Source organism: Lepisosteus oculatus, chromosome 3, assembly GCF_040954835.1.
Source record: "Lepisosteus oculatus isolate fLepOcu1 chromosome 3, fLepOcu1.hap2, whole genome shotgun sequence".
Taxonomy (NCBI): Eukaryota; Metazoa; Chordata; class Actinopteri; order Semionotiformes; family Lepisosteidae; genus Lepisosteus; species Lepisosteus oculatus.
In genome coordinates, this window is record NC_090698.1 from 64,307,408 (window position 1) to 64,430,724 (window position 123,317).

At 37.3% G+C, this 123,317-nt stretch overlaps 2 protein-coding genes and 2 long non-coding RNA genes across 5 annotated transcripts; 2 read left to right on the plus strand and 2 right to left on the minus strand.

Moving 5' to 3' along the window:
* Positions 1-3,498: 3,498 nt before the first annotated feature.
* thap1 (THAP domain containing, apoptosis associated protein 1) lies at positions 3,499-7,910 on the minus strand. 2 transcript variants are annotated; one of them, XM_006626640.3, is made up of 3 exons: positions 7,656-7,910; positions 6,461-6,656; positions 3,499-5,147 (listed from the first exon to the last, which is right to left on the minus strand). In XM_006626640.3, the coding sequence occupies exons 1-3, from the start codon at positions 7,724-7,726 to the stop codon at positions 4,701-4,703; spliced, it is 714 nt and encodes a 237-aa protein (XP_006626703.1). In that variant the 5' UTR covers positions 7,727-7,910; the 3' UTR covers positions 3,499-4,700. The 2 variants fall into 2 exon arrangements, with proteins under 2 accessions (XP_006626703.1, XP_015216897.1); XM_015361411.2 differs by lacking the exon at positions 7,656-7,910 and adding an exon at positions 7,470-7,621.
* A 2,856-nt stretch (positions 7,911-10,766) lies between these two features.
* Positions 10,767-76,265, plus strand: LOC107079392 (uncharacterized). Its single transcript, XR_001480360.2, has 2 exons — positions 10,767-10,943; positions 75,901-76,265. It is a non-coding gene; the product is annotated as an uncharacterized lncRNA (long non-coding RNA).
* Positions 44,993-52,661, minus strand: june (JunE proto-oncogene, AP-1 transcription factor subunit). Its single transcript, XM_015363208.2, has 2 exons — positions 52,135-52,661; positions 44,993-51,544 (listed from the first exon to the last, which is right to left on the minus strand). The coding sequence occupies exon 2, from the start codon at positions 51,382-51,384 to the stop codon at positions 50,335-50,337; it is 1,050 nt and encodes a 349-aa protein (XP_015218694.1). The 5' UTR covers positions 51,385-51,544; positions 52,135-52,661; the 3' UTR covers positions 44,993-50,334.
* LOC107079391 (uncharacterized) lies at positions 52,706-62,312 on the plus strand. The gene is made up of 2 exons (XR_001480359.2): positions 52,706-52,767; positions 58,682-62,312. It is a non-coding gene; the product is annotated as an uncharacterized lncRNA (long non-coding RNA).
* Positions 76,266-123,317: the final 47,052 nt, after the last annotated feature.

Consider the following 123,317-nt stretch of genomic DNA (forward strand, 5'->3'; position numbering starts at 1 on the left):
GATTTTAAGAAATGTTCAAGATGAGAAATTTCCATGAATCGTACATATCTTTTGGATTCACCTCATCACAGATTGTCTTGGCTTACAGAGGCCTCGCTGTTTCCTATGTGGGAACGTTGTTTGCAATGCCAGCAAAATACCCATTGTAGCTGAAACAGCACCTTTCTTCTGTTCACCCTGGGAATGTATTTAGACAGAACAAAGCTCAGTTTGAGGCCTCGGGAAGTTTGCCTAAACTTGGATTGTCTCCAAAGCAAAACCCATGGCCAGAATCATCTTACAAAGTTGTGTTTTTGATGGCAAAAAATAAGAAAACATTTAAGAGAAACTTTAGTCAAACCTTGTGCCCTGGAAATGGTTGAGTTGGTATGAAAAGGGGAAGAAGACTGAGGATGTTCCTTTGTCAAATGACTTCATCCATCTGTTTTCTAAAAGCTTCTTCCAGACCAGGGTTGCGAGGGAACCAGCTCCAGCTATTTCAGCAAGCAAGGCTGTAAGGCAGGGCACACCTTGGAGGGGACGCCAGTCCAAATGACATCACTCGTTCTCAAATTGCCAACATGTCTTTGAATATTCTGAAACAGATTATAGAATAGCATGCCGATGTGTCACGCTGCAGTCTGCTGCTCATTCTTGTTTGGTTTGTGGACACTGGCTCCCTAAAAAAAGCAAGGGTTTGATTGGAAGAGCCCTCTCAACACGAGATGCACCAATGGGGTACCTGCGATTTGGGGAAAGAACTCTGGCTTTTCCCATCTGGTGAAGAAAGAAGCTCCACAAATCATTGTGACACACAGTTTCCTACACCACGATCTGGCTCCCCAATCACTTCCAGAAATTCTGAAAGATGTCGTGTCGACAGCTGTACGAGTCATCAACTTTATTCATGCCAGAGCCCTGAACCATGGAACCATTATTGAATTCTTAACTATTAATTCTTGTTGCTGACTTTCAAGGCTCTGAACAATCTGGCTCCATCATACTGTACATCTCTGAAACCCTCCATGTTTACATTCCCTGCCATAGGCTCCGTTCAGTTGAGGCTGGTCCGCTTCTCACTGTCCCTGGGACTAAATCATGGACTTTTGGTGACTGCGCCTTCTCTGCTTCTGTTCCAGTGCTGTGGAGTGACCTTCCTCAGACTTTATGAGAGACAGCTTCTGTAACTCTCCTCAAACCTAAACTTAAAACTGATTTACCCAGGTCTACATCTGATTGTCTCAATCACTTTGTAAAGACCTGTATGCTTTTGTTTCTTTTTTCCATTTACTATTATTGTACTTTTCTTGCCTTTTTCTTTATTCACGATGTACAGTGTCCTTGGGGTAGGAAAAGCATTTTATAACTTTTGTAAATAAAAGTTATTATTATTATCTTTTATTGTGTCTTGAAATAAGGAAATGTTGCTGTCAAAATGCAATTTGTAATAAATGTTTGATTTTAAGCAATCTGTTATACAATCTAAAAGCACACTAAACTGATAATAATTTAACTTCTTGGTGGGGGAGTGGGGTTACGCTGTATTGCTGTAGGAGTGTGGGAGCTCTGAAAGGTTATCCTCTAATTCAGTGTTAGCAGTCTATTCATAAGGTTAATATCCTCCACCTACTGTAAGATATAAAATCAGTGAACAATGATTTAATCATAACCAATAAACTGAGAAATAAATTGCTTTCTAACTTTCTTGTGTTCTTTACATTAAAGGGCACAAGACAGGCTGCACCCTGCACAGAACACCAGTCCATCGCAGGCCTAATATACACACACAGACGTGAAATTATTCATTCACACCAGGGCCAGGTTTTCCAAAAACACATTTTAACCTACCAGTATGTTTTTGTACTGTGGGAGAAAATCAAAACGTATTGGACGAAACCCACACAAACACAGAGAGAACATGCAGACTCCATGCAGATAGCACCCCAGATCCACAATTGAACCCAGGGCCCCAGCACTGCAAGGCAGCAGTGTCAACCACTGTACCAATGTGCCACCTGGCTTTGCCTCTATTTCTCATAATTATGGTGCCCAGCAAGCCTTTAGAATGAATTGTAGGCAGTATTGTAAACATTGATACTAGGCAATGGAGATCACTGGCCTACCTGTGATTGTGCTGCTGGTTTAACTCTTTTGAGATTTACTCTTCTTTACTTGTGATCTGTGATCACAGTAAACAACTTTAACAATGAGATGAGAATCCCCTTTGAGTGCGCATCTCCATAATATACAGTAAATGAACATGCTTCACCTTTTCAGTTCGATAATATCTTTTTCCACCCTTTGGGATAGTGGCATAAATTGCTCACTAGAATTAATATAGAAAGCTAAGTGATTTGTACTAAATACTCCATTCTACAGAGTGAAAGGTCTGCCAAGCTTTTTCTTGTTTTCTTTTTTTGTGCGTTTTGTTTCATTTGGACACTCCTGCATCTTGGCATCCTCTTGAAGAAAGTCTTATCTGTCAATTTAGACGTCAGCATGTGATTTGAACTGGTACATCCCAGTAGACATTGTAGACTTTTTTGGCCCCATAATTCTGCACTTATTTACAATATAGTGTCTCATGTAAAGATTGATGAAATCTCAGAAAGAAAGCATTCCCACTCTCCTAATTTCCATTATTGTAAACTCTTTCTCACCTACTTTCCCTTTATCTTTTTCATTATGGAGTAGATTCACAATCTAGTAGATATTTAAATAAGGATGGTCCTCACTTCCAGGACTTGCATTCTCAGTAGGACCTTCCTGACTCTTTGTTTTTACACCTCATCCTGTAATCCATGCCAATACCATCTCTCAGGGGGGGATTGTCTGTCCAATTCAAAAACTGCTTGGGTTCTTGGGCAAAACAAAGGAACTGGCTTCCCGTATCGATGCTATTCTGTTAGAGGCTTCATACAAACATTTAACAGTTACTATTTGAATTAGATGAATGTTAATGATGCAGAAATTACCAGAAACAATTGTTTCATTTTGCTTCTGCAAACATTCTAAGCATTGACAGTTTCACTTTAATTATCTTAATGGAGTGTGCTCGACCCCTTATTGATACTATCCTGTGAAGCTTGTCTCTAGTCCCTTCTATATGCTCAGTCAGTGGGCACTATAAGTGCCCTTTTACGTATTTTGGGAAAGGTTTTGGAAGCAGATTTCATCTTCTTTGTCCTCTGTTCTAAATAAGGATATTTCTTGCTCTCACTTAGAACCCTTGCTAAGCAGTAAGTCTAATTTCGGCCTTGTGATGCTGTAGAAAATGATCTATTTAGGTGATTTCACCTCAGCAGTCCCCCTCTTGGCCTAATTTTATCCTTAATATCCATTAATTATATCCATTATATCTGTTAATGAACCAACACTTCCCTTTAAACCAGGAGCAAATTAAACTCATTTGTTGACACTAATCCAAAAAAGTGGTTTAAGTGCAATACTATTTATGGTTTTATTATGAATACACTGACAATTAACACTAAAGAAATGAAAAGGAAAGGGACAAGTAACAAAAGGCATGGTAGGGTGGTTCTTTTTATTTATACTTTCAGTGGATAACAAAGAATTTACATGTACAGATATTAATTATTTGCCTTATAAGGGAAATAAGGTACAAAAACTGCTTGTCCTGGGTATCAAGTATGACTGTGTTTAATTGGCTCAGACAACCGGGGACCTCTATGTTATCAGAGGACTTGATTCTCACGAAGTATTTGGGAAATTGTAATAAAGGTAGATACATAATACAGCCACCAAGGGATCATGTAGAATATAGAATAAGTGTTAAAAGGCTACCGTTTGAATTGTAACGAAAAAATTGTAGTGCAGCATCTTGTTTAGGACCAAGCCCTAAGATGATGATGATGATGAATATCATGATCACTGTATAATTTTACTATCAGGGTTGAAAATGTAAAAATCTTTGAAAATGTGAAAAAAGTCTTTCACTGTATGCAAATAAACGTGCATTTGCAGGTCCAATGTAATATCTCATTCACAGGTAGGTAGCATCAAGACAGCGAGTTCATAAAAACCCACAGCACACCAGTATAGCACTTAAGTGCTTTGCACTCTGATTCGTCCAAATATTTCTGTCAAAAGTGGAAAGTTACTGCAATATCTGTTTACTACAGTAAAACTGTTTCTAATAGATTTTCCACTGCTTTGCACAACACTAACTCACGAGTACAGCAAATGAAGTTTTATTCCTTTGGACTGTATAAAGAAAATTGGAATTTAACCCTGTTATAAAAGCAACAAAATACAAAAGATCTGGGAATCCGAGTCCTTCAAATTTCAATAAGATCCTATAAAAAGCAACCCAACACAAATTAGAAGCGAAACAAAACACTGCTTCAAACAGCACGCCGAAAAGTTGTTTGGAAAACGAAAGACTCGGGACTGTTGATGCTTCCAGTCAGGGTGAGATGGGATTTCCATGTATGGTGATGTGATTTGTGCACATGATATAGCGTCAGGGACAAAATGGCAGCACAGCGAAGGCCAACGCATACCTTTGAGAGACATCACCTCCCTACTCTGCTGTGGTCCTCTTGTGCCGCGAGGTACATTACTGTAGGGGATTCATGCCTTGCGACACTGCGTCACAATACACCACCCTTGTGGACTTCTCGACTTACTGCAGGCTGTGTCGCTGGAAACATAGGGGGAAAAGAAACACAAGACTCAGTGTTTCCTGACTGGGGGGGCTTCTACAAGCTGTCCATGGACTCGATGCCTTTGAGGACGTCGTAGAGCTCCTTGGGCAGGATGACGTAACTCTCTCCCGACCCGGCGTCCTTGTCCTTCTGGAACTCCCGCGTGGCCTTCATCTTCTCCAGCTGTCGTTCTTGGCGCCGGCATTTCTGCTGCACGGTTTTGAGCTTCTTGCGCAGCTTGTCCACCTGCTCCTCCAGCTGCTGGATCCTCTTCTTCTGCTGCACGGTGTCCTCCACTGTGTAGTTGTGGTCGCAGGATATGGACATGCTGGGAAGCAGGGCTGGGTGCACAACCATCTGCACCACGTTCTGCAGCTGGGGCAGCCCGGGTTCCTGAGCCGGCAGTGGCGAAGGTGGTGGTGGTGACTGTTCAGAGTCAGTGAGGTGCAGCTCAGGGGGAAGAGTCATTTCTGGTGGGGTTTGCTCATCCAAGGCCTCATCCTACAGGATTGCATGGGGAAAAAAAAAAGCGTTCAGTGAGCATGAATGTACAGTACTTCTCTCTCTTTCAGATGGAGTCAAATGTGGGATGATATATCATCCTCCAACGGAGATAGCATCAAACAACGGAGATATTTCCAGGTACTGCTTCTCATGAACATGAGAACACTTCAGTCTTGGAGTTCAAAGCTCTCTTTTTCTTTTCTTGCCATCAGAAAGTTCGATCTATTCCAGCAAAGGCCTGGCTTTTACAAATGGTTGCTTAAAAATGATACCCGACAGATTTTACAGGCTGATGTACACTACAGAGCCTTGCAAAAGAATTCAGACTCTTCCTGTGGTGCCGAGTGTGAAAGCGTACCAGCACTACGCAAGTCGTAAAAATAGATATACACAAGTGAGCACAAACTGATATTGCCTGCCAACAAGGTGCAATACAAAAATACAAAAGGTTACATTTCACAGGTAATTCATTAGTCCAGATATTGTAGTCAGCACGTTAAGGGCCTATAAAGGACCTCAAGGTATTCAGTGTCTGAATACATAACTTTTTCCTTTCATATCAATTACTTCTTTCTTTTTGTTTTTGTTGCTTTGAATGTGTGGAGGCTGTGTACATAAAGATTAATTGCCACTTCAAAGTATCATGACTTGCAAGCTTTATAACAACAATAAGTGAGAACTGTACAAGGGTTTGAATACTTTTGCAAGGCCCTGTACCTCTTCCTGTCACATATGTCACATATATGAATATGAGCATCCTGTGACAATGACTGCACACGGAGGACACCAAATTCCAGAGGATGCTCAAAAATAAAGGTAATTGTTTTCTCCTTAAAAATAGAAAGTCAACGATTTTCTTGAATTCTGAGACATAAGAACTTGAAATAACCTTAACCCAAGAGGTTATTCTCAGTCATGAATTAAATAACACTAGCATTCATTTTCCTAGGATGAGACAAGAGTCTGAACATGCCCCTTGGTTCAATTGGTGGGGTCCAATCTCCATATCCTATATTCTAGTCCTAGCTGAATGTTGATCAGTAATCAGTTACTTAAATGTTGTTTTTTCTTACGATTAAAAAACATAGGCTGGAAATACAGCACTATTTCCAGCCGATATACAACATACGTAAGTCAGGATGTTATGAGTTCTTGGAAAGTTTGTAAAACATTTAGCCTGTGAAGACACTGAACAATTGCAAAGCACGGGAGTTGAACTACTGTACACAAGATGAAAAAACAAACAAACAGCAGAGCATGTCACATGTTTGAATTCTTAAGAAAAAGTGACCTTCTCCGCCTGGCTTTACCTTTTCATCGAGCCTGTTGAAACAGAAGAGCGAGGGCACCGCGTTTTCCTTCAGCACGCGGTTGTTGCACTCGCGTTTGAAGCAGTCCTTGGTGAAATGCTGTGAGCAGATATTGCTGTATTTAGTGGGCTTGAAGTTGTTCCGTCTCATCGCGGCGACCCATTTTCCACACACATCAGGCCGCGCAAGAGGAAACCTGATGAATAAGCAAACACGACTTCAAGAGGCATTGCCTTTCTCTTCATATATTCATATGTTGTTTTGTTTTGTTTGGCGTTTGAGAGAACAACACAAGTCCAGCACTCCAGGATTTATAGTAATACCTCCATATTTTTTACATGGTATACCTTTATTTGACTTCTAAGAGAATTTATAACAATAACGTTTATTGTGTTGTTCAGGGCAATCAATCTAAAATAGTTATGAAAAAATCTTTAGTCTTTAAAATGCAAGCCAACCGAAAACTACGGCACTTACACTCTTCTGGCTAGTTCAGATCATATGTAATTTAACGCAGGGCAATACATTAAATTAAGGTGTAACTTAATCGGACCACATCCAAATCCGTGCAGCACTGCTATATCCCCGACTCTCCTAAACATTCAGCTGTCCTAGAGTTTGTCATATCCACATATCCAGACGTCTCCAGCTCCAGAGAGTGTGGAAACTGACTCGTACCCTAAAATCACACATCAAATAATATTTAATACTTCATATGAAGAACAGGGCTGCAAAAATCGCTACCTCGTCGTCTGTCCCATTTTCAAACATGACAGTCAGAACTGGCATTTACAGATAAAAGCGAGGGTAGCCCTGTGTTACATTTCCATTCTTTTTCATAAACACTGCCTTTTTCCCATTTCGGTATACGTTTAATTTAATGTATCCATCTGAAAGGTGGTAATTACACAAACTGCCCTGTCATGTGCTCCTCGGAGGATAACGCACCACGATGTACGAGTAGCAACCCAGAAATGCACGTCATACCCAAATCATTGATTTCGCTTACATAAAGATCGGCGGACACACGCTTTGTATCTCCGATCAACTGATTTTATATTCATTTGCTGGGCTTCGCGGAGAAATCACGGCACGGTTTGCCCCGTAGCCTACTTGAGATTGTCCCCTCAGTATTGCAAACTGTTTGAAAACAGCTGTACTTGCGCCCTGCGGTGACCGACAGGAGTTAACTTACTTGTGAAAAGAAATGTTCTTGTCCTTGTGATATCGGTTTTTACATCCGTACGCCGAACACGACTGAACCATCGCTGCCTTTGAAAATAAAGCGCAGCGCAGGTGCGACTGCAAATGTTACGAATGCCTTTTTTTTATTACTATTTATTCATTAATTCTCCGCAGAAGAGGTCCCTCTCCAGTTTCCAAGATGGCTGCTACGGCTTCGCTGGCTGTCACATGATGCGCATCCGTGCTTCGGGTTGGTCACTCCCGTGGAAGAGTCTCCTCTCTTTTCGGGTGACGCACCTGCAGTGTACAATCACGTAGACAAGGCAAATCTCAACGTGCCGGGGACGAGACGTGTACATTAAAGCAGCTTTTAGCATCTGGTGGACGTGTGACACATTTAACCTGCATAATTGCCCTGTATCCATTATGTTATCGCGACCTCCCTGAAGAACCACTGCCACACATTAGAATGATAGCAGCCGCTTTTTCCAGCGAGGTGACATAGAGGTATTAATTACAACAGAACATACAGTACATACAGAATTTGAAAAGTATTTCTTTTTTTCGGGGTGTGGGGTATCCTTAAAACTTATCTGTTTCCAAAATTGGAAGTGAAGTGAAGCGTTGAGGTATTAGATCTTGAGGAGAAAATCCAGGACGAATGCGTCTTATTGGTAAACATCTTGAGGTCGTGGTTTACTTGGAAGTGAAAAATAAAACGACGTTCTTTTACGGTTCATTGGTTTTATACGCTCACAACAGCTTCCTTATGAGTATATCGAGGTGGCACTGTAGTTTTAAAGCGTATGTCTTCTAAATAAACTCAGTTTACATCATGAAAGACCTAATACTTGACGATAAATTGATCTACAAACTTGAAACTTGGTGTGGCAGGGGCTGCACGGAGAGGCGATTATTTGACTTAACACCCCAAAGTGCATTTTAAAGGCACTTGTATATAATTTATCATAATTGTAGCTCTGAAATCTGAATTGTTGAAAAAATATTTTCCTTCTGAGTTATTTTAAAATAACATTTGAATTCACACAAATGGCCTACAGCTCAAATTTCTTGACAAATCAATTTCATGTTCTAGACCAGGGATTCACAGTCCTCCTTCTTCGCTTAAATAAGTCCTTAACCTATAGTTGCTTGGTTAGAACATCTGCATGTTTTTCTTTTTTCTTTTGTTCTACTGAAGTCGCTTAAGAAACAAAATACAGTCAAAGGCAACTTCCTACTTTTTTAGGAACTGAAAACAAAGAGTTCAAATTAAACCTATTATTATGTCTATTAAGGGTTAACAATTACTTAATTGAGCACTTAGGTGGAACAAAAACTAGCACATGTGTTGTGGGTCCCTGGGACTAAGATTGGGAACCACTGCTCTAGAAAATCCCTGTCACCCTGCATTGGATAAAGCACTCAGGAAATGGATGGATGTCCTACAAGGTGCAGAGAGAAAGCAAGATGAGGGCAAAGCAGCACCACGGAGCAATCCCAGCAATCTCAGAAAGCAGGGCCCCAGGTAAACCAGGTGACTTAACCCAGAGTAGGCTGTTGTGCAATAGCTCAAGTACAACACTACCCCCCTCCCCCTCCCACCTTAAAATGTAAACTGCTTTGATGCAACTACTTCTTATATATCATAATTTATATATTCAGTATTTTTAAAAATTTTTACTTTATTTTTACTGATTTGGTTTTACTCCAAATGTACTGTAGTGGACTCCAATTAGCAATATTATGACATCTTATTGATGTAAAACATTTGACATGTTAAGCGTGGTGAGGCTGACTACAGGAGGAATATACTTGAGTTATGGGATGATACAAAATACTTATATACAAACAGGCTTTCTTCAGGATATGTGGTCTTTTTAAGATAGAAATGACATTTTTGAATCCAGTGTCAAGGGTCCAGAATCACATTCCAGGCCTAGCTGTAGTTTGTTCATTTACAGAAAGATGTATGGATACATGCTTGATGTCTCCCATCATTTGATTGGATTTTTAAAATTGATTATATATTTAATATGCATATATATATTTATAGCTACCTGAGAACCTGCAAACAATTCACCTTGAACTTGAACTTTATTGCCATACAGTATGTAACCGGTACTGGTACAATGGAATTCTTACTTACAGAAAGTCTCTCGATTGTAAAACAAGTGTAAAAAACAAGACAAAGTGCAAACAGTGCATCAAGACAATGTACAAACAAACAATAGACAATGTGCAAGTAAACATGTAGACAGTTTGAATGTAAACAATACAGATATGTAAACAATGACTGGAGATGTGCAATAGATAAGAAATCATAAAGAGGTAGATGGTGATGGTGATGGTGTAGGTGTGGTCCGAGGGGGATGGCTAAATGTGGTCGCCAGTCTCACTGCTTGTGGATAGAAGCTATTGAAGAATCTGGTGGTAAGTGTCCGTATGCTCTTATATCTCTTGCCTGAGGGCAGTGGGGTGAAGAGCTCATGCCCGGGGTGGTGACTGTCCTCTGTGATGGCCAGAATTCTACCACGGCAGCGGTCCTCATAGAGCTGTTTAATCTCTGTGAGACCGCAGCCGATGATCTTCTGGGCCATATTGACCATTCTCTGCAGTGCGCGAAGAGGTGTTGCCATACCACACGGTGATCCCGTTGGTGAGGACGCTCTCGATGGTGCAGCGGTAGAAGTTCACCAACATATGTATTGGCATCCCCCATCGCTTGAGGCACCTCAAGAAATAAAGGCGCTGCTGAGCCTTCTTCATGATAGAGTCAGTGTTCACAGTCCAGGTTAGATCTTTAGAGATGTGAATTCCCAAAAACCTAAAGCTGAAACTTAAATGTACTGTACAGTATACCTTATATCTCATAGTGGACTAAACTTCCTTTAATGCTTCAGATTCTTTAAATCTATTCTTATGTCTGTGAAAGAGTTGTGTTGTGTAGCAAGGGTCTAGTTCAGTTATGAAAGCAATGAAATGAACCTCGCTGCTTTCCTCCTGAAGAAGCCGATTCTCAGTGTTTACCTCAGTCGCTCTGTTTTGCGGTGTAAACAGGAACCTCAGGGTGTGCTTTGAACAGGAAACAGGGTGAAGAAATGCTGTCGAGAACTCAAGAAGAAATGTGTGTATAAACACCTGGGAGGAACTCAAACCCCCCAGAAGGCACAGGTCGAGCTCCTTTGTAAGATATTTTGAGTGGGAAAATAAAAGTTAATGTTCCACTGTACTCTGGCAGCAATTTGGATTTTGTGTTTCTTGACCAGCAGACCAGCGCTATACCTAAATGACACAGGTAAATGAACTCAATTTAACTTCTGCATACTGTGAGGTCTTGGGTGAACTAGGCATGTGAATAAGGGAAACTCCAATTTTATTTTTACTCATTGTTCTTCCTCTTTTTCTTATTGATCCTTGGCTTGTGAAGGAGCGCTGTTTATCTTTCACTGAACGCTATAGCACCTGCCTGTCGAAGGCAAAATAGTCAACAAAGAAGAAGTGTGTGAGAAAAAGTGTGTGAGAAGAAGTGTGTGAGCATATCTTCAAGACTAAATAAGTAAAACATAAACTTTGTTTTTTTCAGATCTCTTTAGTATGATTGAAATGGTCTAGGTTTGTTGATATCATTCCCCCTTATGTGGGTTATCAGTCATATGGAAAGTATATGTAGCCACAATACCTTTAGCGCCATCACACTACTGTATTGTGGTCATACAGTATATAGCTGTGATTTTCATTGAAATATATAGTAGGCTGTTGTGGTGCCATTTCAGTGCTATAAATTCGAGAGAATGGGGGTTATTTACATTTTGCAATGTGCAAAGTTGATTGGTAGGTTAATGTACCATCATGTATTAACATATATGATATATAATATATTATTAACATAATATATTTAAGACCATATATATATTGTGTAAAAATACTGGTTGTATATTGTTCAGGATGCATAGCTTAACCTAATAGCATCTATTCATATTTAATTATTGAGAACTGGGTGATAGTCTGACTTTGGATTTGTTTGTAATATGATCTGGAGAACTGAAGGCACCAAACACTTGTCCTGTGAGGACATTAGAAAGGTTAGGTGGCCATCTGGCCATTCCAGCCCATTTAGTACTTAATTGAATCCAAAGATCTCTTTCAGACATTTTGTGTTAGAAACCATAGTACTGGCTTCAACAACAGAGCTGGGCAGCTCTTCCTGTTCTCAGTTTAAGTCTTATTTTCACAGTTTCCACCTGATCCCTCTTGTTCGTGTTTCACTGTGCTTTCTAAAGAAATCTGCTGGTCTGACTTTGGCCAAGGGGTTTCAGGATTTAAATTCTTGTTTCAGCTGCCTTCACGGTCTTCTCTGTTCAAGACTGAAAGGGTTCTGTTCCTTCAGCTCATCAGTGTAGGTGTAGGACATTCACTTAAGCCCAGAATGTATATGGTTATTCTTCTCAGAGCAGCAATATCTTTTAATTACAATTTCTTGCTGAGCAGCCCCTAGGAGCTCAGTCTGTTGCAGGAGTACCTGTGGGGGTAGACAATGTAGGTCTCCCTTGCTAATTCAATCCCAGCATATCCCATGTACTGTACACTTGAGCCCTTATGTGCTGCCAGAATGGATGTGCTTCCCTTGAGCAAATGCAACAGGCTGAATTAAGCTTGTCTGAATTTTAATTTCTGTTTGTATTTGACAATACAATGCACATTCAACTAAGTAAGTCTGCTGATTAAAAAAAATCTGATTAAGATTCATTGTAACACTCTGAAAATCCAACTGTAACTAACATGAAGTTTTAGTCCTGCTTTATAGTGATAATTTCCATCACATTTACGCTGTATTTCTTGACCCTTCTTTCTGTTTTGGTGCTCCAAGGCTGTGGAATAGCCTTCCAGTTCATATTATGTCTCAGTCAGTGTTTTCAAACCCTGCGTTAATTTACTGCATTCATTTCTGATGTAAAATGCTTGAGGTAATGAGTCATGAAGGCATAAACCAATTATCTGCATAAAATAAAGATTATTATTAAACCTTACTGAAGATTGTAGCTTTTGTTGGACTTGCTACAAGACTCAAATTTATTCTTTTGAGCTTTCCATATGAACAATCCAAACTGATGTGTAGGTTTCGTGTCGTTGGTAACAATTAGAATTTTACAATGAAGAAAAAAAGTGCTAGAACTTAACATGAATTACCCTTTTGCCATGACAGATATGCTTATAAAATAAAAAAATAAAACCATTGTTTTCCATCCTGTTATATTCAAGCTTCAATACAGTATAGATAGATAAGACTTTATTGATCCCGAAGGGCAATTGATGTGTTACAGTAGTCCAGCCCAGGACAAGCAAAAAGACAGATATCAGAATAGATGAAAAAGTAAAATACGTACAGTAATACAAAATAAATATAAAATAAATAAAAATAATATCATAATATATATATGTATATATCATATTATATCATAAAGAACTACATTATATATTTGTTTCAATGGACTACAGTACATATAAAACCATATTTGTAAAATGCACCATGTACATTATTCTGTATTGTGGTTATTGTGTCTTTTCGAGTGGAATAATCATCTATATAGGCAGAGCTAGGTACTGTATGAAAACAGTAGAGAGTAAGAGAATTTCTCCATTAAGATCTTGAATTATATAGTTTTTTTTAGTGCATTCTTTCCTTGAGAGGAACAAGTTTACACAATACCCACAACTGAATTGTTCATCGTTGTCCACTAAGAGGAGCTCCAACACAAAAGAATACTCTGTGCAAAGTTTCGTTCCTGTTGTTTCCTTTGTAAATGCCTGTTTTAAAGCAATTACATGCTCTAGAAAAGAAAAACATGCTTGATATTTTAAAATCCTAATTTACATTCAGTTTACATTTTCTGACCCATTTATTTTGGATTACCAATATTTATTCTTTTTTATATGAATATTTGATGCTACAGGGCATTTCCAATACAGTGGGAATATCTACAATGTAGGCAGTGCTCAGCGCAGTGCAGCTTTATCCCTTCTCAGATGCCCAAGGTTGACTGGTGGGTAGCAGCTGTTGGTACCTGGTGGCCTTTTGCCTAGCTGTAGCAGAGTAGATTGTCCACCATTTCTGACAACCACAGTGGAGGATTTCCTCTCAGTGTCGAATTATTCCAAATCTAATATTATGACTCAAGGAATCTGAAGTCCTTTTCTCTTGTTTATGATTCCAGAAATCGAAGAATCATTTGAGACCTCTATTGAATGACCTAAGTACATCTTAAAGGTGTGCACTCGAGTCACTTAATACTTTCAAGATTCTTTTGTCTTCTCACACATCAACCCTAATACTGTACCTTGTTTCTGAAGTGACACAGGGACAATAATTGATTTTACTTCAAAAGTGGCAGTGGGTGTAGAGGACAAGGGTCAGGTAAAACAGGGTCAGGCAGACTTTATGACTCTTATCATTTTTGTCAAGAATTTCCAGCAACTCTACAACTTAAGTGAAAATGTCAATTTTATGACGGGAGCAGATTTGATAAACCCTTCATGGATTTTAGGTGAGAGCTGTGCAGAGCTCAGTGAAAACTGAAAATCAATACCCCCAGTTAAAGGAGCTGGCCCGAGCAAAGACTGAGCTACAGTATGATAACAGGTTCAAGCCTGGCTCATGTCTGCATCTGGCTCGGACTGGGAATCCCCAGACGGAGGCTCAGCTCAGCCCAGCCCACAGTAGGGTGGGATAATTTGGTCAGGGCTCTCTCAACTTTCAGCAACTCTTCTTGGCCTTCTGGGCATGGGATACAGGTTTGAGGTGCTGAGTGTAAACGACATATCCCTCTTTCCTGTCAGACCTCCTGTAGGCTTGAACCTTCCTCGTTCCTACTGGAGGTGTGGCTACATACTGTACAGTAGGTCATCGCTGTAAGAGTTGCAAACGCGTACTTGGTAATTCCAAATTGTGGTGGGTTTAACAAAAATAAAGGTTTTGTGTAGAATATCCTTCACAACATGTGACACAAAGTTATGAAAACGTAACTGGATGGAAATTAAAATAGTCATGAAGCTAAAAATCTTCCTGACAATTTTGCATTATAGAAGAAAACTATAGTTAATAGTTAAAGATTTCAATGTTAAAACAAATACATTTTCAAGTGTTTAGATCACACCTGGTTTTAAGCATGTATTAGTTGTTTAAAAAATATGTTAAATGATTAGTGAATGACTAATGAACTTCTCTTTTTAATGAGGGATCCCACTTCTTTAAGTGTTAGTCTTAAAAGTGGGTAATACCGCATTAAACTAGTCTGATGGCCAAATTGTTTATGAGACTTGCTTATTTCCATGTAATGCTCATTCATTTGCATATCCTAATTGACATATAATTACAGTAATACCCACCTACACCAGGAATTACCAAAGACAGCACCTTCAAATGACACTCATTACTGTCAAACTGGCCTTAAATCTGTGATAATTTGTTGTGTCGGTGTACTGCATAATTAGCAGTGAAACTTAAAAAAAACTGTTTTGGCCTAAGTAGATGGAAGAAATATGGACTAAAAAATATGGAAGAAACCCCGCTTGTAGTGTACATTATTTATCATTTCAATTTTTTAGATGTGTTGAGAAACATTTACCAAAGAAGCAATCCAATAAAAAGGCAATTCTATGTCAACCCAAGAAAAAACTTCTTACAATTGAATTTATTGTAATGTGGAATCAGTGACTGAGAGTACTGTATGTCCTGCTTAATGTCATGGACTATGGTGATGGAAACAAGAAGTCTCAACGACTTCTACAGGTTTTTTCCATTCTTGGGATATTTTGGGTCACTTTGTCATTTGAATCAGAGAATCAACCATTTTGGTGCAGCCCACACAGAATTTCTCAAAAAAGAGAACTTTCTATTAACGTCACACTGATAACTTTCAGTTTGAGGTGCAATATTTGATTAATTTTTGTAACTGACGAGATGTGGATGGACATTCTATCAAGGATACTTGGTATATTCTCCTATAAAAAGTACTTTCATGTAATAAAACTTCCCTCACATTTTATTTCTTTAATAATTACCTTAATTGCAAACACCTGAAACTGTATGGTTCAGCTGTATAAATCTGATGAAGCAGTATCACAATTACAAATTGGTTTTATTCAGTTGTAATTTTATGTGTTTCAATAACACTGCACTTGCGAAAAAGGAGAAATCACTGTTTAGTTTTTTTTTGTTTTTCATTGTGTTCAACATAATTATGAGTAGAATTATGAAACAGGGCGCCCCTGAAAATACAATTAATAGAAAGAGGCAGAGAAATGCGATTTATTTGAAAATCGCTTTTATTTTATTTTAAATTAGTTTATATTTGGTTTTTAAATGCACTTATGGTACAGATCACTTGTGTGTTGCATACGACAAAAACAAACAACGGTTTTACGAATATTTTGAAGTCCATTAGAAACATTCATTGAGCTTCCGATATTTCACTTCATTCCCTGTGGCTGCAGAAAAGATCAGATTGACAGAGCAAACAGGGTAGTCTGGCCTACAGCTGGTCTTATCAATGAAAGCTTTGAAAAAAAAAAACACCCACTCTCTCAGTGTATTTCCTGGGTGTGAAACCTGGCAAACAGGAATGAAAGCTTTGAGGTTCATTGCTCAACAGGAATTGTGCAAAGAAAAAAAAAGATGTGTGGGTGTAGAAGGTGCTTTTCATGTGAACTGCTCGATCCTGTACGATCTATTGAAACGTGTGCTGTGCTGCAAGTGCAGTGTATTGGCCAGCCACTCGGGTGTGTTCAGCTTTGTTTTCCGGACATGTGCTCTCAGAGCTCACGAAATCCATTCTTTGGGAAGGTATGGGTGTTATATTTGTAATAATGAGATATGACGCTTTTGCATCTAAATGAAATCAATAACGTCTGTTAAGCCTTTTTGAAGCAAGCTGTTATGTAAATCTTCCCTTCCCTCAGATTTATGCCTGCAGGTCACCTGAGTCTTAGAAGGCATAGAGATCAAGAGGGAAACATGAAATGACGTTGTACAAGTAGAAACCCGGGAGGCCACCCTGCCATTTGTAATTCTTTAAATTGTTTCTTGTCCATGTTGGTACAGTACATCGTAAAAGGCTTCTGATAGATGACTGGGGAGCATCCTCTCAGTGGGAAGAAAAAGCAGGGTAAATCCCCACAGGAAGAGGGAGTCCTGTGCTCTGCAGCTTTTGGAACACTGAAACACGCTGAAACACCTCCGCACTTCATCTCTTCTCTCGCTGACTTGCGCAGCAGATAAACATCAAACAAACCCATGATGTAGGCAGGGACCTCATTCAACCCTGAGACATACAACACAGCAGCATTCAATCGCATGGAGCAGTTCTCAGAGGTTAAGATGGAACTGTTATGGGGATGTAAATCCCCAGAGCACTTGAAAAGTTCCAGCTCACTCCAGCCAGCCTTTTCGTATAGTGGCTTTGGTGCTTGTTTATGCTGTGCTAGAGTCTCTCAGAAGTGCCTGAGATGGCAATTTGAATCCACGCTTCACTGTTGACAAATTAAATATTGTCTATAATCATCTATAGTATATGTATATAACTACATGAGCTTGTACTCATTTGCTAAATAATTAACAGCAACATACAGTACAAGTACAGTGAATGCAAGGCAGGGATTTGTAAAGTAATTTATAGTAACTAACCTTGATTAATTATTGTTTTGGAGCATTTGAATTATCCTCCTTCTCCCTGGCATGCAGCTGCTTCTCTTCCTATGTCTGAAAGGTGGAGTGTCAACTACTGTACAGTGCTCACCTGGATAGGAAAACTGGGCAGGCTAAGAGCAGGTATCTTCAAGACAGAGGCCTACAGCTGATGATAAAAATGTAACATGTAGTGACTAATAATTAACCAGTCCCCTGTATGCCCCCAACTGAACTAAATTAATAGTTAGTGTTAGTAAAAAATAACGCATTATAATAAAGAATATCGTCTGTAACAGGTACAAAGGTAAGAATACATAGTTTTTATTTGCTCTTTGAAAGCAATGAAATGCTATTTTCAGCCGTGTCATAATTATTAAAAGATATAGAGCCTTAATAATTTTCAGAGGCGAAATGAAATTATTAGGTCAACACAAAATTAACCTCTCTGTCAATAAAGTAATCTGTCCTAAGGAAGAGTAGGAATTGGCAGAAAAGGTCAATGCCTGATTGAAGTGAAGTATAAACAACTGGAAGGAAAATGCAGAAACAGAAAACTCTATTGCTCAGTTAGAAATGGTAATAGTTTACAATACGTGGTTGATTATATTAAAAAAATAAGATAATTAAGTTTTCTCTAAATTGTCAGCATTCTATACTTTTTATCAGTCAAAGCCAGGCATTGCCAGCTTTGGAAGAGGTAGTGCTTTAAAAACAACTTTAATAACTTCGATCTTTCTGAAATCATATTTTGCTGTGAGTAATGCTTCTTTAGTACTGTACAGAGATTTATTTCCAGGATGAACAATGGAATTAGCATAACATGCAGGACAGAAACATTTGGGATGAAAAAAGGGTGGTTTGTATCCTATCTTGAGGAGGAGAGACAAGAAAACAAATTGCTGTACTCTGTGACATAGCTTTCAAAGGCTTTTCTATTGGCCCCTAAAGAAATGCCTTTAGAAAAATACAATGCATTTGCATTTTATTAACTCAGACACATAAGAAACACCAATTATAAACATTTCCTGCCTTTTATGCTTAATTTCTCAGTTGTGCTCCAGGCAAATTAGTTGCACACATTTAGGTTTACGATGGCTTTAAAAATGTTTAATTTGATTAGCTACAATGCCTCAGACCATTTTTGCTTTCGTTTCTTTAAAATTGTATTCTTTTTTGTTTTTGCAAGACTGCTTGAGATAAAGCCTATAGCTTGCTGAAAAATTTGTTTTTCATGTGGAGAAACAGCCCTTGAATTTGTATATCTAGTTCTCGGTTCAGTGCAAAGCAGGCTGTTGACAATCCAGGTGGGACTGTGTTTTTCTGATGGATTGGCAGGACTCCACTCTCCCCTTTCAAAATGAATTGTGACAGCTGAATATATCAGAGTGTACACCTTTATAAAAGAAGTAGGTTATATAATTTTTCAATTTTTAAAAAAAACAAAAGAAAAACCCAAGACTGGTAAGACTACATGTAATATACAACAATTCTCCTTTTAATTGTGGTTCACACTTTCGTTCTTCTTATATATGGTGGATCCAGTTGTGTTCTGAAAATGATGGATATGCTGGTTACTTACAAAGTAGAAATATTTCTCAACTTGTAGATCTTGCACTGGGGGTTTCAGCCCAGTTTTGGAGTTAACCGATCTCAGCATTGATCGGTTTAGCTGAAGTTACGTAAGACAAAGGAAATAAAAATAATAATCATGTACCTTTTACCCTCCTGTGGCAGGTTAGGTAAGATGGTGTGTAAAGAAGGTACAAGTTCCAGGAAATGAGGCATTTTATATACTTTATAATGTAATAGGAAAGCAGAAAAATGGGCAAATGCCATCTTGATTAGGTAGGTTAAAAGTGTCAGAGAATATGGAGGCCCTCCATCTTCAACAGTGTGAAACATGTAAAACAGAATGTCTGTTAAACTGCACTTATTTGACAGTTAAATATCTCCTGCATCTATTAAACACTAAGCCTGCTGCTCCCTAAGCATTGAGAGTCACAAATGATAAATTTGAATTACAGATGATAAATTCTATTGTCATTAATGGGTTAATTTGGGGGAACTTTTAACTATGACTTGCTGGGTCTAAAGGTGTTTTTATAAATTCAAAAGAGCAACTGACAAATACAATTTAACAACAATATACATTACACTTTCTATTCATTACATTTAATACATGTGTGTGACAGTAGTCGTTTTCATACTCTTTTCCCTATAGATTATTTTTTCTACAGCTTTAGCTGAATACAGTATTGTCTAAAAAACGTAGTTCAGAAGAAGGCTCCACGGCCGAAACGCTGTGTTTTCTTTCTTCTTTTTTTATGCATGGAATGAACCTATTACTTGTTCCTTTGTTTAAAAAATGGCCACTTAAAATTGATACAGTATGTGTCAATTATTTGATTTCTGGGGGAATTAATAATCACATTCCTTGAAATCTCCATTCTAATCCCATCAATTATACTCTGATGCTAGGTCCATAGTATTGTGCTTTATTAACTATGAATAAATACAAAGTAAATCAGCAGTTCTCTGGTAATAACAACACGTTATGCCCCATTGTGCTGCAAATGCATAATTGATCCCAATGAGCTAGAGACAGAACTGAATAAAATTCAGATCCCAGCAGTGCATAAACCTGGATAAATTCCAGGTTAACAAGTTAAGCACAGCGTTTTTGTACAGAACAGGTAGTTCCAGTCAACGAATCCTATTTTTCTTAAGCAAAGCAGGTTGTAGATACTGTACGTGTAGCTACAAGTTTGAAACTATGCTCTGCAGGGTGGTTCTAAAATTAACACCATGTGTGTTTCAGTCTCTTAAACCAGATTAAACAAGAAACAGGAAATGAAGTAAATAGAAATATAACCATTTAGAATATGTAAAATGCATACTTAGGTCTCATTTTGTCTCATTTTATTGTTGATAGTATTATTCCTCAGGGCAAAAATATGTCACTGACCTGGCCCAGTTTAGGAGTTTATTGTGAAGGCCTGACACTGAATTTCAGGTCATTAGTTTGGTTAGCTCCTAATGAATGCAATGTGCTGTAGAGATGAAATATTTTAAAAAGTATTTGGTGTGACTCGCCTAGATGAGGAGACGGCAGTCTAGCCATGAGGACAGGCTGCCCAAACCCCCCCTCCCTATCTAAGAAGTGAGCTAAGAAGTTTGCTGTAAGGGTGTTGATGGGTTGGTGGGGGGAATGCAAGAGAGATACGGTAAAGGAAGTCCTGGGTGCGAGACCTCCATACGGTAAGTGTGCGAGATTAGGATCTAACCTTCCTTCTGAACTTCTGTTACAAACCCCATTAAGTATGAAATATTATGTGTGGCTGTTATTAACCCTTACATTCCACATGCAGTAAATTCTTAATCGTCACCATCATCATCAGAAGAGCATCATTGTGAGCTGTGCATGTTATGCCTCAGAATGGGCTGTTTAGTCACTCATGAACTACAGGGAGTGAATGACCTCAGCACCGCCGCAGCCAGATGAGCTGATGTCATCATGACTGATAACAGTTTTCAGATGTGTTTTCCCCAGTTGTGGCCAACAGAAAGAGGGCTCATTCCATTTCACTACCAGAAAAACATCGGCATAGCTAGGGAATGGCCTTCAAAATAATCCTAGCATGATGTAAGCATGTGCTGCTTTTAAGCTTCGCTTTCAAACAACCCGAGGCAGGGTCAGAAATCATTCCTTTGGACTCAAACTGTGAGAATTTGTAGTACTGTAAATAACGAGGCATTATAAAATGGTATGTCTTGTTCTTTCTTGTTTATTTTAAAAATATGTCACAAACAACTAAGGCTATCGGGAAAAAAATCTAAATATTCGTCTAAAATTTAAGAGGAGGAATACAGAAGTTTTGTTAACTATCCCTATGGAAACACATTTAGAAGCTTCACGACAACATCATAAACAATTACTTTTTCGAAGTCTTACACTCATTTACAGTAGTTGTTATGGAACTTTTATTTTTAAACCAGTGATTGTTGCTAATTTGAGTGCATTTAACTTTAAACTTTAGTCTTTAGAGCTGCAAAGTTGTTCAAAACAGTGTTCTGAAAAGTGTTGTGTGGACAGGTTTTTTCCCTGTATCTGTGTACTGTATCTATGCATCTATGAATACATACCATAGCAGTATCTATGAATGATACACAGGATGTTTTCCTCAGCTCTGGCCTGAACAATGTCGAACTGTGAGTAGTAATGGAATTATTTGTAATGCAGACCTACATTCTCCTCTGAGGATTAATCTGAGACCACTAATGTGAGGTTGGAAAATGTTTGAAAGGTGAGCCACAATGCCTGCTATTTTGCTTTTTATTGATTGCTGTGTTGTGTCTCAAAACATAATGAGGCAGGATAGGAGACCACTCTGAAACCATGTCCTTCACTTCCTGCAATGTGGTAACAACATGTCAGGAAAGACATTGTTTCAGACCATGAAGCAAGCATTTTTAAAGCACAGTTCCAGATATTTAAAATAATCATTTAATTGATGTATTAAAATTGCTGGTATTCTAAATGATTCAAAATACTCACCTTGCCACATTTTTAAGCCTACAAGTAGGCAACCACAGTGGCTGGTATCCTTCACTTACCTTACTTCATGGATTAACTTTCTTCGAACCACCTTAGGCTGACATTGTAAAAGTGTAATGAAAAAGTCGAGTTTGGACAAGTTTCCTCCTGCTTGAGTTCTGTTTTTTTTTTTGCCAGTAAAGAGTGACAAGAATTAAGATGTCATTTCCTCTCATCAACCTAGTAAGCTAATTTGCTTTCAAAATTCTAATTTCTAATGTGGAATCAAATGAAAAATGTATATACAGTATATAAAAAAACAAAGGATAAAAATGAACCACCCAGTATGACAAGGAGCAAAGAGCTAAAAACATCATTCAGTGTATATAAGACATTTTAAAGTAAAGAGTTACTTGAGAATAAATTCACAGTTTGGGTGGGCTGTAAGGCTAAGGAGAACATCATATAATTATTTTGATATTAAAATAAATAAAAAGTAGTTTATATTGCAAAAAATCTATCTAGCTTTTGTGACTGGAATTATAAAACAATAGTCACATGGTTGATCCACTACTATTTCTGACTGAATAGTTCAGATTTTTTTGGAATGGCATAATATACTGTAGCAATGCTTACTTATATACACCTTGAAAACAGAATATTGTTTGGGTAAATTAAGTGAATGGCTCAGATATTATTGAAAGGTTAAAGATGACAGTGAAACTAATATCTTTAAAATGAAATAATTGCACAGATCCTAATCTCATCAATATTTTAATAAGTTATTATTATATTTTTGGCCTTTAGGGACTCACTCATGCTCCACAGAAGTGAACTGTTGAATCGAGGCTAAAGCAAAAATCCTGTGTTCTTGCACCAAGTTGTTAGCAAGAGTTTTGCTTGTCTGACTGGTGTTAGCTCTTCTGGAGACCCTCGCAATGTTTAGCAAGGTGGATAAGTGAAAGTTACAGTTCTGCAACAGCTGTAGAGAAAAACTGTAGTTTCATGATTAGGACATAAGAAAGGTTACAAATGGAGGAGACTATTCTGTCTGGTTGAGCTCATTTAGCAACCTGAAACTAATTTAGCCAATAATTTTGTCCGAATGTTTCTCGTAGGAAGCCAGGGTGTCATCTTTAACCTCACGAATGGGATCCACCTGCACTTTAATTAACAGAAATATGGCAATGCAAACTACCGTAAATCCTATATCTGTAACTAAAGCAAAGAAAATGAATGGTGTTCATGCATTTGTATTTTGCAAAACTGCCCTGTTAGATCACCTTTTTACAGCTTTGTTATTCTACAGCCGTTGGAGGCATAAAATCTCAGGGTGTCTTCTGAGAACTCAGCGGATCTTGGCGGAAGATTTATGAGGCATAGTTTTACAGCTGTTCAATCAAGGCTGCAAGGAGTCCAGATTTTATGAGGCACCAAGTAAACATACAAGCAGTGTCTAGGGCTGTAAATACACAATTACTGGTCCTGTGAAATTTATTTATCTACCAAGGGATAAAAGTCAGAAATATAACTGGTAAAAAAAGCACTATGAAATGCAAATGCAGATGAACTTTCTTGTGTTATAAACTGTGCTAACAATATCTAAGAATTAGAGTTTCTATGTACAGTATGGTTTTGCCAACTAGTAATTGTGCTCCTAATGTAGCACCAAATCCATGCCATGCACTTGAGATTTAGCAGGTATTTGTGTTTATTGCACATTTGCACAATGGTCAATTCCTGTTGATATGACATGACACTCCACTTTGCTTGATAAAGTTTGAGCGATCTGCAGCTGAACTAGTATTTAATGGCTTTAGTTTACTGTTACCCTATCACACTTCAAGGAGCACTGGTGAAGAGACACTACTGATGAGAGAATCAGTGTTACAGTGTCTAATGCTCCTCGAAATGCTTCAGGCCTTCATCTTTTGTCATGTGCAGGTACTGTGTGCTGTAGTGTTCCTTACTTTGTACTCTATGTTTAACTTGTAGCAGTGATTCCCCAGTTCACTACTTTCTCTTGTAATTTATCTATAAGAAATATCAGAAATCAGCTTTTTACTGCTCTGAACTTTGCTAATATTCATATTTGTATTAAATCATTTGCCACACAGCTGAATTATTTGATACCACTCATCACTATGACAGCACAATGCAAGCCTACAATACATGTCTGGCACACAGATGTTATTGAACACTGAGGACACAGCCTTGAATTTCAATGGTTTCAATAATTGCAATAGACAAAAGACTGTTTAGTATTTTTTCATACACCCTCTGCTGCACTGTACATTTGAAAACGATGTAATTCTAAACCATTCAGAAATTTTCTCATGAAATATTTGATTTGAACAGCTTAAGAGTGACTAGAAGTGCTGTAATAACTTTAAATCCCTGTTACCTTTGTAAAACACTCTGTTATACTCCATGGGTTATAGTGCAGCACCTGACTCATTGAAATGTACTTCTCACCAATTCTAATGCAAGCAAAACAGCCTTGTTCATTGAGTAGCTAAATGTTTTCAGCTGTGACTGTTATATTTAAAGTTTCTTTTGTATGGCACAGCATTTAACAGTAAATGTGCAAAGCAGTGTCTATTTATTCACACATACTGACCTACTGCTGAGTTGACAACATGCCAGAAATGGCATATAGACATTGGATGAAATGGTGGGATACATTATGGGAACCAATTTTTTTTTAACAAAAGGCACATCTGTTGGAAAGAAAAAGAAGAAAAGAATACCCCAGTCTTCAATATTGTCATCTCCATAGGTGCTGTGTAACTGAATAAATTAATCCTCATAGATGGTTCAACACACAGTCATTGTATTTCATTGTATTTCATTAATATTGTTACAAATGGGGTTAAAATCATTAAAAAATGATGAAAATCAGGAATTGACAGAGTGGTTTAGTAAGTCATAAGTAAGATAAACATTCATAACCCCCAACTTGTAAGTGATTTCTCCAGAATATACCCGAGTGGTTGGTTGGAGACACATGAATTCTTTATTTTCTGGCACAGCTTTGGTGAAAGGATTAATAATCTAGGCACACTTGGTGAAATAAATGTTTATTAACAATGCAAAAACAAAAACTATGCTACAGAAAACAACAACACACATGTTACTCTATGTATAGTATGTACCTACTGTATACAAATAAGGCGTTTCAGAGGCCAGGATTAACAACTTAATCAACCAGAAAACCCCTAGACTTCTATTAAGTGTTAAACTCTTTATGCCTACAGAGGCCAAAAAAGAGAAAGGTGCCTTTCTGAATAAATGCAGTACAACTTGCAGTTAAAGCTCTCTTTCTGTAAACCCAGGTACCACAAAATAAATGGGAGCCTGTCTCCCTATTCTAAAAATGCACAATAATCAGGAAAAGTGTCTCTAACCAAGGTATGTTTTACCCAGGAAACCCAGGTTCCTTAAAACACAGAATAGTAATTCCCACATCGCAATACATCCTAGTCACCTAAAGCTGTAACAACATCACAACTTTAAGACAGATCTTAATATAATTCAGTGACTTGAAAAGCATTCCAAATCTTGCACAGTTTTCATGTGTTGATTTAAAGCCTGCTGTCATGATACTTTGGAATAGCAGTTAATATCTGTTATACTGTATACTAACAGAAAAACTGATAAAAGTAAATAATTGCTATGAATGGAAAGTGGAAAAGTCATGATTGCAGAAAATTAATTTAGGTGCCCACAATTACCTTAACATGGTAATTGACACACGGTTTAACAAGCCACACAATTTGTTGAGTGGCCTCTGTCTGGTAATTAAATTTGTTGTTAATTAACTAATGTATTTATAGTATAAAAATCAGACAGATCCTAAATCCTGAAGTACATTACATCTGGAGAAATCACTTGGGAGATCAGTTTTGAGTGTGTCATTACTTTAATTATATTTCACCTATGCACAAATGATGCAGTATTTTTTGGCAAAACATTACTAAAAGAAGAGTATTTGCTCTAATATTGCAAACCCTGTCAAGCAACAAATATGTATGAGTATGTATGAATGGAAAGAGTATTCCTGGCATCACCTTGCAGCATTAAAACAAACAGCAGAGATGTCAATGGTGCTGTAACTCTTACATTATGTTCAGTATTCATGTGGGATTCCAAGTACTAAAGTGGTTCATTATTGTACATAAAACAAACTTATGTCTTTCAAATGTGTCCACAATTAATGCAAGGAAATGGTTTATGCTATAGTAATCCTGCTCCGTGCGAAAGGAACCGCAGGTCCAGATTTTTGGAGTGTGTGCTTGGCTGAGGAGTCAATGATGTGAAGTTACTGTACCTGCTGTGGAATTGTGACTGAACACCTCTAAGTCAGAATCCCCTCTAAACTTGGACCGTTAAGGGGGTATTCTGACTTAAAGTCAATCCATTCAGCTTGAATATAAATAACAAGTGGTGCCTTAAGCCCGCTAGAGATGGTAACTGTCAGGGATAGTTCTTTCCGGACCCTATGCAGACGACACAATCCAGGCTAGAGTGAGGAAAAACTGGGAAAAAGGCATACAGGATATGGGAATGAAAACAGGGGGGGCGTGTCCACAGAGTGCTGGTGGTCGGGGAAGGTGTGACCAAGACAAAAAATCCAGGGACGAGTCAAAAGGGAAATCCAAAACAGGGCAAAAGTCCAAGGCCAGGTGATCCATTCGAGACAGACGATTAAAAACCAGAACCGGGTCGGGACCGGCAGGGGAAATGGGAACAGGAAGAGGAACAGACACTAAAACCTTAACAAGGCCAGGCGCATCCAGGTCCCCGGCTCGCATGCTGCGGAAACCTATGCAGAGCCCAGAATAGCGTCAACGTCTGGCTTTTAAGGGGGAACTGAAAAGGGGGCTGGAACGGGGAGCAGGTGCAGGGGATGAATAACAAACAAGGAAGGGCTGGAGCGCCCTTAAGAGGGGTTGCGATCATGACAGTAACATTATGATTGTGATCTTCAGCCTGAAACACATGTGTAGACCTTTCACTCAGGATTCCACATTCATACTTTCCAGTCGCACTTACCAATCAAGATGCAACCATACAGAACTTGTTTCGCTGAGGCCTTTAATTTATTTTTTAACAATCAGAGACTGTCATGACAAAGAGTTTCATGAGTAAAACATCCAATTAATACAATACACTGACACGTACAGTATACTGTGTTTGTAAACGTGAAAAACCTTAATGCCTACTAAAGTTAACAACAGGCAGTGGAGGCTCTAATTAAAACCGATATTGAACAAGCAGCAGAAACAGCAAAAAATAGCTACTAGTGTGGAGAAAGATTGTAACCGCTTATAGTTTCATCTGTAGTCTGTAGTCAATCTCTTCAAAATGAGGAGGCAATCTGATGTCAACATGTTTTAGAGTATATGCCATTTTTGGATTTTATCTACATTCTCAATTCATACAATCTTCTTCACTGTGGGTGTAACAAGCCACTCCATTAGAGCTATAGCACACAGCTAATGTTGACTTTAGACAGCCAAGGGAGAGGCAGTCTTTTGGTGCAGCAGGAATCTTCAATATCTTGGGTGTGGCACTATACAGTATGCCAGTGTTACTTGTGAGAGGGTGTGACTGAATTCTGGCAGGAACATTGAGCTATCTATCATTTATCACGTGGGTACCAGCCTGTGCACTATTCTATGTCCAGTGGATATTATTACCCGTGGGTGGCACAGTGGTTAGCAATCCTGCCTCACCCCACTGAGGTCCTAATGTAGGTTCAGTTCCTGGGGTGGTATCCTGATCTTGTGTGGGTTTCCTGAGAGATATTCCAGTTTCCTCCCTCAGTCCTCAGGCTTTCAGAAAGATTGACCCTGGTGTGAGTGTGTCTGTGTGTGCCTCGTGATGGACCGGTGTCTCGTCTAGGGTGTATCCTGCCTTGCGCCCTATTGCTTGCCAGGACAGGCTTCGGCTCCCCACATGACCACATACTGTGTAAAGCAGTTAGAAAATGGATGGATCCTTAACTGTTAAAAGTATACCTACAAAGGTATTCGAAATAAGATGGCTCATGTTGGTCAAATTTGCATTATCAACCAGGAATGTGCAGTTATGAAGCTATTTTTTAGTTAGGGACTATGAGAACATAAGAAACCCAGAAAGGTTGAAGACAGAAATGGCAGTAGAACACTTCACTGTAAAGAATCCAGTGTATTATCATGGCATCTTGGAAGATTTTGTCTGGATAAAACTGCAAACAGATCTGCACTTCATTCTGAGTGATTGTGTTTCCAGACAGAACTTGACTTGTACTGTCAGTGCAGTGTCAACCAGCAATTTCTGCTGGTTTCATTTGTCTTATTTTAACAAACATGCGCGTGAATTGTGGCACATTCTAGATAATATAAAAAAGCAAAATTCTAGAATTCTTATACTCTTAGTTATGTAAAAAGGGGAGCCAAAACTAAGCAATGAAATCCAATTTGTTTCCTCTATAAGCAAATGCAAATGTAAGTCCAATTACAAACCATTGTATAAAATTACATTAAAATACTGAGTTGGGCAAAAAGTTTTCAATTTAGTCTTAAACGTATCTAGCATTTCAAGAGCAACCAGGTACATTTCTGGGCTTAAGCACATATCCTACACTGACAGGCTAAAAGAATGACATATTTTATTCTTGAACAGAGAAGATTAGAAGGGCATCTTATATAAATATTCAAAATCCTCAAATGTATTAACAAACCCAACCTAGAGGGTTTCTTCCACAAAAACAGTTTACCATGAACCAGAACACACAAGTGGAAGCTATGTGGTAGAATGTTTAAAAGTGCATTAAAAGTTTGAGTTAATTTCCTGACTTCTTTCATGCAACAGCTAGATAAGATCTTTGGTCAATTATCTCTTAACTACCAAAATGGGGTATACAAGCCGTATGGCCTTCTCTCTTTTGTAACTATTCTTATATTCTCAAATCAAAACCTTACTGGAAACCAGTGTTAAGACATCAGTACTGTGTTGATGTGATCAGACATGTGAAGGTCAGTAGCTAACTGGCAGCATTCAGAACAAGATGAATCCTGTTGAGGATCCAGTTGAATTTGTTGTCAGACAAACCAGCCAATTTATTGTTGCAATAGTCAGGATGGGAGCTAATGAACTCCTGATCCATCATCTTTGCGCCTTTCATGTTCAGGCACGTTTCAAGTCTAGCAATGTTTCCCAGGTGCTAGATACAGTAGTTCTAGTCACAGAAATAGGATGTACGGCACATGAAATGAAAAATCAAAGCCATGAATGACACCCAAATTCTCAACCCATCATCAAAAAATCATCAAATGTTCATGATTTGTATGTACTGTTGTAAGACAACAGTATGTCTTCAAAACATACTGTACCTTAGTTCATTAATGTTTTATTTATTTACTTTTTTAGACAGTAATTATGTGGTTTTGTCTGGGTTTCATTTCAAACAGTGTCTCTCCATCCATGATGTGATTTCAGTAAAATACTCAGATTAAGCTAGATTGTTTGCACGGATCTGAGTGTGATCCAAACTGAGTCCCATGGTTCTATTTCCTGATGATTGCACCTACTGTAGGAGTAATGTTTACACACTGAAAACTGAGGGTCCCAAGGGAGGCACCAAACCACAATGCTCTCAGTGTGGAATTAAACTACTGAAACATAAATGAAACTACTAAGAAGAGAATGGAGACAAACCAGTCAGATGAGGTCAACATGCAACTCTAGATGTTTTACCAATAGTTCTTGATTTATAGTAACAAGAGTTGAAATCATACCACTGTTTGTAGCTGAACAGAAGATATTACAGAAAAGAAGAATTACCCCCCCCCCCCCCAAAAAAAAGACCACAAATAAAATTTCTCCAACAGGCCATTTCTAGTGTGATAGTTAGAACAGTGGTTGGCAAGAATTTGATCAATTACCTGATGAAACAGACAAAGAGTCTTAAGTAATGGTTAACTTTATGTTAGTTTCAGTCATTGTTCAGTTTTAAAACAGCAAAGAGTCCATATTACACATAATAGGTTGGAGTTTTGTAAAAAAACATCCACAGTAATTTTTATTTTACTAGAAAACTTATTACTAAGTGTAGACAGACCTAACAGACCTAAAGAAAATGAAACTAAGTGAATCAACTCTGGGAATATTGTCTCTTAGTTTAGATATTAGTGCCAGTGAATAGCAGAATTGAAGTTTTCTTGAATAGCTGGTTTGGGATTTTAACCTCATCAATTGTATTAAAAGCAACTGCAGACCCATTTAAAAACAATCTCATGGTCATATTGATAATTAAGTAGATTTGGCTTTATTACAATTTTCATCAAATCAAATAAAGCATCAAAATATCTTTATCAAAACAATTCACCCAAAGTTCTTCCATTAATATTGCAACCTACTAGAAGATCGTCCTTCGATCTTGAGAACTTGCAGGTGATCTATAACCACCTCATGAATTGTGAAAATACTCCATCTGACAAGCACCCCTAACTAAGTTTGGTTAGAACTGTTTCAAAAGTGATCATAGAAGGTTTAGTACAACTGAGGTATTTAAAGTAGTATGGGTCAATCTTAAAGAAAATGAAAGAAAGTACTAGATAACATGAGTTGGAACAGTAATAGTTCTATGTTAAATTAAAGAATTGCAACAAATCAGTTATCGTGTCAAGCGTCAGTGCTACTGTCAAGGCGAATGTTAAAGTTACTTAGCACCAATCTGATTCAAATCAATTTCATTCCATTCCATTCAATATTTATTATCCCATGGCGGAAGACCAAAACTACAATACCATCAAGACACACATACATCGCCAACAAACAATTACTGCACATCAGTGATTCAGGAGAAGAGAGTTAGCCTGGTGTGTATTGAACACCAGAGAACAGAAGCTGAGAAACCTCACCAGGGGAAAGAGTATTTAGCATAAGTGACCGATAAGTTAATTCTACCGTGAATGTGTCAGTGTTTCGGACAGAGAACACCAAATAATCAAAAGAAACTAACCACTTCTGAAGAGAGTGCTTAAAAAGAGAAGCCAAGAACAAAGAAGGACATGTCTTTGTGTCTAGTTCCAAAATTATGATCGGTTGTCTCTGAAGCCTAACTTTAGTTTGGGGAAAGAGACAGAAAAAGCAGAAATGTGGTTTAGAAATAAAATCTTAGAAGGTTGTGTAGATTTAATAATTAGATACATTACAGCTTCAAAGATCAAAGCTATTTTTGCTGAAGCTGTTGTTTAATTACTGTTTTGAACATCCTCGAGTACAGTATCCATCAGATACAGTATATCAAATAAAGTCTGTTTCCGCAAATGAATATATCCAAAAGTAGCAGATGAAGCCCTTTTGAACTTTCAAAACTTTCGAGACAAGAAGTAATAGTAGATAGTACTTTTTTAAGTTAGAACAGGGGCAAATGCGAATTGGGACTTTTCTGGTTTATCAGACAGTTGCAGTGTTGCAATGTTTTCACTGCCTTAGGATCAGTGGGTGTAATTTCTGACTGAAATGTCTGTGTAAAACACTCCTCCAGCAGCAAAAAGGGACAGAACTTCTCCTGTAGATAAAAGAAACAGCACAAGTTCTAGAGATGAGCGTAGACGTATCTAAACTAAACATCATTTCCCTGAAAGTAAAAGGTTATTATTATTACTATTATTCTTACGAGAATTCTGAGAATTAAGGCCCTGGAGTTTATTTGTCATTCCACAGTTCTTTTTAAATTTATACTGTCATTCTCTCCCAGTTTTGACCCTTCAGTATCACACTAAAGCTTCTTGCTTTGAGATCTGAAAGCGGAAAAGAATCATGTTTAAGTGGTTATTGTGGTGCCTGTTAAGACCTTCAAATAATTCCAGAAATTGCAATATAATTTCTTCTATTCTACACTATACTTTTGTTTTACAAATGACAGACTTTACAGTTTGTTTGAATTACACCCCGAAGGATTAGTAAAACAGTTCCCTACACAGACATGCTTTACTAATCCTTTGGGGGTGTCCTGCTTTACTAGACACTGCAACTTAATGAATGGTAAATATATGATGAAAGTAACTTAAAGCCAAGAAGGCATGTTTAATTGAGAAAACAATGACACAGATCAGCTAGCAGGGGCTGTCCCAAACAGCAGTGGCTGAAAATGTGCTTCTTACATTCAGGCATAGGCACGCCATAAATGTTTTACAATGAATGCAGAAAAGACAAAGCACACCCTCAACATCACAAAATAAACATGCACAGTACAGTCCACAATTTGCCTATGAGCTTAAGGGTTTCTTGTTCTAGATTTATTTGGACAATGCTTAATCAATTTGTAAGTGTGGATGAGTAGGTGGCACTGTTCCCTCTAGATCAGAATTTCCAAATCTGAACTCCAGTATGGTCACAAAGGACACGTAATGTCTTGAGTTGAGACATTAAACCAAGGCCCTTGGTCATTAAAAATTGCATAACACTCTTCAGATGTGTAGGAGTGGTAACCGTGACCTGGCTAAACTCAGGTCTTCCTTTCCTGAAGTTTTAATGTGCTTGATGAAGTAATTTCTCACACCTGATCCCCTGTATAGTGGGGATGTGGCGATGCAAGATGCAAGCTCACAATTAACTTTCCCAGCAAGCGACTGGCACAAAGCAGGATCCACTCTCACAGTCACACCAGGGGCTATTTTCCCGGAAAGGAATGAACCTAACTGCATGTTTTTGGACCGTGGGAGGAAACCGGAGCACCCAGAGAAAAGAAGAAACCCAGACGAACACAGGGAGAGCATACAAACTCCAGATTTGGAGTTAGCAGATAGCACCCCAGGAACTGAACCCAGGGCACCAGCTCTGCAAGGCATCAGAGTTAGCCACTGTGTCACTCACAATGTCGTCCGTTTTCCTTTTAAACTGATATCACACAAAATGTTGGTCAACAGTGTGTCATTATCTACTCATTCTAGAGAGGGCGATTTAAAAGACATCTTCTGTTTCGTGAAATAAAAATCATATCTGTATCAGACAGTCTTTCACAGTGTCATCAGATTGGTGATGAGTTTTAGCACCCTGAAGCTGACTGTAGCTTTCCTTCGCAAGTACTTCCCTTTGCTGGAACCTTAAACAACCTCGTAGGTTTTTCAGACATTTCCGTGTTTATTTGGAAGTTGTAACCTCAGCTGTTGCACATGAAGTGGTTGGTGGCTTTGCTGCATCATGTCATTGTCCAGCTGTGACTGGGATGCCCAAAGTGGAGGCACACCATTGGCTGAGCTTTACCAGGAGTAGGATGTGATTATTCAGGCAGGGCGACAGCTTCGGCCTCCTGGGCACTTGCAGTTTAAAGTCCATACCTTTCCTCCATTTGTGTCACAATCAGGATCCCTCCTCTTAAGGGCGCTCCGACCCTTTCGTATTTTAGTTGATTATGTGCACCTGCCACCTGTATTGTGTCCCATTATTTAAGCTCTTGCTATTCCTGGCTCAGCATTGGGAGATTGATGCCCAGAAGCCCACCTACCAGCGGGTCCAGGAGAGACCCGACGGCATAGGCTTCATCATGGCGTCCTGACCATCTGAGTCCGTTGTTTGGAGCGCATGGCCTCATTATCCTAATTTTATTCCATGTCCCTGTTCCGGATCCTGTTCCGGATTTTAACTGTGTTTGTCTTGTCTTGGCTGGATCCCCCAGTTTTGGTCTTTGGACTGCGCCCCTGGATCTTCCTATTGGACTATTTGAAGTTGTTTACCATCGCCACACCCCCCGAGCACTGGATCACCGCCGTCACGCCCTCCTGTCTGTCAACCCGTCCTGATTCGACGACTCGTCTTCGTCTCCAACCCTGATGTCCTTCTCCACTTACTTCCGCATTATACCGCCTGCATAGGATCCTGAACTACGCTTCGCGTACAATTTAGTGCTTAACCCCAGGTATGGGGCTGCGCTGCCTGTTTCAACTGATGAATGTCTTGAAGGTGAGGAAGTCTGCTGACATTTCCTCATTCTTTCCTGACTAGTGTGAAGCTACTGGGATCCAAGGTGTAAAATGCATGCAATTGGCTATTCCAAACTGGCTGGCAGAACTATTATTCTTTTTTCTTTTTTTTTTCTCAAATGTTGCCTTTATAGCCACAATTGTGTAATTTTGCTAACTGTACAGTAAAAGTACAGACAAACTATTTTTTTTATCTACTGAGCTGGGGTCTTTGCTTATTACTTTAAAATGAATTTTAATTAAATGCCAGTCCCCTCAAATAATTTTGCAGTTCTGCAGAGAGACAAAAACGTTTGACTTCTAAGAAACTGCTAAAAGCAAAAAAATATCTATTTTTTTAAAAGATGGCCACAGTTTCGGCCTGTTGTTGCTGTCTGAGCTTGTAGTCATGACACTTTCAAAAAGGACTTCATACAAACTCCAGATTTCAGAAGGACTTCAGAATCTACACAACCTACTCCACACCAATGAAGATAAAACAGGCCTATAGTACCAGATTTGTAAAGAAAATGAGCAGAAGTCTTCACAGCCCTTCGGTATGGCATCCCCTAAACTAGTCCAGGTGTGGAAGAACAGTTTGAAAGGTCACAAAATTAGCACAAAGGTCTCTGTCTGTGTGTAATGGTTATGTTTTGATTTGACTTTGACCAGAATGAACAATGGCCATGCTTGTTGTTTTTGCTCAGCAGTCCCATCATTTGGAGAAAAGAGTGTTTGCTTCTGTGTCAGGGGAAAATAGGGTTTTATAATGCTTAATAATAAAGACCCATAAGCATTTTATTGTAGTCATGTATTGTAGAGTAGAGAAGAGGAGTTTGTTGCCATATGCACATATATATGGAGTTCTTATATAGACTTCTGTCTGCGTGGACCTTTGGCAGATACAGTACATCTTTGATGATGTTGCATGTTGCATGTTCAAATGTTCCACTTGTTGACGTTCATTTACAGTGGGTTTCACTTCCATTATGAAGAGTGGAGCCACTTGCACGTTTAATCTCTAAGACATGCTGGGCGAATGTGAAGTATTAAGTTGCTTTCTGTCCGTGCTGTGGATTGGGTTTGCTGAATCGAGAAAGCCGCAGGGCTATATAAAATTTACATCAAAAGCAGCTGAGAATGGTCGAATTTCATGATGATTATTGTTGCAGCATGTTTGGTTTAAGTGCCTTAAAAATGTTTTAGTTTTGAGAATCATTCAAAAGCATCACTATACATATGGTGATATTATGGTTTGCTGTAATATTCTGTGGTAAAGTAGAAAAAAAGTCTAATGAAATACAATTGCTGCATGGTAATTGTAATTGGTGATAAATTATGGAATACCACTGTAAAGTACATGTATGGTTAATGCGTAGCATACCTATGGAGAAAAGTAACAAGACTTAGAAGTCTGCAGTACATAAGTGGTCTGAAAGTTTTACAATACTTCCCCTTTAGGACAGGTTTCAGGTTAACATCAGATTGTGCTCATTCTGGGAGTTTTAAATTATTCACTTATCACCACAGTTCACAGATGAAAATGACCTTAAGCGAAAGGTAGTTGCAGGCTGACTCAGTACGAGCCTTGGGATTGACAAAGTGAGCAATTTGGGGAAAGCGTGTAGCTTTTCTGGTAGGGAATATTAAAAGTCATTTTGGCCATTGCAGGCTTTCAAAAGAATAGGATAAAAAATGAAAATGTATTTGCAGATGTTTTCTAAAGCATCATTGTTTAAAAAAGTCAGCAACATATGAGAAAGCTGACGTCTCTCTCTTTCTTTTAGTCTAAGATGTTTAAGTAATGTTCACATTCATAAACATTAAATCCCCAATGTGCCTACTGTATATGCAGTTCAGGTGGGTAGCTGCATCAGCATGCATACAGTAGGCTGCAAAGGAACAAGTAATAGGTTTATTCCATGCTGAAAAGAGAAGAAAGAAAACACAACGTTTCAGCTCTTCAGCCTTCACACCTGAAGAAGGCTCCACAGCCGAAACATTGTGTTTTCTTTCTTCTCTTTTCAGCATTGAATAAATCTATTACTTGTTCCTTTACTGTATATGCAGCCCGCATAGGGATTTTCTGTATCATGTGGGGCTCAACAGGACAGAAAGAATCTTTACATTTTTACAACTGTGGGAATCTGCTCAGTAAACTTGAAAGAATGGACCACACCGTCTTTTTAAAATGAGGAGCAGATCAGAATTGAAATTCTGAACCATGATCTACTGTGGAGATGTGAGGATTCTTGTTTAAAAAGAACAAGAAAAGAAAGATGTGGTGATTTACAATTAAAGACTTCTGTAAGAAAAATAGAAAAAAAGTAGCTTATAATATACACAGTATACAGTATATTACATACAGAACATACAGTATATGTTATATACAGTACAGTCCTTTATAGGAAACCAAACAAAATGAAGGATATACAGTACAGTTAGTCAATTCAACAGCAGTTGGCTGTTCATTTTTCTACTAAGTACTTGACGTATGAAAAGTGATCGATTTACAAAAAGACTTTCTTTACCCTATTACACAATATTCTTTTTCCTTCTTTATCAATACATTTTTTATATAAGTTGTACTATGAAAAAATAAGTTTTATATTTATGGAGAGCTTCTTAAAACAATCACATAACAGTTTTTGAAAGAGTAAAGTCTAAAAGTATTAAAAAAAAAGATATCTCTACTGCAAAACTAAAATAATATGAAGTAGGATTATTTGAGTACATTTAGCAGCTTGTGCTAATGGGCCCCACAATAAAATTAAATCAATCAAAACTTGACACGCATTTGCTGGGCTCTTTGTTTATTAAATACTCTGTGGAGCATAAAGAGGTTGAACCTGCATATCATAATCAACGCAGAATGAAATAAAATACAGGGAGCTTTTATGTAATTATCTTTAAATGTACAGTATGCATTTTGTAGTGTGTGTGAGAACCTTAAATACCAGGAAAAATCATATAGATTATATGCAGTACTAGGTCATTTCATTTTATGGCTTCTGCGTGTATTGTTTCTTTCCAGTGAATAGACATGCAAAAGCAGAGAAGCACAAAAGGGACAAACAAAAGGAGCTACAAAATCTGAATCCCATTTATGTGGCACATTAAACACAGTATACAGGCACTGGCATTTGACTGTGGAACACATCTAGGAAATACCTAGCGAAGTGAATTAATATGCAGTGTCTCATGTAACAACAAGATATGAAAACTAAATAGGAATAAATGCAAACAGGGGGAAAAAGAGGATAAATCAAGTCTTTCTTATCCAAGCTTGCATTTTTTAACTCTCTCTCTGTTTGCATGTGGCACAAAGTCTTAGACACTTCACATGGAAAATGGTTTGCTGTTGTTTTCTGTCTTATCTGTGGCTTGCCTTCCTTTGTTTTTTGGGCTTTACTTGAAATTCCCTTACCTAGCTTTAATGCACATTATTAGTGCGAGAACTCTCTCTGTGTAACAAATTCCCATGCCATTCAGTAAGCTTGTTTGACAGATTCCAAAATACCCCTACTGCCTACTTTGTACGTTCATAACTTGGTACGCTCTCTGTTGGTATTTCTCACGGAATATGACATTTCTTTCTCTGCCCCTGCAAACGTTTTGCTGGGCATTATGGGGGAGTTTTTGCTAAAATGATCTCAGCAATGCTCAGGATTAGGAAAAAAGGAAATATATTTATTCAAGAAATCTTTCTTAGTCATATCCATGTGGCTATATTACACAGTTAAAGTTTTTGTTCCAAATGTCACTGAGCACATTACAGACCTCCTGACATTCTTTCCTTCCCTTTCTTTTGTAATAGAGAGTGCCCTGTCCCTCAGGGGCATTCGAACCTGAGTATTCTGCTTCTGCCTAATACATCTGTCCTGGTGCAAAATTAACTCATCGGTATAAGCCATCACTCACATGCAGTAAAACCTAAACTGAGTGAATGTATGCAAAATGAAAGAGATGCAGTTGGGACTTGAACATATAGTGGTACTGTACATGCGCCTTTGGGTGAACTTCTGAACATTGAGCTTGGTGGGAAGTTATGGTAAATGGATTTTGCAACACAGCTGCTTTTGCAACATGTGAGTGTGCTGTGTGTCTCTGCAGCATTTTGGAGCTCTGTAAAAGAGCATTAACCTTAGAGCACATCTCTGCTGTTTTCCACTGGTTTTCTGCTAAAAGGCAGAACTGAAGACAGAGCTCACCACAGTGTAACACTATAGTAATCTGGTTCAAGGAAAATGATAACAGGACTCTTCGCAAATGTTATGCTAGAAATTGTTTTTGGGACTTTGATATTATTCTGGGCCGCGCTTTATGACTTTAAAAAAGATGCATTCTAGATATTGGTTTATATAATTTAGTCTGGTTTCACTTATAATTTCTCATTTTGGCTAAAAAAGCATTTTTTCCGATGACAAGACATTAGTCTTTAGTTTGAAGCAAGTGTTCATTGGTCTATGCCTTGTTCTGTCTCTAAAGTGTTCAAGCTACAGCAAGTAGAAAATAAAGTGAAAAGAGAAACAGAGCTTTGAACTACTACCCAGGGGTTAAGGAAGTTTCCAGTCACAAGCACATCCAGGTTGCAGTGAAATTTCCCCTGCTTCAGGCAATAACTTGACACTTTCAGTTTCAAAATGACCTTCTCCTTTCCTTAGCTTTACTGGAAAAGCTCTTGTAGTCTTTACACATTAACCTTTAATAGTGCTTGGGTAAAAGTAGTAGTTCTGTGTAACTCTAGTCTGTTTAATTGTATTCACACACATTTTCATAGGAAACTGCGTACAGTCAAGCAAGAAAACATTTTACAATTGAGCCACATAGAAAAGCCACTTTATGTCAGACATACAAAAGCAAATAATTATATCAGTCCTTTAAAAACTAGTCTTTATTAGTGGTATCTGTATGGATATATAGATATAAATACAGTATATACAGTATTATCCCCTTGATATTAGGTTGTTCGATAATTTATCGAAGATATCCCATGGCAGTGGTCACATAATTATTGTTTTTCCCATGGAAGTGGTCATATAATGTCTGAACTACAGTATGGATATCTCTTGTATAAATGTAAAAAAAATGGTCACATACATCATTTGAATCACAAGTCTTTTTTTCACGAATGAGTGAATTATCACATCTTCGTTACTTGATAATAATAAAGTGGTGACTGATGATAAAAGTGGTTCTGAGATTGACTGTGTTCTAGAGTTTGAATATCTTATTCTTCATTTGTATCCTTGGCCAAATCTTTCTACTATTCATGTGGTTTGATTTAGGTTCTCTGTTTAACAGGTTCATTTGGATCTATGCCTCCAAAATATCAAAAATATGTGTTTTTCCAATCACACACATTTATTCCAATCAACCACAAGCAAGTTCCACATTAGGTAAAGTAAAGTTACTAATTTACTTTTTTTTTTCTGATTTGGTACAGATAAAAAAACTATAATTTCAAAGTGTGGTTTCCTCTGCTGTACAACTGACTGCCCACTTTGCAAACCACATAAGTAAATCAATGAACCAAGTATCAGTCTAAGAAAACACAGCCTTACCTTTCCTGAGCAAACATTGTACTTTGCTTTTTCTTTCCTCTCCCTAGAGAACACTTAAAAATACTTGCCATAGTTTTCTGTACTTGTCGGAGTTCTGAGAATGTTTCCCCTTTAAACTACAAGTATTTTCATTCTGAGCACACCGAACCATAACGTTTTGTTTTTCTTAGCTGTTCTTTGACAGTTGTTTCAATAGTTGCTACTGTATATTCAACTTTTGTTTCAAAATTCACTTTACACAAACTGGGGAACACCTTAGAGGTGTGCTTGACATAAGTAATGCAGAACAAACTCGGGTAACCTCATTTCTCCTGGTGTTTATCAATGTCTTCTCATTGCTGTTGTCTGTTGTGCTGGAAAGAAGATTTGATGAGATGGAACAACATTCACTGACCTTTGGTCCCCTTCACCGTTTGTGTGGACTGCCATAGTAGGTGGAAACAGGGAATTAGTCATTCCGTATTTTCAAAATTATGTTTTTATAAAACATGGAATTTATATAATGGAAAATGGGGTAAATATCAGAGAATATTGGAATTTCTAATAAAGAGAGGCCTCACACAAAACAGTAGTTACTTAGTGCATATGTACAGTATGACAAGCATCCCCACCCTTCTCCCTGCCGGATGAATTGTTTTATTGGTTCATTGCACACAATGAAGAGATAATGCAATGAGCTTTTAATCTAGCGAAAGTCAGATACACAGTCCATGTCACACACATTAACTGGTGCAATGGAGTTTCGTTTCGTTTGTGCACATTCAGGTAAAACCTGAGAGGAACTAGAAATCATAAACCACTGGAGTAAATATGAAGCCTTCAAAGGGCACAGATTGTAGGATGTGTTTGTTTATACAACTAACACTTGAAATGCCCTGGAAATATGTCAAGATCGGTTGCTTTATAGAAGAGTCCTTCAAACGAGAAATTTAGAAAATAAATTTAATCAAAACCACAAGCTCTTGACTGGGTACCTGTAGTCTAATGTTTTATATTAGCACATTCTGACAAAGCAGCTGATTCCTATTGAATTAGCAGCAAATTGAAGACCCAAAATATCCAGTCTTGAATTTGCCGCTAAGACAGTCAGAAGACCATTTCAGGGTCTTTGGGACATTTGGTAAATCATGAATCATGAATAATGAACAAACCCTTTCCCCCCCCCTTATAAACTAAAATTCGTCCGCTTCTCGAGTGGTTGCAAGAGCCACAAGAAGGAAAAACTGTGTTTAAAATAAAAGCCAATTAGGCCACTTATAAATGCAATAACAAAAATAAACTCTCAGAAGCTGAGTGAGCCGAAGAAGAATCCCATTCCTGTTCCTTGAGAAGGTGATCTGTTAGATCTGTAGTGTTTTATATGGAACCCAAGGTGTATTCTTCTTGGGAGCACAGACTATTTGTCTCTGTCTCTGTCTATGGGTGTATGTACATTCATATTTATCTGTGCATATTCTGCAAACTGACACATGCAGAGTGATTTCAAGTATCCAGTGTAAAACAATGGAATCCCCTGTGATTCCCCTGGCTGGATGGGGTACAGTGCTCTCTATCTCTTTCACTTTCGCAATGACCTTGTCCATTCCATGTGCTTTACAGGAAGCCCTGGCCTTCTTTACAGAAAAGACTGTCTGTGGGAGGAATCAAGGTTCAGCTGCTTTCTCACAAACAATGCACTTGTAGGGAAGGGCTGAGAAGCCATAAAGCATGAAGGCCTCTGCTTAATGGCTACATGTTTTTCCAAGATAAAACAAATGGGACAATTAAACCTGTGCTGATAGGGGGTTGAATACTGTGCACAGGAGAGTTTTAATTCAGCTGGGCTTTTGAGACTTTAAAGAAATGTGACTGCAGGGTGTATGACTTCTCAGGAATACTGCTAGTCTTACCAGGTAGTACCAAAAACTACCTCTTTCATCCGTTTCTTGTTAGCATTGAGGTGCACTTTGAATTCTGAAAATGAAATAGAGGCTTTACTTTCATTTTCTCCTTCCTTTCATGTGGTAAGTTATGTGGCATGATCAATGGCCTGCTTCAAACCAAAACCATGCTCCAGCTTGTGACTTAGACGTCTGCAAGTGTCTAGAAACATAAGAAAATAGTAAGAATCAAGATACGTGAAGAACTCTTTGTCACAGTACCCTTCCAGGAGTGCAACACTTCCTCAGAATAACTGCACTATTCACTGAGTCTTCTCTGTGTGTTTAAGCCATCCCCGAAGCAAACTTCCAACACAAAGTAGTTTGACTTGGTTTGTGCTGAAAATGTACTTTGCCACCCTACCACCACTACAGAGCTTTTGCTCATAATAATGTTTCGCTATACCGTAAACACGTGCCGTCCTTTGGATGAGACGTAAAACCGAGGTCCTGACTCTCTGTGGTCATTAAAAATCCCAGGGCGTTTCTCGAAAAGAGTAGGGGTGTAACCCTGGTGTCCCGGCCAAATTTCCCATTGGCCCTTACCAATCATGGCCTCCTAATAATCCCCCTCTATGAATTGGCTTCATTACTCTGCTCTCCTCCCCACTGATAGCTGGTGTGTGGTGAGCGTTCTGGCGCACTATGGCTGCTGTTGCATCATCCAGGTGGGGCTGCACATTGGTGGTGGTGGAGGGGAGTCCCCATTACCTGTAAAGCGCTTTGAGTGGAGTGTCCAGAAAAGCGCTATATACGTGTAAGCAATTATTATTATAATGCTCCCACTCAAACATGGCTCTCTGGACAGATCCATGATGCTAGATTTCAAGCTGTCAGCATGTTTTGTGTGTCTTTTTATTAACCCATTCAAAGGTGTTGTTTACCCTTGGTAATTAACCCTTAAGAAAATGTACTTATGCCCAACAGGTAAATTATTTACAAAGCAGATGGAAGCAATTTATGTTTACATTAAAACAATCATACTGCAAAGATATCTTTGACAATTGATGTGCCACTCTAAAAAAATATTTTACGGGAGGTTGCCTCTTACACTAACTTCCAAACTGCAAAACACATGTGTAAATCAGAATTTCCTGTGTATTACAGGCTAAAATTCTTCTAACCACCTTCTAACCATTTCAGTTGGCATTGAGAATTCATGTTTTTTAGGTTTTCGGTCTGTGCACTTGTGTGAGTTGTAGTAAAATGTACATACTACATTAAGGTTTCTCATTCTTCCACTGCATCACAATATAATTTTTCATTGCAGTACGGAAGGTTTTACTATTTTATAATAAAAAATATTTTATTTTTGTTTTGCCAACTATTTTCCAAATCTCGGCCAAAGTCATCAAGCAAGTGCTCTAGGTGGTTGTTAAGATGGGGTGAAAGGCAGTTTCAAAGGAATTGCAAATATTTTCCTCCCCATGTTCCTCTCAGATTTCACCTTAAACAAAGAAAGAACTGTTAAAAAATGTTAATTACAAGATAATATTCCCTGAGTGCATTCTGTGTGTTGTATCTTGGTACCAATAACTGACAATGGTTAAAGCAAATTCTGACAACCTAAAATACCAAAGCTCTTCTCTGTACATTTTGAATCCCTGGTTTGAGTTGCAGTTTATGCTTTATTATATAGTGTTGTAATAGCAATGTAGTATGCTTTCCATGTTTTTCATTATAGTCTTACTGTAGGACTTTTTATGGTGATTTCCCCCTTTTATGAACAGGCATGGACATACTGTAGCAGAGTACAATTGCTGTGTACTGATTGACTGCTACACATTAGTATTCAGTTTTGAAGAGTTTTGAGGAATCACAAAGATAAAATCTGAAAGAGGACAACAATGGAATTTCCACTTAGAATACATGTGGGTTCTATTCCAAGAAAATATGTATTGCATCTGCTTTTTCCATGTAACTTTTGATTTGACTTCTGCTGTGGCTAGTTACTCAGGTTTGAATACAACCCTAAAAGCAAAATTGAGATTGAATCCCCATCTGGTCCTGTGCTGGTAGTAAATGAACTGAAAAGGAATGAGGTTGATTTTTATCATAATCTTATTCCTAATCTTATACAATGTCTAAAAGCATAGTTCACTGGGTCCAGGAAGCTTCCAAGTGACCATGAGCCACAATGACAGATATATTTCCACCAAGCTTCTGTTTTGTTTGGAAGCTTTGCCAAATAGATTTCGTAGTGCTTTTACAAATCTCCATTACGTACTTTGTCTCCTTGTGGCCACTGGGAAATTACTGGCAGTCAGGTTATATTATACCATACCTAAGAGACCCCAGGGACTTTCTGCTTTAAATCAAAATGTTCACCCACCAACAATATGCAATTATAAACCCAGTACTTTACTGGCAGGCTTCCATTGAATAGAAGCAAAAAAATCTCTGAAAAACAAAAGAATTACCTCAACACACCAGGTTCCTCATCAGCAGTTGGTAGAGGGCCACAAATTTGATTTAATTGTGGACCACATTGCCAGCAAAGTTTATGCACAAAAGGGCTGTATGGTTCCACACTATTCTTTTGGAAGGACTTTTTAAAATTTCTAAGATCTCAGATAAGTCATAAATTTTCATACATTTTTAAGTTGACAAATATTGGGACTACCGCCATTTAAAGTGTTATGGTAGAGTATTGTCATTTTGTTTTAGTACTGAAACCCTATTGAAGACTTACTGTAAGAGAGTCTAGACCAGAAAAAAGTTATTATGGAGACATGCTCTCAAATACCTGGAACAAAAACTCTTCTGAAAACAAGAAATATAATGTTTTCTTCAGGAAGATAGTGAACTGAAAGAATAGCAAAATACTAAAGTTTGCTCAATTAAAGAAAAAGTTCTGCAGAAGTTATTTCATTTCTCTTTTTCATATCTTCAAAGTTTGATTTTTGACACAGACATATTTCATACGCAAGGGAAATTATAGGGGTGTATACTTTCCAGGGCATTATAAATATACTCTCACATTGTATTAAAAGGTTTGCAATGAAAAGACAGAGGGCGCATACTTTTTCACGGTTATATTTTTCAATTTTGCTGTGTGGGCTTTAGCAAGACCATACCAGTACTCAAGTTTAAATTTGTCATTTTTTACCACTCACACACTGGAGAGTTGTTTTTTGTAATATTTTAGCTGAGATTATGAAAGAAAATCAATAATGTTAATTTATTAACCTTTCTATTAGATTTGATATGCAAAATTAATTTAATTTAGGGCACCAATAAATATTATTTTTTTTAAATAACCACCAACATCAGTTCACCTAAAAAGGCAACTATAAAATGTGAGGTTTCCAGACTCTTGAACCATAAATTACAAGAGTCTGTATTTGTGTAGATTGACAATGAATAGTTTAGCACTTGTTTTTTTCTTATTTATTGGCTTAATTACATACTGTACATACTGTAAATATCACCTCAGCATTCCTGAATGTATTCATGCTTACGAGGAATTGCTTGGCTCTGGTCCTATCAGTTACAACTTTGTGTCCTTTTATGAATTAAAACAACCAAGACCAACCATTGAGAAAAATAATTTCTTGGCCACATCTCGCCCGCGTTGAAGTTTCAAGCTAGTAGCAGGTGCTGGCAATGCTGTTGACTGAGGATAACACAATCAAAAAGTGATTTATGTCTGAATCATATTTATTTTATTGTTCATTCTCCCCCCCCCCCAATCCCCCCCAGCAAACCAATAAACATTTCTCAAGATTGTTAAAGAGATTATTTATAAACAAAAGAATTAAAATAAAAAAAACAAGGCAAGGCGCCTCTAAGTCATACTATTCAATTGACCTTGTGGTTGTATTCAGACAACAGTCCTCTGACATCCAGCAAGAAACTGAGCATTGCTAAACAGATGTCCAAGGATTTCTGTAACAGGGACTGGCAGGTCATTTTTTTTTTACCTCAGCTGTTTTTACTAACCAGTCCCTTCACTCTCACAATCTTAACATTACTTTTCCAATGGCAATTTAGATACAAAAACCATCCACTTCGAAGTCTATCTCATTAAACCTTATATCTGTTTGCATTTTTTCTGTTGAATTTCAAACAACTGTTTACAAATTGAGGTATACTACCCTACCCACAAGATTACAATTTTAATACAACTCAGCCACAGTGACACATTAAAAATATGATACTGAATCTTAAATCTATCAAGTTAGAATTTGTGGAATACCTCCTTTGGTTTGAAAACAGTTTGCTGACAACAAGGCATTGCCACAATAAAAATGTACTGTAACTTTTCCATGACTTGAGAGTTCCAAGTATATTCAAATTCAGTTTAGGACATTAGCAATGTTTCGCTGATATCAATAAAACATCTCAATTAAACATTTTGACATAAGAATCGATTGTGGTCCCCAAAATGAAAATACTGATATCAAAAGATCAAATTGCCAATATCAAAACAGTACTTTAATTTCTACTAAAACATAATTTTTGATACCAAAAATATATAACTGATATTAGAAATATGAATTGTTAATATCTTTCAAATCACAAAATGCAGACATCTGTAATTCCCGCCCTGATACTAGCAAATTTACTTTATATTGATGATTCAAAATGTATATCAACAATCCATGTTTTTATACAAAGTAAGTGTAATTCAGCTTATTCTTGTCAGTCCCTTTTGAAAGGGCAATGTCAATGGCAAACGTTTATTTTACTATATCAAAGCTGAGCTAATATGGAGTTTAACCTCAGAAATGATGACTGTTTTCCATAGTGCGTCCTTCTTTCAAATAAACAATTACTCCTTTCTCCTTTGGTCGTTTGCCCCACTAGTGTTCTGTGTGTGCACCCACCCCCACCCCCGCTCCGTAGCTGGACCTGTATTAGTAACTATCACTGAAATTTATGAGAGAATAACTTTTGGAAAAAAACAACATTTGGAACTCTGTGATGTCAAGACTTCAAAAGTTATCATAAAACAGAAATAGCTCCAGAAAGAAACCCAAAGATTCCTTTAAAGCGAAGCCTAATGCCAAAGCCAAATATTTTTGGCCTTTACTGCTCAACACAGCAAAATGGGTACAATTTTTTATGAGATTTCTAATTATTATCGTCATAGGGAAAACTTTACTTTAATTTCTCCACTATGAGCTTCCAGATCATTTGTGTTATTTTATTTCTGTTTACTTTAAGGAACTGTTGCATGTTTGTTTGAAAGTGTATCTTAAGCAGCTTAGTACATCAATGACCTGGGCAGGTACTGCACTATAGCATGCATGTATTGATAAATAGCTGGAAGATTTAATAAATATTAGTTTGGATAATGAAGCATAATGGAAATAACAACTTATCCTGGAAGTATATAGGCGTTTAAGCATTAATACTGATATTCCTGTGAACTGCAGATATCCCTGTTTTTTACCACTGCCTTTTGATTAGTCCTGACTGATTTGGCCAAGTTCCTGTTTTGTGTACTGGGTGCCTTGATGCTGTAGGTGCTCATTCTCTGTAACACTCCCCTTGTGACAAAAAAAAACCCTTCAAACTCTTTCTCGTGGTAAAACTTCATCAGTATGATAGAAGCATATAGCATGTAATCATGGCATTGATCTTTAACTCCGGTTTCCTGGTTTAACAGGTAAGGATAACAGCTCCTTTACAAATTACTTCTCACTAGACCGACAGACGTTTTATGGCAAATCTTTACCCAAGATGCATTTCTGAGATCAACATTAGTTTTAATCAGCCTTTTGATTCCAAAAGATTTCAGTTTCTGATATCGGCAATTTCTATTTTTGGTATAAAAATGCAATATCAAAATCTAAACTGCTGACATCAAGAATATAATCACTAATATCGGATATCAGAGTTTGATGTTTTCATTCATTACATCTACAGTTCTTACATTTCTTTTAACTTCTAAAACCCTTGCTGCTTTTAACAAAAATACCAGTACTCTCACATGTTTCAGTGAGAATGTAGTCTTGGAGACAGTCTCAGTTCTTTCCTAACCAATGGCTCTTTCACTTCTTGTTTCGAAGATCTTCACTGTGCACTGTTGATTGGAGTACGTTTTGCCAATCCCTTGCATTTCCTGTACAAATTCTTCCTCTTTGCACTGCTCATGTTTTACATAAATGGTGTTGGTACACAAAATAATCTCAGCCATGTCAGTGCTAACATCAGTCATCAACCTAGACAACAATACACAATAAAGCATAGTGTTTTCATCAACTTAACCAATTCAGCTCTTTTTAATCTAAATTTGACTTAATAAAACATGAAAGCATCCTATCTTGCACTTTCATTCAACAGAATCTAGCTAATAAATATGAAATCAGCAGTAACATGTACCACATTGCAATTGTCATGTTATAAAATTGATCACATAAACAGATACAGTAATATACAAATGCAGCTTTGTGTCTCTATTCATGTTCATATTATATTTATAAAACACATAATAGTGTGAAAGTTTTTAAACAACTTAAATCAACTGATCCCATTTTCAAAACCAGTTGATAATATAAGCGACAGAAAAAAGAAACTCATTCCCAAATTGAAGATTACAAATAGTCCTGGACTGCCCTTTGAATACAACCTTAATAAATAATGTATTCTGGAATGGTCAAAGTTAAATAAACACTTAAGGTAGTACCTCTGTTCACAACGTTCTCTCTCAAATGAGAACTTTAATATTTTTAACATTTTTCTTACAAAAATATAATCATTAGTCAACATCAAAAGCCTTTTTCAAGTTTCAAAAAATAAATATCTTCTGAACAACACTCACATGTTATTTGAGACTTTAATTTCTATCCAGACTCTCCTTTCTTTGTCTGTCCAGACTCATATAAATACAGATAAGAATAAATTCCAGTATCTATATTTATATATCTCTGTCTATCGGAAAGGCATTTATTCAGTGCACCTAAAGAGTAATTCCCAAAGCACAAAAAAAATTGAAGATTTTTTTTTTCCCCAAAACAAGTTTGTGCAAATCTATATGTCAACCAGCTGTATAAAAAACAGCATTTCAATTCACAAATTTCTTACAGGTAACATCTAGACAAAAGGTTGATTTAATTATTATATTATCTCAGCACACTGTGACAATTCCCTTTACAGAAGACACAATATTTCCATTTAAGAAGGATTCCAATAATCATAAAAAGTATCCTAATAATTTTTTAAGTCCAGAAATGCCATCAGAACAACCACATCTCAAGACGGTTTATATAATTTCCTATGACATTGCATTGAACAAAGTCCATGTAAATATATTAATATAGGATAAATGCCAGACATCATTTAATGTTTCTTATGATTTAAGTGCAATGTTATAGTTCCAAAATAAAGCAAGTGTCTGACAGACACTCATTCTTTTTACTTACACTTTTTATACAGACAACATAAATAGTAAAGAGGCTTTTTTGCATAAATAAATTGTTATACTTTCTTAGATTCTTAAACAGGATAAAATAAACAAGAAATACTTCTGATCTAAGCCCTTTTTCTGATTTGCTTTTCAGTCACAAAGGACTATTAAATTATTGAAACATCACTGGGTGTAACTGAGGGACCCAGAGTTATTCAAAACTTCTTTCATGTGTAAAATGTTTTTCGCTGAAGCAATGTACCAGTTAAACACAACTGAAAAAAACCCCAAAATATTTAACAAGTCCACGTGTTGCTGTTTAGATCAACAGTTAGAACACGTGGTTCTGGTGTATCAAAGCATTCAGTAAACTGTTAAAAAATGGCTTCTATTGTATTTCATTGGGCACACTTAAGAAAAGCTATACTGCTCTCTATCTTGAAATGGAATGAGCTACATTACACTTACATACCGTGAAAACAAATGTCTCACTTTGGAATATTGTACATCACATAATTTGTATCTAACCTGATGAAATTATTTGCCAAAATATTGCCAAGTTCTGAAGAAAAAGATAAGCAGTAAGCTTTTAAAGTTCAATATTACAATAGGTCATTTTCTCATGTACAGTCAAAAATGTCAACTTACAGTATGTGTTGTACACATAAACACTTGAAAACAGACTAACAAAGCACCCCAAAAGGTTTCTGGAGACAAAAGGAAAAATAAACATTTCATCATCACTAGAGATTACAACAATTCAACATGGTTGTGGGTAATAACTTAATATATGGGATCATGTACAATGTATTCGTAAATCATTATCATTCCACTTGGAGACAACTGTAAATGCTAGTTAACACATGAGGAAAGAAAAGGCTATGCCAAGCCATCTTTCCCATAGAGTTTTAATAAAGGTTAAATTTACATTATGATTTTGTTCCTGGGATTGACTTTAACTTTTGATTAGAAGTTGTAATAAATGATGACATGATTCCGTGAAGTTGAAAAGACTGGTGTGCGATGGTAAGAGTGTGCTTGCAGACGTTTAATGGGTTTATTCCTCTCCCACCTCCCCCTGGACTTGTCACGTTTCAGAACCAGGTTTACCTGGAGATTGCTCAAAATGTACTTTTACTTTGGAAGCTGTTGAGAAATATTTCAAGAACCTCCATCCTGTATTAAATGATATGTTTTCAGATTTCAAAGTGCAGTGTTTCCCTTTCTCCAACAAGCCTTCATTAGTTTGCTCGTACCCTGCTGGAACGTTGCTCTGAGAGTAGTTGTCGCCCCGCCTTGTCTACCCTACTCCTAAAGACTTTATGAAGTCCTCTTTAACGTACTTCTCTTCATAAAGGTAGGTACGTTGCCCCTTTAGCTCGGAAATTAAATACACGTACGAAGTCTGTAGACAAGTAAATGTACAAAACAGAATGGCATAGCTTGCTTTTCAACAGCGGGACAGAGGGCGTTCCCTGGCGCACTTATAATCAAGACTAATAAAGAAACTAATCATCAATGTTCTGTGCTCCCTAGCTCATTCTTGAGACACATGTCTGAGGTGCAAAACTGAGTAAGAGATTGGTTGCACCCCAGCTCTGTGTTTGCAGGCTTCAGCAGCCTTTATTATTTGCCTCGTCATTTCTTTACACCACTGACTCAAACAAAAAAAAGCACGTTCAGCAGCTGGTACTCTCCCCAGTTTTTGCCAGGGCAGCTGTGCCCACTGCTATCTGGCACCCATTGGTGACATGATTCATCACTTTTTGCTTGAGCTGGGCCACCTGCTCCCGCAGAATACTGGCAGTGGAGGCCAGGTCCGAATTCTGGGTCTTCAGCACCTTCACCTTCTCCTCCAGGCGGGAGATCCGCTCCAGCTTCCTCTTGCGGCACTTGGAAGCGGCGATCCGGTTCCTCAGCCTCTTGCGCTCCGCCTTGATCCTCTCCTGTGTCTCCAGGTCAATGGGAGAGAGGGAAGGCGGGGAACTGGAGGGGTCGCCGGGGGGATGGGGCACCTCGGGGACCGTCTGGGGCTCGTCGAGTCCTCGGCTGTGAGGGTGGGGTCCTTGCCCGAGGCCGCCGTGGGACGACCCGTGACCGGTTGCCGAGTAGGGCAGCTGGCCCCCTGAATACGAGGCGGAAACAGTGATCTGATTGGGGTTGTAGCTGCTGAGATTCGTGTAGATGGGCATGTCCCCGCTGGGCATCACGTTCCTCTGGAATGGCCCCTGAATTGAAGACGACGGGGAGATGGGCGCCCCGATGAGCTGGTTCTGCTTGTGGAGGTCGGCCAGGGCTTTCACGAAACCATCAGCGAAGCCTTCTTGCTCATTAGTTACCTGGTTCCTGTACATGAAGGGGTTGGGTGTTGAGCTTGGCGCCGGACTGGTTGTGACGAGTCCCTGGTTGGACTGGATAATCAGGTGTTCTAAATCTGGGGAAGCCAGCTTTAGGAGATTCACATCTGGCGAAGGCATTAAAGAGCCATTTGTGTTACTGTTAATACCTGGGTTGTTCGAATTTATACTGCCATTGCTCCCACCTTGTCCCTGCAACAGCTTCAAACCAGAGGTGCTTCCCAGCGGACCTGGGAAATTCTGTGCAGCCATATTTTTCTTACTCATTATTTTCTGGCTCGGGTACCTGTGGTTGTAGTCGGGGATCTGTCCAAAATTTTGAAGGTTTGGCGTGTCATCGTGATAAAAAGGGGTTTCCATCTTACCCGTCATTGACACGGTGTAATAACTTCATAATCTGAGTCCCGCGTATCAGTGGGATGAATATTTCCACAGAGGCATTATATACTCAGTAGGGTCCCGTCTATTTTAAAATGTTTATAACGTAAGAGTCCGCCCCGAAATCGATGATCAGTAAATATAAGTGGTACACCTGAAAAGAAAAAAAATACAATACCGTTTTTTTTAAAGGAATAGGAATGAAAGGACGTAATCGACAATAATAACGTTTAAAGATGCAGTTGCTCGGCAGCCAACGCACCTACAGTATGCTAACATCATCAAACTACCCAAACGCAACAAGCTTTCCAATCACTCCTTAAGACCCTATACTTTGCACGTAAACACACTGACAGATGCACGTCTCAGAATACTGTTCCATACAGGTACATACGTTTTTGACTATTGTCTGTAAGGCAATACATTTACAATCGTTTTAATCTTCTTACGGATGTTGGACAGAAACACAATAATTGTAAAATAAGTCTTCGATTCACACATGCAGTGTGGCAAATTCATGAGTCCTTCCCCACTAAAACACAACTTGTGCGATTTCTGCATTCCTCCTCTTTTTATTATCATGATTTGAAACAGGCATCCTGTTACCGAGTACTGTATCTCTATATTCAATATCGATATTCGTAATTCATTTCTTAACACAACCAACCCCTTAAACGTGCTATCGGTAAATAAGTAAATACTATTTTAACATCTGCAAATATCTTCATGAAGGATTTTACTTACCGCTGTATAATCGGCTTGCGGTGAAATCCTATGTGAAACAAGTCTTCATGTGTAACACAACAACAACACTCGGGAAATAAATTCGCAGATTTCTTTAAAAAAAAACCAACAACAACAAAGTTCCCAGACAGTATCCAATTTCCAACTGGTCTCTGATCGGTTTGATTAGTCAGACTGTTCAAAGATTACATGAAATAACCACCCATCGCTGGCATTTATTTATCCACGCGTTTGCGAGGCAGGAGCCGGGAGCGCGTCCCCCGCCGTGCTCATCTGAAACAGCAATGTGAAATCCGCACAGCCAGCACCGCAGCTCCTGCGAAGGCGAACACGACACTCGGATAATCCAGCAGTGTAATAGAATATCTTCTCGTTTTCTCAAACAACAACAACAACAACAACAAAACAACACGAAACAAGAAGAGGTCTTCTTTAGGAATCCTTTTTGAGCGCAGAAGTAGCTGAAAGTCTGTTGCGTGTGATTCTGCCACTGGCCGTCGCCGCTGACAGTTCGACTCTGTGGGACTTTCTGCTTGTCTGACTAATAACACACGCCCTCTTTTTCTTCTCTGGTTCCTGAAACTACCCAGTATTGATGTCACACATTTTATGCCGCCTACTCCGTGCTATATGGTGAGATCTGTTCTTACAAAGGCTTTCTTTTTTTTTCTGTTCTTAGTCATTTGCATGCCGTAGACAACCTGTATTATTGTAAATTGTGTGTTTACTGTACAAGACAATCATCCAGAGCAAGTGAAACTTTTGCGGATATGCAGTGCCCTCATGCTAAGTTAAGCGTCGCTCTAGTACAGCTGTACTCTGGAAATTTTTAAGAGCCTTTGAGCCAGGCAGTCAACTGAGTCTTGCTTGAAAGATAAAGCGAAAGCAAAATTGTGTGAATATATATTTTTTTATTTTTAAAAGACTGTAAGGAGTGAGCTGCTTTGTACACAGACTAGCGCACACACGGCCAAGGTCTTAATGCTAAACGTACGAAGGAGAACGATAGAAACGAGAGCAGCAAGGAGTTGCACTTACAGTAGTTTTAGGTAGCGTTCAGGCAAGTTTGCTACTCGTGGCAAAGAGTATACTGAAGTTGTAATAGATTCGGGATTTTTTTTTTTATTTTCCTCTCGTACTGCATCCTTGTTAAGAGAATCTATTTGTAAAGATGCCGTATATGGTTTATTTAGTAGAGTAGAGCTGCGCACATGTTCTAATAATTAAACTGTAAAACACTACGTTTTTAAAAAATTGATTTCGTGAAGAACACAACAACAGTTCTTCGTTTTACATACTGTGTACGCATAGATGTAAACTGAAATGAAGGACGAAAGTAAATTGATTTAAAATGACGCAGTTGTGCTCCGTGGTAGATATTTGTGCTGTTCCTGTGTTGGCGGCATATTTTCTCACTGTAAGGAAACTATCGGCAAAATAATTAGTAATTATCGCAAACTAGGCTTAAAGCGATACTTTTGTAGGTATAGCCCCGATATGTTCAGCAGGGATTATGTATGGCGATTAGATAAATCATGTCAGTGAAGCGGAGCTGCTGTGTCTTGTTCTATTGCTTGGGCAGTGTATATAAATAGGCAGGTGACCTCCCGGCGCAGGAGTGACTGAGATGCCAAAAGTTACAGCCTCTTTGCAGAAGATCAGATGGTAACAATCCAGTGTCCCAAGTGCACTTTATCAGCCGAATATACGAATTATACAGTATTAATTGTGGTGTGGACTCCCAAGTGGGTTAGTGGAAGTTTCTCTGCTGAATTGTGCCATGCCCATACACAGCTACAATCCAGTGCTGTACAAGTGAACTCATAGACTAATTCTGAGGAAAGGGCTTCAAAAAGCAGATAGCAGTTGAAATACTATTTTACCTATTTGATATTGAGGGGGTGTGGGTGGTGCATTTAGAAATATAGATTTCTGTTCTCTCTCGTGTTTTTTATTCCTTTCATGGAACTAACATGGAAATGTATTCAAAAGACTTAGCCTGTTAAACCCCATTGTTTACTTGTTATTTTAGAAATTCTCAACGCAGGAGAGCCATTTGTTATCTGTCAGCTTCCACAGTGTGTCAGGTTTCACAGGAGAGCTAGCGTTAGACAATAAGGGAGGTTACAAAACGAGAGGAGGCCGATCTAGCCCGTTTGGTGATTAGTGACTAATTGATCCAAGGATCTCAGACAGAAGATAGAGGCCAGGCTATCGGTTTTCAGCAGAGTGGCTGGGCAGCCTGTGCCAGACTAGCATCAGCTGGCGTAGTGGCGGGAGTGCAGGCCTGTGGGGGCCTGGAAGGTCACAGGGAGTACTGCTGTGTGGAAAACTGAGGAGACGAGCCCACAGCCTCCACAACTCTGGCTGTGAGTGCACCGCTACAGGAATCCCTGTCACAGCTGGCTCATGCCATGGTCCAGGCTCAGAACAATCATGTGTGAACTCGATCTGCACTGAGATGCTCTCCTTGAGCCAGCTGGAAATCCTGAAATTAAACAGAAGGTGCTCAAGGCATATTTAGAAAACAAGAGGGATTCCAAGGCCACTATAGCTTAAGTTTAGGGTAGAAGCCACTGAAAAACTAAACAAACCAACATTATTGTTCTTGAAAAGTGGTGGGGAATGCTGCTTATTCCAATATGGAAATGCAGGCTAGCCAGGTTTCATCAAATCATTTCTCAAGCTTTGGTCAGATTCTAGTTGAGAACGAGATGACTCTAACTTGAGCCGCAGGATGTTGTGACCTGGCACACCAGGTCAGTAAAAATGGTAAAACTGCTTCGGACTTGTATGATGGAGTGCTCAACAGTTCTGGATTCTTTAAAAAACTTAATTGATGCAAACCTGAAGTACTGTGAGTCAGTGGGCTTTCGTGTTTGCTTCCCAGTACAAAGGCAGGCAATGTGATGTTGTCTTCGCTTTGTCATCTTAATATCTTTGAATTCATTATTGTTGCGACATTTGTTCTGTATTTGCGAAATGAACTGTAATAATGCTGCTGCCTCACGAAATTGTTTAAAATTCTATAAATAGAATGCATTTGCCTTCAAGACTATTGTTTAATTTTTGCAACTTTAAGAGACAGAATCATTATTGGAATAGTGCTGTTACCTTCTCCCAGCTGTCAGAAAAGGGTGTGCTACAGTATGTGCATAAAGAAAAGGGAAGTAAGTTCACAGATATGAGGGAATAACAATAAATTAAATGACAATTAAGAATAAAGTTGTACCTTTTCCAATGAAGTTAGTTTAAATTGTATGAGCAAAAAAAGTGTTTTTCTGTTCTTGTTATCCTTATGGTGAGGCTACCCTTTCTCTTTTCTCTGATACTTTGAACACAAACACTATGTGCAGTGAAAGGTTCCAGCCTCCTCATGGTGTGATTGACGTTTTTGGTGATGTGATTTCCATACTGGCCCTCGAAGCCAAAAGGGTCCGAAAAAATTTATGCACACAACTGAATAAGCAGCCAGTTCTCGTTTTGAATTCGTGTGGAAACGCAGTGTGGGGTCACCTACTCGAGTTCTATAGTTCATGGTGTGTACAGTATAACTGTGCTGAAAAAAACAAACTGTGCTTGCATACTGTATGAGCCACAGAACATATAAAAACATAATGTAATTTATTCCGGTGGAGAGCTTTTTTTAGTGAGACAATATCATTGCTTGCTCTGTTGTGTCTGAAGTGCACTTGATTATGGAAAATTAGTATTAATTATGGAGCAGCAATGTAGATAACTGTAAGGCTCTGACTGGACCCATGATTGATGGGCTGAGGGTTTCACCTTTCTCTTGCAGACTTGATCCAGAACTTTTAGAACATCCTGTAATAAATGTACAGGTAAAAATGAAAACGAGTAATTGGAACCTCTTCATGTTGCTTTGATTAGAAGTCCAAAACAAATATGGGTAACTATTCACTCTCCAAAAGCTATTACTATATGATTTGGTACTAAGCCTTTATTCTGTGTATTTTATGAACCTTCCCATGGTGCAGTGGATATATTGCTTCCTTGACTGTTTTGTACTTGACCAGACATATTTACTTACATTTTTATTGTGCTTTTTACACATTTACAGCTTTTTATCTTGCTTTCTGATGTCCTCTTTGTTTTAGAATGTAAACTTTTATAAGGGAAACCTGTTTGAACTGGTGTGATTTCCTGTCCATCTGGAGACTTGGTATATCGGTTTTGACAAGATTTCTAGGAGACATATTGCTGGATGATAACATCTTTGTTAAAAGTCTAAACGCTGCCAGAATGGTTTGCAACTGAGGACTACATTTCTGTCTGTAATGCACATTGTGATTTTCCATGAGATAAACAGCAATCCTATAATTAAAGTCTAAAATGAGTAGGTGCCTCACAGTTCAAACAGATATTACAGACCATTTTGAAAACACATAGGATGTACACATGATGTGCCAATGTGTCTTAGAACTGACTCCATTCAGACGATTAACTGTATTTTATTATGATGGGCAAACATGAAAGGTGTGGACATATTGGTGTTTGCACAATGTTTACAGCAATTGAAAGAGAAAATAGAACTCACCAATTACTTAGAAGGTGGCTATAAATAAACAGATATGAATCTGTCCTAAAGGAAAAAACTACAGGCATAGACAGATCATTGTGAACAATGCTCGATATTAAAACTATGCCAGACAGCTTCACCTGCCCATAAAAATGGTGCAAGACTCGAATTTCTAATCTGCAACTTGAAGTGAGCAGGCTTGTTACTACAACCAAAGTTATAAAAACCAGAATTACAAATCCTCGTTGCCCATAATGTCACTGTGTGCTGAAAGAAACTGGATTTAAAACAACAAAAAATTATAACTTTTAAATACTCCTTGGTGAAGTAGACTCCTTACATCTCATTAAATAGTTTTATTGGAAAATAGCTAGAAACAATCTGTCAATCATCCATCCTGTTTGTAATCAAACAGTCTTTGCCAGTGGTCTCTGAGCCAGCGTCAACAAATTAGTTATGTAGTGTATCTTAGTGTATGGCATTAATGATAATTACTACTGTGGTATTGACATTCTTGAGGAAAAAATATAAATACTTAATGTTTAGAATTTGTAATTGTTTTGTTCTTTTGTAGTAAAAACCAATGGCCAACTTCCTTGATGTTTTAAAAAAGTCTTTATTTAAGACGGCAATATGTTCAATTTTAATCTGTAGGGAATTTAGAATGAAGAGATTAATGATTGTTAATTTTAATTAAGTGACTCACATATGATTAGCTTGTAGCAAAGAAATCATAACCTTTGACTCTATTTGTACAGTATTTTAAATTTCCTGCTTTACTTTCCACTTAAAATCTTTTTTTTTATTTTAATTTGTTCTGACTTTTTAAAATAAAAAATGAGTCAGATGAGTTTATAGCTTTATCATTAGAAATGTTTAAGGAATATTTTAATTTGAAATGAAAAGAAAAATAAGGAATGTTCTATTGAACCACTTCCTAACTAATTGCTGCTTAGATCATTTGGTACATGTCCATTTTCGATGTCTTTGTATACAGCCTTACAAAAATGAACTTAAATCAAAATAGTGATTTAGTCCAGCTCCAGAGGTGATTACAGCTGTTCCACATTTTGAAATCAATTTCACTAAATGTTCACAGATGTTATTGGAAATATGGAATCACTCATCTACAACAGTAGTTAACATAGCTCTGTATGAGGTGGGTAATGATTAATTAGCTTCTTTCAGCCTGAACAGCCTCTTGGTTTTTGTTGTATCTGCCTTGAGACTGTCTGAAGTGACACATTAGCCAGGTTTGATGTTGCCTTCAGTGATGCACCAGCACAATGATATTCACCCCTGGTTCTATGGAGTCCACAACCTAAAAGCTGTGATCTGTTACTACTTAATAGTTCTCATGAATCATGGGTCATGCTATGTGTTGTGCCATTCCCATTTGTTTTGAACAAGCTGTGTTGCGCCTCTTAATATTTAAGAAGGGCAGTGTATATGTACTGTACTGTAGTTCAGATAAAATCTCATCATTTTTCCCCACTCATCTTGAAGTCATTTTCTACTCATCCTCAAGACATATGTCACTCCTCTTCCCTCCTCATTCTAAATTTCTGTCCCTTTGTTGAGTCATGTCTTCCCATGGCTAATTGCAGAGACTTCTGTTTGTTCGTAAAGTGAAGCAGTGACATCATACTGCATTTGATGTTACTCAAAGTTAATCAAAGTTGTATTTCTATCTACAAAATTCCGCTGTGTAAATTGCTAAAGATCTTGTAACACACGTTAGTAAAATGTAATTATGATAGAAATTTAGATGATAGAAAAGAGGAAGAAAACAATATAAAACAGTAGCAAACATATGATATGAATTTTAGGAACAAAATTCTGCCATTATAGTAATAATTTGTACAGTTCACTGTTACAGGAAGGTACTTTATAATTTTTCCTGAAGTTTAAGTTGCTCTATACATAATTACATTTCTATTATTTTTCTGTTAATTCATATAAAATATAACACTGTTTCCAGAATGACCACTCCTTCTGTACCTGCAGGTCTGGGACGGTCCATGATTGTTTTGGTCAGCTGACTTCTCTTGACTTTGTTTAACTCTGAAACAAGAAAATGAAAGTTGAGGGTTGAAAGTGTTTCACCCAGTGTTGGAATATTTTGAAGCCCTTGACTGATATTCGTGGCCCTTCGTTCATCGCCTTCTGAAGTTACATTCAAAGGAATGATGATGCTTCCTGCCCTATATTATATACTGTACGCGAACTGTCACGAAGCATTATTTCAGGACCCTATGCAGACAACACAATCTGGGGAGGGGTGAGGAAAACACGAGGAAAAAGGCATGCAAGGGGCTGGAAGCAAAACACGGGGCGTGTTCATGGTGCGCTGGTGTTTGGGGAGGTGTGGCCGAGGTAAACAGTCCGAGGGAGTCCGAGGCAAATCCACAAGTGTAGCAAAAGTCCAAGACCAGGTAATCCATCCTGACAGACAAACAGAGTTAAAAGCTGGAGGGGGATCTGGCTGAGGGTCGGGGGAATCAAAGGGGGGTCATGGGACCAGACGCTCCCTAATCCTGGACTCAGAAGGACAGGACGCCGTGATGAAGCCTGTGCCGTCAAGTCTCTCCTGGACTCATGGGTAGGCATCCATCTTCCAAAGCTGATCCCTGATAGACAGCAACGTTTGGCTTATAAAGCACGGGGGGCTGGAACCAGAGGCAGGTGCGAGAGATGAGTATAAAACAAGGAAGGGCTGGAGCGTCCTTCAGAGGAGGGGTTCACGAGTGTGACATGAACCTGATTTCTTTTGCAAGAAACCACATTTTTCTTCCATTACACCTCCAAAGTCTTCTGGCTGAAATCCAGCTGAACATCAATGGGCAATATTAAGACCATATTTTGGGATATTGTGATGTTCTTCATACAGTAGGTAAACCTACAAAAGACTGGGAATACCACCAAGAAACACAATCAGTAATCAGGCTAGAAGACAGATTAGATTTGAAGCCTTGCAGAACAAGGCAGATAAAAAAAAACTAATTCAAGGACGGCTGTAGAATAATACAAGAACTTGTTAGTTTTGTAGCGGTGTTTCATATTCTTCCCTCCGTCGGTAATTAAGTTCAGCAGTTGCTATAAAGGGGGTGTAGCAGAGCAGCTGTTTCTCTGACCGGCCCATGTCCGTGTGTGCTGCAGGTGTGCAGTGTGCAGATGACGAAGGAAGAAAATAAGTGCAGGCATTCACACAGGGCTCCGAGAGCGAAGTCTGCCACAGCTGACTTCCATCAGACCTCTCTAATAAAAAGGCTCAGAATACAGGAGAGGTCGAATAAATGACCGGTTGTGGAGTCAGGCTAGTTTTAGTTTTATGGTTAGAACAGGTAGAAAGTTTAGCAATCCGGTAGCCTTGAAGCGAATGTTTACTGTCCTGTGGGGTTTAAAGACGAAAGGCATGGTGAAAGGCGAGATGGGTTAAGGTTAAGGGTAGAAAGAAGAACTGCAGCCCATCTCTCCTGCCTTTTACAAGGGGCTATAAAAAAGGTTATGGACCAAGTCAGGGTGGGAAGGCTCTTTCACAAAGGCTGTTCTGTAAAAACATGGGTTTTACAGTTTCCTGCTGTTTATCCTCACACTTTATTATTCAGGTTAAAGCAAACAGTTCACAAAGACCCAGCTACCCTGCTACCTATATTTGTATAGGTCCTCCATTCCACACTACCAGTTAAGGGGGGGGGGGTATCACAGGTGGGTATATTTAAACTGTCATCTGTTTTAGTCATCGGAGTAAAAGCTCAGAGAATAGCTGTTTTTTGAGCTCTGCAAAAGGATTTATTGTTAGCATTGTGAGAATACAGTAACTCAGGATTTGGCATGCAAGATATTACATGGGTTTCTGGTTTTTATTCTGCCTGACTTTGCCGTTTCTCAATTGAGCTAATCATTGAAGCCACTAAATATTAATATTCTCCAAATTAATATTCTTTTCTCGAGTCTTTAGCTATTGATGACTTAAAGATACCAGTTAAATCATCATACTTGTGGGCCATGAGCACTGGTACTGTTAACTGCTGCTGGAGCGTGTTGTCACTCCTTCTGCTTGAATCACTTACATTAGGTCTTGTTTTATTTCATCCAGTGGCCCAAGGAATTGTGACAAATTGTGTTCACACTTCTTTACTATTAATATACATCTCTTGTTATGTTGTATCTTGGTTCACACTTTGAGTTAATCAGAAACTGCAACGTTACAGATATGTGTTAGATAAATAGTTAAATAGATATATGTGTGAGATACATAGTTAAAACTGTAGAATTTATTTCTATGTATATGTTAATGTTTAAAATGTACTAATAAGATCTAATTTAGAATATTGTGTACAATGTTGGTCACCCTGAATTGTTTTAGAACAAACATGTTGCTGCTCTGGAATCAGTGCAGAGAAGAGTAACAAAGTACAGTACTGTGCATTATTTGACTTCAGGGAGTGTCCCGTAGTGACAGGCTGAAGGAAGTGAACCACTGTAGTCTCAAATGGAGAAAGCTACAAGGGGACCTGATACACGTATTCAAAATCCTCAAAGACACTGACAAAGTCAACCCACTGGACTCCTTCAGGATAAACAGTGACAATGAACCAGAACACTGAAGTGGAAATGTACTGGAAGCTGAAAGAAAATGAAGAATGGGAGCCACTTGTTTACGTATGGGTTGTGGGAATATGGAACAATCTACGTACTGCACCTAGCCATATTGAAAACAGTACTTTGGCTTCCTCAAAAGACTTGGCTTAATGAGATCCTTGGATCATTTAGCTGCTTAATGAGATCCATGTATCAATAAGCTGCTAAATACCCCTCATCTGCAGGGGCTAAATGGCCTGAAATTCAAGCCTCTTTTATGTGTTCATATAAAAAACAAAAATCATAATTTTACACTAAATGTCAAAACTCAGCATTGTTATTGTTTTAAATGTACATTATATTCTTTTGTCCCCAAGTTGGAAACGTCTGTGTTTTCTTCTTTTTTCGTGCCCTTCACTGTATGAGTAGCACTTTAACATTTAAAACTATTTCAACCACCAGCCCTGAGACACATGCATACATCAATGTTCTCAGACAAAAGTACGTCTTTATCAACTGTTCACTATTCCTGCCAGCTATTGGACCATAGGAACACCATTATTCACATGACAAAGGTGATCATGCAAATTAAGGAAATGAATAACGTATTAACTGTATAATTAACTGTATTGTTATGACAAAGTGAATAGACGATTTAAATATAGGTAACTGTTGAGGAAAACTACTTGGGAAAATAAAAAATATGCCTCAGAAGCATTTTATTTTTGAATTTTTTAAAAAGCTGTCCCATTGTCCTCCTGCCTTGGTATAATTAAGTAATAATCTGAGTTTTGGAAGGTTTAATATTCATTGCCTTGCACAAGTACATACTGTACCAGCTTCATAGGATGCCCCATTTTGTTGTATTATTTAAAGCTGTATTTTTACAGACACCTTACAGAGACAGGTGTATTTAGTCTGAAATCATATGAAGGACTGTTATTCCTTACAGACAGAGGCCATTCAACTATAGTGTGATTTGTCAAAGTAATTTTGTGTACCTGAACTTATTTATTTTTACAGTGGCAAAGGAAGTAAATACTTAAGCAGTCAACATATTTTTGTTTTCATTTTTCTTTAAGCGTTCACATTTTGATTAAAAATACACGCTTTAAAAATGTGTGGACAATATACTGTAAGGCGACATCATTGGAAGGGATTGAAAGGTTTTGCAAGATAGAAAATACTGTACAGCATGTGTTAATGTCTCTCATAGCCCTGAATTTTGGATACTGGGTTGTGTATCACACTGCACACTGCACACTGCACACTGCACACTTCTGTTTTACACTTGACCCTAAACACAGAGAAGCAAAGCTCATTGTGGTCCAAAGGCAAAGTACATTACAGTATGTGCTCTACGTTTTTTTTTACAAAGAAAGCACAATTAATTAAAAATGTGCTTTAAAAAATACAGACATTGTGAAACCAGTATCAGGCAGAACAGGATTTTGCCTCAGCCTCAATCTAATTTTAATTTTCTTCTGGAAGGCCTGTCTTTTTCTCATTCCTACAGCAACTTATTCTTGAAAAGGGAACCAATTTTTGAATTTGCTTTTCCTTTAATTTTGGAGGCATGAGATGGATGCCCTGCTCTTTCAGTTATTTTTCTGAATTCTAACTCAGACATATTTGAATCAACTGTATAACCCCCCCTACATTGAATAATGAAGAGAATGTAAAATCCACTATCAATACTGCAACAGGCTAAAGATAAGATTCACAAGTTTTTGTTTCTTTGCAGTTAGCAGCACATTTTTTGCATATCATCCACCCTATTTTCCGAAACCGCTTTATCCTTAGAGGGTTGTGGTTATTGCAGACCTGTTTTCTTTAATACGGAGCATATCTAACACATAAAGGAAGCTCTGCCTTTGATATATAGTACTGAGCTGTTAATAAATGATAAGATGAGACTGTGTAACTTCATCAAATTTCTGCACTATGTTAAATATTTGCTCAAAAGATCCCAAAAGAAGAGTCTTCTGAAAGTTTCCCGAAAATGCCAACCATTGATCTAACCCACTTAGCCTATGGGCACTCTCAAAAACCATCACTGTGTTCTGTTGTAGCAAAGGACTTTTATTTGCTGAAGGTTCAGGACATTGTTAATGCCAAAAGCAACAGCACAGATATTCTTGATTCACTGTATCACTGTGGGGGATTAAATGACTCCTACATTTTTTCAGTCTGCTGTAGTTAGAAGATTTGAATGTGATTTGCTGTAGGTTGTTGCTGTGGGTTATTTTTCAGCTACCGAATAGAACAGGGATGAATTAAAAAAAAAAGAATCACCTTTTCTTCCCAAGGTCAATCAGAATGCCTCAAGTATTTGCTATTTCAGAGCGTCCGTCTAAAAATTGTACTTTCTCTGCACCTATAGGTATATTCTTCAGATTACATTGGAATTTCCTGCAATAAATGCGTAGCACCTTCTGTCAAATTGTTTGGTAAAGTTTTATGCAATCATAGTCTGCACAATAACAACATATTGCCATACAGGTACAGACTATTATACTTCATGGGTGCATCCATTTTTTTTATTTATCCTAAACTGATGTAACTATATAAAGAATAATAGTATCTACCATTTCTGTAAATCTTTAGCAGTTAAAAGCTAATTATATATCCCAATTAATTTTAGACCAATGTAGTGTTACTTAATCTGAATGAATTCAAAAAGCTGAATCACTTTTATCAGAAACCGGGTAACAGTAAGCTAAGCTTCTACAGGATGACTGTAGCGTTAGTAGTTAAGGGATATTATTTCATCATGGCTAGGTGTGTGAGTCAAAGTACATTGTTATAGCTTCTTTGCTCAAATTGAAGTTTGGAGGCAGCTGCCATCTGCACAGAAAACCTTGAGAAACAGACATAAAAAGCCCTACAGTGTGAGTTAACTGGTACATGGATACTTTATATATGTTGTGGTTGGTTTCAAGGTCGACAGAAGAGTTCCTGCTAACAAACATCCTATGATACAGTATCCCTGAAGGTGATCAATAAGAAGTGGACCCAAGTGGACCCAGAAAGTGTTCAGATCCGACAGTCCTTTTAATGTGAGCAGCCAGACAAGAAGGAAACTCATAAGGGATGCAACCATGAAGCCGAAAGTGACTCTGAAAAAGCTATGGAGTTCAATGACTGAAATGGGTGAAAATATCCATCAGTCAACAATATCCTGGTCACTTTACAAAGCTGGCCTATATGGCAAAGTGGAAACGCCATCTCAAATCTCATATGCAGATTGCGACAAAACATTTAACTGATGCTGCAAACACATGGCAAAAGGTTTTGTGGACACAGAAGACAAAAGTGGAACTGTGTGGTATAAAGGCAAAGAGTTACTGTATGTGCAATCCCACCTTTGTTCTTCACTCAGTCAAGACAGTCCCTACAGTCTAGCATTTATTAAAGTTCTGCTTCTCATTAGCAGGGGCTGGGAAACTTGTCAAGACCGATGGGAACATAGAACAAAGTACTGGCACGCTCAAGAAGAAAAACTTGCTTCAGACCCGAAACCGGGACACAAATTCACCTTTCAGCAGGACAATGACCCAAAGCACGAGACCAGAGCTACACTGGAGTGGCTTAAGAATAAGAAAGGGAATGTCCTTGAGTGGCCAGTTACAGTCCTAACTTGAACTCAATTGAGAATCTGTGGAAAGCCTTGAAAATTGCTTAAGCAACTTGAGTGAGCTTAAGCAAATCTGCCAAGAAGACTGGGCAAAACTTGTACCAAAAATTACACAAAGACTTGCAGCTGTAATTGCTGTTAAAGGTGCTTCTACCACTTATTGAGTTCAGGGGTGTGAATATTAATGCAATTAACATATTTCATTTTTTTTGTCTTTACTGTTTGTTGGCAATTATTGTAACTTGTGTTTTGCTAGCCTTAAATATGTGTCAACCCCATGGAAAAGGTATTTTGCAAGGCACTATATTAAGATCATAACTCACTGCAACTATATTACATGCTGTCTGAAACACTGGATACTACTACATGTACTGTATGCTGCCCATTAGTAGTGAAAAATGGTTTCAACACTGGCAGCATAATGAGTCAGTTTTGAAACTTTATATATGTTCACTTTAAAATCATAACATGAAAGAATTAAATAACACAGATTCCTTTAATTTACCAGGAGGTCAACATTGACGTGACCCACGAGAAATTAGTTTAAGGAATTTTCTTACTTGCTCATCATGTTAGTAAGTTTTTGTTTTCACTCCAATAAAGTCTAAACATCAAAGATGTAGCGTGATTTCCCAAGAGTACTAAAGAGATACTGTAACAATAATTGTTGTTTACGGTTGAGAGAGAAGAATAAAGTACACAATTCTAGGAAAATATTAATTTTCATTGGTATACAAAATGTTGTAATGAAATGGGACTAAAAAGAAAAAGTGTGTCCAAACAAGACATCTTCGAAATGCTCGGCACATATCAACAATGAACTAATGTCTTACAGACACAATAAAAAGGTTCTTTGTCACATTGAATTCACCTAATCAAAATATCTAATGTGTGTTTATGATCACTGACTGTCAGAAGGAAAGATATTCAATTTTTTTGAACTGATAAAAAACTTAAAACCCTAAATGTGATTATCACGTCCATGTCAGCATTCAAAAGGAGGATAAAAACAGTTTATAAACTGTTTATATTTCAGAATATTGGTTTTCTACCAACTGACCTGAAATGTAATTTCACTTTCAGTGAAAAAAATATTTTATATTGTATTCAAAATTGAAATTGAAGTACTATGCTTTACCTATTTTTCTGTTCTGATTTTTCATGCTGAAGTCATTTGGTAGAAGGACCAAGCAAAAACCTAAATCGCTCAGATTGGAACAAAATTCTTGGCCAGGTTTTAGTACCTAATTATAGTAAGCTGTATAAGGATGTAGTTACATAAGAAAATATATGTCTCACATTATTGGGTTTTCAAAATATCTCTTTGGATTATATTTGTGATATTCGGTGCCTGTGAATAATGTTTCTGGACATAAGCCTAACAAATGTGAAATTGTTTGGTTGGTTCAATAATACAGCCAGAAACCATATCACCCTGCAACTCACAACTGGCAACCAACTAGAGCTCAGCATGTGTGAGCCTGGTCAGTACCTGGATGGGAGACCTCCTGGGAAAAACTAAGGTTGCTGCTGGAAGAGGTGTTAGTGGGGCCAGCAGGGGGTCCGAATCCTGTGATCTGTGTGGGTCCTAAAGCCCCAGTATAGTGACGGGGACACTACACTATAAAAGGTGCCGTCCCTAGGATGAGATGTAAAACTGAGGTCCTGATTCATTGTGGTTATTTAAAATCCCAGGGTGCTTCTAGAAAAGAGTAGGGGTGTTACCCAGGTGTCCTGGTGAAATTTCCCATTGGCCTTTACCAATCATGGTCCCCTAATAATCCCCATGAATTGGCTAATTACTCTGCTCTCCTCCCCACTGATAGCTGATGTGTGGTGAGTGTTCTGGCGCACTGTGGCTGCCGTCTCATCATCCAGGTGGGGCTGCACATTGGTGGTGGGGGAGGGGAGTCCCCATTACCTGTAAAGCGCTTTGAGTGGAGTGTCCAGAGAAGTGTATATAGGTGTAAGGAATTATTATTATTATTAAAAGGTTAATTTGATCATATAGTGAGGGAGGCCACCTAGCCTCTCTAGCTTATTTGGTTTGCTTGTAGCTAACTGATCAGAGGATCACATCCCAAGGTTTACAAATTAAGAACATACAGTAAGTCAGGCCATTGACCTTGTTGATGAGTTGATGGATATCTCCATTATGGTGTAAACACAGTAGTTTGATGTTTAACCACTTTGAAAATAGCTTATGTTGTTGTAACAACCGAATTAAAAAAATGTTTTATGTAGATGTAATATATTTGTTTTTTTATTTTGGTTTAATCATGATTACTTATTATGTTAATTGGACAAACCAGTGTTGCTCTCCTTAAAACGGCAGATTATGGTTGCGTCCTCCCTTTTCAAAATTCTTAGGCCATACAATTTAACATATTTGAGTTCCTTACAAGTTCTACCACCTGGCATCCACCAACAGATGAAACAGCAGCTACAATGTAAAACAATTCCCATACTGAGTGTTATTGCGTGACTCATCGGGTGTCACTGGACTGCAATTGGAAACCCTAGAGAAGGATCAAGCTGTCATTTGCAGATAACCTGCGGAGAAATGGGAAACCACATCGTGGGAAAGGTGTAGGTATCTAATGGCCAGTGTCAATAACCTAAGACAATTTTTTTTGAACAAGCACCTTTATCTGTAGTCACTTCAGACAATCAAATAACACTTTTTATCTTCATGAAGAAGATGTGCAAATTTAGAGCAGTCACAACACATGCTGTCACTTGTTTTCAGAGGGTAAAATTGAAAAGAGAACACCATTGTGGTTCACCAAACCCCAAAAATATTTTCACAGGGCTACAATCAAGACCATGACAAACATGCAGTTCATGTGATTTAAACAGATACTGTATTTAATGCTTCTCGTTAAGATTATTTTCCCCCAAGTTTTTTGATGTCTTGTTTATTTCTTACCATAATGTTTATTAAAAAACAAATTTATTAAAATATTTTGATTTTCAACAGGTTGTTTACCACACCACTGGTATATTTTGATAATACCTCAGAATGTAGGAAAATGATGAGCACTGATGGACTAGTATCCTGTTGTCACCAACAGCTTTCATAATCGCTGTATACAGTGACATACAGTACAATCTGTCCTTAACATTTCATGTTCATCTTCAGATATATGCCTTAACTTTTATTACACTTTTATTGTTTAACTTCCCCTTGCAAGTTAAGATTTTTGATTACTTTTTTAATGAATTTGATTTTTTAAAATTCAGCACATTTAAACTCAGATTAGCAACAATTAAATATGTTGGGCATGTCAGGGGTTCAAAAGAAGAAATGAAGAAAAAAAAGATAAATTATGAATTATAAAATCTAATGTATCCACCATGCAAGCCAACTTATGGCTTATGTGTTTTATTATTTAAGAATCATTTTCTAGATTTTTTATTTGCTTTAACAGGGCTTACTCATTAATTTTTTCTGCCTAATACAAAACTCATAGGTTTGCTCACACCTGAAGAAGGCTCCACAGCCGAAACGTGTTTTCTTTCTTCTCTTTTCAGCATGGAATAAACCCTATTACTTGTTCCTTTAAATCTACTATTTGTCAGCTTCTTAACATAGTTGTGTTGAAATTTGTGCTTTTCGTTTCACTCTTATACTTAGCTATTGTCTCAGCCCCTTTTGTGGAAATCTTTGGAACATTTCTAGGAGATATTCTCTTAACAAAATAGCATTTGCTTTTAAAACCTTCTAGGTTTTCTGCCTGTGTTTTGTTGTGCCAGAAACACATTGTCTCATCATCACGTGTTCAATGGATCAGGATTCTTAGAACGATTATTAAATGTGAACAAATGTAGTTTTTCTCCATAGATCCAAGGATGAAATTGACATTTTATCTGTCTTGTCCTTCTTTATGCAGCTCAGTCTTTTCTGTGTATTTCCTTGACATCAAGCATGACATGTTACTCTTTGTGCTTTTAACTCTCTTTTATTCTCCTCTTTGTGTTCATATTTGTATTATAATAACTCCAGCTTATGTAATAAAAGGTAGTTTTAGTGAGATAAATCTGTTTATAAAGGAACAATTAAAACCAATGATGTGATTTCTTGTGGTGCTTGGTAGCCTTTTAAATTGGCTGTCAAGACATTTAACTTGTTCATCTGTGAGGCTAATACAAAATATAATGGAATAATACCTGTGATTTCAATATGCCTTGAACTGTTTCTCAAAGGTACTTCAGCAGTTACTTTTATATATATATATTGTATGGCACGTCGCAAAAGTACCCATAATGATATCCCAAGTTACAAATGATGAACACACATTTTGCCTTCCATCACTGATCCCCAGCCAACCTGACAGAGTTTGGGTGAGTTCGTTCAAGTAGGTACAGTAGCTGCATCAGCATGCGTAGGCTGCAAAGGAACAAGTAAAGGTCTATTCCCTGCTGAAAGGAAAAGAAAAGAAACCTAATGTTTTGGCTGTGAAGCCTTCTTGAGGTGTGACATGTGCTTGCAGAGTTTGATCAAGTTTACAAAGAAGAATGGGTGAAAATTTCATTGTCCTCATTTGCAAAGTTGGTAGAGACTGATCCAAAAAGACTGTCAGCTGTAATTACTGCCAAAGCTCTTTCCACTAAGTGTTGTCTCAGAGTGGTGAATACTTATGCGATCAACATATTTTGTGTTTAATATGTTTTTTGCAGACATTTAACTGTTTTTTACTCATTCAAGCATACATTCATTTAAGGCATACAAGATTTTGTTCCTAAAAAATATTCACTTTAAAAATGTGTATATAGTGTACATCATTTGTAGAGTAATTCAATATTAGCATTGAAAGGCTGTGAATACATTTGCAACACATTGTATATTATACTGTACATATGTCGTGCCCTCCAAAAGTATTGGATCATTTGGACTTTCCTGTCCCAATACCCAATATGAATTAAAATGACTACATCATTAATGTCTTTAATGCACGCGTCTATTATGAAAAATAACATTTCATTAATGCTTCCTAAAAAAACACGATATGAACACTGAACTTTTGATTTCTTGGGATATATTTGCATAAGGCTATTTTGAAAAAAAACAAAACATCTTTTTTTAATCAAAAATGTGCTGTGTAAGGTCAGAATTTGGCTGCAGTGGACTGGTGTGCCTCCCAGAGTGTGTCCTGCTCATGCTTGCTGGAACAGGCTTCAGCTCCCCTGTGACCCTACACTGGATAAAGTGGTTAGAAAACTGGATGGATGGATCAGAATTTGCAGTAAGATAGATACAAATTGAAGAAAATATATTTTCAAGGTTCATTTCTCCACAGTACCTCAGTTCAGTAGCCTGGCATGGGCTGCTATATTAAAAGTATAGGAGATGTAATGAAAACAAGTGACAAGGCAGTTCAATCATGTCAGAGCTATCAGGATAGAAAATCCCCTGGAAACACTGCAGCACGCAGTGAGGCCAAGGAATCAAACCTTGGTAATTGAATATAAAACGTCAGACTTGTACATGAATTGCAACTGATCTTTGATACTTTGATGAAAACAAACGTTTGGTTGTCACACACACATGAAGTGAGTCCTGGTGCTCTTTTCAAAACACGAAAAATTGGAAGAAAAAAAAACAAAGCCACCCTGTCATGAAAGGTTCTGTTTATTTTCTAGCAGGTACCTGAAGATATTAGTGGAATAAGTGACAATATTCAGGAAGATGACAAGAAGTTTGAACAAACAGAAATGAGGTAGCGTCTGAGACCATAGAATAAATATTTATTTGCATAGCACTTTAAGGAATGACTGAACACAAGCCAGATTCAAAGGGTGGAGCAGAGACAAGGCCCAGCTTGATTATGGCTATGGTGGAACACTTCAAATTACCAAAAGCTCTAAATGTTGTGGTAATTCATTTCAAAATAAAACACAAACAATCAAGTCTGGTTACCCTAACATGCCTTTAGGTTATTTTGTCAAAGGACATACAGAGCTATAAAACTATACTAGTGTTGTAAAAGCTATACAAAATTACAAATTGACCATAGTGGTTTTTGATACTGTAAATACAAATTGTTATTACTGATATTCTTAGATTCCCAATGTCATTTTACATTTAATTTACAACTGCAGAAAGTGTCACCGAAGGAGTCTGAGAACTTCCCTGACCAGTAAAATTAAGTAATGAATTACTGAGCGTGAAATCAGTATGTATGTTGTGTGAAGAAATTAATCAAGATTCTCTCTCTCTAATAACATAATATGCCCAAGAATGAGTAGAGTTTGCTTTGCTTAAGGTCTTTATCCTGGAGAATGAACAGAAATGTGTAGCTATCTGGAAGCTTCTCAATTAAGCGTTAACGTACAACAAATACTGTATGATACAGTAAGTTGACTGATTTGACAAAGGACTCATCTCTTGTTCACAGATTGAATATTGACTTTTAATCTTAGATGTTTGAAAGCAAGGATTAAAGCAATCAGTTTACTGCTAGTGATTCTAGAAGTAGAAAATTGAACTTGGCAAACATTGCACTAAAATATCTCTGGACTTAAAGTAACGGGAACCATGCATTTGTAAATCGAGATGTGCTGACACAGAGGTCATTCATGACCTTAAACGATCAGTCTTAAGATCCACACCTTACAAAGTGCACCTTACTCCAGCAGAAACATACTGTATCTAGCAACAATTAGCAGGTGAAGGTATTTAAACGTTCAGCTTCCAAAGAAACTTCCATAGGTTATAACACCCCAATGCTTGTTTATTGAGCAAACTTTGCAATACCTCCATTATATAATGCTTACTATACAGTAGGTTGTTTACTAGGTTATCAAATGTTTTTCCATCTTTGAAATCTGTTGAAGTGCGTGATATTCCCAAAAGGTAATACAGTTTTCTAAATCTCAGAAATTTTATAAAAATATTAAAAGAAGAAACATTAACAGTTCTCATTATAATAGCATGTCTCTTCAAACTAGAAGCCTCTTGGTTAATTGGATGGCAGCTCTGTATTTTCATTCAATTAGATAACTTTCGAACATATCAATAATGTTGTAGGAACTAAAAACCCAGTCATACAGTCATAAAACAGCTATGCATTGGATGTTGGTAGCAGTATGTTTTTGTGAATACAGTTAATGGTAATTCTCTGTAATGTAAGGTCCTAAAAGGCATGCCTAATAGTAATTGATGTATTGTTTAACTCAATATCAATTAAGTGGTATTTTAGCTGATTGAAGACATACTGTTGTGATTAATTCAACTATTAATATCTGTGGTCAACACTTTTTAGTCTAGTCTTTTCTTGCATGAACATTTCACAGGTATTGTACTACCTTTAAGCATTAAGAAGACACAGTGATTTTGTATTTGCTTTGGCATTCTGAAAGAGTACTATACCATTTTCAATAAGTCTCCATTTTACTGCACTTTAATAATCATTCTTGTGTCTACTGTTTTATATTTTAATCTTTAAAAATCCCATTTCCTGTTTCTTGCAATTTCCTGATAATCTGTTTCGTTAAAATTCTGTTGTTATAATCTTAATTGAATTGTATGGTATGTTGATAGATTATGAGTATGTCAGAGCTATACTTAATATGAAATATTTTCCTGTTTTGTAATTCACCTGTTTTCAACTTTTGAGGTTTATTCTGTAGCACAAGAAGCTGTTACACTGCATAATAAAATTAAGGAAGATTATATATAAGGTAGGTCCCTTTTCAGGCCATAAAGGCCCGTGGGGAATGGGGGATTATATATAATGTGCCACTTAATGCAATGGGTATCTTGACTATTATATTTTGTGATCAAAACTGAGTTCTTATAGGAGGTGCTTTATATCTAGTATCTGGAGAAGGTTTAAAACAGGACAGGAAATAGAGCAAATTGAAAATGCATCTTACAACATTTTAACACAGTACAAGATCTGCTTTTAAGATGTACTGTACTTAACCAGCAGAAAAAAAGGCTTCACAACCTCATGTGTTTTTTGCAATCTTGTGAATTACAAGACACATCCTCAGTTTTTCAACCGTGTGCTATAATTGGAGGTACTGACATTGCGAAATGACTAGAAGGTTTCATAATTATTATGAAATCATACCATATATACTTTCTCTCCTAGCTCTACCTTATCTTGTACATCACAAGTTCAGAGTATGGAGTACAGCCTGTTCACAGGTTTTGCCATGAAAACAATTGATAGACAGGGGTTCAATTCATCTTATTTAAGTGATTTACAAAGGATGCCAGTTTCACCATTTGGTGCTAAAATGGAAATATTACTTACCACTTACAGTATAAGCAAATAACAAGCTTAAAAATCCATTTTTTTCCAGAACAAAGTACCAAAACGTTTTTTATATCCACTTTCTACTTAGTTAAGATTACATATAAATCCATGGTGTATTGATTAATATTTTTCAGGACACAAGTTAGATGACACCAGTTGTGAGACTAATACTAGGTATTTTTACAGTATGTGGGACATGAGTCTCTCTGTAGTTTTTCTTTCTGGTCCCCATTTTGACTTTTTTTTGTTCAATTAAATTATTTTTGTATGCATTTTTTATACGTAATTATTAAGGGAGGGAATACATCAGGGAGAATGAAAGATTGTTATGACATTTGTAATTATTTTAAAATTGTTGCATTTAAGATAATTGATTACCAATGTGTCACTGATTCAATCGGAAAATAAATAGCTAGTATTTGGTTAGAAGAAATTAATTATTTGGCACATAAACACTTAAGACATTTTTTCCAGTAACCAGTGGGAGACCTTATTCCATAAATGAGTCACAGATCATCTTGGTTGCCATGGAAACCTTCGGAAAAAACAGGCACTTTGTCAGATGTTGAAACAGAACACAGTGGAAACTTATAGAATGTATTGCAAGAAGCACTTTTTGAAGTTTATAGGTGGTTTTCCAAAGGAGCAGCTACAGTAGATGTGTGCTTTTGTATCCCAAGCAGGAATGTCACCTTAAAAATGTACCATTTCAAGTTCAAAAGATATTTTTTTTAAATAGACTCAAAAACAGTCAGTTGTTTTACCTTGAACTGTAACTCACTGAGTTTAAATTCTGCAGCACACGTAAGTTTTCGGATGACAAAAGCACATTCGGACTTGTTAAAGAGAGCACTTGGCCAGGTCTGGAAGGGTGTGCTGTAAACAGCAACAACATGACTTGACAGCTCATTCGACGTATTTATTTATCAGGCTTTTGGCACAGTGTCAGGGGTGGAGCAAGGACTCCTCCACGCCAGAGTAAGTTTAATCAGCAGTGTATTAATTCAGAAAGGAGCACATCATGCCTTGCATTATTCCAAGCCTTCTCCACACCTTCACTGCTCTGTTCCCTGTCCCATCAGCTAAATCCTTTCCCACCCCGCCTCAGTGCTGCTTTTAACAATCTTGCCTCTTGCTGGGCAGCTGGGCAGGATTTTGAGCTCACACCCTTTAAAAACTAGGTCCTTTAATGAGTCACAAGCAATCAATGCTCTGACATACCTTATGCTTGTAAAGCAATGATGCTTACCCTTAATCTTGAACTTGTTTTAGGGACACAGTACCTGGGATTATTTGTTTTTTCCACTTTTGAACTTTTGAAGGAATCGTACGTACATGTACAGTGCATGTGAAACACATCCAAGTCTGCTTGCATAGTACAGCTGAAAGCCCTTTTAAAATGTAGCTTGAGGTTATTGAGGTGCTCTCTCAGAACCTGAATGGGTGTAACTGTATCAGTGGGTGCAGATGTACATCAGTTTGGATTGGTTTCAGTCACAGAAAATAGCAGCAATCATTATAAATAAAAGCATGGAAACGCACCTTTTACCTTTCTGACAATAGTCAATACATAAGGACTGACTTCAAAGGACTGTTTTTAAATTCAGTTTCTGTATTGTTCCGTACTTAATTTGATGCCGTATGTGTGATACTCTATTATTCTTCCTGCTTAGATTGTTTTTCGACCTGTTTAGGATTCCGTGAAAATAACATCTGCCAGGACTTCTCAAAGGTACTGTGTAAAAAAATGCAAAGGTGAAGCCTTTTATCACCTGTCAAACTAAATGAAAAACAAAAAGTATAATTTGAAAGAAACTTATCCTTGATTTGCTGTACTGGAATTAGTGCCAAACATACTGTAGCATAAGAAAACTGCACACAAATAGCAATTACTGTACGTTTACACATATAGCCAACAGTAAACAAATTGAGAACTGGAACACATAAATAAAATAACATCTAAAAAAACACATAGACACTGTAGTAGCATTTTGTTTAGCATTTACATTTTCTGTCTTTTAAGCTTTCTGTGACCAGACCTAAAAAATACTTTAGATGAAAGAAAACAGAGGTCTTTGTTGCCACCGCAGAGCTCACGCAATCTTAATTCTTTCATTTCAAAGTCAGTAGTCACTCATATGATAAATGCTTTTTTTAGTCAGGAAAAAATGCCATGTGTTTTGCCCTAGAGGCACTGTGGGGCAACTCTTCCTTATGGTTTCAGAATGCCAAGATGCACTGTAGTTCCGTTTTGGAGACAAGTTTGCTCTTCCTTAGCCATGATTCTGAATAAGACTCTTGCTTGTTCTTTCTGAGTACTTTGACTACTGTACATGATAACATACTGTAAATAATATAGATGCCGGCCTCTTGCAATGGCAGGAGAAGTTTTAGTTGTCTGGTCTCAGTGCAGGCAAAATAAATCTTGATGCTGCTTAGGGAGACACCACATTGACCCCCCTCCTACTGCTTCATTACATCCTGTCCTGTCTTGCTATCTTTTATAGAAGATATATATTTATATAGGAAGATTTGTACTATAGTGGGGGAGGGCCAATGGTGGCTTCAAGAGATACTGATGATGAGGTCGAATTTTTATTGCACAATGCAACTTATTTCTTGCCTAGGGTTCATTTGTGAGGATTTGTGTGTGTGGTCTTCTTTTGGTTCTGTGTTTCAAATGGTTTGTAAAAAAGGGCGACGAAAGCTGATTGTGTTGCGCTTTGCTTATTTTTCAGGTTCACGAGTCTACAATCAAATACAAAACTTTTTTTTTTCCCCCAGTGGATGTGGACCATGAGTCACTCACCAAAAACTGCTTAGGATTTAAGTTGTACTTATGACAGCTAATTCAATCTGACGGTTAGAAATGTTAAGACCTTGAGGGCTCAGCACACAGTCACTGCTAAGTAGGTTAAATAAAACAGAAGCAAACGTGATCAATTGCATACATCTGTACAGTGTTAATTGTTAATAGAAGTGTTGCTGTTTGTATCAAACTCCTCAGATGTGCAAGCTTATAATTGAATACAATAGACTTGAATCCAAAGAAGAAACCTTTTTGTTTAATTCAGAAATTAAAGGACAACGTCTTTGTCCAATACTTTTGTCTTTTCTTGGTGAATTACTGTGCTGTTTGTTAAGCTCTTTACCCTTACCTTCAAAAGTCCAAATCTACATTCTTCACTCACAACTGAGAAAAATATTTGAATTTGAAGAAGCGTCCCACAAAATGAGTGTCTGTACTGAACCTAAACGTTCCACGAAGCGAAAGTTAATAAATTGTGAAGGTCAAGCTCCAGGGCACATGAATGGCTTCTGGGATACGACAGCAAACTACAGTATGACCTCTACAATGTGTCATGGATGTACTTTTATATCTTTGCAGAATGGAATTTGTTAAGTATTTAATGAGCATAATCTTTGTAATAATATGGCGACATAAACTCTTCAAGAATGATCACAAGTAGCACAAATTTGTAAACAGATTTTTATTTACGTCACATATTTTTTAGTATGGAGACACAAATGGAATCTTTTCAGAATTACTGTTTATTACTATTCCTTAGTTATTTGCCTGATACACTTATCCAAAGCAACTTGCTGTACACCTGTTTATACTACTAGCTATTTTACTGGAGCAATAGAGGCGAAGTAGCAAGTTGCACAGGGATACAGCAGCAGTGTCTTACATACAGCCTTCAAGTCATGAGACGAGAACCCCAAACGCTGCTGCCCTGGTTTTTTGCCAAATGACAAATTACAGAGAGAGACTAGGAATGAAGAGATCATATTTACAGTAATACATATTCACTCAGGATAATAGCAGGAATGTAAAGACATTAAAAAAATTAAAACAAGAGCAGGCCATTTATGACAGAGGGTCGAGGGGAAGGCTACAGGCTCATCTCACACATTTCTGCACACCTGTGTATATATACTGTAAGCTCTGTACCTAAGACTTCCCTTCACATATCTCTCTGGCACCCCTACTGCTACCCCATCTTCACTCTTACAGCAGCTCCCTGGCTCATTCCTTTCAAAAATAAGGTGGGTTTGGGCAGCCTTGAAGTTATGGCTAGACTGCTATTCTCTCAGCTAGGCAAGTCACACCACGTACTCTATACATCTTTTATCCCTCTATCACATTCAATAGGATCTACCCAAACTACTGAACTAGTGGCTAATTGATCTAAAAAGCTTACCCAGGTGCTTCTTGAAAGAAACCTCAACACTTGATTTTACAACATGGATGCGCAGCTTTGTCCAGACTGCCATGACCCTTTATAAAAAGAAGAACATCCTCTTCTCAGTTTTAAGAGCACTTCCAACTTGTTTTCCTCTTGTGTCCTCTGGTCTGTGTTCCACCTTGGTCTTAATAAAGATCTCTGTGATACTTCACTATTTAATTAGTGACCAATACTATTAAGTAATTATTTCATACCTATTTGAGTGTTTCACATCTTATCTATATTTTTTCTCTCAATCAAACAGTTCTGAATCCAAATACACGCATTTCCTTATTTGCCTACGATTTTCACTTTTCAGTTTGTTTCACTTTATCAAAACCATATCAGAATATTCTATTACAATTTTTCAACCATTGTTTATTTAGGCTACCAATTGAACCTGTATTTTGTGGTTCAAAACATATTGTAGCCTTTTAGCGTCATGGATATACAGAGAGGATCAAATTACTGTATGCTAATGATGAAGCACACCTGACAATGAGATATTAGATTTAATGCGGTACATTAGCTCCTACAATGTTTGATTGCTAATGTGATGGATAAGCTGCTGCAGCACTGCCTTGGATGCTTGTACAGAATTTACCTTGAGTTGTTGTGATTGGGTTTGGGAATCCTTGTCCAAGTGAAATGAACTTTATTAAATGGCAGTCTTTCTATCAGTTTGTCATCTCCAGTTTCTTCTTGCTCAAACTAACATGGATGAATAACAGTAATGAAATGCTATAATTGCAGACAATTCTCATGAAAGATTTAAGTAAATAGCTGATGCTTGTAATATACGTAATATACTATACATACTGTATAGTGTAACTGCTGATCATGTCTAGGATGTCTAGAAGTTTTGCCCAGTAATGCATTTACAATCTAAATATTCCTGAATATTGGAATTTAATATCTGCTGCACTTTTCTTTATTTGTTACTTATGTTTTCTGTTTATGTCAAGGGCACAGAAATGACAATGCTCTTCTGGGAAATGTATTTTCAAAAGCATACATTTATGATTTTTGTATATGAGACTTTTAAGTCCCGCGAGCTAACAGATAAGGCTGTTTTAAAGTCTCTAGGTGATGTTTTTGTAATAGCTTTTCTTCAATCAACTTTTCCTCTCTAATTAGTTCTTCAATGTTCTCTTGCCACTTCTAATGTCGCTAAAGAGTAAAGGGTTATACGCTATTGCCCTTTAAATAAATGGCTCATGAAAAGCCTCAGTTTCCACATTCACAGCATGATAAGGAGGTGCTTGTCCTCTACTTCCTTTTAACGGTTCTGTATATTATTGATCTTCACTTCTTCTTTCTACAGGATAGATTTGATCTGCTGTTCAGACCATAAACAATATAGGCTCTCAAGTAATTCATTTCAATTAGGAAAGCAGTGAGACCATATTGAAATTGGTCTGGCGATGAAGGGTTTATGAACATTAATTGATTAATTGAACATTGATATTTCTATTAAAAACAAGAAATTTAGTACAGAATTATAATATTATGATGAATATTTTTGTGTATCTGTTACAAACGTTACTGCATATTGAACTTCGGTGAGTATGAACTGAAATTTAGTTTAGCGTAAAGATACTGTACAGTCTGTTAAAAATATCACTGAAATACTTTCAGTATATACTGTGGAGTGTATATGACTTTTCTTAATTGCTGTTTCTTGCAATTTTTTAATTGTTCAAGAGCACCAAGAAACATTTATGATACATAATCCAGAAAAAATGTATTAAATATTTTATTAATACTCAAAGGCATGCTCCTAAATGTCAACATGAAGATTTTATAATAAAAACAATACAAGTAAATAAAAATCATGATTGCCGTGTTTTATACCTAGTCCTTTCTGGAGGCGTTATGTTTGAGCTAGCAGCTTGTCACTTCACTTTGAACCCATTGTCCTGTATACCATATAAAACGTCACACTTTAAGAACATGTATTCACAACCTAAATAGGCAAACAGGTTCTCAAGCAAATTAACAGCAGTAAATTGAGACACTCCTGAGGTTTTTAACTCAATATTGTTGATCACACAGTGTGTATTGGTAAATGTGTTACAACACTGGGATAGAAAGTTGAAAATGATGACAAAATGCTCCTTTGAGAATAAACTGCAAGTATGCATTTTCCAATTTCCTGAGGGTGCATAAAACTTTGAGTCTGACTTTGGCTCTTTTATCCACAGCAAACCCTTGCTTTAAAGGAATTCACTTTAAAAGACAAACTCCAGTAAAGTAAAAGAGTTTTGTCCACAAACGGGGCATCCGTGGTACTGAATTGCAATCTGAAGTCGAATTTCGAATGCGTGTGGCTTTGGCGACCTTTGTAAACCTCATGGTATAAAAATTAAAAGAACCTACGCTGAGGTTTTAAGTGCACCCGCTGAAGAGACAATACCATTCTGTAAGAGGCTGAATAATTTAATCCATGATCAAGGCATCATATTATCCCAACTGTGCCATGGTGACGAGACTGGTCACTTCAGGTCTTCGCTCTAGGAAAATGCCTAAGCGTACAAGCATGAGCCTCCTGTACCAGGATGTACAATCAGGAAGGGAAGGATCTTAAAATTACTGTGTGCGAGTACTGATGGCTTACACAGATTCTCTCTCTTTCCTAGCGGTAATCCCGCATCAGCAGGGTCCGCTTGTCGGCACACCAGTCTCCATTTGGTGGTTTGAACCAAATCTTTGAGCTGATGTTGCCATTAACTGCAACCGAGAAATACTCCAACCGGCGCGTTGGAGAACAAAGGAGAACAAAGTAATGTAGCCAATTCATAGAGGGGGATTATTAGGAGGCATGGGAAATTTGGCCAGGACGACGGGGTTACACTTCTACTCTTTTCGAGAAACACCCTGGGATTTTTAATGACCACAGAGAGTCAGGACCTCGGTTTTACGCCTCATCCGAAAGATGGCGCTTATTTACAGTATAGTGTCCCCGTCACTATACTGGGGCATTAGGACCCACATGGACTGCAGGGTGAGCGCCCCCTGCTGGCCTCACTAACACCTCTTCCAGCAGCAACCTGGAGGTCCCAGGAGGTCTCCCAACCAGGTACCGGGCTCACACCTGCTTAGCTTCAGTGGGTTGCCGGCTTTCACAGATTGACACCTGTAAAGAAAGGTTACACAATTTACTGTGGCTGAAGGTCCTCAAAGATATCAAGTCTAGTAGTCTATTTCCATATCCAAAAAGATGGGGTCACTTCTGAAAGCATTTTTTCAGCTCCACGAGTGTGTTTTTTTTAGCTTGAAATTGAATTGAATTGGTAATTTAATGGGCAACTGGCAATATAGCCCTTTCTCCCTTTTATTCCAGTAAAGCGAGGGTTTACTGCATTATAAAACTGGAAAAAAGTCACATATCTAAAGCTAAATTGTATCTTTTTAATACCAAAATGTTCAGAAGCTAGTTTTATAGAGAAATCATACTCTGCAGTAATTTCTTCTACTCACCGACTCCTCCAATTTGCATTTTACAAAGTTCTTAAACATGTGTAGGGTAATTGTTTCTACTCTGATTTGCCATAAGCTGAATGGCTGAATTACATCTTTCCAGGACTGTTTCATCACAAAAGAAGATCTTTGTAATCACTTCCATAGTTCTCAATGAACCACAGAACCACTTCCTGGACACTGGGATTAGTGATAGTACTGTTCTGAATCATCTGCATGAAAGATGAATAAAATTGTTCAATAGCCTTGTCTTGCTTACGGTAGTTTAATGTAATTGGCAAAGCAACACTTCCACTGCAACCTGATCCAATAAGCACTTTACTCTGAAGAGTCAAGGATTAAATGCCATTGCATATTTCTGGGACATCAGTAATGGTGATGTTCTTCGGAGGCTAAACCTCATCAAATTGGAGAATAACACAGACATTGTGCAAGGGCAGATTCAGACACTGACAAGGTCAATGAGACGGTAATACAATTAAAATATTGGTGCAAAGGATGGTTATTATGTTTAACCTTTGACTTCTTTGCCTTTGCCACACAATCGATGATCAGAAGTGATGACATCTGGTGACATTACAGTGTTATGGATTAGTGTTACAATAACTCTACACCACAAATAATATTTTGCTGGAGATTCTATTAACAATTTATTACCAAGATTAATAAAATCTATAAAACAAACAAAAACAAACTTATTAGCCTTTCTGTGATGAATAAAAATTAAGTTTTCAGGCAGTTAAGAGGTAGAATGCAAATGTGTTTTTATTCCATTTGCAAAAAATAATAAAAAAAAATGTCCAGTACTTGGTTGCCTTTTGAATGGCCACTTGTGCAGAGCCAAGATCTCTCCTACTGTGTGTAGCCCTAGGCTTCTTCAGTCTTGCTCAATACCTTCAGCTGCCACAAGATAACTCGTTCCAAACAGCCTTTCTAAATACTCAGAAAAATGCAACAATGTTTTGCTTGAGGTTAGAGTGGGGAGCTGTGTCAGCATGTGAGCAGCAGAAAAACAAGCAGAGGTGAGTTCTGTGCTTAAAAGAAAGGAGAAAAACAAAGTTTTGGCTGTGGATCCTTCTTCAGATGTTTTGTGTGTATGCACATAATTGTGCAAACTACATGCATTTAGGTTTTTTGTACTTTGGCGTCCCCAACCACATTCTAAGATCAGAGAAGGAAGCATGTTCACTGGTCTTCTCTTCTGAGCCACAGAACAACCAGTACCTGTATTTTCTGCTGCTGAATTTTAAAGATGTGCTGACAGCTGCATCTCCTTACAACCACCATTATACGACAGTTGTAACCAGGCAGCAGCCTGGAGTAGTGTCTAGGCCTGTAGACTGAATGCTCCTGGGTTCAAATGCTGGGATGGATGATACAGTTTTACGTTTGAGTCAGGTACATCGGATTGCTCCAATAAACACCCTGCTGTAAAAATGGGTCTCCATGCCATCACGGTAAAAGAAAATATTTCCTCTGGTGACTTATGTGATAAAATAAATATTTAAACCTACAGTAACACCATAAGGAGGAATTGCTTAACAGAAGTTTTAAAGACAAAATGTACACCTATCCTACAAAAAAGTACTTAAGTAAAACCTCAACACACATTACAATGTATGATAATTACTCTATATATTATTATTAGTAGTACTGCATTTTGTTACTATTATGCCAAAGTAATATTAGCAGACCCCATAAAAATTACTGCCCCTGCAGTAACGTCCAGTCTAGTAAACCCAGATTATTGTCTTTCAATTCCATTCCCCTTGACAGATATGAGAATTAAAGCTTCACCATCTGCTTTTCTGTTGCAACACTCTTCTTGCATTATCGGAAAACACACGTGGTTAAAGTTCTGAGGAAAACTGCATTATCAGTCTTTAGGTTTGAAAAGCAAACTCTCATTTCTCATTAGTGTTAGTTTCCTCAAATGCTTATTTCTCTTCTCTTCTCTTATTTCTCTTTTGACAGCTGTTTAAAAACCTGTGTTTTAATAATTACAAAATACAAAAATGAGTATTCAGGTGTATGAAAAGGAGAACCTGCAGTGCATGTGTGATGTCACGCTTAGGAGACCCACTCCCCTCAAAACAACTCTCTCTTTCATAAAGCTTCTTGAGTCAAAAGAGAATAACATTAGTTAGGTGCTAATAGTATTGTTTCTGTTCATGTTTGACTCAGGAATGCGTATAGTGAAAGAGACAAGGGTTTTTTTTCTGGGGGTGTTAAGTTGCTGTAAACTGCATCATTAGAGTGAAGTCACTGGAGGATAAGGTAGACAGTGCCCTGAGGTACTTAAATGGACTCTTAGTGTTTAGACATTTTTACATACAGTAGTTCTTAAGCATTACAAACTGGACTGCAAAATGTTAGAAGTAAGTCAAAGTCACAGGGTGTTTATGCTAATTAGGAAATGGAGAGATTAGTGTTAAATATTTAAGGTTTTAAGACGATCTTCTCAGTAGTTCTTTAGACTTTTGAAATTCCAGAATAAAATCTTAAGAAATGTGATAAACAAGTGGACACTATTCAGTTCATCATTAGAAGCTTGCTTGGTCGCTAGTACTGTAGGTGATTGAGTCAAGGCTCTGTCCACCAACTTTTCTGAAGGAAGCCAGTATTAGCTTCAATAGTGTGACTGCTTGTTTAAGACTCCCACAGCCCTTCATTTAAAATTGACTAGGGTCATCGTAAGTATTATGATATGACTGATTCAGTACAATGTTGATTTTAATATTTCTGAAAGAGCTCCATTGCTTATTCAAAAAAAAAATCTATGTTTATTTATGTTTAGCTAGTACATAAATACTTTAAATAAATGTTTTTTAAACAATGGATCTGTGAACAGCTTTTCACACTTTTATATACTGAATTTTACTATTCTGTAGTTCTGTTAGATTCAGTTGTATTTGTTTTTGTCTTATATATTATATCTTATAATTATTTATCAATGCACTATTAATATTATATTTGAAATTACAATGATGTATTACTGTACCAGTAATTTTAAAATCAGTATATCATTATAAGTAAACATTCCGTATGTATTGATTTACTTTGATTTGTATTGAACAATTTATGAGATGCCAAGCTTTACAAACTTAGTTTTTGTTAAACCTTTTCAAAATATGGAGCTATTTTATTAGATTTTTAAATGTTATGATCTGCAAGTTTCATTACAGTGTTCTATGCAGTGCCACAATTACTGTATTTGCCCTTAATTACTGTTCATTAATATCTATGACAAATATACTAGTGTGGGAATTTTTCCAATTCATTCAAATGTTTTCTGTAAATTGTAATCAATTCAGCATTTTTTTCTCTTTTCATTTTCATCAAATAAATTGAAGAGTAATATTACAACTTGACATACAGTAGTAAGTCTTGATTTACTGTATCATTTTATTGTATACTATCCATATACAATGTTAGCTTTACTCTAGGGATGTATTTTAAATATTTTTTTAAAGGAATTCAGCACTTTATAAATTTCATTAACCTCAAACTTATATACAGTTATATATATATACTTTAAGTGTATATATGAGTTTTAGATATAAACAGTATAACTGAAAAAGAGAGTAAAGGTTTTACAGTATGTTATACAGAAGGTTTAAGTACTCATAATTTCTTCCTAAACAGTTTTGTCTGAAAGTGTTGAAACTGCTAAAGAGATTTTAATAAGTTATACACATAAAAACTTCCTGTTCTCTTCCAGTCATTTATTTGCATATTGTTGTTCAACCAACTCTAAAAAAACAATTACTTATATACACACACATTATAAATGTTTTGTACTGATATTAATCATCTGAGATCTTTTTCGAACTTGCAATGGTTCTGCAGGAAATGACGACAAAATTTTCCAAAAGTAATTTTAAGATGACTTAGGCAGTTCTGTTTTCAAAATCAGTGATATATTTAATGTTGCCATATCACACATGCAGCTAAAATAACAGATGCTATCTTTCAACTAGTTTTTATTTCTCAAAGTGTTTAATATTATTTAAACCAAGCACAAATTCAATATAATATAGCAAATGCCATCTTTATTATGATACTGTATGTAAGATTTGAAACCCCTTTGTGAAAGAATAAGAGAATATACTTTCTTATAGAACCCGTAAATGTTTTCTCCCTTATTGCTTGCAAAAAAGAGAAAACAAAATGATCTGATCAAATGTGATTTGAGGTATCTGAACTTTGGGCATTACTGGAAAGACATGGGGATGTTCAAGCAGCTATAACTAATTGCATACTGAAGTGTGGTAAAACTAAAAATAGCTTCTTATAATTTCACGGTAAGTCGAGGTTTATTTCCTTTCATTTTTTTCCTTTTCAAATATTGCAAAGAAGACAATTCAGAGAACATTTTAAGCAACAGCAGCTGAAAAGTGAATGTATTCGACTAACTTGTTTTTATTTTAATTTTAATTATTTTTTTTGTTAAGACCAAACTACAACAAAAAGACTGCTATTTTTTAACATTTTGTAGATATTCACTAGCTGAAAAACATACTGTGTAGTCCCTTTTTTATCACAGTAATATGATAAAAAGTCATATTATATGTTCTTAAGAGAAGAAAAAAAACATACCAACTGATTCATAACATATTTTGGGTAGCCATGCTTTGCAATCCGCAAAATAAAAAAATCATATTATGTTGTTTTTTGAAGAACAGTTCAAGAAAGTACAACATTAAAGTCCAATAGTTCATTTGAATTACATATACTCAGTGCCATTTACTGTACAGTAATAAACACAAAATCGTGTTGTGGTATGTTTTATCCCTTTGATGTATTGTAAATGTTCACCAACTTTCTATCAAGCAAAAATAAATCTTGTTTGGGAAAAGGCTCATAAATATTTCTGAGCCATCCATTTATGTACTCTGTTGAGGAACTCCGAAGAATGGATTGATGATCTGATCCTCTCAGGAATTATTTTAGCAGCAGGAATGCAACAGGACAGAGAGAAATGTGAGAACATCACACACAAAGGACAAAACATTTACAAAGTATTCAAAACTGACATTTACAGATTACATGCAACTGGAGCTTCCCAACAAAGGTAGACATTTGGCATACATTTAAATAAAACATTTTATTTAACTTATTTAAACAGGAATCTAACCAATAGTTATCAAGAATCTCGGGATCTCTATCGGTCAGAATAATAAAGCAGACTCAAAAGACACAATGATAAGAGTACACTACAGACCACCAAATTCAGATACCAATTATAATACAGTCATTGTGGGAGATTTTAATTTCCCTCCTGCAGATTGGGAAAAAATGTCAGGGATATATGCAGCTGATACAGCTTGTCAGAAAACCTATTATGGGTAGTTGATTTAGTCTTCAAACAATCAAGATATAATGAGACTATTAGGAAACTGTGATCATAGTATGGTACGACTTTGAAGTACATTTTGAAACTCTTGTGCTAGTCAAGCTCAAAACAAAGATTTACAATTTCAGTAAAGTATACAATGAGGGAATGAAAGTGAGTTTAAAACAAATAGAAACTGGATCAGATTAAATAAAATCAGTAAAAAACTATGGTATATGTTTAAATGTATGTTTAAAGATATGCTTGAAGCAATGAATAGATCCATCTCAGTAGCATTAGCCCAATTGGTTTAATATATCCCCTAAGAAAAACACAAGGAAAAAGAAAGCCGTGGATTCACATTTCAGTTAAGGAAATTGATCAATTCTAAGCACAGGTTAAGCATTTTAGAAAGACTGAAAGAACATAATTTATATTCTTCTCTTCTATATACTACATACTGTATAGTATACAATACAGGGTTTAACATAATACAATATGTGTTTTTCAGTATTAGAACAGTAAAGATAAAGTAAGGGTTCTCAGAGATAAAAGCAAAAGACTTCTTGATACCGAAAGAGAAATGGCTAATATATCAAAATTAACATTTCACTCAGGTGCTAACTAAAGAAAACTAAACTAAAGGCGGAGCAAAGTCCTGTATCAGATGGAAAAGAGTGGAGTGTTGCAGATCATAAAAGGATAAACTAATCTCCAGGGTTTGATGCTGTTTTACTATTTCTACTTAAGGGAACTGTGAGAGTCTATCTATGTTAGTTATTTATAGGCCATTAATAAATTGACTTCCAACAGTCGCTCAAGGCAGGGTTAATACGCATTCACTGGAAAATTGTTAATATAGCACCCATCCCTATAAAAGGTGACAAAAGATGAAGCAAGTAATTCTACACCAATAACTAAAGATTATAGAAACAATTATTCGAACTAATCTCTGTGTGGCAATAAGGTTCTAGTGGGTGATAAACACAAATGTAGAAAGGTCTTTATTTAGTGTCTCTGTCTTGTTAGAGTCCTTTGAACCAACATCAGCAGTAAGGAATACAGACAGAGCATGAGACCGGGTAAATTTAGAATGATACATTTTTGTCAGCATAGTGTAATGGGAGCCGGTTCAGACTCCAGTCTAGTGCGTATTTAGGACCCTATGCAAATGGTAAAATCCAGAAGAGACTGAAGAAGGACAACAGGGAAACGCAGGATCAGGATGGGATGACTGACAGGGGGCGTGACGGCAGTGTTCTGGTGCTCGGTGGGCTTGGCACAGGTGAACAAGTCCAAAATTATCTGGAAGGGGAAACCAGGAAGCATTCCAAAGTCCACCGCCGGGAGATCCATTCAAACAGACACAGGAATGGGGACGAGGAATCTGAGCTCCGAGCCCCGGACCCAGATGGTCAGGACGCCGGGGAATAAGACCTGCCCTCGGGATACCCATGAGCCTGGGGGATAGGCAGGCATTGTGGCGTCCATCTTCCAATACTGACCCTGAAGCCCGGAGACGCCAAACTTAAGTAGTGACAGGAAAATAGGAGACAGGTGCACGTAATAATGAAACTAAAATACAAATAGGTCAGAGCGCCCTCTAGAGGAGGGATGATGACCGTGACACATTTTTCCGCCTTGTGTTAGATTGCTGACCTATACAGCAACAGTAGAGGAAGAGCAATAGAACGGAAGAGGAAGAAGAGCAGAGCAGCTCCAGTGGAGGAAATGGTGTCTCCAGCATGGCGTAGGAAGGCCTCCAACACCATCGCCACTATGACACCCAGTGTTTAGTAATCATGTTAAAGAGCTAAACCATTCTCAAGTTTTGGATTCTCAAGTTAAAGGTGGTCTTGAAATGAGACATCATTACTACTTGGATATGAAAGACATCATAACACTGTAAGAATAAGAAGGTTAAACCCAGTATCCTGTCTGAAATCCTCCCTGGGTCTGAGCCGAGATACAATTCCCTGGTAGTTGAATTGGTAGTAGTCGTTTCTCACTGCTCTCCATGAATTCAAAGTGTGGCACAGGAGCATAATGGGATTTAATGCATCAGCCCAGTGGATGTAGAACTTCAGTGGTGGATGAGGTGCTCCTATTTTTTAAGTACTTTGGGATCCTCTGTGATCCACTTATATGTGTGATCTAGATTTTGGTATAGTTTAACAAATTGCTCATGCTGATGATACCAAAATAGGAGGGCTAGAAAACGCTGTAGAAGAAGCCAATTAAATTCAGGAATGTCTAGATCTAAGAAAGAGTAAGGCAACCTCCTTAGCCATATGATGTAGACAAGTACAAATTTACTGACATATAAGATGAAAAAATAGGAATATAATTTTGATGATTGTTCATTTTAATTGATTTATTTTAAAATAAAATGTAGAATTACTGTACGGATTATCTTCATTATGGAATTAATTGCTGAAATTCAATATGATTAATATACTTTTCATATTGGTGAATGCTTCCCCCCAAAAAATATTGTCTGGTAAAATTTTGAAATTTTTTTATTATTGTACTTTTTTGACAATTTTTTAATTTGAGTTTAAAACTCAAATAAATGCATTGTAAATAATCAGTAGCATTTTTAATCAATCACATTTAACATAAACTTTCTCTTTCTATATTTCTCCATGAATTATCGGTTCCACCATAATTTTGGATTAATTTCCTAGGAAACTGAAAATTTCCTTATATATTTACAATCGGAGTTGCCACAATTTGCTGATAATTTACCATTTTCTCCTGCAAAATATGTTTTAAAGTCATGGATAATGAAAAAGAGGCTTGTTTGCATAAACTGCAAACATATTTCAACTTTCACTTTGAAAAATGGCTAGATTGCATCTACAAATACTAAGTGTCACCACAGATCAAAGTCTTTAGCATCATACTTCAACAGTTTTCACCAATAAATCATGTGATATTAAGTGCGAACAACATTTCCACTGTAAAAGGGAAAAATCCCCTACTGACTATTTCTATTAACAGTCTAATAATTTTAGCTGCGTTGGCCACCTACATTTGTACTTTACCTTATTCTTTATTTCACTGACATGTGTTACTGTCTGCACGACTTTCGACCTGTGAGTCTGACAACACTTGTAAGCTTGTGGTTTTTTGCCGGAAATTTTCACTTGTCACTACATACCAGCATTGTAATGCACACGTGATTACCCTGCAGCCCCGCCTACCTAATGTACAGAGAATGATAACATCTACCCCAGGATGGTATTCAAAAGTATGGTAGAAATACTCTAGAAATAGACGCTGCAATACTGCGGAAGGAATTACTTTGAGTGTAGGTCATTTAAGCAGGTTTGTTTACGACTGATGCTTATAAAGAGGGAGTAGGCCTTAGGTGTTTTACACAAACTTTCCTTTTAGATTTAGTCATGTCTGAGTTGACTTTTAAATTGGCTATAATGTAATTGGCTATAAATAATTATTTAGTTACATTCTAGTGTGATATTTATTTTACAAGAACGAACAAAGCTTTTTAGGAGTTTAGAACTGACACAGTTGATATATAATTGTACCATTCCACAATAAGAAGGTGTAAGGTACAATTTAACTGGATTTACTATCGACACTCATCTTTAGTTTAGCAAATGTAGGTGTTTGCATATCATGTTGTTTCAGGATGTCTTCAAAGATCATTTCCAGTCCATTTCGCACATTTCACATTATCACAAGAATTTCCCTGCTGGTAGTGGGCTGGCCACATTATTTAGCAGGCAGATTTAACGTCATGTTGAATAATATGACTATCAATTCAATGAACAGGTGTTTATTTGAAAATGCGGTAGTTTTAGTAAAGCATGTGATATGCCTATGTCCATTTTCACTGCTGGAATTCTGCTTTCTTTATTACTTATGTTCCTGTTTGTTAGAATATTTTGAGTGTCTTTAAAAATAAAGTGACCAGAATCTCACGTATTCAAAGTTCTGAGAAATATGGAAACAATGTACTTCTCATGTTCAGGTAGCGAACTAGAGAAATAAAAACAAACCATAGCTGTCAATAGGTATGAAATATTATCCATTATTATTTGCAGCAATTCTATTTAAAGTGGAAGGAGCAAAAGTAGACAGAAGGCTCAGTGAAGCTTTGATCCACAGTGTGCAATGCTGGCATGGATCACTTTTATGATATGGGTTTTACTAAAAAGACATCATTTTTGTATCATTAAACTGTCTAGAGAATAATTGTAATTAGAGCATCAAGGTAGACTCAAATACCTTCAAAGGATGAACTTTGAAACAAAACACTTAACAGCAGACAATGCATCACTCTGGTTATTCACCTTTTAAAAAGATGTATAAGTCAATAAAAAACAGACTGTATCTACAGCATTATTTACTCTTTGAGTAGCTCCAGGCATTTGACGTAATTCCAAACACGAAATTGCACAGTGCAATATTTGATTAATCTACAGTAAACCTTTCTGAATACATTTTTGTTCTTTCAGTGAAGGATAAACAAGTTCTCTTAAAGCTGTTAGTAATAGTTCTTAAAGCTAATAAGGCTTATCTTAATACGGTGTGAAAGGTCAAACATGATAGCTGAAAATAGCTTAAAACCAATAACTGGTTTGGATTTTTTATTGTTTTTCTTTAAACATTTTTCTGGGTTTGTGTATATTAAACCTGCTGTTGTTTACAACTATATTGATTGTCTTAGGTTAAAGATAGAGAGCATGCCAAGCGGTTATGCTGTAATGAAATACCACAGCAGTTATGTAATCAGAGACAGTATTTTATGTGTTTACTGAAAACTGGGGCTCAAGAGAATGCATTCGCATATAATTTTTTTCTTATGGACCACTGGGGAGGAAAAACATGCTGTCAATTGTGAGATTTAATTTTTTACCAAAAGAGCAAGACCAATTATATATTTATTGGCTTGTGAATTATTGCATACATCTCTCTGTTATAAAGAATTGTGATGCGACTTTGCATTCATAGTCATCAAACAAGTATATTTTTGTGGAGAAGATGGTGAAACTGTACATGTAAATCTATTCTGAATGTAGATAGTTATGACTAAGGGGTCAGAGTTAGTGTTACAGTTCTGAAATATGTTAATGTCAGAACTAGCTACTATTTTTTAAAACTAATACTGCAAACATTTTCCTAAGTTAACAATGACCAGTTACATTATGTTTCATTACTGAATTATTGAATTTAATTGAATGTGGGGTTCATCCGGCCTTTTTCAAGTATATTGTTGAGTGGTTATTTAAAAGTGAATGGGTCTGACTTACTCTGTGTGTAAACAGCCCACTCCATTGGAAATTATCAGTCGATGACATACTGTAAGTAATTTGCCTCAAGGGAAAATCAGGACCTAAGAGTTATCAGTAACTTATTTGGGGACAAGGGGGGGATTCCAGTAGTTTTTAACTGGCCAAACAAATTAGCAGCAATTGTTGTAACTCATGGGAAACACCTGCTAATATGAAAAAGCAAAACAGCAAAGAAGTTTGCTTTGTGGTCTATTCTCTTACTGATGTTAAAACCTCTGTCAAGGTGTTTCAGTGCTTAAGAAAGAGTTTAAACTCGAGCAACAGAGTAACCCTTTCTGATGCCAAAGGAATGTTTTGCACTTGCAGGCTAAACACATTGAATATGAATTCCTTAATCAGAGGATATCTGGGAATTGATTCATTTATTCACTATCTTAAAAACGGTTTTGAGACTGCCCACTTAATGAAGGCTTCATTACTTTCCAATCAGTGTTATTAATTGAAAAGTACCTAGAAAATGTTCTGAAATCTAAATTCTTAAGGAATGATGTGACATAAAATGTGACATTTAATTGCGCAAATCTGGCCCCATCATCCACTCGCATGCATTGATAATGGACAACCATTATTTTATTTTATTGCATGTTAGTTGCATGTCTTGCTAGAATGTTTACTGATTGTGAGAATATTTTCAATTGTACAGTAAGATGTTGTTTTGGAAATAAAGTTTATTTTGATAGCAAAAAAAATTACAGCGTTACAAACCAAAGCAAAAACAGAATGACATGAATAGAGGCACTTGGCCTTCTGTTCATCTGATTCTGCTCAGATTGATTAATTTGCGTGATTAATATTCTGTAAGTAAATGCCCTTTAGAGTCTCATGTGGCTTGACTGTTAAATGACTCCGCAGACAAATTCGCAGTACGGGTGAAGCTCTGTTGTCTGAAGATAGCAGGTTTATTCTATTTCCTGACCTTCAAATGGATCTGAGTAGGCTGAGGTAAGCCAGGGTTTCCTCAGCCCCTGTGTCCTGCCGAGTGCCTGTGAGCTTATCAGGTCACTAGTGAAATCCATACAAATTCTACATCTCAGAATGTAAGAAGGCTGTACTGTAGAAAAGGCCCAAGGCCTGACCCAACAGTGTGTATGTTAGAGCCTGCTTGCCCTACAGCTTAATTTCTCCTGTAATATTGAGCAACATCCCACTCCCCAAGAAGGACAATGCCCACATCCTGGCGATTCCAAACATTTACAAATATTTATATTCAAGGGACATGCAACAGAGATAGAATCCATATTTTTACAGTAGGTGGAGATTTACTGTAAAATCTATCAAGGGAAGAGTCCCCCTAAGTTATGAATAGCCATCCCAAATACTCATCAAAGGCAGAAGTCCTAAGGTCTGTGCTTAATTCATTATATTTTATTTTTGTTTTATTCGGATTTCAAGCATTTCTGCCGATGATATTTACCTGTTCAATCTGAAAGATTTCCAGGCCCAGAAAGCTGGAATTTCCCATTTCAACTCCTTGCCACAATAAACAATAAATTAAAATTTTGCCTTAACCTTGGTTCAATGGTAATTGTAAACAGAGCACTACGTCGATTAAACTTTTAAAAGCAAACTGAATTGGCAAACATGTCAAATATAAATTCTAAGCCAGACATGGCATCATTTTATGACCAGTCACTCCAGGCTATTTAATAACTTAAAAGGGGGCATTTCCTTTGAACACAGGCCATGGCTACGCTCCAGATGTCAGCCTTTTTGAATACGCACATTGGCAGCCCACAAGTCAGGATTCCTTGCTATAAAAGTTCTCATTCTGTTTCAGCTTACTGAACTAAATATGTATAGTCGTGATAATAAATATTGAGATTGGATAGAACCCCAATAACAACTATAAGACAGCCTAAGCAAAGATTACAGTGCCATAAATATCTATACTTACACAGTACCTTTCTTGAAAACATGGTTACAACATGCAGGTTCATATATTATACAGTATATAGTTAGAGCAAACCATTTTAAGCCTATGGTCTTGCACTAAACGAATCACTTTGAAACACTGTAAAGAGAATTTATTTAACCAATCTGTTAAAAAAAAAAGTAAGCAGTCTTTCACTTTATTGCTTTGGCACGCTTGCTTTTAAGAAATGACAATGCTTTCAGCCAACAGTGCAATTCTGCTTGTGTGCGACACTTCCTTAAGGGAGAGGCATGTACTGTACAATAAAATCAGCTAAGGACAGCAGCTGCTAATGTTCCAAACTGACTATGCCACGGGGGGCTTTGTGATCTCTGAAACCTTTTTTATAAAACACACAGCAAGCTGGTGTTTTAAATGGGGTGGACAGAAGTGCAGCAAGACCACAGAAAAGACCACAGGGAAAGCAGCAAGCAAACAAAGTGTTATGTCTGATGCACACCCAACACAACACATCACCAAGCAAACAGCACTCCTTCTATCTAGCATAGGGGTGGCAGCATTATGTTATAGCTCTGCTTCTCATCAGCAGAGACTGAGAAAGTTTGTCAAGTAGGAGACACAGTGGTAAGTCTTGAAAATTGCTGTCCTTCAGCGATCCCCAGACAAATTGACAGAAGTAGACCAAGTTTGCCCAGAAGAATGAGTGAAAAGTATACTAACCCAGTATCCAGTTATTATAGATGTATTCAAAAAGGTGGTTTCCCAAGTATTTAGTCAGAGGGGTGAATACATTTGTAATCAACATAGTTTCTAACTTTGAGAAATTGTTAACCATTAATATTTTTAATGATATATTTTTTAAACTTAAAACTTAGATTGATTATATTAAAGATTAAAAATTGCAAAAGACATTATTAAGTGTGACTACAAATGTAATCTATCTGACCATAATTCTTACATAGTCTGACTGTGATGGTTTTATTTTCAGTATCACATAGTAGCTCATCCAGCACCTTGTTCTTTATTAGTCAAATAGGATCCATATTTGTAGTGTTAAGAGCTGTCTCTATTCCTGTACAGTAGTTCTACCACTGCAACTGACCATCATAAGATGATCACTGCTCACTCACTGAAACTGACCATTATAAGGTCACTCAAAGAAACTGACAGCCAGAAGATGGCGACCATTTTACTCAGACTCCTATCAGTACAAATGGACTTGTCTTATCTAGTGATTCAGGGCTATCTATAGACTTAATGAAGGAGCCAAGTAGCAGTGATCACAGTGAGCCAATTATTATTATTATTATTTAAAGAAAAGTCAATGGAAGATTCCACAAAAAAAACAGCAGAGGAAATGATGGGGTGTCTTCCAACCGCAGTTCCATTAGAAATTCAAAATCTAATTATCCTGACGTCAATTGGGACACACAGCATCTTACAGGCTCTCCACTTGTTAGGAAAATCAGCCAAGACAAATGCCAACGAATAGACAGACACTCTCTCATACTGCGTCTTGGGTGAAACCGGTTTTTATCCGGCAGAACAGGTTCTTCTACTCATTAGGCAATTTTTGTTAATTTACAGTACAAATAGAAGGAATGGAAAAAAAAGCGAATCCAGCCTAATAAAGAAGATTGAGATAACACATACATAAACTCAAATATTAAAAGTGCATAAAAGCTGGAAAGGATAGTGTTCAAAGCCCCAAAGATAACAGGCTGTAAACCCTCTTCCATTTTATTCCTTTACACAAAGCCATACCTCCAGTCATGCTTACAAGATTATTTCAGACCCCTCGAATTCAGCTCATAATCTTTTTCAGCTCCACTCATTGGGAAAATTCTTTAAATCGATCCTTTGAAGAACCACCTGCATCAGCCTTACTGTAGCTTCTTCCCCACAGTCATTCAAACCTTAAACTCTCTCCCTTCAGCTAGCTAGCCACCTGTGAGCATCAGTTTTACAGTTCTGTTTGCCAAATGTAAGGTTAATGTTTACACATGCATGTGACTGTAATTGTGTTTTGCTTGTCTTTTCATTTCAATTTGTATTCTTTTTTTGAATATTGTATGTGTTGCGTGCTCCATCAGTGTTCTCTATTCTGTACTGACCGCAAATATCACCCACTGCTGTTGTGTGGAAGTAATTAATTCTAATTCTGATTCAAATTCTCAAAAAAAAACATTAGACCCAGTTGCATATGGGTTAAAAGCTTATTCTGAATTTTTGGCAGGCTCAGAAATGTTGTTTTTGCTTCTGAAGATAAACATTTTCACCTGTATTCCATCCTTGTATTATGTTATTACATGTTACTGTTATTGCTATTGTGTAACTGTCTATTGTCTTATCTTCTGTCCTATTTATATACTGCACCTGAGTGACTAATTTGAAACACTTTTCATTATACTATGCACGTGTGTAAGTTTAATGACAATAAAGTTGAATTGAATTGAATTGAAGTGTGGATATGGAATATACTACATCATGTTACTTGTGTGCATTATGCTGACATTTTGCAGAAATAGTGGTCCAAAGTGCTCTAAATAGTTGTGTTTCCATTTTGTATCACTTTACTTGCTTAGCAATACATTTGACAGACTGATTTAAAAAAATGAAAACAAGAATGTGACATTTTATGATTCTTCCAGATACTGTATATAATTTCAATGATATAGATTCATTCAGATATTTTGACATTTATTTATGTAAACATATAAAATAAATATTAATAAAAATATAAAAAAGATATAGCATGCATTTTATACAGATTAACAATTTATTAAATAAAAAAAGTTGTGTCTTAAATCACATTTTACCATACATTTTTAGACCTTGTTCTGAAATTCTCTCTTCTGAAAATCATACCTCTTTTGTTTGCTCTGAGAATAAAGAGCCAGAATTCAGCAGAATTTCTGACTCTTAAGATATAAACACTTCTTCACCTGGGGGAAGGGATAAATTGATCCAAAAAAAGGATTAACTGGAGCTGTTTCCACAGCTTAAGGCTGTTGATAATTTAAAGAGACATACTGTAGAATATCTACCAATCTGGGGGCTCTGAACCCAGTTCATGTTTTCACTTGGTTTTGTAGTAACATAAATGAGTCTTGGCAGCACGGTGGTACAGTAGTTAGCTCTTCTGCCTCATGCTACTGGTGCCCTGGATTCAATTCCTACGGTTTTAGCTATATGTTCTCCCCATGTTCACATGGGATTCCTCCAGGTGCACTGGTTTCTTCCCACAGACCAAAAACACACTGGTAGGCTAATTGGCTTCTGTAAATAAAACTGTCCCTGGCGTGTGTGTGTGTGTATGTGCCTGTATGCGCCTTGTGATGGATTGGCATTCAGTCTGGGATGTGTACCCTGCGTTGCCAGGTTAGGCTCCATTCTCCCCACGACCCTGTACTGGATAAAATGGTTTAGAAAATAAATGGATAAAGGAGTCTTAACATAACAGCCTCTACATGTACATTCTTATAGAATTCTGAAATCTGTTTAGACACAGCACTACAGTATATATTTCAGGTGTTAACCAGTAAAGGCTCTCATTCAATCAATGGTATTGATTTTCAAATATTGTCAAATTTTTGTTTGTGAAGGTTACATGCTAATGAAGCCTGACAGTTCATAATATTAAATATATTTTAATTTCGGATACTGAACCAAAACTTGGGCTCAAACCAGGTGCTATTCCAACCATTTTTGCTCATAAAAAGCAACTGATGAAAAGAGAATGCAATGAGACAGTGATATAAGTGTTTGATAGTAAAAGGGAAAGAAAAGCCTGTATTCATGACTTAAGTGATCCGTTTTTATCACAATTATGTTTAAGACCTAAGTTAAGATGTATCTACTAACATTAAATAGGTTTTTAATGATTAAAAGCAATATTTCTATTGGATTAAAAGAGATGTGGTCACAAGTCTGCTTGTTTACGATGTAATAGGGCCACAACACATCACTGGAAGTTTTGTTTCCTCTTTCTGAATCACAAACAATGACGGTAAAATGGTATTATGCATGCCTGGAAATTTTGTCTATTTTGTGATGTAAATTGGAGGTTTTAAATGTGACTGTCACGATCGTAATCCCTCCATTTAAGGGCGCTCCGGCTCTTTCTTAATTTTTTTAATTATGTGCACCTGCCCCTCCTTATTTAAGCCTGGCGCTCTCGGTACTCCTGGCTCTGCATTGGAAGACGGACGCCTGGAGTCCCGCCTACCATCAAGTCGCCCTACATCCGCGGCTTGAGGACATAGGCCTCCTATTGGCATCCTGACCTGGCTGAGTCCGGGGCTCAGAGCACCTGGCCTTGTCATCCCGTTCATATTCCCAGTCCCTGTATGGGATCCCTTTCTGGCTTTTAACTCTGTCTTGTTTTGTCTCGATTGGATCACCCGGATTTGGACTTTTGGACTTCACCCCAGATTTCCCCCCTCGCCTCCTTGGACTAGTTCGCCCTGGCTACTCCCCCTAAGCATCAGTTCACCATCGTCACGCCCCCCTGTCTGTCAACCTCTCCTGATCCTTGTCGTCTTCTCCCCATCTTTTTCCTTTTCCACTTACTTCCTGATTATACGGCTAATAAAGTGATCTTATACCGTCCAGAACTACACTTCATGGGAGCCTGGACCGGCTCCTGTTACAGTGACCATGCACACTGTACTTTGTGGCCAATTTTGATAATACCAAAATGTAAAAATATAATTGCAGTTCCATTTTTAGGCATTGTATGGCTTATGGTGTATGAAATGGAGACCTACATGTGCACAGATTGGAGGAAAGCTTGCCGAGTCCTCATGCTCTTCTGTGCTAGTGCACAGAAAACAGGTTGAATAAAACATGCTAATTTTAAACGGGATATTTTGTTATTAACAAAAAGGAAAAGAAGATATATATATATATTTTAAAAGTCTTTTGAAAAAAGTAAATAAACAAAACCCTTTTCAAGAAGCAGAAGGTAAACCTACAATGAAATACAATAGTGTATATTCATAAGGGGCTCAACTGGTAAAGGCACTAATTAAGACCGTTAAGACCCTATGGTTCAGATAATTATGGTTGGAATTTGGATTATGACATTAGCAGACTGTCGCCAGGGTTCCCCAAACCACACTGTGAGAGTGGGGTGGGCTTTACTTAGCCAAGGTATTCTCAGTTTGCCATGGATAGCCGCAGAAGCTGTGTGACTCTTGTGGGTTTACAGATGCCTGTGATCTTGTAGTGCTGTCAGTGAGAGCTGTGCCGCTTCTCCTATCCTTGCTCTCTTTTAGCCACTGCGGACCAGTGGGAAAAATGTTAGTAGGCCGTTTTATTTCCTGGGTTTCTTCATTTTTCACAAGAAATCAATCTCTGTGTTTATCTTCATTGCCCTCAGAAACTTTTCTCACGTTTTCTAGTGATGAAGAGTAGAATGGAAAGAAAATTAATGCTAAAAATAAATCTGCTAATCCTGTGCACAAGATTGAAAAGCCATCCACTGTAAGTGATTAAGGTGCAGAAAAAAGAGTTTTCAATGGAGATGTTTCTGAAGTCATTTGTAGGTTTTGGCATCTCTATCTAACAACCGAGTGCAGAACCCAAAAATCCAGAATTCAATGGTCACACGATCTTCCAAACTGTTTTGCCCTGCTAGTTTTCCACATTTCACACTGTTTTCAGTACACTATACTTATTTTAACATAAAAACTATATGTGGGTTCATGTTGTTCTACCATTTATAAATAATAACCTTGATATAAAAAATGGGTGGGTATAATAATGTGTATTCAGGGCTTTGAAAGAACAAAGTAATTAGTGAACTGTTCAACCACAAAAAATGTAATTTTAGCTATAATTTGCTACACAACATTCACATCTGGTTACGGCTGTTGACATATTTAATAATGAACACAGTTCTGAGGCTAAACACATCAAAAGCACACCACAAACCTTTGTCTAAGTGGATGAACTGTCATTATTTACACAATGAAAAAGATTTAATTTAATGTTATATGAGGTAATGTATACTTTGAACAGCAGAGCAGTGGAATTTCACGTATTCTCAGTACGGGGATGGCCACAGGTTCTAGCCTGTTGTTACAATTTTTTTTTAATCTTTTTTGCTGGCTTGACAGAAAAATAATTCGTGAAGTTTGTCAGTCTTGTCAGGTTATCAAGTAAATGCAAACCAGATTCTACAGATAAAGCTTGTAGGCAGATGTGGAAATGTTTCCATCACAGACAAAGCTTTTTGAGATTTTTTCCTTTAGTTCCCTCAGACACACAGAGTTCAGAGAACATAATAAGCAGAAAAAAAATAAAAAGAATGATTTTGGTTCTATACTGTTTCTAGAATTATAAGGACAAAGGGACACAAGCTCCCAGTGAACGTCCATCATTATACGGTATTTGACAACAATAAGCAATTTCTGATTTAGCCTCAAATGATTTCTGCTCCACGAGAACGCTGTGTCTAATGTGTTGACACCTAAGGGCTTCCCACCACTGCCAGACATACACAAGTAATTTTCCCTTTTGTGTTACCCCCTTACATAACACCCCTGGGAAGAAATTTAAACAGCAGTGCTGCCAGCCCCAACATAAATGCCAGATAAGACCGTGATGAAAGTAGATATATCAGAGCTGATAGTATGAAGGGTAAAGATGCAGGAATTTCAGTCAAGATCAGCTCCCCCCCCCAACTGCAGTTGCATTTTTAGGAAAGGTGTGGGTTTCTTATCAACAGGAAGAGGCTTTTGCCACAGCGGCACTATGGTTACAAAATGCAGGAAGAAAGTAACCAAAAAAGAAGCACTTTCTATACAGCATATGACATACTGTACGTTGCTGTTTCACATATCTACAGCCCCCATTAATAACATGCGTGTGGGTTTTCTATTGACATTAAATCATGTATTTTAAATTCTGATTAAGATACACATGTATATTATACTGTTTGTCCTCAAGATTGTGACACTGTGGCACATTGGCCTCAATCCCAGCTCAGTAGGGAGTGGCGATGTAGGCTTGGCAGTAGGCAGGTACACTTTGCAGCTTCGCAGGGTAGGAGGATGGTTGCCCTTGAGGTTACAGGAGTGTGCTGTTCACTTGGGTGAGATAAGGAGGGAGAGAAACTTCCGTGGCTTACCATGGTGTGCAAAGAGAGAGGAGTCTAGTGGTTCCCTGCTTGCAGTATAAAGGGAGCATTTGGAGAGGAGAAGCTGCACAATGGCACAGTCATGCTGTAGATCCCGATGAAAAGATGTGTGAAAAATACAATCAAACTTTGACACATAGATAATATTTAATATTTGATTATTGATAATTGATCGCTTTAGATTGAGTGAAGTGTCCAGAAAAGTTATTTATTAGCAAATTATTATTATTATTGTTGTTGTTATTATTGTTCTAGATAAATAACCTTTGACTGGATCTAGACTCCTTGTAGTTGGTGTGACTGTTTACACCAATTGGAGCCATACTGTATCTAGTCCCAGACTTTGTGCTCAGGATAATAGTTCCTGACTGCAAAAGTTTCTAATGGCCCAGTATAGTGACAGAGACACTATACTATAAAAAGGTGCTGTCCTTCAGATGAGACATAAAACTGAGGTCCTGACTCTCTGTGGTCATTAAAAATCCCAGGGTGTTTCACGAAAAGATTAGGGGTGTAACCCCGGCGTCCTGGCCAAATTTCCCATTGGCCCTTACCAATCATGGCCTCCTAATAATCCCCCTCTATGAATTGGCTTAATTACTGTTCTCCTCCCCAGCTGATGTTTGGTGAGTCTTCTGGCGCACTATGGCTGTCGTTGCATCATCCATGTGGGGCTGCACAATGGTGGTGGGGGAGGGGAGTCCCCATTACCCGTAAAGCGCTTTGAGTGGAGTGTCCAGAAAGGGCTATATAAGTGTAAAAAATTATTATTACTAGTATAAGACTGAATATCCTATAATAGTAATTATTTTTTTTAAAATAATTTATTTTATTAATTTATTTTTTTAAGTATTTTTGGGGGGCAAATTAGGTAATCAGATTTATAGTGTAAAAAAAAACATTATTTTTTTCTTTTTTTGGAGCGAAACAGTATTTAATAGATTTGGTGATAATTAACTGTTCCAATTGTTTACCCTTCTTGGCTCTTTAGCAATTTTATAATACGTGCTGTCTGAAGAATAGTTTCAATTAATCTAGAAAATTCTATTTTACTTTTTCATTACATTCCTTGCATTCCTGGAAGTCAACATAAAAAGCACTGCCAAAAACAACAATATACACTACCACTACTACTAATATTACTATTATTCATTTAACCACTTCATTTAGTTCAGGGCGGCAAGGGAACAGGAGCTTATCCAGGCAAGCAATGGCTGCAAGGCAGGATACACCCTGGACAGGACGCCAGTCCACCACAGGGCACACACAGACACAGACACGCACAGGCTCATACCAGGGTCCCTTTTTAACCCACCAGTATGTCTTATGACTGTGAGAGGAAAACTAGAGCACCAAGAAGAAACCCATGCAAACACAGGAAAAATATACACACATACAGTAGCACCCCTGGAATTGAACTCAGCACCCAAGTGCTGCAAAACAGCAATGCTATCCACTGTGCTGCCTATATTAATATTACCCAATACATAACATTGTACTATATTGTTATAATTGTAATATTGTGAGAACACGTTTCCGTAATATATTTATTTTGAACTACCTTATGCAAGCTTTAACGAAACACGTCATGGGTGCTTTGCTGATAGCATTTTTCCCCAGTCCTATTTTCTGTTTCCAAATGGTTCTGAAAATCTTTACACAGCCTATCTGGGATGACTCAGATGAGCCTTGCTCAATAGTAAACGTGTTTATTATCTGTGCAAATCAGCATGAACAGGCCTGAAATAAATAATTGAGCTTTCGTTGTGCAATGCCCCACCAAAGAGGCGCTGTTCCAAATACAAATTTAATTGACTCTTTATTTAATAAATAATTGGCTACAACTTCAGAAATGTAAACTGGAAAGCCAAAATTAATCCCCAAGGTTATGTAAATATGCAAAAGATTTGGGAATTGCTACATGTAATATGAAATCAAAATATCCGATAGAACCATTTTAATTTAATAATGTATCCAGTTCCTACTTTAATTCCTGTATTCATAATGGCAGTCATGCTGATCTTCTTTTGATATGGCCAAACATCGTGTTTGGCTTTTCAGTTACTGGTACTGTAGACTATTTTTTTTTACAATTCTTAAACTGAAATTGAATTAACATTTTTTAAATATAACAAGTCTTTATATGCCAAGAAAATCAAGTTCAGACTGAGGTGAATATTCAAGTTAAACTTTACAGTATACAATTACCTTTGTGGATATGAGATTTGCACCAAAATATGATAATCCTCCCTCATTGTTTTTCTTTGAATTATGACTTCGATTACATTCAAAGTTTCTTCAGACTATGTTTCCCGTCTCTCTTCTGTTTCATTTAATGAAGAGACAGCTCTGACGATTGAGGAATAAAAATGGTATAAATAGGGATTAGCTGGGGTAGTGTGGCCAAGTGGTCTTAGGTGCTGGGTTTTAGGCTCTAGTCCTTTCAATGGTTTGGGTTTGAATCCCACAGAAGGGATATCTTTTCCTATGCTGTTTGTTATTCTAGGAGTATGATTCTTGCTTAGGGAATGAGAGGTCCTGGGTTCAAATCTAGGGCAAGCTGTTTTCTTCTGTGATTATATGAAGACATATCCACTCCTTCTCATATTTTTTATAAGCATTTCATTGCACTTGGACATACTGTATGACAAACAAACTGAACTGAACTGGATAATCTGCATGGTACACCATTGGTATAGCTAAAGAAATACTTTGGTTGCTTGCCTTGACTTAATATGCGGTAAGACAATTAAATGTCTCTTTAGACTGCTCTTTAATGTTTTTTTTTATGAATTAATGTACATCGCATATGGTAGGTGATTAAAGAACTGTATTTAATAAAAATTTACTTTAGATTTTATTTTTATTTGCTTTTCAAAGCTGCACTTGTACAAAAGTCTATATTTTTTTCAAATATTTAAAAACAAGAATTGCCTTATTGCACTTACCAATTGTTTTAGAGAGTAGAATGAATTACAAAACAAACCTTTACAAACGTTCAGAACTGTGAGCTGGCCTCTAATTTAAACATTTTAAAACTCAATAATTGCAATGTGTATTGTGTTATCCAACTATGCACTTGGTTTTGCCATTTAGAATGTGTACTGTAAGTATAATTAAGAACAATTCTTAAAAGCAGAGGGCTTTAGAATGATGACCTTAAAACGGGTTACTTTTTTCAATCCTAATTTGCATTACAGTTGATGCTTAATTACAGTTGTGAAGGGAAATGTAAAAGGAAAAAAAAGCCCAGGGATTCCATGACAGACAGCTCTGATTTCTGAATACACTGAAGTCATTATAACTTGTCATGTTGTAACTGCGTAAGTATTCATTTTTATTTTTATTGCTTAGCAACGCCCTGAGTGTATTGCCCTAATCCATCTGGTTGGTTTTCAGTCTTGCCCTCCACTGAAGTCAGATTAACCACTTTCCCCTTTTTCGTGGGCACCTATTCAGAATTCTGGCCTTTTCAAATTTCACGTATAATGAACTGTAGCCTCTAAATTCACAACCCTCAATAGGTGAATAAAGAAAGGAGCCACCTTCAGCAATGCTGGTATTTGTGCATATTGTATACAGCACCTCTCACTGGAGAGTGGACTGATAATCTGGAAAAAGTGTCATTCTCAGTTAAAGAGGATAAAACATAGTATTTCTATCTCTTGGCATGCCTGCCTCCGTTACTGAATGTACAGTATGTGGAAATAAGTTTTTTTCCCATGCTGGTATAAAACGGATTTTATTGACCTCCATGAGATACTAATGGGGAAAAACTAAACTGAGTGCATCAGTCAAAGTTGTATTTACCTAATAATCTTAATTCAAGAAGGGAATTTTAATTGATATAAATCGGCCATTTAGAGGGCTAAGTAAAAAAATACGAGCATTAAGAAAGGTTATAAATGAGAGGATACTATTCTGCCTGTTCTGGCATTTTCGGCCCATTTGGTAGTTACAGTAGTCGCTCCCTGATCCAAGGATCACTTTCAGCCCTTTCCTGACGGAAGCCAATGTCTTTATTCAGCTACATCGTGTGATTCCATACCACGACAACCCTGAAGTACAGTACTGGCACCTCTATCAACCTATGTTGGGTGTGCAAAACACATCAGACCTTGCCTAGGCTTTTCGTTCTTAAATATTTACAAGAATGAGATTAATGCTTATTTTAAGTTGGTTTTTTGTTCCCTCAATTTGCACAGACCATGGAAAGCATGAAAATGTATTACTATGAAATGCAAAAGAAGCCTGCCCTGAACATATCTTAAATCCTTCTCTCTAGGAGCTGATCGGTTTATACCTGACAAAAGGAATATTTTTTGGAATAAATTGGAATATTGATTTATATTTATAATATACATGGAATATTTGACAAATGGTCATATTTATAAAATATGAGGTATTTCACTGTCGAAGAAAGTGCTTTATCACAGACGGCAGTAATACTATTTTCCTCTTCCTGTTTTGTCCCAGCTTATGTCTATGTTTTTTTCTTTTTCTAGTTTGTCAAAGACTACTGTATATATTATTCACTAAATTAAAAATGTAAACACCACAAGTAAAGTGCAAATTCGTCAACAACAAAGAGAAACTTGTTTTTTCATTTGCTTAAACGTTGTTTTCTTTTGAAAATGATATGTTAGTCATGATACTGAGTGTTAGAATCATGAGGTAAAATACACCAAGGGTCTGACAATTCACTGAAAGTATACCTCTGTAAAATGCTGATGAAATACTACAACTTACAGTAACTATTTTAAACTGATGCAGCTTGTGCTACAGTACATAAAAGATACAGTACCTATCTCAATATTTTAGGTTTAATTTATGTTAGAACATGTCTTTTTTATGTGTGCAAGGGGAGGTTTTGTATGGGACATTGGCAATAGCTTTTTTAATGATAAAACACTTTGAAATCTAAATAAGAATCAATTATTTGACATGGTCTTCCATCTTTTGCTGAGGGAATAGCTATATTTATTTTCTAAGGGCCTGCTCAACATTGTACAGTAGCTTCCACTTCAATAATCAATAATCAAAACACAGCTGTTGATCAAAAGACAGTTGTTGGTCTTCAATCGTTATCTGACAAAAAGCCACAGGGCTGTTTCAGACAACTAACAACAAAAGTAATCAAGCTGCTAACAGTGTGGAGTGTCATTTCTCAATATCAACAATTTCAAAGCCTCAGGTGCCTTGCTGTAAAACCACCGAGTCTAACAATGTCTCAGAGCTTTGCCAAGATCAGAAAAATTACGTTTCCTGTCATGGTCGTTAAATGACTGCTCATGTTGGCAAATGCATCTTGACTATGGTTAAATATGACCCGTGGCTGCCTGCTGCCAAACCCGCCTTTACCTTCCGAAATTGTCCATTTTCTGCTTGAGGACTATAACAGTTTTTATGTGTAAGATGAAAAGCATTTATACCTGCATTCATGTTTGTGTCACGTCCTCCACAGCTAGAGGGCGCTCCTTCTCTGTCCTGTTCCTAGTTTCGCTGTGCTTTACTTGTTCTTCCTGTGTGACTTTGTCTGGGGCTATTTTTTTCGGGGTCTCCCTATCGTCCTCTCTTGGGATTGGGATCTGTTGTCGAGAGGCTCGCCTCACGTCCGTTACCCGAGGGCTTATGTCTCGTTCCTGACTCCACCCAATACCTTGATCCCGGACCGAACACCTGTGTTTGCTCCGTTCCTGCCGCTACGCATAGGGGCTTCCTGTCTCGCCCGTCTCTCTCCACGGCTAGCCCCCAGCTTCCGTGACAGTTTGCTATTACAATACTAACTAACACATATTAAATACTAATTACTAACATAGTATTCACTAGGACTGCAAACAACCAAGAAATACAGGTAGGTGTGTTACAAAGGTGACTGAGTATTTTAAATTTGAATAATTTGGCTCAGACTGTTGGCTGAGGACTAACCTCCTGGCCAGAGGACGAGGAGGCTGGGACCTCCATGCAGAGTGAGGAGTGACCAAGGGGCAGCTGCAGAGGGGGAGGAGGGATGTAAAGATGTACTGTATGCCAGGGAGAGAAGGGGATTGTGTAAAGGTTTTACAATGTTTATGTGAGGAAATGACATCAGTATTCACAGTAAATTACTGACAGCTGAGGATAATTGAACTTGGCTGTTGTCATCCCTCCCAAACTTTTGTTCTAAACTCCATATAGTACTTTAAAGAGCGGTGCTGTTTTGCCCTAGGGCTGTTTTTGTTTGTCTATTTTCCTGATACCTGCCTATTAAAAGATCTGTGCTACTGCACCACGCCCCTGGCAGTGTCACACTATGGTCACATGTTTTGGAAGCGTCTTGTGATACAGCTCTTTTGAGTATATGTGGCTAATGTGCTTTTGGTTGTGGCTGTTGATTCTTTGTGTACTCCTGCTGAATCCAAGGTTTCTATGAAATGTTAGGCACCATGGATTCAAGTAATTTAATAAGTTGAAAGAAGATACTAGATTACATTTTATCAAAGAACTGTGGCAGCACAGTCAGATGTTTTCTTATATCTTCAAGATGTCTTTGATTAGCCCTATTCTGCATCACCTTTTTTTATTAAAATGTTACATTTTACATAATGATGAAGTTGCTTTATGGGGCACTGCATTAAACCTGGTCTTTAGGGGTTAATATCAAAGGTGATTTCCAGTCAAAATATAAAAAATAATAAATTATAACTGGCAGGCTGGGTCATCAAAAGACCTAACACTAGTAGCCAAGCTTGACCTCAGTTCTTGTAAATAGTCACAGTTTGGATTTATTGCTTTATTATTATTGCTGTAAAGGTAGAATTTAGCCGCCGCAGAATCATTGGTGGTGGTGGTGTAGAGTCCCTTTTACCTGTAAAGAGCTTTAAGTGGAGTATTCAGAAAAGCGATATATACTGTAAGTTTAAGGAATTATTTTTATTATTATACATGCTGTTGTTGTTGTTATACACAACAACTTTTTCCAAACCTAACAAAGCAAAAAATATAGACCCCCCCCCTTTTACAACTAAATCTTCACAACTGTTATAATATGCTGTATAGTCTTTCCCGAAGACTAAAAAATAATACCACCTGAATCCTACAATTCCAGGGCCTCTGCCCTTTTTCCTTACATATTTTAAAAGAATAATCAGCTTTGATTTGCTACAATTGATGTGAAATGACCTCAACCTTAATTCACTTACTGTAAATTAGCTGACACAATGTCGTGACCTACAAGATCTTTCATTTCATACTTCTGCAAGTTTCAAGAGCAGTCTTTTCACAAACTCAAGTACAACTAAATGTTTTAGATTTGAATCTTTATGGTGCTTAAAATATGACACACTATGTACTATAGGTCAATATACAGTACCTGGGGTTAAAGAAGTTCTAGTCTGTAATTGCGTCAGCATACATAGGTTGCAAAGGACCGGGTAAAGGTTTATTCCATGCTGAAAAGAAAAGAGACACAACATTTAGGCTCTTGAGCCTTTTTCAGGTATGAGGGAATGAAGGAAAATATCTAGGGATATGCATCAACAAGTTCATGAGAATGAAATATGTAATAAATACTACACAATACTTATTAGCTCACTAGTAACAACTAACATTTTAAACTTTTTTTGTTTGACATTTATTTTAAAAAATGCAATTCTGTCTGCAACTGATCAGTTAATATTATGAATTGCCATCTCTTTGAATGTTAAAAAATGAGCAAGCCTTGCAACACATTATCACCTACAGTAATACTGATTTGCCCCTTTAAGAGAGCTATTAAAATATCACAGCACCAAGCATTGTTGTGTTGTTTGCAGGTTTCAATCTAATCATAGCTCTTCAAAAAGGTCTGAAATCCATCCAAGTTGGATGATTATTTCTGACTCAATATATACTCATGCAATTGCAATATGACTCTTCACTCTTCTTGTGAAAAATATGTCCTTGTTTTTTTTTAACACCAAAAATACAGCACAGATTATACTTGAACAAAACGTGACACGTTTCCTTCCAAAACAGTTAATTTAATGTTTCCCATTGACATTTTATGAGAGTTCAGTACAGATTTCGTACTGCTGATGAGAAACTAGGCTGACTTCCCGTGAAGAAATAATAATTTGATAAAATATGTGAAGGAATATGTTAGTGTATAGGATAATAACAACTCACAAATGTAGTCAGGACACAAACCTTGCATGACCTTAAGGGTGAGTAGTACAGGTTTGAATTTTGTACTAAAAATGTCAGGATTACGCAATGTATGGACCTGTAACACATCTTTAGATTAGAGAATGAGTTCTGAACATACTGTATTGCAACTTTTAAAGAACATATTTAGAAACATAAGCAATCATTTCAAACCAAGTATGTGCAGGTTCTAAAGAAGGTTTAAATAGCACAAAAAACCAACAATAACCGATAATAATACACTGTACGAAGAAAGATATAAGATGTGAAAAGACGGTTAACTGATTTCTTTCTGCACAAAGATTTCTTGTGACACAAGACATTCCATGCTTAAGTACCTTTGACTTATGGCAAGGATGGGAGGTAATTGATATGAGTGCAACCTAGAGACCCCCTAACTAAGGAAAGATAAAACCGACCATTACAAGTGGTCAAGGTCTTGGGAATGTCCAAACACAGGTGGCCCCCCATTACCATGGTAACAATTTGCATCAGAAGCGGCTGAAATTTGCTATATAAACTGGAAGTTTTGTACCTGTATTTCGAACAATACTTTGATCTTATTGTTCCTTGCATGCAATTAACTCGGTTGTTTAAACATCATCTCGGGGTCCAGCACTTATTTGTCTGTTACAACATGTATAAAGAGAATTATTGGCAATGAGGATATAAACACTCACACCATGTTTTCTTGCAGTTTATGTGCAGCATTTTGTTTGGATCTGCATAACAGTAGTAGCTTCGTCAGTAGTGGTTTCTACACAATTTAATGTGCAGATATAATCTGGCACACTGCTTGGCTGGCCGACAGCAGATCGGCCATAAGGATGAGTTGGAGGGAACTCCTACAGGTTAGCCAAGGGGGAGTTGCAAGGGCGTCAATGGGGGTGGTGAAGGGTCTCAAAGTGATACAGGGAAAGGAAGGGACATTTGGTGTTTCACAAGAGCTAGAGCTCCTCCTGAACTGCTAGTTATTTTGTTTGAGAAATGTACTGACTATGGTAGGAAAAGATCATGTATAGGAACAAGTGATAGGTTTATTTCATGCTGAAAAGAGAAGAGAGAAAACACGACGTTTCGGCTGTGAGGCCTTAGCCGAAACATCGCGTTTTCTCTCTTCTCTTTTCAAACCAAGAAACCTATTACTTGTTCCTTTGCAGACCACGCATGCTGACGCAGCTACCCACCTGAAAGATCATGTATATGTTCCTATATGACAAAAAAATGTTTCAGGAAACAAGTCCTTGAATTGGCTAGAATGAAAGGTCATAATTCTTTCTGACACTTGAAAAAGACTCCACAGCTGAAACATTGTGTCTCTTTTCTTTTCCTTTCAACATAGAATAGCCCTTTACCTGTTTCTTTCTAACCAGCTGAAGAAGCACTTTTATTTGAACTATCTTGAAAAAAGTGACTTCACAAATTGTTCTCATTTAAACCTTGTGCACAGCATCACACCTCGCTTTTCTGGTCATTTGTTTTCACTGCTGTTCAGCCTATTGTAAACAATTTTGTATAAATATACAAATGCTTACGAGTTTGATATGTATTATATTTTTTTACTTAGTAGCTTGGTCAAACTAATTAAGTGGTGCGATTGGATTAGAGGTGCAAGCAACCTAGGGGACAAGATCAAGATCAAGGTCACTTCACCTACCTGGTCTGTTGGAGTGACTCCAGTTCTTCTGGAGCTCCATGGAAGTGTTGTGCCAGAAGGACAGGACAAGAAAGAAGGGAAGACAACATAACAACACAGGTTGTGTCCAAGGCATAGGACGTTCAGACCGGAGAGGCATGCTTGGAAAAAAGTGCATACAGTATATGGAGACACAGGCACTTGGAAAAGTCCACTGCTCAAACTGCGAGATTCAAGAGCTGAGAGCGGAGTGCAGGACTGAAAGAGATGGAGGTCGGTGTGGTGAGGCCGCCCGCTGCATGTCTTGTGGGAAAGCAACGCTTTCAGGTTTGATTTTTTAACTGTTTAAAAAAAGAGCAGCACGGCTTGCTGAGCTGGCGGAAACGGTGGGGTTCGATTTCCACCGAGCAGTTGGAGAAAAGGAGAAGCCACAGAGACGAAGTGAGGGGTGCTGAAAACGCACGTCTTTTACTTTCGGAGTTTTGTGGCTTACTAAGTCAGTGGAAACATTGGGTTTCAGCAGAAGTGGGATAGAAAGAGGACCCATAGAAGAAAAGCACTGTGAGGTGTGCCTCTGAGAGCAGTTGTGAAAATAAAATTCAAGCGAGGAAGCAAAAACCACGATTTACGTACAATACGTAAGAAGGTAGAAGTGGGGGAGATTCGGTTTTGTCCTCCTCCCAAATATTTCTTTAAAACTCCTTACATTGGAATAGCCGCTTATTTTGTCCTTTTTATATCCTACCACCATCTGGAATGGGGAATGGTTTACCGACGAGGCTGTTACTGTGATTTTCCGTGAAGGCCGTTTGCACATCCTCCTGAAACACACACTTCAGGACCTACAGGATTGTCAGCTTTGCTTGTGAGAGACATTCTTACTGCAAGCACTGTTAACCCAGAGGTGCCAAATCATTGGAATCACTGTTGTTGCTGTACAAGCCGGTTTAAGCCCACCTTACCATGGAGGTACTTGGCCAGTTCTGTGGCTCTTCTTTGGGAATCCTAAAATAATGACAGCCCAAACTGTAACCAGCAGTGTGTGAGTTACAGGGCTTGAGTGCCTTAACTGTTTGAACCATGTGGTAGCCCCTGATACTCTATAATTTTAGGCTAATCTTTTTCTGATTGTAGACTAGCGGTTTCCCCTCTTTATAACATTACAATACTATTCACCTATTGATTTAAGAAAAACACAGTGAAATGAAGCAGGCTACCCTGTGAGGTTTTACATGAATCATCCTTTTGCATACGATAGTGTTATCATTCAAAATCTTTTACTCTTTTCAGTGATGGAATGAGTTTCAGGATCTGCAAACCTGAATAGAAGTACTAATTGATTACAGTGGAAATCCTTGGACATTGGAGATTCTAGGAAATTCAGTAAAATGCTCACAGGTGCATAATTCTAGCATATCAGTTACCTGTAATCAGAAAATAGTGTTCACTTACACTGAAACGTCTCAGCCCTCAGTTACTACAGTAGATCTAAACTATCCAACAGGACAAGATCAGCTTCTGTGCCGCAAATGCGCTGACGAAAGTGAGAAACGTCAGCATATGGACTAGGCTTCCTGCACTTCTGCATTTCTTAAATGTCTTACATTAACTGTGGCACGTGACTTCAAAATCTAGAAACAAAGCAGCGAAGAAAGAACCTTAGTGAGAATTATGCGTAGTAGGATTTCCTTAATGAGATTGGAATTTAAAAGGCAAAATTGTTTTCTAAAGATAATGTTTCTTTATTAGCCTTATACAATTTCTTGCATTAGGAATTCATCTTTTCGCATACCCCAGCATTTCTCCATGGAGACACAGACAGGGAGAGAAGCTTGGGGTCAGAGCGCAGGGTCTGCCATTGTACAGCGCCCCTGGAGCAGTTAGGGTTAAGGGCCTTGCTCAGGGGCCCAACAGAGTAGGATTCCTCTGCCAGCCACAGGATTTGAACCTGCAACCTTCCAGTCACAGGCGCAGATCCTTAGCCACAGACCCACCGCTATTCAATTATTTGCGTTCTATTCAATGTAAAAAGCTGCCATCTAGCTTTCTACTAGAACCCCTTGAATTGCTTGCCCTGATTTAACCGCAGACAGTCCTGCTTTCTTAAGGAAAGTTAAAGTGAGTCATCCCTTACAATGTGTAATTGCAGGCCAGGAAAAGGCTGCCTACGTGTTTGGGGGATAGAGAGATGGAGAGCTCACTTCATCAAATCACCTGAATTCATCGTTCCTTGCCACCCCTGCTCTGTGCACCACCACAAAGAAAAATGCAGATGGCACGAACCACAGAGCTGACACCTACTGCACTACTGATTCATGATCAAACCTCACCTTAGTCACAAATTAAAAAAAAAAAATCTGTGAGTTGTTGGACTCAGTTCCATAATTTTTCTGGCTGGATTTCTGACTTGTTTCTTTCCCTTAGAGCATGGTTAACAGTAGCAGTATTTGTATTATTTGGTGTTCTTACAGTAGGTACAACTGAAAAAATGTAGTCTACCCAGGCCTGTTGTTATTGGATGTTTTTTCCTGTTCCCACAATAGTGATTTAGACTATATACTGTGTAAACTATGATAACTATGGTATCAGCATTTTGCCTTAGACATTTTGCTATTAATAATGAACATCTATGGCAGCACCATGAAGAGAATTCTGAACAGCAGTATCAAACTTTGATTTTGCCAATGTCATCAAAAGGTAAGAAATATTTTTATTGTATTAATAACATCCACAAAAGTATGAGATTGGCATAGCTGCAGCTATGTTTATGAGCCCTCCATTAAAATGCAGGTTCTTGGGTTGGTGAGGGGTCAAGTTGAGGATTTTTATAAGCATTACTTATAAAAAGCACTGCCAGCTGTAGATGCTCTTGGTATGATTTAGGCAGATTCGTGTCCGATCTGTAACAAATTGATCCAATGTGTGTTTGTGCTATTAAAAGCAGCATGAAATAGAGCTAATCTGATAATTGAATGCCCATTCTCTTGGATAGTTCTGGGAAAGTGCTAAAATCCATATATACTCTGAATTAAAATCATAGTTTAATCTGCCATCTAATATCCATTTACTACAGTGATTTATCTGTGTTATAGATAATGTACTGTATATTATTGTATATTGCATGAAGTTGAAAACAGTCCCTGTAAATGGCAGTGCATTGGATGCTTATAAACTAGGATTTGCACTTCTCAATTGAATATTTTCAATCTAAAAACATACTTTAACTTTTAATTATGAGTAATAAAATAATCTCTGGATCCTAAGAGAAGAAATGTTTAATTGCTTTGTGGATTTAGGATTTTTTCTTTAAATCAAAAGGATTTTAACTTATGACCTTGGTTGTTTTTTGCTATCAAAAACAATTCTTAGAACATTCTTCAGTTAGTGACAAAAATAAAAATAAGCTCTCAACAATTTACTAGAAGGTAAATTATGACATTGTGGAAAATAAGTGGAAGAATTCAAGAAGTAACAAATCTATGTTAACTCTCGGTACTCTGTTAGAATTGAAAAAAAAAAGATAAAAGACAAAGACAGCAACTTAAGCAGAATATAAAGTTGAAAACATCATTGTTTTGTGATTATGGACAATATTTTTTCATTTGGAAATTAATTTTCCTAATATTTCACTGTATTCAGGTGTATATAGTCCATTATACTTATTTTCTGTCAAATATAATGTTTGATTTTAGTGATTTTGCTGTAAATACCATCATAAACAAAAAAGTTGAAAGACACAAAGGAACAGCACTAAGAGCCATGCATGAGGTTGTGAAATGTGTGTGTCACACTTTATTAGGGAGATGTGGAAGAGTGTGGTGAAATGTGGCATCTTCATGCCTTATGGAAAGAATGTGGTGAGGAGTCTGGGGAGCTGGAATCATGTTTCCAAACATCAAGACAATAGGATTATCACATCTGAGAAAACCCTTAAACTCACATGTATGTTTTGGTCCATTATTCTATAATGGTATATACAGTACAGTATATAAATGTTTTATGATTATATCAATACCACCAGATCTAGGTCTCTTCTGTTATTTCAGTTTTTCCCCACGTTTGTTCACGTGCTCTCTTAACTCACCACTGAAAAAAATCTTATGTCTGTTTCCCAGCACAATGGCAGATGTGTATATTACCTTTAGAAAGTAACCACCCAGTATGAATGAATTAGCTTTGTGGAAGTATTGGCCAAAACTAATCAGTAACATAAGGATGTTGCATGTCCTTAATTGCATCCACTGATTTAGAAACCTTGCAGGTAAAATTTGTGAAGACAAGTACAGTTTCTAAAGCGTACTGTAGACCTCCTAATTGTTTTAATTATCTGATCAAAATGCTTTGACCTAAGGCTACAGTGTCTAAGATCATGTCTCCATTCAGTTCACAGTTCTGATTTGTGATCAAAGAATAATTTTATCAGTTGGAAAATGCAGCTGGAAGCTAGTTTCACATTTTTTCTTACTCTGTGTTAACTTTCTATTTTACAAGCTTGTTTAGTTTCTACATTGAAATGTTATAGCAGAAACCCTCTGTTTTACATCACATTTTACAGTGTCAGAGTGTCACTGTCTCTGGAGGTATCACAGGCCTGCTTTGTTTTATTTTTGATCTGTTGCTGAACTGCATTATTAGTACTTTTTTTTTCTTTCTATACACACATTTTGAAAACCTAATTTTTAGTAGTAAAGATCTTTTTCCTTTTAAATGAAGGGGCAGTACATTTGTTTGGTATAGTTACAGTATTCATATTCATACCTTACTCAGTTTTCACATTTGGTTGCTTTAAATGTATTGACGTCTTCAACCTTGAAGTCATGCAGCTTTGAATTAGTAATTCAGTAACTGCAGTAGTAATATTCCAAACCTTCACAGCAAAAAAAGGAAATGCAGTTATGTTTTTTTTTCAGTCATTTTTGTCCCTCTACAGAGGGAAGACCACTGTTTTAAAGACTAAAACCTCTGCCTTATGAAATATGCACCATCACAGCATTTCAGTTTTTGTTGCCTAGCAAACTCAGTTAAGACAAATAATTGCTATTGCAGTTTTTCATGGGGAAACACTGAATTGGCTTGATTTGTTCTTCAAATGCTCTTTACATTGCATTTTTTGTTCCGTAAAATAACAGGCAAAAAACAATTACAGATATATATGAGAGTTTAGAGTAAGAGGAGCTGCATCAGCATACTGGTTGCACATGATCAAGCAGAAGTTAATTTGATGCTGAAAAACAAAATGAAAGATGAAAAAACACACAAGGTTCTTCATTTTGGAGCTTTCTTCAGTTAATGGAGGTGAAAAAAGAGGGCCTCAGTGCTCTGACATGTTACCTGAAATGGTCAGCAAAGACAACTTTCTGTTTTTCAGGTGACAGCAGGAAACGCTGGGCAAGTTCTTTGTAGCTTGTTTTTCTTGTATTAGCTTTGAAAGGGGTGGTCTAGAAATGGCCATGTACTGTATGTATATTGTACCATTGGGCGTGTATTTACTGTACAGGTATACCATGAGATCTTAACTGGGCAGTGTTACTCAGATAGAAGAAAGAAACCCATTTGAGTTTTTTAACATCCACATCAGTGATAACACAGAAATAAATAACACTACCATGGTTTCTAACTTATGTCAGTAAATTGATTTCAACACTGTCAGCAACATTGCTGATGTCACCAACTAAACAAAGATGATACTGGGAGCCTGAGAGCATAATATAAGTCTGGTAAATTGGTGTCTTCACTCAAAAGCTCAAGGCCGTGGTGGTGAATGACCAAGAGGCAACGTGAAATGGAAAATTAAATGTCCCAATTACAGATCTCTTTTGGATACCTATAGTAAGTGGGACAACATCAGATTTAAAGGAGCACACATTTGTGAATAGGCTCCTCTTGTCTTAGTAGGAATCAAACCACTGAAAGGAAGAACCAGGGATCCCTATGCAGATGTGCTTACTGTTATAGCAGACGATCCATCACATTTACCAATCAAACCTACTGAATGTGAGATGTTCGGTAAAAATAAAAGATCATACAGATCTCTTGGGATAAAAAGGTGTAACATTTTTGTAGAAGACCACGTGTTTAAATTAAGTGAAAGAGAGAAAAAATGTTTGCACAGCATTATGTGCATATAAATTTAATACCATTCAAAATATTAACCTATTGACCAATTTAACCTTTGCAGATGATTGCTGGTTAAAACAAGCTTTTATACTCTTCATGCACATTGAAAATGGCTTTGATATTTGATACATTATGTGTAGATAAATTATTCAGCATTGTTGCCATGTTTGATTAACACAGTATACACAAGATGGACCCACCTAACAACAAAACAATAACACAATGGGGTAAATTATTTACTGGGGTTACCGATGATAATACAAATAACACAACTGGATATTAAGTTTCTACTCTTGTATAATTTAATAGATATTCCCAGATTTGATTGCTAAATATTCACTTTGTCAATCCTGAGAAAAAAAAAGGACTGTCCAAAGGATTGCTGTGAATACTAGTTAATATCCTATCATCTCTGATATGGAATTTTCTTATTAAGAATTTGTTTCAAGAGACATATAATGCAACACTTTGTAATGGGGTTTTTAAATAGAGATTCTGGAGAATGTCAGATCCTAAACTCCCACATATGAAATCTTTGCCTCTGAACATCTCTTTGCACATCGCTCATTCACCTCCCCACCATCTTCACCACCTTGGCTCATTCTCAGAAGATCAAGGTGCTGTGAACCAATGACGTCGATGTTAGGCTCTGAAGTCATGCTGTAGTCATACTGAAGGTCTTTGGAAATGCCTAGAACTCATTGACTGCTCAAATTATCCAAAAGTATATGACATCAAGAGGCATGGTTTGTTTTTCTTTATGAAACAATGACGGCTTGTTTTTCTGTTTGGAGTACTATCCATTCGTGGATGCATCATTGCATGAAATGAAATGATATACAGTAATTAGCTTCCAGAAAATGTCCAAGGGAATGGTTTTATGACTGAGAACAATTGGGATGAAAGAGGCTTGGCTGTCATCATCCTTCCTGAACTTCAGATAAGACCTTTCATTTATGTACAGCCCATCTGGTTTTCTGTTACTTTCAAAAAGTGCTTCCCATTTGTGGTTTAAACACTTTTAAATTTTACAACCAGTTGTATGTCTGTCCTGGGTATTGCAGTCTTATAAAAGATGAATAATTAGTACATTCTTTTACTATCACTGATAAACTACTGTTAATAAACAATATAAAAGGGCAAAACTTCTATTTATCAAAGACATATGAACAAAGGACATTTTTGTATCTGTCTAGGAAAAAATGTTTTTTTTTCAGAAAATAATGCACTATTTTGGACATTTCAGCAGCCCCATATTCCTAAATTAATTTTAAAAAGGGATATGAATACTCCCTTATTAGAAAGATTGCTTTATGGGACAACGAAAACAAATTTTAAAGTAAACTAGACTGCTGACATTATCAACCTGTCTGAAAATGATCTAAGCTACTAGGCACTGCATTTCGATCCATCTGGACTACGAGATCTACTGACTCTTTTGGTAAAAAGTCCTAGCAAGTTAAGCATATTTGCAATTTCTGCCAAAGCCAGTGGTGATAATACTGCACATGCTCCTTGATTAACTCATGGAAACAACTGTATTTGAATTACAGAAACTGAATTACAATGATGATAATTATTAAAATTATTGTACTTTTTGTACATAGTCAATGTGTAATAATAATAATAATAATAATAATAATAATAATAACATTCCACTGTTTGAGCACATGATGAAGGTCTCATTCCAGATTTTTTCGAAAAGAGCTTGTGCAATTTCAATATTCCCAAGGAGTTCTATTAACTTGGCAGAGTCACACTCAGGCTTCTACACTGTAAAAATCAATAATGAATGCATTACCTGTTGCCAGAGAAATTTGAATATATATTTATTCAATTTTACAGTCTGGAGTCTACGTACTGTATTGTAGGTATGGACCGAAACAAAGTCAAGTACAAGACAGAAAGCAAGCTTTAAAACCAGGTCACACTAATGTAGAGTCTGTCTGTTTCTGAGAACATTATGAAATAGAATCCATGTACAGTATATATCATATAATTAAATATGCCGATTATATAAAAATACAACTGTGCTTTGGACATAGTATTTTAAAATAGTGTTGAGATGTTATCATTGTACAAATCTGTAACCCTTTTTTTCAAGTTGCAATGAACCTTTTCCTTACTAGCAGGGGAAGTTGTGCTCTGTTTGATGCATTACACACATTTCAAAATGACAACTAATTTAATTTTAAATCTTCATATTGTTTGTTTTTTATTAGGATGTGCAGACACCCAGCAATAAGGCATTATGAGCATACAGTGTGTTTCTAACCCCTTTTTTTGTCAAAACTTCTGAGTGTTCATGTTTTAATAATTAATTTGTTAATCAAAGCCTATTGTTTAAGAGCAACACGTTATTAACTAGACACACTGTAGTTAGGTCTGTGATGTTAGAATTTCTGAAAATTACCTTTTGCACTACTATGATGAACTCCTGCAAATGTTGACAAATGTTATAGCATTAATCTTCCACATGGGCAGAAGTTAATCATAATCAATTAGTCATGTATGACATATTGGCATGGCATATTAGCAGAGATTCAATGCCTTGAAAATATGGTCTGTTATTGAAGCTTGTGCACGTTGTCTTCTTAATACTTCTGAAATGATGGGACCTTCAAAGAATTGATGCATTCTAAATTGTATTGCAAAGCCTCTGGCTACAGGTAAAAATGAAACAAGATAAAACAATGCAAAATGAAAAGAAAAAAAAACATGTGATACTTGAAGGCTGTTCCATGTTACATTCACTGAAATTAACTTTTTATCTATCTGTAAATACATTTAATGTAGCCGAATCGTCATACAGACTTGCTTTTACTAGAAATATGACTAGAAATAAGAGGAAAGAGCAAAGTATCCAAGCAAGAAACAAGTTATGGTGAAGAGATATGGAGAAAGCTTTAATAGAAGGACATAGGTTTCAAACCTGGGTAGTTTATAGAGAGGCTTACTGTATGTCCAGAAAAAGAAGACTTTTGAACCCCTTTCCAGCATTGAATGGTAATTTAATTATTTTTCTCTATTAATACAAACTTTCTCAAGAATGTGTCTCCCAGATTTCTGGTTCTTGTCACTTCCTTTAATCAGCTTATCTTCATCTTATAGACTTTAGTGACAATCTTACTCTGTTTTAACTCTAAAATATAGGAGAATACGAAGCATCCTGAGGGGAATAGAGACTTTTTCTCTGCACTGATAGTGGTTGACCCAGCTGTTTCAAATCATGTTTTTCAGATATTGTTCAGACTGTATACTGTATACTGTTATCTACAATCTTCATGAAAATATGGCAAATACAGTACACTAAACACAATACGACCCACTGTTTTCTACTGTTTTATTCATACCAAACAATGTATGAATAATGTCCCACACTAATGTTTTAATATTTTAAATAAGCATACAATATCTAGAGTTATAAAAAAGATAAGAAAATACTGTAGTTACAACTTTATTCTTTTGAGATTGTAAGATCATAATAGTAAAAACCTATTTGTATAATAATAACTAGGAACAACAATAAATGGAAAAGAAAATTTGCATCAATTCATCACCCCATGTCTTTCACTTTGTCAATAGTGTATATTGTATATTAGTCAAGTAGTCAATTAGAAATTACACCCAATTTCAGCTCTCCCACAAATGCAAATAAAGCAAAATACACAGAGAAGAGCTCACATTGAGAAATATAGACCCTTTCACAGCAGGAGGAAATGCTGTGAAGGATAAAATAGTTTTGTGATTTATTGTAGGAGGCTGGATGTACCATATTTTTATTAAATCGTGTGTCTCCAGTAATTTATTTCATACTGCAAATCCTATTCTCTTGCAAGTTTCACAAATAATTCAGAAACATTGTTTTTCTTTTATTAGAGTCAATAGAATGCATTTCAAGTTTTCCGTGTATTTCAACCAAACAATCCATCACACAACCTACTGTATACTTTGTTTTTATTGAACCAGCCTTAAATGCATGTTACATTTATGTTTCCAGTTCTAAAACCAGTCAATCTGGTAATCAAGATACAGTGTTTCCAGAAGGGGAAAAAGGTATAAACTGGGTCACAGGGAAATATTTTAAAATTCACAGGATTTGTCTCGGGAGAAAAGAAGCTGCTTGGGGGAATTCAATAACAGATGCAATAGTATTCATCACCCAGAGGGCTGTTTATATGTAATTCGCAATAGCTCTTCTGGCCAAGGATACAGCTCAGTTTTACATTCCATGGTATTTTATTGGTAGAACTAAGCATTTTTTAAATAAGCCCCACAGGTTGTTTATCTAATAAAATCCATTTAAGCATTACATGATAAGTAGAAATTCTGGCACACAATAATAAAATAACAACAAAATGCTTAACAAAATTGCTACATGTAATGTAATTTGCTTGATGAGTACTTCACTGCCGCTACAACCAGCATCTACCGTATCATCTCCACCCATTGGCTGTAAAAGAGAAAATAAATACATGATATACTACACCAGTGTTGCTAACTCTGATCCTGGAAAGCCACAGCATCTTCTCTTTAATAGAACAAAAGAATGGTTACAAATTAAAGCAGGCCTTTTTGGCCCATTTGGTACAGCAGATACGGTAACATTACTAGTTAATTTGGTCCGTACTCCCACAACCCTCTGGGAAAAGAAGTGTCTCCTGTTTGCAGTTTTAAATTCACTTAGTTTCCACTTGAGCCCGTTTTATTCTATCTTAGCACCGAGTTACAGTAAATGAATTAACCAGAGATTTGATTGGTTGGAATTACAGACGCTTCAAAGCCCATATACATTGCGGTCTTTATAAAACCTGCAGGGATGGAGTGAGGAACAAACTATAAGAAATGTTACAGGTGAGAAGTCGTTTTGTCCATCTGGCCCGTTTAATTAGAGCTAATTGTACTGAAGATTGCATTCCGCCTTTTCGAGAAAGAAGCCAAGGCATTATCTTCAACAACATGGTTGGGAAGATTTACCAGATACCTACTGTACAGACTGTATTAGGCCCTGTTCAAAATCAGTGGCCCTGAACAGGCAACCATGACTTTTCCTTATCAGAACTCGAGAGTGTTATTTACTTACAGGACAAAAGTAAAACATTGCCTGAACTCTACTGAAGTAATGTTTAAACCTAAAATACATTAGGGGAAAAAGTGTTGCGAGACAGAGTTTCATGTGAGACCGAGGTTGCACCACAGGTTTCTGAGTTAAATTGTGAATATGGAGGCTGTAATAAAGCTTAATGTTTTAGAGAAGTCTTTTATTTGGGGTAAACCTGACAGTGCAAATCACTATTTTAATTTCGGACAGTGAACAGAAGACTATTAATCTATTTCACCAGACCACTACAGTGCATAGTCTGCTTACTATGCATGCAAATGACTACAGTCTGCAAAACTGCAAACATATGGAGCACTTTGACTCTAAACATGATCTTTTTAATGACAGCTTTTCTTTGAACTCTTCAATCCAGACAAATTTTCAAAGAATTGGCAAAGTTCTGTGAACAAAAAAACTAACTTTCCTTAATTTTGGTTTGATTTTGACTTATGGAACTGTATGTATGCCGAGTTCACAAAAGGATTTGAATTGTCTTCTTGCATTCAACTCTCCTGTTCTTTCTGTTTATAAAACTCTCCAGACTCACCATTTATTCTATAATGAAACTAGTTAAACATTTCTGAAGATCTACAGCCTATAGTATCAACTTGTCAGTGCTCTTTGGCTAAAGTGTTAGACATATGCAATGCCCTTACTACACAACACTCTGTGCTGATTAAGCAGAAGTAATGTGTGCTTTATAATAAATGTTGTATTTTAACCAAAAACAATAGCCAAAACAATTTATAAACTCCATCAAAAATACATCAGAGGCCACCATCCTCACCAATGCTTGTGCATTGCTACAAGTTCATACCTACCAAAATAGCTTCAGAGGCTTGTGGGTAGTGATAAATACAATAAGTATGTTACGAGCACAGCCGGACCTCATTAATTACCAATTAACATTCCACACATGACTCTCTATTTAAACCCTCATCAACCCGCACTTCACTGCTCGATATTGAACAGCCTGCTGTTTTCCTTGAGCTCTCCTTCTTCCTGAGACCTTCAGTGAATAAGCCCTTCTACTGCTCTGGATCCTGACACTGCTTGCCTCACCGACTTCGACTTCGTCAGGCCCCCTCGGGTTTGTTCGCCCTCGTCCACGGAACCGACCCACACAGGGTTCTTTCTGACGCTCCGTCACAGAATACCGAGCCTACAACATGAACCCTGCGGGTCAGAATGAAAAAACTGTTTCGATCCTCCACCAGTATTCCCAAACCCTGGGTCAGCTCATGGCAGCCGTGCGGCAACTAGTTACCCATATTGCTCGATCACCGTCTCCCCAGCTGGCCGCGGCCACTGTACCGCCTCAGGCTCCTGCTGCGCCTGCTAGCCCCTTACTACTCCCCACCCCAGATAAGTTCCACGGTGTCTCCGCCAACTGTCAGGGCTTCCTGGCCCATTGCTGAACGGCATTCCAACTCCGTCCCGGCTGTTTCCTCTCCGACCGCGAAAGGATAGCCTACATTGTCTCTCACCGCTCTGGTCGAGCCCTGGACTGGGCCACGGCTCTTCTCATCCGGAACGCACCTGAGACAGCGGAGGTCATCCGTTTCCAGGCCGCCTTTGGTCAGCTCCACTCGCATCGCCTTACCGCACACCGCCTCTCCATCCTCATGCAGGGAATTCGTCCTCTGCAGGAATACGTAGCTGAATTCCGCTACTTGGCTCTGCAGATGACTTGGGATCAAGACTCGCTCGTTTAACAGTTCTGCCGGGGATTATCCAAAGACTTAAGAGACCACCT

Coding starts and splice junctions, on each gene's coding strand:
- thap1 (XM_006626640.3), bottom strand. CDS start 7,726: ATGGTTCAGTCGTGTTCGGCGTACGGATGTAAAAACCGATATCACAAG. Junction 6,657..7,655: donor AAGAACATTTCTTTTCACAA/GTAAGTTAACTC, acceptor CTTATTCATCAG/GTTTCCTCTTGCGCGGCCTG. Junction 5,148..6,460: donor TCAACAGGCTCGATGAAAAG/GTAAAGCCAGGC, acceptor GCAATCCTGTAG/GATGAGGCCTTGGATGAGCA.
- june (XM_015363208.2), bottom strand. CDS start 51,384: ATGACGGGTAAGATGGAAACCCCTTTTTATCACGATGACACGCCAAAC.